Below are 120,913 nucleotides of genomic sequence, written 5' to 3' on the forward strand. Positions count from 1 at the left end.
CCACTACCCCGCTACGGGTGCGCATGTTTCACAAAGTTACATACTAATGAGGGGGAGTATGTTGCAGACTTGAAGGGAGGCCACTCTACCGGACAGCCCGTTAATAGAAATCAAGTGCATCTAAATTCTCGGGAAGATATAAGCCATTAGTTGAGAAATAGTTCGTGTTTTATCTGTGGCTATGAAATCTAAACGTTGTAAAATCGGCCAGAATAAGAAACAGGATTAGTTGTTGTTTTTTCTTTCATCTAATCGCCTTTTAGTGATTTCTTTGTTGAGTCACAAGAAAATTCAGTATCCAATAGCAACATCTGTAAAACACATTTTACTAGATATTATCAAAGCAAGCAATTTCTAGAACACATATGGACCACAAAAAGTTCTTCAACGTGAATTGTTACCAAAGTCTTTCTTTAATGTATGTCCACTTACCATCACTTAATAACGGATGACAGGCATAATGGGTTGACTCTCCTCTGTATTCTCCAACTACATGTTGTCCAAATTTGTGATAATAACCACACTACATTAACAAACCCTGCATAAAAGCTTTTTACTTGCATAGAAATTAGTGAAACTTTGAATGTCATTTAAGGGAACATATGGACACTTCACCGTCAAAGCTCTTCTTCGGAAGGTGGCTGCGTTTTGCTCCATTGTCTGCCAGGGTGATCCCACAATGTCTTAGTAATGTTATATAATAATAATGTTGACGTCCAGGCTTTGCGGAGGCCAATTCATGACTGGATTAATAGTCCAGGTAATAATCAACATAACTGCTTCTGAATTTCAGGTGTGTGGGCAACGAGGGCCGACACCCAGGAAACACTCCACCTCTGGAACACAGGCAGGAACCCACACCCACGAACAGAGGAGAGAGAGAAAAAGGAAAGATGGTTGGAGTGAGAGAGGTGGATTCTAGGTATAGGGTGGGATAATGGAAGAGATCCATAAAGGAATTAGCTGAAAGAGAAAGATGAAAGCATGCAAAACTATTACTAAAAGAAAGTCTGGCTCCTTGGAAGCAAAATACAAAGAACCGAGCGGCAGCTCAAGACTTTTGCACAATGCTGTATGTTTCTAGAATAGTTTAAACCACAGGTGTCAAACATGAGGGGATCCAGAATTGAGCTGGCAAAGACTCCAAATTCAGCCCACTGGATGGCTTTGAAAACAGTAAATGAAGGGCATAAATTTAGACCTTGCAACTGTAATTTCATAAGTTTTACTTTTCCTACTGATAAGGGTGTCCTTGACATTCATATCACACTAAAATAATAAAGTAATATGTAAATAATTAAATGAAATACTGTGGAAATTTCTGGGATTTTTTCTAGAACTTTTTCTGTAATTTTACACATTTATTACTTCATTATTTTGTTTATTACTGTTCAGCTCTTGTAGAAAGACTGAGGCATTCTCTTGAAATTGTACTTTTTTATATTAAGATATCTCAGGGTTTAAATGCAAGTTACATTTCTTTAGAGTGACTGAAAGGGGAGTTTTACAGGACCGCCCGGCTTAAGATCAAAATAGGATGCACGTGTCTCATAACATAAAATAAGTTTGACATCACTTGTTTAAACTTTTCCTACTCAGGGCCCCACCATGGTGTTGACATGCATTTTTTTTAACATATCCCAGACTGTGGTGCCTTAGAGGTCCATTATTGTCCCAGTGCCTAAAAGCTCAGCTCTGATTGAGCATGTATTGAGCCCCTTACTGTGCACACTACTCACACGTGATTGCTCAGCAAAGTATCCGGGCAATCATATTGTGACTTTTACAGATGATGCAGCTGTTGCAATTAATGATGAGTCAATGTAGAGGAGAGACGTGGAAGAACTTGTTGGCTGGTGTGATGCAAACAATTTGTGGGAAATTTGGGGAAGATAAAAGAGATTGTGGTGGTAGGAGGAGACCTCACATCCTTCAATCCCTCCTCATTAGAGGAAAAGCTGTGGTGACCGTAGTCAAATACCTGACTCTGCATACCACCCAGCAACCTCAAACGGGCCACAAAACAGACAGTATTATTAAGACAACTGTTTTGTATGATGAGGAGGTTGATACATGCTTGGCCTTGGTGCAGCTGTGCTGACTTCCTTTCAGCATTGTGTGGTGGAGAGTATCCTGACATCTTCAAAAATTATTTGGTATAGCAACTTCTCTGAGGTGACAAGAAGTCGGCGCAACAACAGCAGCTTCAATTGCTTAAGGGATATTTATATCAACAGATACAGAACCATGCAATGGACATCATGAGAGACCCCTTCCACCAGCCCATAAACTGAGGTTCATACACTCAGTGTCGTAAGTTCTCCTCTGCACTTTATCAGTTTATGTATGTGTTTTTATTACTATGTGTTTTTTAGTTTATTATAAAGTGTTATTTTAGTTTTAGGTCAGTTTTTTATCGTTTATAAATTCTATTAATTATTTCATGTATCTATCTATCTATCTATCTATCTATCTATCTATCTATCTATCTATCTATCTATCATTTAATGTGTGTCACGGGGACCAAACTTAGATCCATCTGTAATTACATTACATTACACAGTGTAAATGGCATTTATTTACAAGTCCTTCTTTGATGGTCTCATGTGCCCCGATGATATGTGATAAAAATGTGATAACGTACAAGGTTTAGACACACTTATCTTTGTAGCAATATTACAACATGAAAGAAATGAAATGAAATCAAATGGATTTTTTCTTAGAAGAGATATTTATTTTTGATAATTTAAGACAAAAATCCCCAAAACATGATAACATGGGCTGATTTTAGCTATAACAACAGCAACAACTTATATTTAAATTAAAATCAGTACTAGCTTTTACTAAACCTGCATGCCCGGCCATTGTTCTGCTCTGCTTTTAGGAAAGATACACTTCAAAATTAAAGCCATTTCAATTAGGTCTTTTTAAAAAACAGTTTTGCTATTTTTTTTTTACGCCTGACGCGTAAGTTTGTCGTCATGACTTTTATTGTGAAAGCCAGACCCGGAAGTCTTAGCGCCGTGGACATTTTAGCTAGCTTGGTGCTATTGCGAAAAGCACACGATCACTTCTGAAGGACGGAAAGAAACACAGCCGCTGGCCGGAGCACTTTTCCTTCTTTTGTAGCGTTTCGGCGCGATAAGATTACATTAACAGGTAAGCTACGAGCTGTGAATCCACGGCTGGATGATACCCGCTGTGTTTTATGGCCTGTTGTCGTTTCAGGCCGTATTGCTTGCGTACAAGCCGAGCTGCTCGCTTTTCACAGGGATACATCACGTATGGCGCTCTTTACTTCGAAACGGTTCGCAAAGACCCGCGCCTGTCATGATAATTTCCCACATTTAAAGGGAAATATTCGCAGTTTTTCGACTTCCAGTGAAATCATAATGTCGAAGAGTCACCTTTTCCTACAACCGACCTTTATTTCTCTGCATGAAAAGGCCTTGGGAGGAACATTTCGCGGCGCTGAGATGTTCGTAGTAAAAATGTTTTCAGTTATAACTAGTTTGGTGGAGAAAGAGTCACACACCCCCTTCAATTCAAAAGTTTGTGGGAGAAATTTCAGTCGCTTCTTATGTTTCGCCCCTTCTCGTCAAAAATCCCCTCACAACTATCGTCTTGTAGTGCAAGATTGTGATGTGAGAGCGATTCAGAGAGCAGCAGATGTTCAAATATAGTCTTTTTGGTGTTATTTGCTCGGCCAGTATTGTGTGTTTGCACGTTGAGCTCTGTTGCTGGAGCCGCCGCAGTGAAATCCTGGCCCTGCTGTCATGGCTGTAATGGCTCTATCAAGGCGTCGCAGCGCACTGCTATTGTGATTCTTTTTCTTTCTTTCTCTAATATCTATATAAAATGACGCAGTTTCGTTTGTGGATTGATTATATCTTTTAAGTTTTCCTTTGTTTTTTGGGGGTTTTTTTTCCTTTAAAGAATGTGCAGAGCACTATGACAGCGGACTATGTGAGAATAACAGCACACGTTTGGGGGTTTGATCCACCTATGCACTCTGAAGAATACACTAACGGATTTGTTTGAATTTTAATACAATTTAGATTAATACATAAATAAGGTGTGCATTAAAATTTAGCTGGCATTGAATCAAAAACAATATGAAACTTGAAATGATTCAAACTCCAGGTAATGCCTGTGTACTAACTAGTCATCACAAATAAAACTGCTATGGAGGACATTATAATTAAAAGTACTCCAGGTTGCATCAGATGTGCTCCACCAGCTTCTGCTGATTTCCCTTCCTTTTTAATCTTATCTAGCCTTTGGATGACTGGTAAAGGTTCCCTGCATCCTCACAATATGGCATTCAGCCATGACACTTTACAACAGGATTTTATATTTGACTGCTTTCTTCACACACAAAAACTGTAGGTGCTTGTTACTTTTTTCCCCTCTCCATTCAGCATCTAGAAAAAAAACCCACATGTTCGGTTAGAATAAACTTTATGAGATTCTGAAGTTGGAAAAACTGAAGTGAAATTGGAAATCCCCCCCATGTGTGATCCATTCCTGCCTTTGCCAAGCAGCACTTAAAGCAGGCACGAGCTGCTCTGTTGTGACTTTCCCCCTCTGTTTTGAAGTTACTTGTCTGCGAGTAGTTGAAGGTTTTTATTTCCAGCTGTTTCTGGAAAAGAGTTTCTCGTGGCTCCTTTCCAAAGCAACTTACGTGTTATTTCACTTTGGTGAGGGCGTGGGGTTGGGGGTGTGTGAGTCCAAGAACGTGGTTTATGCTTAAATATCCAAAATGTAAGTGATGTTTGTATTCATCACTCACTCTTTGCCTATGTTGGCGGTGAATATCTACTGTCTTGTAGTTTCTAGTTTATGAGCGGTGATTAAACTCCATGTAGACCAATGCATCATAGTGAACATTTCCTTTGATTCCATCCCTGCTAAAAGAGTCTTCAAGCTTTTGCAAGTGAAATTTATCTTGTTTTTCTTACTTTTTTTCCTTTTCTAAATTAGATTCACAAACAAAAAAAGCCTTTGGCCATGTCAGGACAGAGGAAAGGAGCCGCAGCCGCAGCACGGCTACCCAAATGTGCCTTCTGCAGAACCAACCGGGACAAGGAGTGTGGGCAGCTGCTGGTGTCTGACAGCCAGAAGGTGGCAGCCCACCATAAGTGCATGGTGAGGAAGCCGCGTTGTTCTCAGCTTTTCAGCCCGCATCCGTCATCCAAGCTGCCTACTTTGCAGCCCTCTGCCACATGAGCAGAATAGTGAACAGCTCACGTCTGTTTTTGTTTTTATTTCTTCATGCAGTTGTGAAATGAAATGATTCTTCTCCCATAAATGATCTAATGACTTTGTGGAAAACTGTACATCAGCAGTAGTTAAGAGAAATAATGCCAGAGATGTTCTATATATCAAATTCATTCTTATATTAATGCTACGTAAATAAATTTCTCATTATTTTCTTTTTCTGTCCTCTTCAGCTTTTCTCTTCAGCCCTCGTCACATCACATTCAGACAGTGAAAACATCGGAGGATTTTCCATTGAGGATGTGAAAAAAGAGATCAAGAGGGGAAATAAACTGGTGAGTACCTACTGTTGTGCTCAGGTCAGCAGACAGGCTGCATCCATGGGTTAGCACCGCTGCCAAATTAGTGTTAAAGGCCCAAATTTTCAGTTCAGAGACTGTTTAGCATCTGAAAGCAGTCGTGGAATCATTCAAGGGAATGACCCTGAGCGCATTTCTCTTTGAGGAAATGAATCAGCTCATATTTCTGACTATAAAACATTAAATCCCTTCCTTTAAAAGGCAGGTCTTATTTGACCAGTAACTACACATTTGGTGTATGATCATAAACAACAAAGCATCCTTACATTTTGGGGAAAAAATAACTAAAAATATTCATCAGTTTTGAAAAATAACGCTTTCTGATCAGTTCAGTGTTCATCTACAGACGGTATGTTATCAGTTGCTCTAAGCTTCCTGTGCTGGTTTTCTTTTAAATTGTATCACATTGTTTTCCTTTTGGTTTAACCTTCCCTGCTGATTTTAATTTGTTCTTCTCTTGAATCAATCAGCAGTGTCCCACTGGGACATGTTTTTAATATTTTCATATGACACACCAGACGCATAATACTTGGAGCGATCATTTCTCAGATCCATGTATGAATGCGTTACTAATTGATGACTGTTTTGAATCAACGTACAAAATTGTTGTTGTAGATGTGTTCTTCTTGTCACCGACCGGGTGCGACCATCGGCTGCGATGTGAAGACGTGCCGGAGGACGTATCACTATTACTGTGCTGTTAAGGACAAAGCCCAGATCAAAGAGAATCCCTCACAAGGGATTTACCTGTAAGACTCTTACATTTGGATTCTGCTGAGCGTTACTGTATAATAAACAGTCATACACCCAGACATTTATTAACTATAGCTGCACAGCTGGTCATTAATCTCAACCATTTGTCACTCATATTCAGTCCTGGGTTCTTTTAACTGAACTGTTTTATTTCTGATTGTAGCGTTTACTGCCGCAAACACAGGGATGCTTCCCAGGATGGCATTCAAGGTAAAGTTGACTTTAACATTAGTTACACTGCTACTACTTAACCACAAGCCTGTGACATTTATCATTGAACCTGTGCAACAACAGCCATTGTTAGGAGTATTCTGATTTAAAACTGTAATCTGTTTTATTGTCAAAACACTTCCACTTGCATGTGTCTTTTTGTTGTTGTGAAGTTGAAATTTGTGAAACCCGATTCATTTCTTTGTCATTAGATGAAGAGGGAGCTGTGGCCGAGGATTCAGACTCGTCGCCTCCACAAAGCAGGGGCAGGGGAAGGTTTGAGAAGGGGAGAGCCAAGGCGGGATCTCGCGGCCAGTCAGAAGACACACGCTCTACCTCGTCACAGGCTGCAGATGAGGAGAGCTCCTCTCACGTACGGCATCGCTCAGAGTCCATAAAACAATACGAGATTCCCTTGAATGGTGTCTGTGCTGGGTGTGAATTTTAGCTGATGTGCCCTCTTTGTTTATTTAGCGGGACAGGTCACCTCTCCGGACCAGCCCTGGAGACAGCGGCCAGCGCTGCGGCTTTTGCCATGCTGGTGAGGAAGAGAATGAAACAAGAGGCATGCTTCATACGGATAACTCCAAAAAAGTGGCCGCACACTACAAGTGCATGGTGAGAATTTGGGTTTGGAGAGTAATCTGTGGATGTGCTTTTAAAGTACCGCCGGCCTGCATGTAATCTCTGATCTGTTTCAGCTTTTTTCATCGGGGACGGTACAGCTGACCACCACGTCACGGGCCGAATTTGGAAACTTTGATGTGAAAACTGTCATCCAGGAAATCAAAAGAGGCAAAAGAATGGTGGGGACACGAAACAAATAGCAGTTTTAAGTTTTGCATCTAAAATTCATTCTGACAGAGTTGTGGATTGTGTTGGGTTTTTCCCCCCAGAAATGCACACTGTGTACTCAGTTGGGTGCTACCATTGGGTGTGAAATCAAAGCATGTGTGAAGACCTACCACTACCACTGCGGCCTGCAGGACAAAGCCAAGTATATTGAAAACATGGCGCGTGGCATTTACAAGTGAGCAAAACTTCTCTAGTTTATCTTCTGTTTTTGTGTCCTAAACTGCTTAATTATATATTTATTGCACAGTTGTGGTCTCATTATAGTGACAGTAATTGTTAACACACAATCACTTGTTTTTATATGTGATCATCAAGAGCATTGCAATTATTTTGTAACTCAGTTACTGACGTGAATACTGGATCACAAAGATAATTAATGGTTGTCGCAGTGATGTGTAGGGATTTGAATTAGAACACCTTCTGGTATATATTATGTTGATTATCGTAATCCCAGCCCCAATTTTGTGATCAGGACTATGGAAGTGAGGTAGAAAAATTGTGCTCTTAAGACTTTTTATTAATTTTTTAGTGTTGTCACAAAGCATTGAGTGTATCGTGAAAGGAGAATTCCTTCCTTGCTTATTTCTCCTTAAAGTGTTTTTGTTGTTCAGTGCAAGTGTGTGTTTCAGGAAGATGCATCTTTTGATCCAGCAGGATGCACACAGTCACCTCTTTCATGATGTTCAGTACATACCCGATGGTCTGCCAGACGGAGTGCCTTGATAGTTGTGTTAGGGTCAATTTGAGGAGCAACAAGCCACGACAGTCAGCTGCTGGCAAGCTGCCCCGGTTCTGTAATGCAGTTAGCAAAGCGGCTGTTGCCAGGCGGCTAATTTCTGAGTTTGTTATCAGTCAACCTGGAAAACAAAATGTTAATATGATTCATTACAATTTTTTTGGAAAGCTGTGGTGAGCTCATGCAGGTTGTTCTGATAAACACCATTCACATGCTGTTTTGAATGACTTCTCATTTTTCTCCGCTCCAGCAGAGGTGAAGAGTGCAGTGTTAGCATGACGGAGGTTGCAAACCATTAAACACTAAAGACTTAAGGCTAAAATACAGCAACATGGTCCTTTTTTAAGGTTTGATAAATGGTGTGCATGGTTTACAGCTGTGATCACTACATTATATGGACCAAAGCACTGCTCTATCTACACATTACACCTATAGGAGCTGCTATGAAGCTCCCAGTGTTTGTGTCCACAGTGTTTGTGATGATGTTAATGCGAGAGGAAGTTTGGAGCTCTGCAGTAATGAAATCAGCATAGTGTTGGCGGCTAGTTCAGCACTCACTCTGTGGTTTTCCACTTTCCTGACTTATTCATCACTTAAAAAAACAAACACATTTCCATAACTTACAAACACTGTTTGTGTTTTTTGTTTTTTAAGGCTATATTGTAAGAACCACAGTGGCAATGAGGAGAGAGATGAGGAGGATGAGGAACGAGAGAATCGCAGTAGAGAGAGGGCAGCAATCGACCACGCAGGAACACTATCAACACAAGTGAATGGCAACTAAGTACGTAACTGCTCCTCTGGTTGTGCACAAAGAATTAAGTGTAAAAATGTCCGATTGCCATCATTAACCAAACTTTCCTTATGATTTTTGCTTTTTAGGGTGGGCTCAGTTTTAACAGGTTTGGCCGAGTCGGTGTGACGTAGAAAGAAAACCCGAAGAGCGCAAGACCTCGGAGAGAGATTCTTTTTCTTTTCTTTTTTCCCCCTTTCTTTATACTAAACCTTAGCCTACTCACAAAGTTGTGGTCTACAAGCTCCCAAAGTGTTTCACGTGGACAGGATGCCCCCAGTGTGCACCAGATGTCTTCTTCATGAAACCCTTTTTTTAAGAGTTGAACAGGATGACCGGTGGTACTCGGCAGTGCACTGGACTGCAAAAGCATCATAACAAGCCAAGGCTTCCCCAAGTTTCAGCTATTGAACCAATTTTGAAAACTACATGTTAATGTCGGGGAAAGGAGATGATGAACTGATCTTCTGATTGTCACTCACTGCCCATGTTGCCACAAATGACATGACCCACACTTGTTGAACGTCAAAGCGTTGTTTCCTCTTCCCTAGCTTCTAAAGGACTCACTTTTAAGAGGGGTCTGTTTGTTACTAGTGTCAATGACGTCGTGCAGTTTGATTACCTTGTTTCTGTAATCGCGTCTTAAGAATACTCTTTTCATGTTAGCCTTTCTTTCTTGATATGTAATATTTTGCTACTGTATTATCATCATGAGTACTTTTGAATATCTGGATTTCAAACAGTCACAATTACAAGTTTTGCCAGCATGCACTTGGATTTTCCCACTGTTAAAGGTGGCATTTTTTTTATTTAGCTGCTAAAGGGCCAAGTAGAGCCCTTTAGAGGAGTTGGCTTGACTTTGTTTGATGTACTGTTACTTGTATCTCTACAAATGTATCCATGAATGATTGGAATAGAAAATATTTTTATTTTACACTTTTACTGAGTGAATCGAGTCTTTGTTTTAAAAGTGAGTCTTAAGGGTAGTAGAGACTAGAAGCCCTACACGTGGCCAGTTAGAGCAGCGGTCCCCAACCCCCGGGCCTCGGACTGGTACCGGTCCATGAGTCGTTTGGTACCGGGCCGCGAGAGTTGAGGCTCAGGTGTGAAATGTAAGGTTTTCGGGGTTTTTATCCATTTTCAGCGTTATTTTGTTATCGTTTTTATCGTTAACTCTGTTTTCCTGGGTCTTTTCACGTGTGTTATGAATAAATCTTCTTTTTTTTGGTACCAGTACTAGTTTTATTTTGTTGTATTTATCCGCGACACCTTAAAGGCCGGTCCGTGAAAATATTGTCGGGCATAAACCGGTCCGTGGCGCAAAAAAGGTTGGGGACCGCTGAGTTAGAGTATTAAAAGTGAGATTTTTTTATTCTAAAATATTTTTGAGTATTTGTGAATATAGTTTACAAAGAAAAAAAGAAGACGGAAAACACAAACTGTTTACAATGAATACAAAACAGAACTTCTCATGTTGGGACGTTGTTTTCCTCTCTTATTATTTACCAAACAAGCAACGAGAAAAAAGGAAAAAAACAAAAACAGGAAGAAAAAAGACAAAAAGAGAGGGAAAAAAAAAACAACCCAGAAAGGAGGCAAGAGAAATACAAAAGTGAGTTTTAAAAGTTTAAATGTGACACGCTAGCTGTGAGAACATGCAGGTACAGTCAAACAAATGTTGCATCACTATAACAACATACAGGCCTGTATGTTGTTACAGTGATGCAACATTTGTTGCTTTAGCTATTTGCCAAAAACACTGTATTGATGTGCACTCTTTTTCAAAAGGCCAAAAGTTATTGTACTGTTGATTCAAAGCTGTTCCACAGACAGGGGTAGACTGTCCCCTGATTACATAGGTTAGGCTGCTGAAAGGGCTGTTGTATTTGGAGTTGTTTCTGGGATCAACATGAGCTGAAAAAGTTGTCAGTGCAAGTGAAATATAGCCATCATTATGCTACAATAGCCTATTACTCACAGGCCAACAGGTACACCTGTTCGACTGCTCAGCATAAATATCTAAATCACCAATCACAGGCAGTAACTTTGCCAGTGTATTTAGACATGCCAACGTGGTTAAGACAATCTGCTGATGTTCAAACTATCAGAAGAAAAGTGATTAAAGTGACTTGAAACATGGTGTGGTTCTCAGTGCCAGACAGGCTGATCTGAGTATTTTCAAAATCTGCTCATTTATTGGGACTTTCTCACACAAGCATCTCTCAGGTTTACAGAGAATAGGACATAAAAGGGGAAGAAAAAAAAGTCAGTTCTCTTGGCAAAAATGCTGTGTTGATGCAAGAGGTCAGACTACTTTGAGCTGATTGCAGATGTGCTACAGCAGCAGAAGCCCACACCAGCTAAGAACACAAATCTGACCTTACATTTCACATGGACTCACCAAAATTGGACTGAAGTTTGGAAAAATGTTGCCTGATCTGATGAGTTGATTTCTGCTGTGACGATCTGTTGGAAGGGTCCGAGTTTAGAGTAACCAACATGAATTCATCCTGCCTTGTAACAGCGGTTCAGGGTAGGGTTGTAACAATGTGGGCATCTTAGTACCAACTGAGCATCATTTACATGCCACAGCCCACCTTACTATTATTGCAGACCTTGTGCATCCCTTTATGAGCACTGTGTAGCCTTTTTCTGATGGCTGTTTCCAGCAGGATATTACACCGTGTCACAAAACTCAAAGCTTTAACTGTAGGCAAATGGCCTCCATAGCAGTCAGATATCAATCCAGTAGAGCACCTTTGGGGTGTGATGGAACAGAGATTCACACCATTCATGTACCACTGACAAATTTGCAGCAGCAGTGTTGTCGTCATGTCAACATGGACCAAAATCGCTCAAGAAATGTTTCCAGCAGCTTGTTGAATGTTGTTGAAGAACCCAGTAATGGGTGATCACAAGATCCTTTCCATGGAAAATAAAAACCCCTGATAGGAAGCCAAGTAAAGAACAGTGTCTACGAGGAAAGTGTATCATAAAGAGAGATTGCCATGAGTGGAAATCCACAGTGTTCACCACAAATTACAAACAAATCATCAGTCTGAGGATTAGAAAAGGCAGATTAAACTTGGCTAAAAAACAACAACTAAAGAAGCCCAAACAGCTCTGAAACAGCACAAATGAAACTCAAATCAGCCTGTAAGGGAATGGACAGAGAAATGATGGCAAACAACTGAACACAGCTTCAGTGAAGGCTGCACACATTCTTTGATGGTGGTCATAGTTTCCAGACATTGCTGACTGAGGACTGTGGTAAATGTAACACATTTTAGCCAGAGGCTATGCTTCAAATGCATCTCAGTTCCTTCATTGGAAAATCTATTACGTTTGCGTACAGAGCCAAAGTCATGTCACCCTCCATATATCATCAGACATAACTGTATGAAAAATGAACACAGTTGTTGTATTCTCTCAGTTTGTGGCTTTACTACTTTACTATAAGATCTAATTATTTCAGAAGAACAGTCATATACACTTGTTCCTAAGAAAATCATTGACAGGTCTTTAATAAACCGAGTTGTAGTATTATAGTGAAAGTCAACAAGTGACTGTAGGATTTCCTCGATCATTGTGATAAAATGACCATGGAAAGAAACGGTTTTAATATGTCTTTAATTCTGAACTACTTCCCACTTACATTTTGAACTGTCATTATATTCTTATATACAGAATTTTAGGGTGTGCAGACATTGTGACTTACAAAAACAGGTTTCACAATAATGTAAAACAACAATGGGTGTTTTGTTCGGTTGTCACCATAAATCACAACAGTACGCCAGTGGGGCTTAGTACACAACACTGTGACTTCAGTTCACTGAATTCAGCCTGTTTCATTTCATGAATGCCTGTGCTTATTGTGGGAAAGTGCCAAAGTCTATGTGACATATATCAGGTATATAGGGCTACTGTTTTTGCAGCTACTGTTCAAAAGAAATGACTGGACTTTGTCTTTGTGTAGTGAGAGGACATCAAACAGCACTACCAGAGTGTCACTGCCTGCAAGCAGACTAGAGACTTCAAACTGTCTTGGCATTACTATACTGCATGGATTATAATATTATACAAACTCTGGAGCAAGAAATAGACATTCTTGTACTTGTCATACTGATAATAAGGCTAATGCAGGTGCTTATTTTCCCCAGTCTATATTTACACAATGTAAAAAAGAACTAACATTCAAACATTTAAATCCAACCTGGGTATAAAATTAGTAACCATATCCATAGGCTATAGTGTTTTACATTTCTATTTCTTTAAATGCAGAATTGTGAAGACCCCAAAGTTCTCTCTAAATCCCAGAACAACTTTTCTTTTTTTAGGAAAAATAATTTTTATAACAAATTTAAATAAACGTAATCCATACAGGAATCAGAGAGTTAAAACATTTTTTTTCAAACCTTCTTGGGTAAAGATGTCTTTCAGGGGGTGCATTTGGGGGGTTGCAGCATAAAACTGCATTTTTTCTTAGTATAGAACTGCTGCGTGCAGTGAGGAATTCAGGAGTGGCAGAGAAGTATGTAGGGTTGGTGCAGGGCATGTATGAGGACAGTAAGTTGTGAGATGTGCAGTAGGGACAGATGGGTGCAAGGTGGGGAGGTGAGATTAAATCAATTATCAGCTCTGACCCCTACTTGTTTGTACTGAAGACAGATGAGGTCAGGCAGGAGTCTGCACGGACTATGATTTTCACAGAGAATACAAATCCATAGTGAGATTAGAAGGTGGGTGGAGGAGAGCCTGAAGAGGTGGAGGTTTGTACTGGAGAGGAAATGAATGAACGTAAGTCAAAGCAATGCACGTGTTTATACCTGCCTCCCACTCATGCAGAGAAGAGGTGAAGAACAGAGTGCATGCAGGGTAGGAGTGGGTGGAGTCAAGTGTTAGAGGTGATTTGTGAGACCTGCTTCTTAATTCAGATGAAACTGAGGTTATTGTACTCGGCCCTGAAAATCTTAGAACCAGATTCTTACTCTGGATGGCATTACTTTGGCCTCCAGTAACACTGTGAGGAACCTTGGAGTCATTTTTGACCAGGACATGTCCTTCAACGCACATATTAAACAAACATGTAAGACTGCTTTCTTCCATTTGTGCAACATCTCTAAAGTTAGAAATATCCTGTCTCAGAGTGACGCTGAAAAACTAGTTCACGCATTTATTACTTCCAGGCTGGACGAACTGTAATTCATTATTATCAGGATGTCCTAAAAACTCCCTGAAAAGCCTTCAGTTAATCCAAAATTCTGCAGCAAGAGTCCTGACAGGGACTAGAAAGAGAGAGCAGATTTCTCCTGTTTTGGCTTCCCTTCATTGGCTTCCTGTTAAATCCAGAATTGAATTCAAAATCCTGCTCCTCACATACAAGGTCTTAAATAATCAAGCCCCATCTTATCTTAATGACCTTGTAGTACCATATCACCCTATTAGAGCACTTCGCTCTCACACTGCAGGCCTACTTGTTGTTCCTAGAGTATTTAAAAGTAGAATGGGAGGGAGAGCCTTCAGTTTTCAGGCCCCTCTTCTGTGGAACCAGCTTCCAGTTTGGATTCGGGAGACAGACACTATCTCTACTTTTAAGATTAGGCTTAAAACTTTCCTTTTTGCTAAAGGATATAGTTAGGGCTGGACCAGGTGTTCCTGAATCCTCCCTTAGTTATGCTGCAATAGACGTAGGCTGCCGGGGATTCCCATGATGCATTGAGTTTTTCCTTTCCAGTCACCTTTCTCACTCACTATGTGTTAATAGACCTCTCTGCATTGAATCATATCTGTTATTAACCTCTGTCTCTCTTCCACAGCATGTCTTTATCCTGTTTTCCTTCTCTCACCCCAACCGGTTGCAGCAGATGGCCCCGCCCCTCCCTGAGCCTGGTTCTGCTGGAGGTTTCTTCCTGTTAAAAGGGAGTTTTTCCTTCCCACTGTCGCCAAAGTGCTTGCTCATAGAGGGTCATATGATTGTTGGGTTTTTCTCTGTACCTATGAAGCGCCTTGGGGCGACTTTTGTTGTGATTTGGCGCTATATAAATAAAATTGAATTGAATTGAAAATTGAATTATGGTTTGGAGAAGGTGGCACCGACTTAAAGACAGGAGAGTGAGCTGGAGGTGTTAAGACTTTCATTGAGAGTGACCAGAATGCACAGGATTAGAATTTAGTACATCAGAGGCACAGCTTAGGTTGGAGGCAAAGTTAGAGAGGAAAAACTGAGGCAGTTTGGACATGTGCAGAGGAGAGATAGTGGATACACTGTACAAAGGATGTTGAAGATGGAGCTGACAGGCAGGAGGAAAAGAGGAAGACCACAGAGAAGATTATGGAGTGGAAGAGACCTTGCAGAGGGCTGGTATGAGGATGCTAGAGATGGAGTGAGATGAGTGAGAGTGAGTGAGATGATCTCCTGTGGCGACCCCTAAAGGGAGCAGCCGAAAGAAGAAGATGATGAAGAAATTAACGGTTAACACCCTGTCCTGAATGATGATCAGCTTCGCCTAAAAAGGTAGCCTCTTTCATTAGTGCAACTTTAAGCGAGGACATTGGTTGAAGTGTTGGGGGGGGGGGGGGGGGGGGGTGCGCAACATCGTGTATCTATGACCAATAGAATCTTCTTAAACTCGGGTTCGCTGCATTTCCACGGAGCTTTGTTCTTTGATTGGCAGCTCTCCAACAGCGATGGGAGGAGTTGACTCCTCCCCGCATTTTTCCATTTGCCCGCCGCCCTTTTGCGTACGATCACGTGCGTACGATCAGGCGCGAGCCCGGAAGAAGACAGACGCCTCTGGTAGCAGCGGAGCTATCTGCTCCATGTGTACGCTGTCGCGAGGGTGAAGAGTCCGCGAGATCAAGCTGAGGATACGCTGTAGCGTTTTCTGTCTGAAGTCCGCACCTTGGAGTACACACGTTGTTAACGGCAGGGACTGACACAGACATGGCGACTTCCAGCTCCTGTGTGGTGGTAAGTTCTTCCCAAGTGAAATAAGAGACAGAAGGTGGTTGGAGGTTACCTCTGCATGCAGCCAAACACGCTGTGTGCGGGCGGGCTGTTAGCCGCAGTTATTAGATGATAGCTACCTGTGTGGACTGAGTACTCTTCACCACTCACACATCGGTAACTTTTTGTTGTATTTTACTTTATTTATTTTGCATGGATATTGTATTCAATACAGCTTGGCCTGTGGCGCTCTATAGATACGCGCTCCACATATGCCTTACGTACGTGACGCAAGCGGTGGACCCACTAACGTGCGGGTGTATGCGTCTGTCAGCAGAACCATTATACAAAATAACAAAGTGCTCGAAACGAACGAGGGGGTAAAGAAGGGGGCGTGTTAGAGCACGCGCCCTTTAAGTGTGGCTCCTAAGTAACGGTGCACGGCACTGTGTTTATGTTGGTGTAGAATAGAATAGAATTCAACTTTATTGTCATTGCACATGTCACAGGTACAGGGCAACAAAATGCATAGGGCCAGTACACATACCGATACTTTTTACTCGTAAAGGCAGCTGATGGAGGGGAGAGCAGTGGAGATGTCATCATTAATTTGACAATTCTAAATACATTTTAATGACAACCAAATCACTGTGAGATTTACCTTCCATCATAAGTAATCAACATCATAAGTAGTTCTGTTGTTTAAATGTATTATAGGCTATAAATAAATATTTTATACCCATTTCCAAATAAACAATGAATTTAGCACAAGTCAAAGTATTGATCCTTTTGTGCTAGTATTGAGCCCATACCAATACTAGTATTGCTACTGATATTTGGCTCGATTTGCCCACTTCAGTCTGAAATATAAAGTAGCTAACTGTAGAAGAGCTGCTTGGTGGTGTACAGTGATTGCATTGTGGAAAATTAAACTGGCCCAGCAATGAAATAAATTAGATTTCGCCACCAGTATGTGTGACATTACATCAAATACGTTGGTGTGGATGTCTGCGCTGCAGAGCTGATGTCACAGATGGAAAAAGTTCTCTTCTGCTTCTGGAAAAAGTAGTCCCAAGCTGTACTGAATTTTAAGCATTTTTACGAATAAAGAAAAGACACACAGATGGACTGAAATAGCCGTTAACAAAAGATAAGTAACATTTACTTTATCTTACATCATTCTGAGTCAAAATACAAGGTCCTACCTTACTGGATCTGTTGGTGTGTGTTTTGTGTTGTGCACTGTACTACAGGCTACCCTGGCCCCTGCACTAGGATCAGTAAAGAGATAACCGGTGTGCTGTTTTTCAGGCTGTTGCCAGCATTTTAAGCCCAGTGTACTTGTGATCCTTTCTGGGAAACAGATTTCCCAAAACATTTGCAGACACGGATAATAAAGCAGAGTGTCCATTTGGCTAAAATGTATCTTTTTACTGTGCTGTTGTCTTAATCACATTGAAAGAAAAATTGGCAAGTTGTCAAACATAGACCAATATGCAAGCACAAAGGTCATCATTCCTTTGACCACAGTGTGGATCACTGGATTTGTTTTTCTGCGTTTCGATAAATGTTGATGCTTTATAACAGCAGTTATATGAGACATAGCTTAGGTTTAAAATATTAGGTAAATGTATGTGAAAGAAGTTTGTTTCTTTTCACTGTTATCTGCTCCTTGTCCTCTATAGATAAAGGATGTTGCACCAGCAGAGTGACATTTTGCTAGTTATATTACCTTTTGTTCCTGACCAGGGCTAGTCTGTAAGCACATTTCCAAATCATTGTGTGTTTACAGGGGTACGTATTTATTAAGGTGTTTCTATGACTGTTTTAGAATATCTGATAATAGTATTTGTTGCACATAATTGTGCTTTCTGCTGTCATTTTCTGAATTAGTTTTGGGCTTTAAATGTATATAGGTTTTAAAATAGCTGCCATTTCTAATCAAGAGGGAAATTATGGTTGACTAGGAGACTCCTACTGAAGGCTAGAGTACTTTTAGAGTACTGGTTTCAAGCCTGCTGCTGACTTATTTCCTGCATTTCATCCCCCCTCCTCTCTCCATACTTTCCTGTCTTTTCTCTGCACCGCCCAGTCCAATAAAGGGTAAAATGCCCACAAATAAAGCAAATACAACTATGTTTTCTTGATTTGTTTTTCCTTGTTCCATTGTTTTTGTTTGGTATGATACATTTCTGAGTTCTTGAATATAAATACGGAGCAGGAAATGAACCGAATACGTCTTTAAAACAAACAGCAAGTCTGTGAGTAACAGCGGAACATACTCTTTCTAATCATGTGACTGTGATGACATCTGCTTTGTATCAGCCTTTATCAAGAGTTCACAAACTGACCCACATGTCAGCAGGACTAAAGGGAAAGGCTTTGTTTCAGTGTAACTGCATGTGGCACGAGAATGGGAACCGTGTTATCCACAGTTTTGGTGCGTTCATTCCTGTATTTGATTCAAATTCTGCACCGTCCCTTTCTCAGTTTTTATCATCTCTCCCACGACTCCTCGAACTCTGTGCTGCAGCTATCACATGATGCCAGTCATGTTGTTTGGTTTCCTGTGGTCTGCTGTTTGACCTGCAGCATAAAATGTAATTTTACAAATTACCAAGTACCTCCTTAGAGAGAGGCATACACTTCTGGAAGGAGATCAGATGGCAGTATCTTGCTGGACAAAATGTTTGTGAGGAGACCTTCAGCAGCAACAAAGGAATGATTCATTGACGCTTTAATGATGTCCAAATTGGAAAACGTACTCTTTCTGAGAATCCAGGGGTTTTTTCATGAGACGGCTCAGTGTGGCCCTAGGTGGTAAAATGAGACAGATAAACTAGTGTGGCAGCAAAATTTGTGGGAAAGTAGACTTCCATTAACCTGATCTCTTTCACCTTGGTTGCCCTGTGTCAGGTGACCCCCCCCCCCCCCCCCCCCAATGCTCCTTGTTGGGTCCCCCCCTGAGATTTTTCTTTCAATTCTTTTGTGCTAATGTTTCTTTCTTATTATTATTTTCAGATCAGTGATGAGGAGCAGGGTTATGACTTGGACCTTTTCTGCATACCAAAGCACTATGCTGCTGACCTGGAGAGGGTCTATATCCCACATGGACTCATCTTGGACAGGTGGGTGGTCCCATTCATAGAGCTATGACTTGCCAGAGATTTCCTGCAAGTGGTGGATGAAAGTGCTCTGTTAAACCTGGATTCACTGATTAATGCAGACAAACTTACAGCAATCAGAAATCTTTTAGAAACTTTTGCTTGCTGACACAAACTGAAAAGAAATGACAACTTCTGCTGACTGTTGCAGAACACTGAGGTCACTATCCTCTATTTCTTGCTCCCCAAACCGTGTGATATCAGGACTGAGAGGCTGGCCAGAGAGATCATGAAGGAAATGGGTGGACACCACATCGTGGCTCTCTGTGTGCTGAAAGGGGGCTACAAGTTTTTCGCAGACCTGCTCGACTACATCAAGGCTCTGAACAGGAACAGCGACCGCTCCATCCCAATGACGGTCGACTTCATACGCCTCAAGAGCTACTATGTAATTGATCCGTCTTATAGTTTTTCTTTAAATCACCAAAGCCTCTTGGAACTTTTTTTTCTTAGAGTATACACTTAAAAAAGTGGAAATAAACTAAAAAGTTTGGCTGATGATTAAACGTTGCTTAAATTATAAAAGTAAAATGCAAAACAGCACAGTAGGGAAAGGATTTTGCAAATAAATGATGGTCGTATGAGGCCATGCCGGTGTCTCTCAGTCAGCCCACTGGGGATGCCTGGAAATAATAAAGCCTGAAAATCAATTAAATTATTAAAATAAAATAAATAAAAAATATGAAGTCTGTCTAGAGCAATGAAGAAACTGCATGAATGCAAAACAACCCATAAATGTTGTTTCTAATCATTTTCAGCCCCAGACTTTATGGTTTGACTTTGACCTTCTTGTTGCATCAGTCCATTTGTTTATGCACAGCTCTCTTAGGCTCCTGCCACAGCATTGCAGTCAGGTTGAGGTCTGCACTTTGACTGAGCCATTGATTTTTCTTTTTCAGCCATTCTGTTGTAGTTTTCCTGCTGTGCTTGGAATCATTGTCCCATTGCATCATGCAAACTTTAGCTGTCAGACAGTTGGGCTCATATTTGACACTAGAATACTTTGGGGTACCGAAGAGTTCATGGCTGATTCAATGCAAGGTGTCCACGTCTTGTGGCTGCAAAACGAGCCTACATCATCACCCCTCCACTGATCTGGAGCCTTCCATTAAAGCCAAACCTCTCCGCTCTGGTCTTTTCTTTCCAAAGAAAATTGTTCCAGAAGTCTTGTGGTTTGTTCAGATGCAATTTTGGAAAGTTAAACCGTATTATCATGTTTTGTGAAGAGGCTTTTCAAAAACTTCTGTCTTTTTCAAACTTAAAGATTTAACATGTCAGCTGAGGGCTGTAGAGTCTGTGGAAGCAAGAAGGGTGTATCTGGTCTTTTGCACGACTGTGCCGCCCTGTCAAAGACTCTTTCTTGCCAGTCTGAAGGTTTCCTTTATTCTTTTCCTATGTTTGTCTGCACAGAATGACCAGTCGACGGGTGAAATCAAAGTAATCGGTGGAGACGACCTGTCTACTCTGACAGACAAGGTAAAGACAGCTAGCTAAAACTCAACTGACATGATTAAAAATATTAAAGGCTGGTTTTACCCCCTTGTTTTTTCTCCAATCTAAAGTTGCTAGCAGTCAGCATGAGCAGATATTTGAAAGAAATATATCCACATTTAAGCAAAGCCATTGTTTTCATGTAATCATTTCCTAAATGTCTTACATTAATTTAAAACAGGCCTGTTTATGTGGTTGTAAGTAAAACAGCTCCCACATAGTTACAGCCTTTTGCACTGTTGCAATCATTCCCTGTGTAATCAGGAGACCACAGCTCTCCTATTCAGCTCAGTTGCATTTTAAGATGACTTGTTTTTCACTTGATTAATGGCTTTTTCTTTTTTTTTCTTGCACACAGAATGTCTTGATTGTGGAGGTACGTTCTGATTTTCATCGGTATTAAAGTAGGCAGCTGTTATTTACAGTAGTGCTTATCTGTGCTCCTCTTTTGTGCTTCTAGGATATTATCGACACAGGGAAGACGATGAAGACGCTATTGCAGCTCCTCAAACAGTACAATCCTAAAATGGTCAAAGTAGCGAGGTAATTCATGGCTTCACTGAACTGCTGGAGTTTTACTGGAAAGCTGCTTTAGACTGGTATGTTTCAGGCTGAGGGGTTTTAAGCAGCTATAGCAGATTTTGATCGTCATTTTGGTTTGTGTCTTCAGTTTGCTGGTGAAGAGAACACCAAGAAGTGTTGGCTACCGACCGGATTGTGAGTTGATTATTTGTAACTTGTGAATTCCTAACAGACTTTGGTTGAAGTTCAGCTCATAGAACAGTTTGTTAAACTGCAACAATGAAGATGTAAGAAAAGCTTCACTTGTTCTTTTCTTTTTCTCCCAGATGTAGGATTTGAGGTCCCTGACAAATTTGTGGTGGGTTATGCGCTAGACTACAACGAGTACTTTAGAGATCTAAACGTAAGTATTTGAAACAGATAAACAGTATCGTGCAAAAGTCTTGAGCCCTCTAATATTTCATTTCTTTTGCTTCCAAGCCTTTTAGACTTTATTGTAATTTTTTAAAATGGTTTTAACACTAACCTATGAATAAATCAAGCATAAAAATGCACCCAACTCAAGGGATGAACCAGTGCTGACTCTTCACATTGCAGGCAACTTGGCAAAGAACTGATTTTAAATGATATCTTTAGGGGAACCTGTCGCAGAAACACCTGACACATTTTACCTTACCAAACAAAACGGGAACAAAACAAATATCAGTTTTGTTCTTATATCAGTTTCAAGTCTTTGTCTTTTCCACTTGTCTTTATAATTTTCTTCATAACTGCCTCGGCCCTGTGCTCATACTGAGGCCGCTGGCTTGTGGCTGGCTCTGAGTTCTGGATGGTTTGAGCTTTAGGCACTCTGACTTTGTCAGATTCTTTAAAATGTCCACATTCAGCTGGGTGATTTTAAGTGTATTATTGGGTTTGTTATGAATTCTATTGATGCTTTTGTTTCAATTGATCTCACAGTGAAGAGCTTAAGCAACATATTAGCATGTGGCTGTAAGAGTGTGCACAACTATTTCCCAGCACCACTGTGTGGGCGTGTGTGTTGTACATACACGAAACAGATCATCTGGTAGTCAGATCTGACCGGCCTGTCAGGGTCAAGAACTGATTCCAGTTCCCAGGCAGTTCATCCATCTATCCATCCATTGTCCTTTTCAGGGTCGCGGGGGGGTGTTGGAGCCTATCCCAGCTGTCATAGGGCGAGAGGCAGGGTACACCGTGGGCAGGTCGCCAGTCTGTTGCAGGGCTAACACAGAGAGACAGACAACCATTCGTGCTCACATTCACTCCCGCATTCACACCTGTGGGCAATTTAGACTAATCAATTAACCTATCCCCACAAACTCCATGTCTTTGGACGGTGGTAGGAAGCCGGAGTGCCCGGAGGGAATCCACACAAACACGGGGAGAACAACTCCACACAGAAAGACCCCGGCCTGATGGTGGAATTAAACTCAGGACCTTCTTGCTGTGCGGCAACCGTGCTAACCACCGTGCTGCCCAGTTCCCAGGCGATCTGTATATTGAAAAGGTCGCTCCGTGGCTCAGGGGGATGGGAACCTGTAACCGGAAGGTCACCGGTTCGATCCCCGGGCTCTCTGTCCTGGTCGTTGTGTCCTTGGGCAAGACACTCTACCCTACCGCCTACTGGTGATGGCCAGAGGGGCCGATGGCGCGATATGGCAGCGTCGCTTCTGTCAGTCTGCCCCAGGGCAGCTGTGGCTACAACTGTAGCTTGCCTCCACCAGTGTGTGAATGTGAGAGTGAATGAATAGTGGAATTGTAAAGCGCTTTGGGTGCCTTGAAAAGCGCTATATAAATCCAATCCATGGCTCAGGGGGATGGGAAACTAATGGACATTATTATGAACATAGAAAAGTAGTGTCAGATTTTGATCCAGTATACAATACCAAGAATGGCTTAACTTTTCAGCATAAGAACTCAGGCTGTGTGGAAGAACAAACGTGGTCATAACAAATATTGACTTTCAAGTTTGTTGCATTTGTACAAACTCTGTTTTTGCTCTCTGTATTGTAGTTCCATTTCTGTTTTTGTTTCTGTCAATCGCTACAGCAGTTTCCTAATTTCCTAGCAAAATATAAGAAGTGGCTCAAGACTTTTTTCTAGTACTGTAACTCATATTTTAAAACTATTTCTCTTTATACATCTCTGACAGAATTAAGTGTATTTTTTCTTTTCTTTTCTGTTCCAGCATATCTGTGTCATTAGTGAAACAGGGAAGGAGAAGTACAAAGCATGAAGAGCACCTCGTAACAGTTTTCAACATTTGGTTATTTCATTTCCATTTAACATTGATGTTATATTTCATTGCTTTGTATTGTGTCATGAGAATATAATCGGCTTACTCAGGGTCCCTGAGGATACACCCAACGTGATAATCCCGTGTTTGTGTTTGAATCACCACGCATGGACACGCAAAGGTTTAAATTTTTTGAATTCAGTTGCTTGAAAAAGAATCACGTCTGGGTTTAATAGAATGGATCCCAGCTTCACCTCGAATTAGAATATTGCTTTTATGGTCCCCACTTTTATTCCTTTTTTATTTTTTAATTGCAAGCATTTTAAGGAAATGCTGCTAGCTTCAAGTGCAGTCGCGTAATTGTGCTGCCATAAGATTTACAACCTCCTCTTTCATATTTTGTATTTTGTGTAAAATTATTATTGTTATTATTATTATTATTATTATTAATAATAATATTATTATTATGTGTTTGTGTAATTCTACCTGAAACTATTAAAATGTGCTTGGGTTTTTTTTATTTTTTTTATGGGACACCTTAAGAGGAAGTTAAATTTTATTGAAGTGTGTGTATATTTTGGAAGAATACTTCACTTTTCTACGGTACTGTGTTTTGTAACGCTGAAGAAACATTAGGTAGAAAAGTAAATTGCTGCTGTCCCTGATTAAATTATGTAGACATTGGTAAACCTGAGAAGAAATGTATGAAAATGAATGAAATCAAAGCTTTAGAGACATGCACTTCCTTCGTGTAACATAAAAGGTGATCCTTTTAACGCTGCAGATATTCAATCACAAATTGTTAATGGTTAAGAATCTTTCATTTGAATATTTGAAATTCCTAATCTGTATCTACATATGTTTTATTCACACATAATTTAATTAAAGGCCCCTTTTTAAAAAAAAAATATCCTTTTTGTTTGCAGTTTCGCTAAATTGAATGTTCTGTAATCGTCAGTGTTGCAGCACCAGCCATTAAATTTTTCCACACCAAACCTGAAAGAAAGTTTTTCATTTTACTAATACAGCAAGTTATCGATATATTGAAATTCGAAGTGCCAAAAAATATAAATAGTGACAGAGACAGAATGATGTTGCCAAGATTTGGTCTTCCATCTTTGCTCATTAAGATCATGAACATTTGAGCTCCTGTTGTCTGATCTTCATTTGGAAATTGAAGCTAACATTGGGGGATAATTATTTGGTCCCCTGATGATTTGTAAGATTTTTAAGTTTGCTCTCTTCTGTAATTTTATAGCAGTTGCATTTTAATGGAGAGAGACAGAATATTAACCAAATATCCAGAAAAAAAACCCCAACACATTACCTAAAAGTCATACACTGGTTTCCATGTCACTGAGTGAAATAAGCATTTGATCCCTAAGCAAAAGATGACTCAGTATTTGGTGGAGAAACCCTTGTTGCCAAGTGCAGCAGTAAGACGTTTGCACACAGGAGGGAGTTTGGTCCACTCCTCTTTACAGAAACTCTAAATCCTTTATATTTCTTGGCAGCTGCCGGGCAACTTGAAGCTTCAGCTCCCTCTGCAGATTTTCATTAGACTGAGGTCTGGAGACTGGATAGGCCACTTCATGACCATAATGTGCTTCTTCTTTAACTACGTCTTTGTTGCCTCTGGCTTGTTTTTGGTCAGTGTTGCGCTGGAAGACCCATCCACGACCCATCTTCAGGTGTTGTGGCTGAGGGAAGGAGGACTTGGTCCAGGACTTAGCGGTACATGTCTCTGTCCACTGGCCCCTCTTGTACTCTTACTAGAAAAACAACCCCAAAGCATCATGTTCCCACCTCCGTGCTTGACTGTGAGGATGGTGTTCTTTGGGTCAAACTCAGCATTTCTCTTCCTCCAAAACACGGTGGGCCAAGTTGATGCCAAAGAGCTTGATTATGGTTTCATCTAAATGCAGCACTTTGTTCCAAACCTCTGAATCATTTAAATGTTCACTAGAAAGCTTAAAACCGACGTCTACATGTGTCTTCTTGAGCAAGGGAACTGTGTGGGCACTGCAAGATTTCAGCACATTACTGCGTAGTGTGTTACCAACGGTTCTCTTGGTGTCTGTGGTCCCAACTGCCTTCAGATCATTAAGAAGCTCTTCCTGTGTAGTTTTGGGCCGATTCACCACCCTTCACATGATCATCTTGACCTTGGGAGCCCCAGATGAAGAGCGATATAGGGTCATGTGATACTTATTCAATTCTCAAATAATCTCACCAACAGTTATCACCTTCTCACTAAGACTTTATGGTGTTGTAGCCCATTCCAGCCTTGTACAGGTCTACAATCTTTTCCCTGACATCCTTTGACAGTCTTGCCCATGATAGTGGAGAGACTTCAAACAATCAATCTTTAGGAGGCAGAATTCTTGCTTTGTTGGAGAACATCAAATACTTATTTGTGACACTGAGTGACATGCAACTCAATTCATAACTTGTTTGTTCATATTCTGTCTCTCGCCGTTAAAATGAAAGGTCCCATCATAGCTGTCATGGGGCAAGAGATGGGGTATGCTCTGAAAATGTATCCAGTGCATCAAAGGATGAAGAGAAAGACATTTTACCTAGAGCAAACATGCATGTCTTTACATCAACGTAATTTTGTGCTGAACACTGTGGGAGGTCAAGATCTCTGCCTAAGTAAATAAATAAATCTGGGTAAATTCCCAGATCATTAAACATGCAACTATTTTGCTGGTAATACCTGAAATGAGTAAAGAAAATCAACAGCAACATTTATGCAAGATAATTCATAATTTCATTGAGGGGGTTATATTGGTTGGGTCTGATTATTGGGGGGGGGGGGTCATAACTCCCCTGGACATTACACCTTGGTGTCTTTAGACTGTGGGGGGAAGCCTACACAGGAAGGCTCCAGCTAACCAGCAACCTTCTTGCTCTGAGGCAAGAGTGCCAACCACTAATTAATAATTACTGTGGTTTTTAATTTGTGCTGTTGATGAAAAGCCACTCATGTTTGCAGATGCACCGCTCACATTTGTTTTCATACTGACTGGATGTTATTTTAACTCTAGGCACTAGATTATATTCCAGTTTCATGTGTCAAGTCTAATGGAAACTGTATATTTCCTCTTACCTCAAACTGAGACTAATCTTAACCGTAACCAGCTGTGTTTCATGATGCTTATCAAGACCCAGCCTTAAATTAACCACTTTTCTCTGCCTAGTTTGCCTCCTCAGTGCAAGCTTCACTTCATTTATGACCACAAAACTGGCACCATAATAAACATGGTTATCTGCAGGTAGTAACCCGTGAAAACAGTAAGGACAGTCCATCCTGTACAGGGCCTCTTGTCGTTGTCTCAAGACCTGTTGAGGTGTTTGTTTTGCAGTAAATTTTTACTGCCGTAAAACCTTACTGAAATCTTTTAGCCATAATTATATTATAGATCTGAAAAAAAGTGTCCTTACAGAAAACATTAAGACTATACTTCATAAATTGTATGCCATTCTTTTTTCAATTAATCTTCATTGCTCGTAAGGAAGGATATAAACATCCGGAATAAGACAAACATAGCTGTCTCTGACAAACTATCGCGTCGTTAGCCGTCTTTGTGTGCCAGAGTAAATTTTGATTTCTTTGTAGAACTGGTGAATACCGGGGCTTGCCGTGAAATCGTTTGCATGTATGGAAATTGGAGGGGAACAAACGCACGAATGGAGCACAATACTTTCCGCCTGAGCACGCCGGCTAATGGAGCGCTTTTATTGGACAGGCCTGCTAACGCTAAAAAAGGGGGCGTGAACTTCGCTGCTAGCTTTTCGCTCTTGTGTGATCATCTGGGGGATCTGGTTCATTCTTGGCGGTGCCCAGCAGAAGCGTTTATTTTTTTTGATAGTCTGTGGACAATATTTCAAGCTGACACGGATTAATTCGTCTTGCGTGCAGTTGTAGCTGCAGGGCTGATGGACAAAACGTGAAGTGAGACGGTGACCCGGCCTTTCTCTTTCTGAAAATGGCATTGTGGTTAACTTAGCTAGTTAGCTTATCGGGCTAGGTAGCTGGACTCTTGTTGTCGCTGAGCCAACTGGCTTCCATTAGCTAGCTGTGCGGTGTTAGCTACAGGGTAGGCTGATGAGCATCACTACATGTAGCTCGGCTATTTTAATGTCGTTTGTAGTAAACTGAAAGACGAGCGTTCAGTTGGTGGACAGAGCGACCATTTGGCTAGTTTAACTACGGCTAGCTCATTTAAGGCGCTAACATGCAGCGGTAGTTTGGATCCACTCGTCACAAACTGCTGCCTTACACCAACTATTAGTAGGCATTGTACGGTGTGTATAGCCATGGCTCTCTAACAATCCATCAGGAAAGTTGGTGACCGGTTACAGACAGAGTTGATGAGGGGCAGCTTCGGTGAACACACTGCTGCTTTGTGGACTGGACGCCGTTATGGTACATATACAGCGTTAGTTTGCTTCAGCACCGGAGTCACCCTGGGCACGGGGCCTTGCAGATTGCCGAGAGTTACCTACACTGTGTTGGCTTGTCTTAGGTGAGCTCAACTGCCTGTTTACTCATATTGCTTCAAGAACATGTAAAGTTTGCACAGGTTGAAGATCAGTAATGTAACTTTACTGAGTCGGTTCGCCATTTTAAGTTGCTGAATCGGTGAGGGGTGGTGGTGAAGCGTTGTTTAGCGAAATGAACAGCTCAGGAGTCATGCCACAAGAAAAGATGGAACTGGATCTGGAAATCCCAGCTTCCATAGTTCCAAGCGATGGACACCTGAGAAGATCCAACAGTGCACCCATGATAAATGGATTAAGGTAGGGAAATCTGACTTTAATTTACTGCAAAGTTAACTCTTTCCTTATTCACACATTGAAATAAGTTCATTTGCATTGACATAATGGTTAAAGGTGTTCATAATTCGTCTTTGCAGTGATAACTCCCAGGTGTTCCAGAAGGAGGTCCTACGGTGCCGGAGAAATAGCACTACAGTTGTGAACAAGCCCAACATGGTACAGTGATTCATAAACACATACTGACTTGATTGAGATGCCTGAGTTACTGTAATGAGTGTTTACTCATTATCAGCCATGTCCTCCTTTTACAGGTTCCTTCATCGCCCATTCGGGTCCCGAGTACCAGACTTCATCAAATTAAACAAGTAAGGAATTGAGTTGGTTGCAGTAAAAGTAATTCCTGTGGAAGTTGAGCTCTTCAGACCAATGTCTACGTCGGCTGTAGTAAGAGACATGCAAGAGCAACCTCTTTAGGCATTCACAGGGTCCTTGATCTTAACAAGCTGATCAACTATTAGCATCACACTCCTGCAGGGCAAGTCTTGATTTTCATAAGAAAACACATGGGTGTTGGTGGTGGGGAGTGGTTCAGTTGTAGCATCTGAGATAAGACTCAGCCTGAAATGGGCTTGTTAATCTTGTACTGTGAACTGAAGCGCTTCTTCTTGGCCCCCATCAAAAAAAGATGTCTTTCTCTCTCTCTCTGCCATATTTAATAATATTTTAATAAGAGTACATATCATTTTTATCCAGGGGGAAAATGTAATGGGTCCACTTTAAAGAACATAACTCAGAAAAGTTCAAATGATGTGATGGTAGCTAATGTGATTCTTTTTTTTTTTTTTTTTTTTTTTTTTTTTTTTAACCTTTGGGTCTCTTTTGTTCTCTTGTAGGAAGAGGGCATAGATGTGATGAACAGAGAAACTGCACATGAACGGTAAGCTATCCATTTATACACACACTGTTTGAATGAGGAGATCTGCTGTGTTGTTGGTGACAGGCTGATGACTCCATGTTCTGATTGTTGTTGTGCACTCAGGGAAGTTCAAGCTGCTATGCAGATGAGCCATTCTTGGGAGGAAAGCCTTAGTCTGGTAAAAACTCTGTCCCATATATGTTGCTGATTATGTTCTGCTGACGGGCAGTTTTGCATGTTTTGGCCCCTGGCCTTTCTTGGTCTCTCTTTGTTACTATAGAGAGGACAAGTAGAAACATGCTAGAGTAACGCTGAAATAACTGGGAGTTAACAGGGCCACCAGTCTCTAAAGGTCAGGCTGAGTTGGTAGTATAATACTCCCACACTTGCAGTGTTGTTACTATTGGACCAAAGAATGCTGTAAACACATGGTGAACTGTGAAATCTTTAATGTTTTTTAGAGTGACAATGATTTGGAAAAGCCTGTATCTTCATCTCCAAAGCGAATCGACTTTGTGCCTGTGTCTCCAGCCCCGTCCCCAACAAGAGGAATAGGAAAAAAGGTACGTCTGACATTAACTGTGGTTAGAGTCACACAGTTATCGGATTATAGTTTCATTAACTAGATCTAGTTACTTACTATAACCCAGTTGACTAATAATTTAATTATGTGCAGCCTGCAGGGAACAGTTGGCTGCAGTGAAGCAGGAGCTTCTTAGGCCTTTAGCCTTTTTCCACTAGTACCTGTTTGGCTCAGCACAGCTCAACTCTGTTTGTAGGTTTTCCATTATGAGGTAGTGCCTGGTAAAAAGAGCCGATGTGATCCGGAAATGTGACGCCAGCAGACTGCATTCACAGATTGGCTAGTCAGTGGCATCACTTGATGAGTCATGAGAGGGTCTCCTTTGTGAAAATCAAAACGTCCCTCTTTTAAACCCAGCAACGAGCGTGATGGCCAGAAAAAACACCGTGATCCCAGAGTCTGGCAAAAAGCTGTAGACGGCAGATGTACCATCGCCTCAACATGCTGTGGTGTTCATGACTCATACACATGACTTCACGGGACTTTCGGCTGCACTGCTTTAACAACCTCATGCACATCAGGTGTTACCGGCTTGTAGTGAAAACCAACCCAAGTCGAGCCAAATTAGGTACTAGTGAAAAAAGGCTTTTAGTTTGCTGCAGCTCCAAGATGCAACATTTTCTCTTAAGAGATTCATTCGGCTTATTTCCAGCTCCACAAAACAATTTATATTTTTATATTAGCACTACACTTTAATGTCTCCGTGGTCTGAAACAAACAATTCTTGCTCCTCTTCCTTTATTTGTCCCCCTCCTGAGGTGACCATGTAAAACAATCTAAAACTGAGTATTTGGAGCAGTCTGAAGTTGGTGTTTGTCTCATAAGGATTATTAACATCTGAGAGAGAATTCTACAACAGCAAAGTTGACGATAGAAGTTTAAGGCAAAGTCTTAAAACTATCAGTGTCTTACTGACCAAACAAGTACTCCAATGATAGTTGCAAAGTGGTATGTCTTACTTCATAATGGGCCCACTTTAATTATTGTTTCATGTTAGATTTTGTATATAGAAGCCAATATTTATTTATTTTTATTTTTTTGTCTAAATTCTTTTGGTACAATAAAGTCAGATGTTTTTGAGAGGTTTATTTACCCCTTCTTTTGACATTTAACATATAAGGAACTCTAAAATATTAGAACAAAAAGATGATGATTAAGCAGTGATTTTGCAGCACTTGAATGTTATCAGTTGCAGATTTATCTAATACGTTGTCTATGTTTTCTGCTCTCCCCCTCTTACAAGCAGCAGTGTTTCTCTCCTTCACTACAAATTCTGGTGAGCAGCAATGGTCTCACTCCCAGCCCAATACCCAGCCCAACACGGCGATTTGGGTGAGTACCATTCTTTTGAGCTGTCACAGCTTAAAGTTAAAGAGTTAAAATCTGTCAATTACAGACTTTGCACAATTATGTTTGCAACTTCAGCTCATGCCCACAGTTTGTTGCTGTATTGATTTTAATTGTTCCTGTTTTCTGTCTTGTTCAGTCGACGGAGTCAAAGTCCGATCAACTGCATCAGAGCCAGCATACTCGGTCCAATAAAACGCAAAGGTGAGTCGTGCTTTAGACATGCTTTCAATGCTCTGTGTAAGGGAGGCTTTGCACATTAACGCATCAGCAAACGGACACACTCCTTCTGAGTGTGTTGCAATCAGACCTACCTCTGCTCTCTGTTTTGGTAGTCGATTTAAGTGTATGTACATCCTGGCATTTGTAACCTCTGACCCTCTGTGTTTATACGGAGATTATGAGATTGACCTCCCACTCAAAAGAGATGAGCTGTAATCGCATCAGTTTGCTGGTGGCGTCCTAAAACAAACTTTAGCTACCTTAAGCATATTTTACTTTGTTTTTAGGGTTTAGGCGTCAGTCCTCTGACTTGTCTGGTGTAACCTCTGCACATTGTTCTCTCTGTGGGATCAGGGGCCACTTTATTTTACAACACCTTGCTGAGGGAGGAGTTAATCATGGCCAAGGTGTTCATCTGTTTTGACTTGAGAGACTGGTGCTCACATCCAGTGATTAATGCCTGATTTAGACTTATTTAGGAAATCTACATCATAACCAGAAAGTGGTTTTAACTCAATAGGCTGTGACCTTCCACACCATTCAGTCTACGTGAGATTACTCTGAAAGGTCACAGCGAAGGGTTAAAAAGGGTTTCTGATCATGATGTAGATTTCTTTTATGGTTGGAACTAGGGTTGGATGATTTGATCTATAGTCCCTCCATTATGGCAGCACTATCCACCCTCTATAAAGCACAATGTGCCAAAAAATTCCCCCCAAAAGCAAAAAACTGGTGAATGGGCTCATTAAGTTCCAGTTTCTAAACCATCATGCAGTCAGAAGTATCCTGTTAGTGTCTTCTGTCATATAATGATGATCGATTTGAAAGTCTGGGCATGAAGACTTTCGGACTCGGACATATGTGTCGAAAGTGTTGATTATGGGAGGGATGTGAACATGCAACTTGAAACTTGAATCTGATAATGTTTAATTTAATGCATCAAAGGGGAAATGAGGTGAAAGTCGTCTTGATTTGTGAGCTCTGATGTTAATCATCACTGTTCTTAGACTACAGGACAAATGTTGTGGAAATGAGTCTTCGGTGGTCTTTATATTGATGAAGTTAATGTATTAAGCGCTGTGGTGCAGAAAATGCTTGTTAGGCTGGTAGGGCTGTGCGATATGACCAAAATCTCATAATCCGATATGAGACATTTATCGTCCTGACAACAAAATATATCACAAAATTTGTACATTTTCTGTAAATTCTGTGAATCTCGGGCAACTCGACTTGGTTAAAGTGTTTTCAGCTGGGCGTCGTGTACCTGGAGTCGAGGCACGGCCGCAATTTTCATTGAGTATTTATTACACGGCGTGCTGCGGGGAAACGCCTGTTCTAAGGTTTATTTTTTTTAGTACCTGACAGCTCTTTTGTGTGATTCAGTTTTATTTTGAAAAATCTGAACAGGATCTTCAACTTAATTATGAAAGGTTTATGTGGGGGAAATAAACAAGCGGACGGCGGAGCCACGCAATGATTTTACCGTTGTTGTTGCTGCTAATGACAACGCTTAAAAACAGCCACTTGTCCATCTGTAGTGTGGTTATATTAAATATAAGAGAGAACTTCAAGAAATTCTAGTGACCATCAAAACAATGAAAAAAATATTGCTGTCAACAGTTTATTTTGCGATACCACGAAACAAACAATAGTGTAATATGAAACGATAGATGTTTCATCTGATGTATCTCGTTATAGAGAACAGCCCAATAGGGCTGGACATGCCAGCCAATGTTATACATGAGATTCAAAATATTTTCCAAACAGACTTGATGATGTTGTGCTTGTGCCATATCTGTGGTTAAACAGTATCTATAATGGTTCATGGAAATAAAGATTCTTGGAAGAAAAACATTTGACTTGTGATCTGGACACTAAATGTTAATGCCACACAACTCGGTTTGGTTACATGTCTGACGAGCAGTCTCAACTCAAAGTCTCAGTCTGAGTCATCTGAAATCAACCTGCTCGTCAGTCAACAGACTGACTGCATGTTATTTCTAAATGGATTAAATCAGTGTGAGAATATTAAATCATTCTAACCTGATTGTTTTAAACTGAAATAACATTATATGAGAGGGTAACGAGTGTCACAACCGGTTCAGGCTGGTTGTTGCTGCTGCCATTGACCGATGCTGTAGCCAGTAAATGTGTGCCTGTGTATACACACAGACGGGTAAAGTAGAGTAAACTTATTGCAATATGCAAATTCTGAGAGGTTCACATTTGAAGCCTTAATTATTAAACGTGACATTTGTTTTGATTTTGTATGTGTGCGTGTGTACTTTGTGGTCCTCTGTTGACAAAACTCTGCCACGCTGCAGATCAGTATGGACGTGACTAGGTAAAAGTTCACCAAGTGTAAACTTTGCCTGTTCATCTGCCTGGTTCTTTTGTGAATAGTCGCACAGCTCATGTGTCAATTTCTAAATGTTGGACGCCTTTTACTCTGCAGGTGAGATGGAAACGGAGAGTCAACCCAAGAGGCTCTTCCAGGGCACCACCACCATGCTGTCCTCGGATGTCTCCAACCTGTCAGATCTCAGCTCCTGGTAAGTAACTCTCAGGCCCATCAACAAATAAGAAGCTGTTTAGATAATGATGAGCTTTTGAGTGCTGAGGCGGGTAGGCAGACACACTGGCTGTAAAAGCCAAGCTTGACTACTAGTCACCATCTCGTAAATGGAAAAACAAGGAAACCCCTACATGACGAGGATTTGAGTAATTAATAGGGGATTTTATTGAGCCTTGTTGATCCTGATCGGAATCAAATGGCAGTCGCCTCACTGGCAGTTTTATTTAAGAACTATTTACTTCCCATAGAAATCGAAGTATATTGATTCTGGGACGATTCTGTCTCATAGTTGAGTCGGTGTGAGTGCTGACATTTGAGATTTTGAGCAGTGCATTCATTCAGGGTGAATTAGTTATGCAAGCTTTTCTGAAGACTACCTTTTTCTTCCCTCTCAGTCACTCTCCTGATTTACTGGATGGAAGCCTCAGCAGCGTGGGCTCCTCCACCGACTCGCCAGGCAAAATGGAGGGAGTGTCTCCTTCCTCGTCCAGCAACTCACCCTTTGCTTCTCTCCAGGATTTGTCTCCCAAATGAGCATGGGATATCTAAGACTTTGGGGGGGGAAAAAAGAGTGGAAAAGGCTTCTCTCCAGGGAACCGGTTTCCTTTTCAGACCCTTCACATCGCCAACTACATTTCCTTCAAGTGGAGTTTTCCCCACACTTTCTTCTGACTGGCTGTTTTTATGGCTACCTTTTATGGAGGGTCTTGATTTTAAGGAGACTACAGCCATGGATGTATTTGTGTAAGAGGTAATCCTAGTAAAACTAGGACTGAGGGAAGTCGCTGTGCGCACCAGCTGCTAATTGATCTTGGATGGTGCCAGCCTTCGTAGGGATACTAATAAGTGGCTGTTGTATAAATCTGTCCTGCCAGTTCCCCTCACCAGAGAGAGAGACATTGAGCACTGGACATATAAAGACTACTTGGATGTGTGTATTTCCTTGTTTTTGTGCTGGAAAATGTCTGGCCCACTGGCCTTGGTGTGCGCACAGTCTGCAGATTTTGTAAGAAAAGATTTAACTTATTGTTTTCCTGCTGCCTGAGCAGATATTCTAAATATTTTTATGGTATAGGCTGTGAACTGTGGTGTTTGCATTTTTTTTCTTCCCTCCCCTTCAGCTCCAAAAAAAATGATTTGCTGCTACTTTAATTGGTAATTCTGAGCAATTAACGCACCCAGTGGTAAATCATGATCATTCCTGGTAGTCTCAACACTAAAAGTTCCTGTGTTCTTATCAGGATGATTTTTGTAGATAAACGTATGAAAATATGACTTCTTTTTTTCCCCTTGTTCCTTCTGGCAAAGTGTTCTTATTTATGGACAACACATTTGTTATAAAATTGGATTGTGGTAGCGTTCTATCGGCAGTAAACCATCTGTGCTGTCATTTACACCAAATCAAGTGACTGCTGGAACACGAGGCAAAAAAACAGCACCATCACATTGTGAGTAAAGAGACTGCTCTTTCTGCTGTGGTTACACTTCTTTCTTTCTTCTTTTTTTTTTTTTTCAACACATATTGCACAGGATGCTTGGTCCTGTAGTGTTTCAGCCTGTGTGAGTCTTAAGCAGGAAACAACTAAATTTAAAGAAGAAAAAAGTCTGACTACAATATGTAGAGGTTAAAGCCTGCACTGTGATATTTGCACCTAAATTTGGTTTCATTTGTCCTGACCCCAGTGTTCATATCCATCCGTATAACTCGATACTTCCGAACCCCTCTGTGGCTCTGTAACCTTAAATATTTATGTACAAAAAGGAAGTGATTGTAAATCATTTTATGGAAGTGTGCCCTTTTAATTTAAACAAGTGTGGTTGCAGTTCACTTACTGAATGGGTTTTTTTTGTTTTGTTGTTTTTTTTGTTTTGTTTTTTTTTTTTTTTTAATAAAAATAGGAAAATGTTGGGGGTTTCTGCTCGCCCGGCTGTTTTGTTTTTGTTCCCTTCACTATGCGTTTTTTTTTTTTTCTTCTGCTCATTTTATGAAGTGTTCAGGGCATGAACTTAGCAAATGATATCTTGCCTATGCTCGTCTTTTGTGACTGCTATTGTAGCGGACATCAGGAGTAAATAAATTATTTCATTATGCTTTTGTATCAGTGTTTTCTTCTTTATTAGCGCTTGTATATGGAAGACCAAAACTACCAAAATAAAAAATTCCCGAAATCTTAGTCCAATGGCAACGGAAATTGGAGTTTGTGGGGTTTTTCTCAGTTTATGACTGCCAAAAATCCAGAAAAAATAAGGAATGAATTAAAGAAATATCCAATCAAATGCACTGGATATATTTAAAAATCCATATAAAAATAATGCATGGGGAAAATGGGAAACGATAAATATTGGAAAACAAACATTAGGAAATGGCAAAGTTTAATCTGAATGGCAAGTTTCACATTTCATCAATTATGGTAACCAGTATTTTTATAGGACATTTTGTGCATTTATTTTACTACTTTTTTTTTTCTTTTTTTTTTTATTGAGTCAATTATTGATTTTTCTCAGTTGTAGTACTTCATAAACCAAAACATACAAATTAAATGTGGATGCATCAAGGAGCAGGACAGTGTTACCAGTTCTTTTAGAAGTAAACAATATTGCTAAAAGTATTCACTCGTCTACCTTCACATATGAACTTGAGTGACATCTGATTCTTAATCCATAGGATTTAATGATATAGTGATAACAGCTTCAACTCTTTAGGAGTGAGTTTATGGAAATGTTTTACCATTCTCCCAGAAGCACATTTAAAAATAAACTATTTATATAGCACTTCTCAAAACAGAGTTCAAAGTGCTTCACGTTTTTGAGGACACTGATGTTGGACGAGGAGGCTGTGTGCCTCAGCATCCACTGACACCACTCTGTGATTTTACTGTTGCTGTTGTTCCCAGTTGCTTCCACTTATACTACTAACAGTTGACTGTGGAACAGTCATGGAAATGTCCATGGAAGTGATTGGAACCCTGAATTTGCTCACAATTCAGTGATTTGGATGGGTGAGTGAATACTTTTGGGAATGTAATGCAAGTCTCACTGCTGCTATACTTGGGATCATTTTCCTGGTGCATGACCCACTTTCAGCCAAGCTTTACCTGTCAGACAGATCTCTAGAATACTTTGGTATACAAAGGAGTTCATAGTTGTAACGATAGTTAGTTGGTAGTAAGGGGCCCAAAGTGTGCCAAAAACATTGCCCAACTGTTTTTAGCCAACCGATAATTATGTAGCCTAATAGTTGCAGGGACATTTATCAAAATTCAGCTCAAAATGCCTCAACAGTGACATCTGCAGGCTAGAGGGGGCAGAGCCTGCATGAGTGTGGGCAGAGAAAAGGACAGCAGGAGCCTGACCTCTGCAGGATGGGATCTCTCATTTTATTTTAATGCACTTCAGTTTTTTTCATGCTGATGCTTGTTGTACCACATGGTAACAATGTGCACAACTTAAAGTCAGTATCTGCAGTTGTGATAATAGTATCATTATTAATATATTGTTATTATTATATGTAAATGTTTGTTTATTAGAATAAGATCGAACTCTCTGAACATTATTAACTAAGAAAAGATGGCAACAGGTAATTTCCTAGTAATTAATCTATTTATTATTTGAGGCATTATGATTGTGCTGTGGTGTTTACAGGATACACGCTGGGATTCCCCTCCAGGCTTTTTAAAGGGAAGCATAAATGCTGAGATAAAATCTCAGTTTTGTTTCTCTTCGAAGGTTTTGGGAGTTCAAACTGCAAAATTTTGATGAATAAGAAGCTGAAACAAAACATCCAAGGTCCATCCATATCCTGTAGTAATTTGCAGATTTTCTTTCAAATTATGTTTATTACGTTATGTTATGTTTCAAGCCCAGATATACTTGAAGTTTCAGTGAGTCAGTTTTGAGAAGGAGTTTGTACCAGTTAAACTATGTTTCAGTATCTCAGTTTTGTTTGAATAGCTTGAAGTAAAAATTCTAAAACACAGGGCTCCTCACTGCTTGCTCTGCAGGAAGTGGTGAGAGAGAGAGTTCTCAGAGTCCTTCTGATCACTGCATCTCAGATTTTGAATAAACTTTCCACTGATGTTAGAAAGGCCACTTTGAATTGAATCCCTGCCACTCACACAGCAACATAAAACCAGGCCATTGTGTCCCGCTCCATTAGAGATCACATGGTCCTGGCCATCCTGACAGGAATCAGAGAGATGTACACTTCACAGCAAACTTTGCACAGGTGCTGCTCATTAAAACTGTCGATGTAACAGTTTGCATGCTTCCTAATTACACTTGAGACTTTTGCTTTGGTGGATCAAGTTGGAGTCACTGAACTTTGTTTTCAAGACAGTCCCTCAATAATCAGTCAATCATATTTCATTTGTGTTCTTTTCGTTTTTGTCGGGACACTTTAGATAGTGGTGCCCAAGCTAAAATATTCACAGATGCTTTGGGTGGCTTAAAATATTCTTCCTTAGATGTGATTAAAAACACAAGTTGAAATAAGTATTTGTGCTGTTAACATGTGTCCACGTGGGGATGATGACTGTGGAGAAATGACTGTACTAGAAAACACGTAGGTTACTGGATGCAACAACTTTATAATAGTCCTTTACACCGTTTGTTTGGGGAGGCCAGACTTTACTCTGCGGTGGATTTGATCACCTCTTCTCACTCCTGGTTGTATTTAGCTGTGTTTTGTTAATATTTATGTAATTTCATAGTACTTTACTTTTATTAATATCTTAATACTTCATAGAACGATGTGTGCATAATGTCTTGCATGCCATCAGACAACCCTGTGCATGCGTATCCTCCATCTTTGCTGCTGGAAAATGCTTCCACAGATTTCAGTTCAGCATTCTCTTGAGTGTCACGTCCCTCTCTGTATAATTACTTCAGTGTTATTACTCTGCCTTATTTACAGCTTTAGAGGCAACTGGTTCCCAAGCAGCTGCAAATCATGTTGCTGTGAGATGACACCCCTCCTCCGAGGGAGACCACTGGATTATTTTCAGGCACCATCATTGCAAAACTAACAGGAGCTTTATTGTCCCGTTCTGTGCCGTGTGCTCTCCTGACACAACACGTAATGTGTAAAAAAATAAAACAGAATCTATCTTTGAACATGACACACTACAGCTGTATTGAGACTTTATTAAACATTTGATAAAGCACGGCAAGCGAACCATTCTTCTTTCAAGAGAAGATCCCTCCTTTGGTGACAGATAGAAGTATCTTACTGCTAACAAACTTAAAGCCCACTCATACAAAGTATCCACACATGCAAGGAACAGCATTTAGTCTTCAGTCTACTCTAAAACGCTTTAAAAAAAACATCAATTTAATAATGGTAACAGGTAACAAAACTTTAATGGCTTTACATACAAGTACCGCGTTTGCATGTTGATTCCTTCACACTGAAATGACCACTTTCTTTCACATAATGGCAACAGAGTTACAGACAATATGTGAGGCCAAACAACAGCAAACGGCCTCACACTTCTTCACAGGCCCTTTATCTCAGGGACAGCTCCCCTCACTCTGACCTTACACACGACAGGTCTTCCCATTTACGTCACTTTAGTTCCATGTATGTAATAACACAAATGTGTAGATTTGAAAACAAGTATGCTAAAATGTATTTTTCAGAGGATGAGGTAATCGAATAAGTACCCCTGTTCCCCTGCTGTCAGCTCTACTTTTTTTTACTCATAGTAGTGCCTCTGGTGGGAGAACATTCTCTTCATGTTTCTGTTTCTTTTCTTCCCTCCTTTCGGCTCACGGCACTTCATGTGCGTAGGATGACCATTGTAAGAAGCCCTAAAATATGACAAGAAATAACACCGGGTATTATAAACTTCATGACATGCTTTGTCAAAACAAACAGCCTGGTTCTCACTTCAGAATTGAACATGCAACTTCCTTCTGTTTATACTCACCGAGAACATAAGCAGCTACAAGTTTCTTGTTAACACTTAAGTGGAGGTAGACAGGCACAGTAGATTCTTGCTCCCCCAGTGTCGGGAGCATCAGGGCGGCCATACACACCAGCCCAAGCAGTACTGTCAACAGACTGGGTCCTCCAGCAACAGGATGGCTCTCTGCAAGTGTCACATACACACAAATAAACATACTTAGATTGAGTGCAATCACATGTGTAACTCAGAAAAAGCCTGGTAATTTACCAAACTAACTTAAACTGCTTCCATTTAAGTCTGAAGGGGGATCCAATAGCAATATACAGCAGATTATGTGGCACTAAATTAATGTAGGTATAATTAAGAATATTATTTAAAACAAAGCAACACAGGGTTGGAAGAACAATAATAAAATTAGAATAAGCGATATCACTTGAAATGCTCACCAACTGAATTTTGTGATAATTTGGCTCCATCTAGAGGCAGTTTCACACAGCAGCGATTTCCCCTCTTTTTCCCTACCTGTCTGGAATGCAGTCTGTTCAAAAAACTCGCCATCGGCAATTCGGCGTTCCTCATCTTGGGGCCGGGGGCTAGGCGGGTCCTGTGAGGCAGAGGGACGGAGAGTGGCCGTCACCTCTTTGCGGCCCAGAGCTTTCCGCTGACTCTGCTCTGACACCTGCAGCCGGAACTTGTCGTAGACCCCATAATGGCACGCGCGCACATCTCGGTGTCGGATTACTCTGCGTGGATGCAGAAAGTTAGCTGTACAGACAGCAATAAATTAATCAATCTGTTAGTTTAGGTTCACCAAAGCGTGAACTAACTCACATATCAACGCAACACTGAGGCTTGACGGCTCCAGTTGCATCCACCACGGTGTACTTGTTTGGCGCTGTGCACAGCACTGACAACAAAGAAAACAATACACGACGTAGCCATGTGATTGGAGATGAACATAACAATTATACGTAAACACAGAGATGTTGTTTCGATCTGCTCACTGACCTTTAAACTTGAGGGCGAACTCATAGGGATTGTAGAGCGTGAGCACCTGTTTGTGAGACAACTGATCATCGGCATAGAAGACGAGCTCATTGGGGAACACGAACACGGGAAGGCTTCCTCCCACCAGCTCTGGCGGTCGATGCTGCTGCTGCTGCATTGGCTCCCGCTGAGCTCTACCCTCTGCCCAGGCCCCGCCAACTCTTCTCTAGCAACTCTCAAGCTTTGTGAGCTCCTTTCAGGTGAACAGCACTTCCCACTCTCAGCTCCTTAGGGCCATGACATGATACTGTGAAGAGACACAAGTGATGAAACGCAAAATACGCCAAGAGGCAACAGCCTGCCACTCTTTTACATTTTATGAAACTCTAATAGGTTAGTAATAGTGTAGTGGTAATACATTTCTTTCATTTATTCATATATCTCCTATAGCTTCTAGTTACCTTACACTTTACTGTGCCTGTTTGTTTACTTTAGTGACTCGAAGGCAAGTTTCTGCCCACCTCTTAGATGCTTTGTCTGTTTAGCTTCTCCCCCACCTCTGTGGGTTCACACCCTCTGTTTCCTCACCCCCCACTGCATAACAAAGAATGAAGCCATCCCCCGCCAACTACAGTTACCCCACCCCCATTGCCTTCATTTGATATTGATAGTCATGATATTCTAGTATATTTAAACATTTATAACTTAATTGATTCTAGATGTACTCTGTTCAATTTAAAGCAAAAAATATAATTATATCACTTACGTGATTAAAAAAATGAGAATGTTAAACTCATCTAAATGTTTTTAGTTTAGTCTGTTTTTTAAATTTAACAGTGTAATAAGATATTTACATTGATAAACACTAAAACGTTTTGTAAACCACCTAAACCCATGTCTTTAAAACTTGAGCACAGCAAGGTTTTGTTATATACTGATAATCCTACACGTGCTATATTTTAACGTGACGTGTATTTTCTAAAGGCAAATACTTGAAACAAAACTCAGACCTTAATGATAAGCGAGAAAGCTAAGGCAATTTCATTGGTACAACTTTTTATTAAAGGCAAACAAAGTTAAAGTGAACTCCATGTGCCTGGTCACATGGCCCTTTGTGTTTACATGGTAACGGAAGAGCTCGAGGAGCGAGACCTGTGGTGTCGTAACACTTTTTATTTTCTACGTATTGTTTGCTCCACGTCAGAAAAACACAATAAAATCACTACATTTGAAGCACGATACTGCGAAGTCACTTTCAGTATATGAGATATGATATGTTATTAAGTTATCTAGATTTCTTTAGCATTTCGTTAGTGTATATAAACTCAAAGCTGCCTTTAAAGCACAGGTAACAACGTAAACAGACACCAGAAATTGGTTTTTCGTTGAATATTTGACATAAATCTATAACAACTGTGATTTTAAATTAATACGGTGCCCAATATTAAGTAATACCGATGGTATAACATGTTCTTTATCTGCTCGTGTAATAACACATATTTTCACTGTAATGCTAACGGTGTTCAATACTGATGGCTAGCGTTAGCCGGCTAAGAAAACCCAGCTGATAGCAAATTGCCTCTTAAACGTTGTCTACACGCAGTGTCATTTCAGAAAGCAAAGCGCAGATTTATTTAATTTCAATAACAAGTCAGAGTGAAACTTTACCTTGTTGTCAGCACACGGGTTCGTGAAACGTTGGAGCTGTAAACGAGATCTGTGCTTCTGCTCCCACCCTGTTGTTGTTGCTCCTCAAGCCTTTTTTTTTCTTTGTGAATAATTGTACTGCAGACTTCGCGGTGCATGCTGGGATGGCAGAAGGCGAGTACGTGAGAACGTAAATGTTCTCCCAGCACGCGGGCTAACGTGTTTATTACAATTTCATAACGTTTGGATCGGAGCAGAGATAACTTTACCCCCCAGGCATAATTTAATTATATTTGCAGAATGCTTTGACAACATAACTGCTGTGAAAAAATGTGCTCAGATGTAAAGTATACTCACACTTTCCTAGTGCAATAAATTGTTTTCTTTAGCATATAACGTATAAATAGGCCAACTGAAAACAAGAAATAGCCTGTTTTAAACTTCCACCAGGCATGAGGTATTTTTCTAAACTGCTGGTATAAAGTTTTAAAACTTACTGTAATTTTATTTTTTCCGTTATTTCTTAATATCATGGTAGCATCGAAGCACAGTCGGAGTTACTACCATTACGGCCAAACGATACAAAAAACACGGTTCGGTAGCGAGAATTATTTTCCCACTGTGGTATTTGCAAAGTCAAGCATACATGAGTAAGTTCCTTCCCCAGTTTTTGTTGTTTTAGTTAACAAGGTCATGTAACTACATGCGTTGTTATCACGTTAGTCAGAAGGACGGAGCCTTTGAGACGTCTTGAACGCAGCAAAAGAATCACATCTGTGGGCGCGCGTGAGGTTGTGATGGGGCGGGAGGGATACGGTGCAAGAAATTTAAGGTCTAAGAATATAATTCTCACACTGCAACAAACAGTTATGTGGCTTCAAACTAGCCTCAAGGGACCACAGATACGAAGGCATTATACCACGCTTTTGAATAACCACCGCCAACACCAGGAGACTGACAAACTGTACTCACTAGCCATTTCGACTTCGTTATATCTGTGCTTGAGGGGGCGTGGTCATTCCCATCGGACTCAGCCAATGGCGTCGCACTGAAAGGAGCTGGGCGTTCCATTCGGTTAGGAGCAGAAGTTGAACAGCGCGAGCCGAGACAGAGCTCTAGAAAGGCAGATAGGGAGAGGGCAGAGGCAACGGCCCTCTACTGGAGGGGGGGCTTATTATAACAAATATATACACACATGTGTGAACTGTTGGGCTGCACGATAGGTCATATGTGGATAATAGTTATTTTAGAAAAGCATATAACTGCGGCTTTACATTTAAAATGCCTATTTTACTTTTCCTGTTAGACACGTCCGCCTCTATGAATCAGCGCACTTATTTGGGTACGACGTATCTGGACGTTGCTAAAGGCGCGGTTGAGGTCTTTATGAAGGTAAATAATGATTTTACCCCGACCTTTTCAGCACGTATGCACCTTTGGTTAGCTTAGGGTTCCTTGGGGAAGATAGGTCAAAATTAATATATGTTGTTTTGGTTTTCTTTTTTGACAGCTGCGTGCCCGAGACCCGGCTAGTAGAGGCGACAGGTACATGCTAGTTACATTCGATGATCCACCATACGGAGTGAAGGTAATTAGCAACTGATGCCATTTTTACATTTTACAAGCCGTTCGTATTTTTCTGTCAGTGAGATTTTATTGTCCTTCTGGTTTGTAGTCAGTGTTGGGCGGCTTCCCGGTGGCAAAAAACGGCAAATTAGTGCTCCAAATACTGACAAACGCGGAGCTGCACTGCCTCCGAACATCCAGCAGACATTTTGCTTTTGTGTTGAGAAAAGTCTCGGGCGTTGAGATGGAGGCGTGGAGATTTATTATCAGCTATGACGTCGCTCTTTTTTTAATATAACGACGTGTAGACTGGTCAAAGAGCCCGCCGATCACTTTTTACCCCGCCCCTTGCATCAGTCACGCATCGCCATTGGCCAATCTGGGCTGAAAGTTGATAAGCCCTCTTCATCATGAGATTTCTTTTTTTTTTTGTATTTTTATGAGTTCGCTCATGTTCTCATTATTCATATTATAATTATTTGTCATCCCGATACGAGTGATCGTCATGTCCTTGCATAGGAGCAGTAGTCTTCATACATGCACAGACACACAGGAACAAATAAATACAACGTGGGAATCACTGCGATCATTTCACGGGGTTAATATCAACAAAGGTTTCCTGACTATAATCTTATGACCTGACACATATCTCCATCTGATCTTTTCATTCTCAATAAAATACAATCCACATGAACCCCTAAGGTCCCTGGTGTGCTTCAGTGGCTGCTCTCTACACTATATTAGGTCTCTCCAGGCTTCCATAACTCTGTCTACAAACCACACTCTACTACTCAACACAACGTGCAGGGAGCTTACTCCGTCCTGTGCCATCAATGCCTGGAGAAAACAGAATAGTTTGCATGCCTCACTACCAAGAAGCAAAATCCTCAAAGCTGAAGAGTTAATAAATGTACAAAAGCACATGTTAGAAAGCATCGCTCAGCTCACAGTGCAATGACAAATTACTTCCACATTTCAGTTCTTTATAATCCTCTCAAAAGCTGAGTTACTGTTTACTCTGAACTGTTCAAACAGCAGCGGTGTTTTTAAAGACACTGAAACCAGAAGTGAGAAACTGAAATCATATCTCATGATAATTAAATGCAAACTATGTGACACAATATTTTATGCTCCATCTTCATATGCCCAGTCATTTGGATAATATACTTAAAATCATTATTTATTATTCAAACTAATTCAAGGTTTCAAAAAAGCTTATTTTAAATTTAAAACATTCAACTCACTACTGTTAATCTAGTTATACTTTTGACTAGTGTGTAATTACTTTTTCGCCAGTATGCTAGTTTTTATACTTCGGTAACTTTATCGTCTTGTGAAATAGGTTGTAAAATGTAGTGAAGATGGGCAGCTCGGAATTTTGTTTCCCTGTTACAAAATGTCTGTTACAATTAGCAGCTGTTTGGTTTAACCCAGTAAACTTCTTTTCTATTGACATATTTAGAGGTTTAAAAAAAAAAAAAAATCATACACAGGCAATATGTGTTAAGTAACACAGCAACAGTTTGGATGGGATAACGGAAGCAAGTACAAAGTGCAAGTTTACACAGTATCAGTTTATTTGTACTTATAAAATCATGCATTTTTAAAAATGGCATTTATTTGAGTAAAGCATACAGCTACACTTTCTCATTCATGCATATTAATGTGTCATGTATAAGCGATGCAATGTATGCCATTTGCTGTTACTGATGCTACACCCTGCAGCCATATTATATGCATGAAATATATAGAAGTAATTTTTTTTTTGAATATGGTAAAGGATTTTTTGCATTTGCTGTTGCATCACTTAAGTTATGCACTACATAATTTTTCTGACAAACATGCTACAAACTTTACCCAAGTCATTTAGACAACCGTTAGCACATGATTCTCCTCATGGAGACCTGATATGTTTAATATACTGCTGAGAATATAGCCCAGAAGAAGCGTATAGTATAGCTTTTATTTTGGAAAGATGAGTGATTTCTTGATCAGATATTTTTATTATTTTGTTGTTTCAGCAACATTAAATTTAAAAACTGTACTTCTGAGTTAAAATATATATTTATAATTTTAATAAATGACAAATTAAAAAGGCATCAACATTTTTTTGTATCAAAAAAATATTGAACCGTGACACCAAACCGTTGGTGACACCAAGCTCATTAGTGCAGAACCGTGACACCAAAGTATCAAACCGAACCGTGAATTTTGTGTATCGTTCCACCCCTAATATATATATATATATATATATATATATATATATATGTGTGTGTGTGTGTGTGTGTTCGGATGACTGCTACAAAGATGAAGATGGGCTCTTTCTCCTCGTTGACCTTCATATTAAAATAAGGCAAAAGGACCATTTTTAGCTCACATCTCTCTGTCCACCTCTGCAGCTCATATTGAGGCAAAAGCTCAGGCTTCAGACTCCAGGATGATGTGAATTTTATACTTTTGATAAAATTAAAAAGAAACAACATTTTTTAAAAACAATATAAAAGTTGTATGTCAATTTAAAGCTCTCACAATCAGTAATCAAAATTAACTGAACAATTAATAACCAAGTGTGATGGTAAAGGTGGCACTAACAGCGGCTCTGTATGATGTCAGTGAGCTCATATCTCCAATCCAGTCTTTAAGTGATGACGTATGAACCCTGCTTCTTTCCAAACTAGGCTGTTGTGTTTTTAACATGTTTTAAACCTTGTATTTGTGAGTGGCGCCCAATCAGAAGAAAGTTGGCTCTAAGGTGGAGGTGGTCTTAAACTGCTTATTTTAGAGCGTGAATGAAATGAAAGCCCTTGCCAAGGACCACTATAAGTATTTTGAACTCTCTGTTAAAGCTGCATTGATGAATAATCCAAAATTAACTGATCGATTAAAAACCAGTTCAGAAGCTCAGAAGCACCCAGGTGCTGAAGTGCTTTTTCCTCATTCTAAAGTCTACCCCCAGCTTCATCCTGCTCTTCCTCTCTGTCTTTGTTGCTGTCCCCTCTTTTATTGCTTTCTTTGTGTGCCGAGGATTATGATAAAGGACAAGGTTATAGTGAACGGAGCTAGTCTGATTGCACAGTTACAGAAGCAATAAATTGTTGATGCAGAGGGAGAGAGAGATGAGGTTGGGTGGGAAGAAAGAGAAATATTCTGTAGTCTGAATTATTGAGTGCACACTAAGCCTTACACTTCTGTCAGGAATGATCGGTGTCTGGGTTACTTTGCAGCTAACCCTCTTGAGTGTTTTTAGTGAGGTTTTCTTGTATAACTGCCCAACATTCACCTAATGTCATTCACATAACAGTGTGCTGTGTAGAAATTCCATCTAATTCGTGGCTTTGGAGTCATATCTCATGTTAATCCAAAAATCTACCCACTGGCTTGATTTGAAGCATTCGTGTTCATCCCAGCAATTCAAGCTTCTTTTTTTTATTCTCTCTCTGTCTCTTCCCCTCCCTGTTCTAGCAAAGGAAGTGGTAAGCTTGCAGGTCATCCTTAGATTAAGCATGAATCTGCAGCAGTAAAGCACTTGACCCCGCTGGAGAAAAGTCCAAGAGCAGTTACACACTCACATCCTCTCTTGGCAGTATCCCTCTGTCACGGAGGACAGGCAGCGCTGGGAAGTGTATTTTTGGATGCTTGTCATGTATGAAATTAGACCTTTTCTGAAAGGCAACTTGCAGCTCAAACGTGGGTGTGAGTTTCAACAATATTATCTTCTATTTCCAGAACTTCACATTACCTGATCAAGTTTTATAGTTACAATTATGCCACGGTGCAAAGAGTCAGTGAAACCAAAGGGTCAGTTTGAGCTTTTCAGTGAACACAATTTGCTGTGTTTTTTTTTTCTTATAATGACTTGATCTAACTATGTGTGGGTGTGAGTCTTTTTTGGTTAGTGGCTGTTCATGCAGAACAGTGACTTCAGACCTCCTTCGCTACTGCTTGTGCCTTTAACAAGTCTCTGCACTGCTTGTGTTTCAGGCTGGCTGGAAGGAGAACCATGCCACCTTCATGTGCGAGCTGAAGAATCTGCAGGCGTCCGGGCTCACAACATTAGGACACGCTCTTCGCACCGCCTTCGACCTGCTTAACCTCAACCGCCTCATCTCGGGAATCGACAACTACGGGCAGGTGTGAAAGGTTTCAGAGTTATTGAAACGGGAACTTGTTTCATTGTTTGTTATGGATGTTAACACAACACTGCATAGTTACTTTTTAAGCCCTTTTTCGAGCATCCATGTTCCCCACAGATTCATTCATAGGGAGAGCCACATTATGCATGAGCAAAGTCGCACTTCACGTTGTATACATCAGGTCTAGTAAAGCAAAATCCCAACATTTGGCACTCTTTCCCTTTGTCACCACAATGTTATGTTTACATGATCTGCAAAAGTGGCCCAGATTATTGTGTGTAGTGTGAGGTTTATTTTCCTTGTTCCTCTTTGTGTATAGTTTTCAGTTACTTGCAATCTGTTTGTGATAATATGGCAACAAAATGTGACAAGTCAGGTATAATCCCAAATCTGTTAGTGCTACATACTCAGAAATTTACAATAACTACGCATTCATGTCCTCAATCTTAAATAGAAATTCAGAAACAGTGGTGTAAGTTTTGCAGGATGGTGATTTATCTGCAGAGTAATACAGGTGTAGAGCAACTTTGCTTTTATATCGGAATATACCTTATAGCTGGCAACCATTTGAGGCAAGTCTCCTATTGTAAAGAGACTTGTCACAGTAGGGTTGCGTAGACAGATTCACACTGATTGCAATGCGTTGGCACTTTGTCTGCATTTATAAATTAGACAGCAGTTATTTGTGAAGCTTCCACAGTGTGGCTGAGAGCGATTGCAGTCGGTCTCAATCAGATCCTGATGGTTTTGAGACAGGTACCCCACCAGGTGACTTATGCAATTTACCTGTGATAAAAAAGAAGTTGCTACAACTACTTGCAGTTTTTTTCCAAAAGCAAAAATGTTGAGTGCAATCATCAGGCAACCAACTGTTTTTTTCCTATTCACAAGGAGGTTGCTGTCCTACTTTTGCTTTCATGTGAATGAGCCGTTAATCATGAGTCTGAAATTACCTCACTCAACAGTACTGAGTGTCTCACCACAGGAATCTTGTGTAGTGGGGCTGACTGATGCAGTTAAAGTTGCCCATTAGTGCATGACGTCTTGGAGTTTGGGATGAAATCTGACTGAGTGAAGCCATTTACTGTATATCACATTTCCACCATCCTGTGCTCCGACTCTAATTCTGCACAGACATTCATCAAAAAAATTGTCTCTCTTTCTTCTCATCCTCTCTGTCACCTGCTCACATACTGGCTCCCACTGAATTTCAGCCTATAAATGAAACCAGAAACACAGGACTGTGACCAGATCACACTGGAATCTGTTACTGTTTGCTAGGGGAGAAAAAATCAGGACAACATAGTCAGTAGTCTATGTCATAGTCATAGTCAATATTTTGCGTGGCAATATTGTAACAATACTAGACACCAAATATTGATATTTTATTAAGTAAAATGTGATATTTTTGATATATAATAGATATCATACCATGGAATATCAATATTTGTCTAATAGGAGGCAACTTTTCTGCAAACAGTTGCAGGCTGACTGATTGCAGTCGCTCTCAGAGACACTGTCATAGGTTTGCAAATAATTGCTGTCTAGTTTATAAATGCAGTGAGATAATACGTTGTCATTAGTTGGATTGAATCTTGGTAAATGAGCACAATTCGAGGGGACTCGACTCAACTGGCTGTATTCTGGTTATCTTCAAATAGAACAGGAACGTTTCTGAGTGCAAATTATATAAATGAATTTCTGTCTGTTTAGAAAGGAACATATGTGGGATTTATGACACTTTATTACAGGTAATGGTTGTATTATCAGAAACATATTGGATGTATTCGACACCTTGACTCTGTCTTATGGCAACATTTATGGCAGGTTTTAGTGACAGTGTCGGTGTGCTCGACAGTCTCATTTTACACCATTCCTCATATTATCATGTAGGAAATGTTTTAAACCTATTGCACTCTGGAACCTGAATTGATTAAGCACTGGAGACATGCACAGTCTTCATCTTGTGCATTCCTACTGTTTAATGCATCTGCATGCAGTTCACAGCTTTTGTGGAGTTGAAGGTGGAAAATGGATTCACACATTCTGCCCTTGTTTGATTGGTTTAAACTGTTAGTCAGTGATATAAATGCATTGTCTTAAAAAGAAATTATGGGACACAATATTGCTTTTAACACACTGATGTAGTTTTGAATTGATTTTACCCTGTATCTTTTTTGATGTTTTAATTTAGGTTTGCTTGTTTAAGCTGCTCATGTACTAATCAGGTGACCAAGGGCAGGTCTACCAGAATAATGTGAAAGGAGATGTGGATTTTACTCATTTTAACTTTTAAAGAAAAGTACAAAAATAAATAGCGGAGACTGGTATGTGTTTATAACCGAGACATTTTATGGCTAAACCCAAATTAAGACTTAAGTTGGAGTAAATGTAACTGAAGTAATAAGAGGAAGACATCATGTACCTGGAGACAACACGGAGAATAGAGACTTTTGCCTAATCCACTCGACCTCGCTTCAGTTAACCCAGTCATCTTCTCGTCAAGTACATCTTTTTTCTAAACCCCTGCTCTAAGGCACAGATGGATTACTACGCTCGGGCAGTGACCCGAGTTCTGTGCATCAGGAGCGTTTAAATCTACTTAAGCATTCTCTGTGTGTTTGAATTAGATGAGGCTGACCTCTGCAGCGCAGTACTAAAGGCCTCTGTCCTTATTAACAAGGAACACACGGACGCTTTGCACCTTACAGATTCACCCACACACAAAGAAAAAGATTACATGTAGTTTCTGTGGGATGGTAATTCCATAATGATTCCTGCATCTTAGTAGATGTCTGTTTAAACGGTATACCAGCATTTTGCAATTAGTCGAAGCGTGCAACGTGTAACGGTTGTGCTATTAGGTTCACATGTGTTACCAATTTTATGATCCTTTTCATTCACAGAGCCCTGAACAGTGAGTTGGAATGCAAAGAAAAAAAAAGAAGTCAGAGTAGTGAAAATAAATAGCCTCAGTGTTTTTTTCCATTTAGTATTGAACTTGGAATTAATTGCTGAATGTTATCGTTTCCCTCTCAGGGCCGCAACCCATTCTTCCTTGAGCCATCTGTGATCATCACCATCACTGATGGGAACAAGCTCACGCACAGCTCGGGAGTGCCAGATGAGGTGAGAGCACAAACAAATGCAGTGGCACTACCATGTAGTATTTATACAGTGATTCCAGCTGGGTCTGTTGTACACACATGTCATACGTTGAGTTGCTGAAGCCATCTGAGGGTTAAGATCTGTAAAACGAGCGACCTTTTGCATTTCCACTTATTAACTTGCCCTCCTACTTCATTCTTGTCTGCTGTGTAGCTGCACCTGCCTCTGAATTCTCCCTTGGCTGGCAGCGAGCTGACCAAAGAGCCTTTTCGCTGGGACCAGCGTCTGTTTGCATTGGTACTGAGGCTGCCAGGAGCAGCTACACCAGATAATGAGCAACTTGGTAGTGTCCCCACGGATGAGTCTGCAATCACCCAGATGTGTGAAGTTACTGGAGGTTTGTCATGTTTTCCTATTTTCATTCATTCACCGTGTGTCTGCAGTCTTTGGGGTAGAGTCCACAATAAATTCTCTTATGCCTGATCGACGTGTGTCTCGCTTTTTCCGCTCAGGGCGATCATATTGCGTGCGAACACAGAGGATGTTGAACCAGTGTCTGGAGTCTCTGGTCCAAAAGGTTCAAAGCGGTGTTGTCATTAATTTTGAAAAAAACGGGCCAGATCCGCCTCCAATTGGGGAAGGTGAGTGATCAGAATGCAGCGACCATTAAAAGTTCAAATCCCAGGATGAAGTTTTTCACCTGTTTAAACTTTAAACACAGTAAATGAAATTAAAGGAGAACTGAGTGCATTTTCTAGTTTGGCCAAGTACTTAATGATTAGTTATTTGGATAAATAAACCTTTGATTTGATATGTTTAAGTTGCATTTTATTTAAAATTATCGCTTCATGTTTAAGAGGGCAAAGAATACGTTTTTGAGTGAAAGAGAAACTAGAGATTCCTTGTTGAATGTAGTTTGGATGAATGTGATCAACTAAAATCAAATTCTGTTCTTTCCCATTTGCATATTTTGTTATTTTTCCCCCCGTTCATGCAAACGTATTCTTATTTGCCTATTAGCTCATATCAGTCAAGGTGGCGTGATCCTGCCAAGTAGAACAGTTAGTATCAGCCCGCTTATTGTTTTCTTTTTTTTTTTTCTCCAGATAATTCTGTGGACTCAAGTCGGCCCGTGTCATCCTTCGGCCCACAGCCATGGCACAGCTGCCACAAACTCATTTACGTGCGACCAAACCCAAAGACTGGGGTGCCAGTCGGGCATTGGCCCATACCAGAGTCCTTCTGGCCGGACCAGAACTCTCCAACCCTAGTGAGCAGAGAATCTTCAAAATACCTCAGCAGCCTTCTTAGTCTGTCTTTCAGATTACATCTTATAGTGTTTGATTATATGTCAATATTTGTATTGTGTAGCTTTATGGACACACAAACTCTCTTACTTCCTTTCTCTTTTATTGGCACCAGTTTTTTTCTGTAACACCTTTTAGTAACCGTCCAGTATAATTGCGATTACCTGTAAAACGTAATGCTTTGTTATATACTGCTGTCATAAGGACGTCAGAGGATTGTGTATCAAAGACAAACACACCTAACAGTTTGCTCATTTCCATCTGTTGCTCACAGCCACCTCGCACTGCTCACCCCGTGGTGCGTTTCTCTTGCGTGGACTGTGAACCCATGGTGATCGACAAGCTTCCCTTCGACAAGTATGAACTGGAGCCCTCTCCGCTCACCCAGTACATCCTGGAAAGGAAGTCCCCACACATGTGCTGGCAGGTAGAGTAAATGCTTCCACTAACGCTCATCGCCTTGTTTACAAAGTCACAGGTGTTGCCTCGGGGACTTTCTAGAAACCCAGACATAATGAGGTTACTTGCTAAATTCATCATAGCATTTCACCTTTTTTGGGCTGTCGTGAAGTAGGTGTTGGTCACGCCATTAAAGCTCTGTGAATACAGCTTGGCTTCATTTTTAGCAGCTCTGCTTTACCTTCATGTTTTCTCTTACTGTCCTCAGGTGTTTGTCAGCAGCAGCGGGAAGCAGAATGACCTGGGGCATCCTTTTGGCTACCTTAAAGCCAGCACCACTCTCACCTGTGTTAATCTGTTTGTTATGCCGTACAACTACCCAGTCCTTCTCCCACTCCTCGGTGAGACATATTGTAGTAAATTTGTCTTTAGGGTGGCCTAAAAAAACAAAACTACAACTTCTGGGTCAGTAGGCCTGAGCTGACATTATATTTAAAAGCTCTCCTTTTCTGGGACACCTCATCATCTCCAATCATGACAAGTATCAGTCTAACAACACAGAACATCATTAAAAGGTTTATCTTTAACAATTCTGTACAAGACATGAATATTGTCTGGGTATTTATGTGTGTTTCAAAGCTTGTTGACTTACCATCATCATCCTCAGTACTGATGCATGTGGATCAGTGGGTCTGCTGCAGCTGCACACTGATGCAGATGCTATAATCTCTCAGACTAACCCACTGCTCATTTTCTCCTTCTCCCTGCAGACGATTTTTTCAAAGTGCACAAACTAAAACCAAACCTTAAGTGGCGACAGGCCTTTGAGATGTACCTGAAGACGATGCCTCCATACTACCTCTTGGTAAATAAATGCAACATCTTTAATGCTGCCTTTAGTTTAAATGGATTTATGGTGTTTTTCTTGTAACTAACATCTTAAATTCTGACAGCCCTTGAAAAAGGCACTGAGGATGATGGGTGCACCTAACCTTATCGCAGACACCATGGACTGCGGACTGAGTTACAGCGTCATTTCTTACCTGAAGAAGCTCAGCCAGCAGGTAAGTCACTTTCAGGCAGTAAAACAGGTTTTGTGGTGCTTATTGATCGTGATGAAATGTAGAGATCAGACTAAACGACACAAGTGCTGAGGAGACTGAACTGAAACTATAAACTTGTCAAAGACAACGAGCACTGATGCTGTGTGAGGCCTCTGGTTCCATCAAAGGCTTCTCATCTTATTTCTTCTGTTAGTTTGAAGAGTATGTTAAGCATCAAGCAGCGGCGTCTAAGTGGAAGTATTATTCAAGTCATAGTTTGGAAACTCATGCACACTGACTGGATATTTTCAGGAGCGACAGTCTCACCATCTGCTGCAGATACAGGTGCTGACTATACAGCTATGAGTCCTGTGCAGCCATCATTTAACTATCAAGTGTGGAGCTATTAGAGTTTCTACATGAGTATATAAAGTCTTTATAAATACTTGTCTTATTTTTTAATATGATTATCTGTAGCTGGAATGATCTGTATGAAAGACTGCCAAGAAACAGAGTGGAGAGATGTCTTCCAAATTATATTTCACTCATTTCACTTTGCTTGTTATCCTCATACTGAGATGTTGTTTTGTTGGGTCAAAGGCAAAAATGGAGTCGGATCGTCTGATTGTGTCGGTGGGGAAAAAGGCTCCACAGGAAACCGGCATAAAGGTGAAGAACCACTCCAGCTCGCTTTCTCTAGCCCACCGGCGAGACTTTAAGCAGCTGCTGCAGGGAATCACGGGGGAGGGGCCCCTTCGCCTGCCGGACATTAATTTCAAAGAGTTTGCCGGTTTCCAGATCGTCCTGCTCAACAAGGTAAGTTTAGGACAGTCGGACACTTTGTGCAGTGTGTGGCATACTTTCTGTCAGCGGAGAGGGAAAACACAGCGTGTACAGTATTTGGTAGGATTCTTTCTGACTAGATGTGTTTGCAGGATGTAAAGCCTCAAGCTTATCGGAATGCCTACGACATCCCAAGACGGAACCTCCTGGATCAGCTCACACGAATGCGCTCCAATTTGCTGCGGACGTCACTAAAACTGATCCGAGGGCAAGATGAAGGTAAGTCAATACGCAGTGTGTTGCTAGTGGGTGGCAACAACTTAATGAGCTTGCATCGTGCGTTTCTTCAGCTGGAATCCGGTGTAGTTATTACAACATTTCATGAAATCATCGTTTTGTGGTTGTTAGATTCCCTGCACAGTATTCCAGTGGCTCAGATGGGAAACTATCAGGAGTACCTAAAAATGATGCCGTCTCCTTTGAGAGAGATTGACCCCGATCAGCCTAAACGGCTGCACACATTTGGGAATCCTTTCAAGCAGGATAAGAAGGTAATGCAGTTTAGCTGCACACAGATGTCTTCACTCCGTATCGCGCCCTTACATTGTGTAACGGTTTCCTCTCTCTGTCTGTTATTCCCAGGGGATGATGATCGATGAGGCGGATGAGTTTGTAGCAGGCCCTCAAAATAAGAAGAGAGGAAATTCCAGTGACTCCAATTCGGGTGCTACTGTGAAGAGAAGGCGGAGCATGTCACCGTTGCTGCGGCGGCCGCAGACACCATCAGGGAACACCAACCATGTGGTGATTGGGAAGAACCTAGCAGGGATTCAGGGGCAGCAGAACCTCCTCAAACCGGTTCCACAGAACAAAGGTAAGATGCGAAGGTAATAACAAAGTATGCTCGAAGGTGGTGAATATGAGGCTCACGCTGTTCATTGTTGCATCATCAGGAGTGGATAGCAGCAACATGGTGGTCACAGAGAGTAATGGCGACAGCGCTCTCGGGCTCGACTCTGGGGAAATCTGGCCTGCAGAGATGGAAACTGAGGCAGGGAATACATCCTCACCGAGTTTAGAGGAGAACGTTGGGACAGGAGCAGCAGTTCGCGGGGAGGACCTCGGTACGATGGAGGAGAGGCTGGTGGAAGATCATCTAAACGAGCAGCCGCTGGAGGAGAAGCACAACTGTGAACGCCTGAGTCCACAGAGCCAGCTGGATAGCGCTGACGCTGAGCCGGCAGTGCCTGAGATAATTTTCATAGCTCCACTAGACGGCAACCTGGCAGAGCTGCGGACGCGGGTCATCAAGGAGGTCCGCAAACCCGGACAAAGTGAGTGCATTTTTGTTTTTCAACAATATCATAATTAAAGATCTTTACACAAAGAGTGCTTTGCAAAAAAAACCAACACAAAATTCAGAATTTTTCAGCTCTCGCATTGACGTGTAACGTAAGCGTTACGATTTTATAAAAAGTTTTCATCAAACCACGATGAGCTGGTCCTGATGTTTCACAACAAGAAAAGGAAGAAACAGATTCTCAGTTCATCCAATTCTCCAGGGTTCGATCCAGGAAATGAAACTGCATCACGGCCGCATTCGTACATATTTCAGTGCGTCAGTGGGCAGTTTGATCTCTTGTTAGCAGAGCTAGGAGCTGTGAAATCATTTCAGAGAGCTAACTGACCTGAAGCAGCATCTAGCTGTGTGTCTGAATAATATTAATTTAGTAGTTGTATATGTGTGTTACGAGGTCACTTGTTACCAAATGCAGTGGCCTGATTAGTCACATCTGTTTATTTGCAAAAAATCTGAAAATTCAAGCTTGATTGGAAAAAATGCCAAAAATTATCCAGCAAAATTATGTGGTCTGTGTGAACCGACATTAAGAATTGGTGAGTCTCTAAAACATATTTTTCCAGGCCTTCATATTAATAATAGCCAAAAGAAAGACTGTCAATATGAAAAGAAACAGAAGCAAAACACAGAACTAAGATTGATGCGTGACAGTCTGTATAGTTTATTAGAAAAAAGTGCAAGTTTTAAAAAGAAATATTTAAATTCAAATAAAAATGATCAATTTCAAGTGCATGAAACACGGACTTATTCAGACGACGTTGGAGAAAGTTCAAAAGAGTTCCTCAAACCTTTTCAGATTTTTTGTTTGCTTAAAATATTTGTGTTAGTGTTTCTAGTGGACGGTTGGACATTCTGGACAATATTGTGATTTAAATGATCACAGTGGATTTTATTAGTTTTTTTGGTCTTTTTCAGCTTTATTGACAGATACAGTGAAGAAATGGCAGGAAGGGACAGCAAAGAGAGAGAGGCAGGGGAAGACACGTGACAAAGGGCCGCGGGTCAGACTCGAACCCGCACTGAGCTAAACCGGCGCCCGATCACAGTGGATTTATTGAACTTGAAAACATTGTCCTTTCAACAGTGAATTTCTTTGCATTATACTTCACTGAAAAGTAAATAAATGTGAACTGAACCAAACATACCGAGGTTATCAGGAAGTTGGTCCACTGAAAGGCGAGCGCATCGTAGCCAAACACAGCAGCATTCGTCCCATAATGTTTAAATCTTGCCACAGTGAGACAGTCTTCTTTAGCTGTTTACATTTAATATTTATTAATCACTCTAAGGTAATCTACGGTTCATATTCATCATCTGATTATGAGTTCCAGCACAAGCTGATTTCTAGTCATCTGCTGAGATTTCAGGGTCCTGATTTTCATCCCCATGCATATATTTTTTTATGTGAACTCCCAGATGAAGATGCTCTAAAAAGGTAATTAGACTGAGTGATGCACTTTCTAAAACAGTCTTTGGTCATTGTTGGTGGAGGAATTATGCTGCTGTGCCTTTAAAATGTTCTTTTAAGATAAAATGTTTCCCTTTAGTTCAAAGTTCGGATGAAACAGATGTTAAACCTCTTCAAGCACATGAAAACTCTTTTCTCCTTGGGCGTCTGTTAGAGTTATTGTCAGGGGTAAAGTTAAAGGTCAAAGCTTGACTGTCCTTAACGCTTGATCATATCACACTTTCACATGTTTTAAAATTGGATTAGTTTTCTGATTTCTAGCTTTTTTTCATTACATCAGAGAAGAGGTAGCTGTAGCCCATTTACAGTCTATGTGCACCCAATGAGGAACATTGCAGTATTATTTTTTTTAAATAAAACATAATGGATCTGTCAGCTGTGTGGCCAGTAATACAACACTAACAATACGTTTACACATTTTTAAAAACTTTTTTTCATATAAATCCCAAATTGTTTTTGATTTCTGAGCTAAATCAGTCAGAGGTGGCAGAGAAATGTAAAATACTGATTCATTTTATTTCTAATTTGGGGACGTACTGGGAACATTTGAACCGCTTCCTTACCTTGTGCCTTTTCTCAGACTATGATGCAATACTCAGACTACTGCAGCAGGTGAAAGGCCCGCCAAACGTACAGAGGTACTTCATCCAGCACGCCATCAAAGAAGCAATGAGGTAAGAAACTGAGCGGCTTTGAATCTTTTGAAATCCCCGGACAAGCCTGTTAAACAGCGCGTCGCTGCACTGACATACAGTGAGTTCAGTGTTTCTGAGGCACTGTGGCTTCAATGGCATTCATTTCATAGCCCTTTGAATCTAATTCACCTGCAGCGCTCTGATAAAGTTTGAGGTTCCCACTGCAGTAAGCTGGAAAAGGAAATCAAATCGATAGTGTGAGCTCCCACCAGCATTACAACTGCACTTGTTCCAAACACCTTGCCGCAGTTCATCTGTGGATTCATCTGTTCTGTCTCTTGTTACACTGATTTCATGTGAGGTTGATGTCGCATGACTCCTTGTTCTTCCTGTTATTGAAAAGTCGTCGCTGTGATCCAAAGTAACATCTAAACATGTCCCGAACAGGTTCAAGAAGCGAGTACTGATCCAGCAGCTGGAGAACGCCCTCACGGAGCTGGAGGAGAAGCAAACAACACCACAGCTTCCCAATGACCATTGCAGGTAGTGACAAAGCTACTTTTGCTTAAATTTTCTTGCCGGCTGAACATCGCCACCCGAAGAGAGGCATCCCTCTACACCAAGCCTCGGAAATTCCGATTTGGAAACCAGCTTGGGAGAGGAACAAATGCACTGATAGTCCCTGTGCTGTACGTCACATCCTGTTATAGGCAGAGGGCTTATTCAGAGGAGGGGCCTTGGGGAGCAGCTCCACTGGGGATGAGTACAGAGACTTTAAAAATAATCCTCTGACAGATGCCTTAAACACCCATATGGCTTTTGTCTGTATGGGGACGTTGCTCAGAAACCACACATACACTCCATTAGACAGATAACACAGTGAGCCAACAGAGCAATGGATAGACTGGCTTATTGGGATAGTTATGCTAAAAAATAAAAAACAAAACAAAACAGGCCCTTCTTCAGCTGGTCTGAAAAGTGTTTTATGGGTAATAAAATGTGCATTCATGAAAATTCATGGATGGAAGGAGAAATACTGTCCAGAAGCAAGACAAACCCTCATATTGTTTTGTGTTAAATCTGCAACAGGATGCTCTTTGTTGTCCATGTTACTGTTGATCAGTATGCCCCCATTATTACTGGTTGCACTGGCATCAGAGGTGGGCAATATGGGAATAAGACTATGAGTGCCATAGTAGCAGAAGTAACAGACAACAGAGATTTGAGACGTCCAAACCTTCAGCATCAGAATCTGTGAGATGTCGGCTTTCAGCCCCGACAGCGTGTCCATGCCATCGGCTGAACAATCCGCGCTTCGTGCAGGATCCGTTTACCTGCTCTCATTTGCTGTTTTAGCTGTTTGGTGGTTGCTGAAATAATTTTGTGAGCTTTAACTGGAGATTCTGACATTGCTGGCAAAATACATTTGTATTTAAAAATCAATTCAGGATTTAATGAATCGATAACGCGTTATTCAAGCTAAAATCGATTTGAATCAGAAAAGCGAGTTTTTTAAACCCACCCCTAGTAGCGATATAGAGTTGCTTTTCTGGGAATGCATTAGAAATGTGTGTTTATGGCTAAATCAGTCAGCAGGCTGCAAACAAGGCTGCACATTATGGAAAATACTGTGTTCAGTATTGGTGTGTAATAGATTTGAGTCAGTATAGCAAACTCATAGTGTGACTATGACCATATTGCCCAACCCCAAACAGCATTAAATAAGACTTCACATATGCCTCACTCATGGCAGCTCCCCACATGTTCTGAACCCACAACCAGCTCCAACCTTTTGAAGCGTGACTTTGAAGGACAGCACCAAGTAGCCGAATCAGTGTTTTTTTGTGATAGTTGCACAGAAGCAGCAGTGTTTACCGGTTAAGTGACCGAGGAGCTTTCTTCCTCTCACCTGCCATCACAGCAATACAACATGGGTCACTCCTGCAACTCCACAGGCGCACACTCACGCCCGAGTCATCCTCACACCTCAAACGCTGCAGCGGTTCCCCAGCGTAACGCAGTTTTGCATCCAGCAGTCGCCTTTTTGTTGAAGTTGAACCTTTTGCATTTCTCCTCTGCTGCTTTTCAGATGAACCCGGTGTCAGCGCTCCTCCTGAGTTCTCCTTGTTTTTACAACAGATGTACACTACTTTTTAATGTTCATAGGGAATAGAGATTATTTTTGTGAAATTGCTTATTTCAGAGTCTAAGAAATATTTTGAAAGACAAATGTTCAAAGCCATTTTTGTAAACTGTTAAAATACATATAAAAAGTGGAAAGTTTTATGAACCTACTTCTTTTTTTATCAAAGCAAAAAAAAAAAAAAAAAAAAAGATAAAAATTAAACCACGGGTAGAACGATGTTTTGTGCGTCAGACTGTGTAGTTCTAGCTTGAAGTTGGTGTTTTTTTTAAAGACCTAAACAGTTGATGAGCACACAGCTCGCTTACTTTCATCTTTTTTATTCAAGCCGTTTTGGTTTAACCTCCATAAAGTCTCTAGAGTCTGTGTTTCTTTTGTAAAGCCTCAATTTTAAACTGAGCAAACGCTGCAGACACAACACTTTCAGTGTGTGTCTGACAGAGTGATGGAGTTGTGGAGCAGAACTCTGCGACACACACGGCAGCTGGACCTATTTTCTTGGTGACCCTTTGTCATTGATTACAACAAATTGTAATTTTACAAAAGCCTGCAAACGCTGGAATTGCATTTACACTCAGCAGCCACTTTATTAGGCACACCTGTTCAGCTGCTTGCTATTGGAGATGTCTTGCGAGCCAATGACACATCAGCAACTCCGCGAATTTAAGCATGTAGACTTGGTTGAAATGACCTCCAGCTTTATGATGCCGCTCATAAACTTGATCCCTGTGTACTTAGTGCAGCTCTGCACATCACCCTTGTTCTTGAAAATTGCACCAGTACATCTCCCAAATCTCAATTTTTAAATTACTTGATTCTTATGTTTTTATATTAAATACACATTAAATACACGCATTTAACATGTACTTTTTCTCCATTTCTGTTCTACATGGTTTGTTAGTTTGCTCCAGTTTAACCCAGACTGGAACTTTAGCCTTGACTGCCACCTAGTGTCCATCATAAGCAGCTGCAGGTTTTTTGGATCAGGAGGGTTTTTTTGTGATGCAGCAGTCCTGCACCAAGGTCACAGGTACAGCACAGCTCTGCAGACTGTCACTATAGTGATTTAACTTTTAACCCTCTGGGTTTGATCAAAATCACTACCCTTTCAGCTTGTTCGTGGCCAAAAGTGTCCACCAACAGATTAGGTCTGTAATTTTTATTATTTTTATGTTTTTTTGCCATTTTTTCTGCATAAAGCTTTTAAGTAACTTCAGTTCTTTTCATAAATATAAAATAATTATTACTTTTTACATTTTTAACCCTTTAAACACCAGTTTGTTTGTCCACTGCACTAGCTGGAAGACAACCTCAAATCTCGCAATTTTATATAATTGCATTGCTACTGAAATTTCTTGTATTATTAATAGTAGAGTCTGGGGTATGTAATTGATTCACATCAACATTGATTATAATGCATTGTTATTTTTGTGCAGGGAGAGTAAAAACATAAAAACTTCCTCTCAGCTTGTTCGTGGCCAAAAATGGCCACCCCTTGTTTACGTTTACAAAATGCTATAAAATTCATATATATTAAGAAAAATTCTCACTTTTTTTGACATGATCTTTTAGATTAGCACCAGTGCTGTTCATGAAAATCAAAATTTCATTCAAATTCAGAATTTTAACCCTTTAAATACCAGTTAGATCACATAATCCTAGGAACTCATAAATGGAAAAAATCACAAAACCCAAATTTTTTTCCAAATAAAACATGCCATCTGATTTACTTTCTAACCATGATGGAGGTTAGATGTATAGCAATAATTAACAGTATCAATGACTTTTATACATCTTTGTTTTTTTGTGCAGTGACAGAAAAACATAAAAACTTCCTCTCAGCTTGTTCGTGGCCAAAAATGGCCACCCCCTGTTTACATTTACAAAATGCTATAAAATTCATATATATTAAGAAAAATTTCCACTTTTTTTGACATGATTTTTTAGATTAGCATCAGTGCTGTTCATCAAGACCAAAATTTCATTCAAATTCATAATTTTAACCCTTTAAATACCAGTTAAATCAAATAATCCTAGGAACTCATAAATGGAAAAAAATCACAAAACCCCAATTTTTTCCAAATAAAACATGCCATCTGATTTACTTTCTAACCATGGTGGAGGTTAGATGTATAACAATAATTAAAAGTATCAATGAGTTTTATGCATCTTTGTTTTTTTGTGCAGTGACAGAAAAACATAAAAACTTCCTCTCAGCTTGTTCGTGGCCAAAAATGGCCACCCCCTGTTTACATTTACAAAATGCTATAAAATTCATATATATTAAGAAAAATTTCCACTTTTTTTGACATGATTTTTTAGATTAGTATCAGCGCTGTTCATCAAGACCAAAATTTAATTCAAATCCAGACTTTTAACCCTTTAAATACCAGTTAAATAACATAATTTTAATGATTTACAAAGGGATAAAAGCATAAAATCCCCATTTTTTTTCTAAATAATACATGCAAACTGATTTATTTTCTAACCATGATGGAGGTTAGATGCATAGCAATAATTAAAAGTATCAATGAGTTTTATGTATCTTTGGTTTTTTGTGCAGTGACAGAAAAACAAAAAAAAATCCCTCTCAGCTTGTTCGTGGCCAAAAATGGCCACCCCTGTTTACGTTTTCAAAATACTATAAAATTCATATATATTAAAACATTTTTCTACTTTCATTGACTTGATTTTTTAAATTAGCACCAGTCCTAGTCATGAAAACCAAAATATAATTCAAATTTAGATATTATACGCTTTGAATACCAGTCAGATTATGTATTATTGCTATGCTTTTGGGGGGAAATAGTGATAAAGTTCACATTTTTTAGCATATGAATGGTGAAACCTAATATTTTTTATCATCATTGCAGGTCAGTAACAGTAACTGTAACAATGATTTATTTTTACTTTATTTATTTATTTATTTACTTATTTTTTCTTTGGGGGGGGGGGGGGGGGGAGGGGAGAGATGAATGGCCAAAAAGAAAATCACAAATGGTGTGTTAGTGGCCAGAAAGGCAATTTAATGACCAAATAACACCTGAAATCACCAATGAAATGATCAAAATTTATATTCCAGTATGTGTGTGCCTCAGTGTGCATCCTCATTAGCAGCAAGATGTACTAACCACAGTAGAGTGGTTTTTGTAGGCACACTTTCTACACCTGGTGCAAGGGGCTGCTGTTCCAATCCCGGAGGTGCGCCTTTTGCACATTCTTCTCACTTCGTTGGTGGGGTGTGGGTCACACTCTGGGTCAGACTACTGTATCTTGAGATCAATGGCAGAAGTGGCTGAGAATCAGGGACAAGGGTGTCTTGCAGTTGTTGAGGTCACCAGCATGTGTCCCAGCTCTCCCAGCATCACTCTTCATTTGTAGGTTGTAGAAGACTCCCCCACTTCAGTGAAGTTGTTTCCGGCGGGACAAAGACATTGTTTCCCAAGACATCCAGGAAATTGGAGAGAAGAGCCATCAGTTAGTTTTCCTTCTACAACTCGAGGTGCCAACATCCTCTCTAAGTTATCCAAGCAACATTTGTGCCTATTGTAGTCCAGGATTGCTTCTTGCTTTCACGCATCCTTTATTCCCCATCATGACTGCTGGTTCCTTGTGTGTTGCTGTCAAAAGAAGCACATTCCTCCGTTGCTTTGGCATGTGGGATATCGCCGTGGTAGTTTTGGTGAAGCCAAAGACAGACAACAAAAACTTCCTCTGTTGTAACTGGAGGAGCTGGGGAGGAAGCTCTGGGTTGTTTCCCCTGTGCCAGTTTTCATCTGAGGGGTTCCTCTGCCAAGGTGCCCGAAGGAAAGACGTTGTCCTAGGAGCTCCTCCGTCAGTTGGAGTCTGAACCCCTTTCCCTTTTTAATTTCCTGAGAACTTCCAACGTTGTCATCCAACACCCCAATCCTCCCCCAAAGAAGAGGATTCAGGCACTGGCTAGTACTCATCATCAGTGGTGATGCCTCTTTGGAGATTGCCCCCTCATCTTCTGGAGAGGAAGTTTCTTCATCTTGGGCAGATGTCTTTTCTTCAAGGGCAGAGGACTGCTGCTGTCCTTTGTCTCTGACTAGATCATACAGACAGTGCTTGAAGCAGTGATGACCTTCTTGCCATATTGCCAGAATAAATGGTCTGGAAGCTGTTAGGCTTACTTACAGCAGTAGCAACGTCTGCACCTGCATAAACTCCAGGACACGTTTACAAACAGTGTTTGTTGTTGTTTGCGCTGCAGCTGCAGGTTTGAACTCTGCAAAATGTCCTGTGATTGGGTTTTTTTTTGTTTTTGTTTCTAGAGTTAATATTTTGGGTATGGTCTCTTTTTATGAAAAATACAAGAGTAAAAGTGCTTTTCACATGTGCTTCAAAGCTAAGTTTGACTGGGAACCTCAAAGCTCAATATCCTGCATCCACAGGAATTCACTGCAGCCTATGTAATGTTTGATGCGTCATTATTTATTCCAGTCTATCTTGCAAATACATGTTTGTGCTGCAATGTCATGCACAAACACAAACTATCAGATCCTTAAGACCAAACCTATGTCAAAATTGTTTCATTATATTGGTCCATTGGAGTGTGATAAGCCATCAAAGGCCGCTACTAGAAACTCTGAATATTACATGAAATTGCTTGCTTGGCCAAAAGATGTAATTTGGTAAAAAACATTAAAAACTACAATTTTCATGTGTTGAGTTTAGAATGAAAGCAATTTTACCTAAATCGCATGATATAGTACTGCCAGTAACAAGGAATCAAAAAAGGTGGTTATAATGGGTTTCAACTGGCCACAAATGGCCACGATAGAGTCAAGAGGAACAATTTGGTGTATAGTGAATATCATTGACATTATTAAGGAGCTGATGTTGAAAATTAAAAAATCTGAAAAAATACACACCTTTGGAAAGTTTCATTCCATTTGCATTAACAGAACAAAAATGGTTGAAAAAAGAAAAGTGGCCACAAATGGCCAGGATAGAGCCCAGAGGGTTAAAGCCATGCGTACCAACCATTTACCATTTCTTACCAACTTCTTCCTGCATAAAAAGATTACCTGGAAAATAAATAGTCCACTTAGTTTTGTCTGACAAAAGCAATATTCCAGCCCAAGTACAACAAAAAAGGAGATCTGGACACTTTGTAAAATCAGTATGCCTTTTATTAAATTAAAAACAATCTGTTGAATATTGACGAAATGTAAAAGAGAAATAAAATCCACTCTAATGTACCAGTACTGGCTAGTCTGCCTTATAGTGTTCACAGTCTCATTATAATAGCGCTCTAATATCGCCCATCCCAGTGTTCACCTCATTTCCTGTGACTTAAAAACCATTTTACTCACATACAGAGTGTACAGATCATTTATGCTTCCTGGAAATAATAAAGCAAATATTAGAGTCCACAGATTAATCTCATTTTAGTTGACAAAGTTTTCAGTTGCTGACGTGTGTTTGAAACGAAACAGCAACCAAAGCAGGCTTTGTTATTCCCTTCATACAAAAGATATACAAAGGTGAGTAATATCCCAGTTCAGTTCAGAAGGGATCAAAGGGGTACATGTCTCAGTATTTTAAGACTCCAAAGCGTTTACATACTGTATATACAAACAAGTCTGCTTGGAAATAATAAAAACAAAAACTGAGGGGTTGGCACAGACAGTGTTGAATATGGTGGCAACCACGTTATGGACAGAGATGCATGTTCAGACAGCATTATTAGTTTATTTACAAAAAAATAAAGAAAAGTTAAATAGGAGAAAGATGAATTCTGACACGTTCTCCCTCCTTCTGTCTAACAAAAACAAATCTTATCTGACAATGACCGTGTTACAGACAGGAAAAGGCCAGTCTCAGTGCAAATGCTCCAGCTTGCGTAACCGTATGGGGTTGGGCAGAGCTTGTTGGTTGCGTACAGAAGAGGGCTCCTCCTCTGGTGTGCGGAATAGCACCCGACCCCTGTGATTGAAAAGGTAGAAGGATGGGTGGTTCCTCAGAGTGTCAAAAGTCCTGGGGAAAGAAAAAAAATAGAAAAACGTCTTAAACACTGGCACCAAGAGGCAGGAAGTTATGGAGATTGATTACATTTTTTAAATTATATAATCCACTCCTGTAGAAGAGAAGGGACAGAAAAGTGTGTTTACATCCCAATGGTCCCTGATACAGAGTTAGAATAAACAAACAAACCAATGTTAACAACCACTGGAATCATCAGTGTTGCCGTGTGGACAACTCAGTGTCCAGTCATCAGATGAGACATTTTTCAGGTAAAATTGAAAGTTTCAGGGGAGAATTGCATCAACTGTGTAACATTCATTCTGTGATTTCTCATGTGGGATGCTTTGCTTGCCGATTTGCATCTACAGGGTTCACTTATTAAATCTAGAAGTGGCTACACTCCCGCTGTAAAAACTTTGCCTATATTTTGGGTTTAGCACTTAAACTAACCAGTTAGCATATCACAACATGAACAAGTCACTTATGCTTGGCTTGCTTACCGCCTTACTTCTTTAAAACATCTCTTTAATTCTTATGTACGACTGCTTAGTTTATACAATGTTGCTGCTGCAGTTGCCTCCAAATCACTTTATTGATTCTTTTATCTGATCTGATAAAACCTCACTGATGGATTAAAGGTGATCAAGAAGGGATGGGAAACATGAGGCCCAGGTACCAGATTCAGCCTGGCAAGGATTCAGACCGGGCCCACTCCATGCCTTTGAAAAATGTAAACAAGGGTATAGAGCCTGGGCTTAACAGTATTTTCATGAATTTGACAGCTTTTCCTATTGATAAACACCTCACCTACCTACAGCCATACATACAATGCCAAAGTAATGAATATATAAATAAATAAATGACAGAAAAGTTCCTGTGTTTCACTATGTACTACAGAAATGTGTGTTTTGTTTGTAATCTTACACAGTTCTTACAGTTTAAGCACAAAGACTCATATTAATCAATGCTAAAAATTATTGAATTAATAATTTTAGTCATTTGCAACAGTATGATACTAGACAGGCACACGACTCCTCCCTTCACTAACAGCTGAAGTAGTCAATGTTCATAACACTGAACAACAGAGTGAAGCTCCAGCCAAAACACCATCTTGTCACCTGCAGCTGTAGTTATAATAATGTCACACTGTGACCCAAAGTTCTTCTGTCAACCCAGCAACCTTTCATTTACTTTCACGTATAGGCCCCATTCTTTGGTTTTGCTTTGAATACGTTTTCAGTCATAGGAGGCTCTCAACACACTAGCTGTGTGATGTAAAGCTGCATCTGTGGGATTCGAGGTGAACAGCTTCACAGTAATATTACTATAAATGTCGCTGAGGTGGTGAGCCATGAGCTTCCCCTGTGACAGAGGACAAAAAAACAACTGCACTGCCGAGGGAGTGGAGGTGTGCCAAGGTGAAGTCAGCTTACTTGTTTTTCAGCTCTGAGGAAGCATCCATATCTTTGAACTCTCCAGCGATGTGGACAATACCGTAACAGGTCATGATAAATGACAACAAAGTCTGCAGTACAATCTGGAAACACAAGGAAGGAAAACGCTTGGTAAAACAAAAAGAAAAAAAAAGGAAAGTCTTTGAAATCAGGAAGAAGGCTGAAAGTAAGGATAAAAGTTACTCACATCAATTGGTAGCGTCTCGTGCTCCTTCTCTGTAAGTCGCATGTATGATCGATCTGATGGGAGAAACATGTTTGAGCTAATGCAGTTAAAATGAACACCTCACACAAACAGTGCTAATTAGCCAACTCTAAAAAGGGCTCCAAAAGAAATCCTCTTTAAATGCCATTACTCTAAATGGCTGTCTACCACTAGCACTGACTCTTTCGGGCTGCACTGCAAGGAAAAGATTTCAATCGCAACCACTGCGCCCCATTCAAAGCGGAGCAGAGCCCACCTAGCATGATGTTAGCTAGCCAAAAGGCCCGAGCTGCCGTTTTGTCGAGCTACCCGGTGATAGCGGAGACAGTCTGCATTAAATACAGCTACAGAGACGTGTCTTTCGCTCTGTGCAATGAAACTCACGTTGTGCCGCTGAGAAAGCCGCATGAGCTAAGGAGAAGAGTCCGATGCCGACAACACCTTTCCAAAACGACGAAGCCATCTTGAACCGAGGCGAAGATGAACTGCGCATACGGTGTCGTAAAACGGTGTCGTAAACAGCCGCACACATGGCGGTGTAAAAAAAACCACCCTATTAATAAGTGGGAAATTACATATTAAGGGAAATACATATTAATAAGTTATATATAAATATACACGAATATACACAGACTGAATGGCTTAACTTGACTACTTTATTGGTCGCGAATACACGGCCCTTCCCCATTTGTGCTCTTACTTTGAAGGGATCAGCTAATATCCGCTCTAGCCTCTGCCCTTTCCGGTTAGCTCGCATAGAGCTTTCATATGCCATATCATCCATAACTTATTAAATCTCTTTGAAACATTTACTCACTCGACAGTACTATTTAAAACAAACACAAACATGGCAGAAGCCATTCAAAAGAAGCTGAAGGTGGAAGTGGAGAAATACGCGCAGATGCAGAAAGGTGGGTGCTAGCTAGCCCTGCGTGGTTTCTCCTAGTGTGACATGATGCTTTGAGCTAACTGACCATATTAGGAAAGGTAGATATACATTAAAGTGTGTCGTTATAACTGCCGTATTCATTTGAATTATAGTAGCAACAATACTTTCGCTGTAATTAAAATGTAACCAGTTCCTCCCCTGATTAGCTAACTGTGTATTGTTCAGAGGTTAGCAAGAGCATGTCAGCCAGACAGAAGCTCGAGACGCAGCTGACAGAGAACAACATTGTTAAAGAGGTAACTATGATCGCTTATTTGCTATTTCATTCACTGATAGCACCATTGGCAGACCATTTGTTTCTATGTTGCGGTATGTGTTGTGTTCTGTAGTAAACACGAGATCTCATTTTCTCTTTCCAGGAGCTTGATCTGCTGGACAGCTCAAACACCGTTTATAAGCTCATTGGTCCTGTATTAGTGAAGCAGGACCTAGATGAGGCCAAAGCCACAGTAGCCAAAAGGCTGGAGTACATCAACGGAGAAATGTAAGCCATTTCACCCACACCAATGTGTGAAGACACCTTCACAGTGCTATGGGAATACATGAGGTTTTGGTCACTGGGGATCAATTATGATTCAAAACACCCTCTGTGAGTTGACTAAGTGTAGGTGTTGTGATGATGGGGGAGAGGTGGAGCGGGCGCACACCGTCTATATCGGGGGTGGGCAATGATTTTTGAGAACATGAGAAGCTGGGACTGTTTTGCTTATAAAGAAGTTAAAATTAATATTGAATTCATATTTAGCACATCTGAGTTCAGCTTATTGGTGCAATCCTCCACAACAGTCCCGGGTTCTTGGGAAAATTAATTCCTCTGGTCTATAACTGAGACTCATCAGTTTTGCAGAATTTGTGACATTCAAAGAGTTCAATTTAAACAGACAAACAAACAAACAAAAAAACTACCGTCAAGTCCAAGAGCTCAGATTCACTGGTGATTGCACACAAGTAAAAAGACAAGCAGCGCCATCACCCACTGCAGCAGTAATTCAAGGTGTTATTGTAAAGGCTGCTTTGCAGTCAGTCTTGGACACATGCATGACTTCCTGAAATCAGCTGTCATGCCGTTTAGTCATATTAAGCTCAAGGAATAACTGATAAGTCCAAGTTCTTTTCTTTTCCGATAAGATAAGATAACCTTTATCAGTCCCACACGTGGGAAATTAGTTTTGTTCAGGATGTGGTGGGAGTCAGCAAATCTGTTTAGGATGACTATTGCCTCGCTGTAGAGTAAATACAGTGGACTCAGAGGTTCCTTTTGTGCCAATTTCCAGTCTGCACCTTAAGACAGTGAAACCAGAGTCTTTTCACTGGACTCACTGGAGAGGCAGCTGATTATTGCTCCAATAATCACACACTTTCTATTGTTCCAAAGTGTGTGTCTATAGCGACCACCCTTTTTATAGCCACATGTCTAATACTTTGGTAAACACTACAGTTCATATGTGAATGTACTTTGGGACAACTGGAACCTCATAAAATCAGAAACAATGCCTGCCCATTAAAAATGAACTGTGCAGGCAGCTTACAGATGGCTCCATTGTAGATATGAGAACAGACTTTAGCTGTGTCACTGTGCTCCTTCATAGGTAGAGAGAAGTCATGAGCTTGATCTGTGTCAGTCTTTTCTCCTCACTGAGATTACATAATAGCAGAAGAGAGTCCTTTAGGCAAACGTACTAAACTAACTTCTTGATTCAACTTTATTGCCATTTTGTACTTTTTAAACGGGTTAAATTTTTTGTACAATTCTAGATAAAAATAGAATAGAATTCAACTTTGTCATTGTCACTGTCATTGTCACAAGTACAAGGCAACGAAATGCAAAAATGTGGGTGTGTGGGCTTGTAATACTTATTTTAAGGTAGCGTTCTTTTTGTGTTTGAATGGTTTGAGATATTAAATGTTAAAGTATTATAATCCTGAATAATTACAGATGTTCAGTGTACAAGAATGGGATTTAAATATTCCTCATTTGTGTGTGTGTTTAAAACTCGGTGGTTTCCTTTTTTTTGTCCTTTTGCAGTCAGAGGTATGAGACGCTACTGAAAGACATGGAAAAGACATCCGAACAGCATCGAGAAGTGTTGTCAAGTTTACAACAGGAGTTTCAGAAAGCCCAGGGCCTCGCTGTGGGCAAAGTCTGATGGAGTGATGTAGCTGCACGCACGCTTACACACAGTAGTTAATATTATGTAAACCTGCGACACTCTGCTTGTTTCTTGGCATTTCTTTGCAGTGTTATTACTGTGACTTTTCTCTTGATACGAATAAACCTTTTTTTTTTTCCATGAACCATCACCTTTGCATTAGTTTTCATTTTAGAGGCCATTTTACCTTTAGGACATGTGCTGCATCCTGACAAATTACACACCAGGCCTGTGCAGCACTCTGTGTGTTTGTTTCTGTGAACATTTGCCTTAATTACTGGGGCATGCTGGTTGCCACCAGAGCAGATGTTGGCCAGTCACTGACCTCTTCCACAGCAGAGAAAAAAGCACAGCGGTGCTGCTTTGTTCAACTAAATGAATGTGCGTTTCTCTCCATTTACCACCAGCGGAGGAGTTCACTAATAGTCAAGAAGTGAAGCCTGTCTGAGGGTTTAAAGGAAAAACATATACTCTAAATTAATATAGATATGCGACTAAACTTTTGTCCGGAACAGCCAGCGGATTTTGAGCTTTTAAAAACTGTTCATACAGAAGAAATACCAATTATGTTATAAAAGTCGCACGTAAATCGGTTTCTTTGCTGAATTTCGCCGCTAATCTGTATAATTGTAACCCTGCTTTGCAGCCGAAGCCGAGCGCATTTACGGGCTCAAACTCCTGCATCACCGGTTTGCGTTAAAATGTTTCACATCTGCTGTGAGTATCCTTAACTTGGCCAACGCTAACCTCACGAGGACGTGCGGTAATTGGCACTACGACACAAAGGCGACGACGAAGGTGTCTTCGTGCACGAGTCGGTTACCTCCAGCGCGAGTGCTCCAGCTGAGCCATTAACACCTGGAGGTGCATTATGCTTTAAACACAGCCAGAGCCGAGCCACTGACAGACCGAAACCAGCTGAACGTTCGGGTATTTAGTCGGTCTACACGAGAGAGATACTTTGCTTTGTTTTTTGTTTTTTTTTGGTTTTTTTTGTTTTTTATTGATTTCAGACAATAAAAACTGTCTGTTTACCTGCTATTAAATCATTGTGCTGTATTTTCTGGCTCTGACTTGTGTCTCCTGCGAGCGTCAAATGCTTTGTTGTGGAGGGCAAACGGCGTGTTTATTGTGTTCTCCCTAATGTGGTAAAACCATCACGGGCGGGAGCAGCTGCTGATCTGCAGGTTTAGTTAAACACTTTCCGATGCTACAGTTTGGGATATTTGTTTTGGGACAAAATTCAATTTCATGTCCTCTCTGGCATCATTCTGAGCAAATGTATCTGATTTATAGGTTGTATTCTTATCCACTTCACAGCGCCTTTAAAAAAAACCAAGTTTCCCGTTGACCTGTTTGATCTTCATTTAGACAGATGCCCCTCTAATGAAACCTAATCTGATTTCAGCTTTAATTGATTTACTTAGTCTTGTGTGGGCTTTTCTTCTTGCGGTTAAAGCTTAGAGGCGCACAAAGGAGCATCCTGTCCAGAGATCAGCGCAGCGGGACTAACACCTCCTTTGATAGATGTTTTCAAACGCACTTTGAAGGAATTCCTGTAGGATTCATGATAAGGAGACTTAAAGAGACACACGATATTTCAAGTCGCTATAAACTTGAAGCTGTGGATGAGTTTTGACGCACAAACACAGAAAAACATACATTTTTTAAAATGTCTTCTTTTATTTGTGTCCTCTGTCATTTTTTTTTTAAATGTCAGTAAACTTAAGACATTTCAGCGATGTGAAGGAAAAACGAGAGCAGTTACATTTTCAAATAAAAGGGGATGATTGCAGGACAATCACCGCTACTTTATCCAGGACGGGTAAGCGTTGGGCTGTGACCTATCACATCCAGCGTGCATTGAAATGCTGATGGGGGGCAGTTCCCAGTTTTGAGTGGATCTTTTATTCAAATGCAGATAATCACACAATCGAGGCTGTTATCGCACTGATCACACCTGGCGGTAGCCTATTCAGACAGTTTCATCAAATATGTCACTAAAACCCAGAACGTGGATGTCAAAGTTTCTCAAGGCTAAATAAATATCAGCCCCCTCACCACCAGAGACAGTGTCCGTGTTGCTGTCCTTTCAGTGGCTTTGATGACACAAACAACAGCAAAACACTTGCTGGCTGAATATCCCCAAAATCTAAATGATGGAGATGCATCAAGACACTGGCTGAATATATCCAACATGCTCCTTTTACAGAACCTTGTTGGTACATGTTCTAAGTATAGGTCTTTGGTGGAAACAGACCGCATCAAATATACCTCAACAAAACTGGCAAACCTACATTACTCAACCAGACCTTTTTACCATCTGGACCAAAGTTAATATAGTTTTATATATTTGTATTTATATAATGTATTTACTTTAAGTAGTTTACTTATTCTATGTGTGTTTAATTGTCAGAATAAGATTAAGAAGTTTGGAATAGTTTAAGTTTATTCTTAAATCACAAATCAACTCAAATACAAGGTCCAACATTATATTATATAAATCTTATAAATGGGGGCTCAAACTTTAGATAACATGGACCAAATACATATATAATTTTCAGCATACATTATCATCCTACCCTAAATCACTGCAAATATCCTAAAATAACCCAAGGATCCTCACATAGAAATAACACTAATCCAATAGTTTTAAAAGGTCTTTATCATACAGGGTTTTAGTAGCAACTGCTTTGAAGCTCATTCTAAAATTGTGGATCTCTACAGTTTACACTAAAACTTGTACAATTAACTTTGCATTTCTTTCCCCTCAGAAGCATTTTTTTTGCATTTTATTTGCGAGAGGAATAATCTAAAAGTCTTACATTATTTTACATTACACAAGCATGCAGAAAAATGTTGCATGTAGTTAAGCTGTATAACTTTGGTTTGTAAAGTCTGTAATCTGTATGTAGGGTAAGTATTGAACCATAAAACAATACAGCAATTTCAGTGAGGCTCTGAGTCAATTTAAACCCGGTAAAAGGTCTCACTTTAACAGATAAATCAACATATTTAGATAATTCTTTATAGGTTTTTAGTATGCCTTAGAAATGATTCAATGCAAAAATGTAAATCTAATTTTTTTTTTTTTTTTCTGGCTTCTGTTTGAGCAAAACACAATAAAATTTGTTGAAAGAGAAACGCATTAGATTTAAACCAGACATTCACCTTATATATATATATATATATATATATATATATATATATATATATATATATATATATATATATATGTATGTGTGTGTGTGTGTGTTAGATTTCACACCTGGTTTTGCTTTTTAGTTTTCTTTTCTTTGACGTGGGAGGATTTTGTGGATTGGATGGTGCCGCACCCTGAAGGAGTCTAGACTCTGGACAGTGTGTGAATGGCCGCCATTGTTTGCTCCTCTGCCCCCGAAAAAAACTGCTCTGATGATTCGCCTGCCTATCAGCGTCACAAAGGATGTCACAACTGTCGATCGTTGTGGTTAACTATCCTGTGCCCGTTTCAAGTGCAGCAGCTTTAAAAGGTTCACACGATACAACAGGTCACTCTGGAAGGTTTGAGCAAACTGTGTCTTTATTGAAGACTCAGCAAACTCATTTATGAATTATTTCTCACACACAGTGGCTCAAATATATACACACGTTAGAGCCAAAAAAAGAGGGAAAAACAAAAACAAAACCCTCAGCAACAGTAAAGCAGGGAAAGCAATTTTACGCACGTCCTGTCAGCACAAATATATGTTTTACGTACTGATACGTAAATGTGAAAAAAAAAAAAAAAACTTGGAAAAACATTAAAAATATCAGCGCATATAGGCGAGGCTCAACGTTTTAAAAAGAGAAATCACTGATTACACTCGTACATGTGCGAGGTAATAGAAATTGACTTGAGTTATACAGGCTGCGCAGTAGCCTAAAAAATACACATTTATACATTTTGTTCGCATAGTTACAGTAGGTACAGTAGTTACATGGACTCATAAGCCTCGATCTTGATGCTGGAATCACTGAGGCCAGGGCCTCCACAGGGGATCAGGGATGTGCCCCACACCTGCGGGGGACAGATTGCTGGTGTCAGCGTGGAAGCCAGCCGTCTCCGTCAGGTAGTGGTGAGAGAGCTGGGGGTGATGGAAGGGCAGAGGATGACGAGGCAGAGCAGCACGAGGATGGTGGATGTGGCCGGGAGTGGTGGGGTGCATGGGGATCTCTGGAAGCGTAAAGGAAGCCCGAACAGCCGCTCCGCTGGGCTCCCCTGCCTCCTGGCTCTTGCTGGCTATGAACTGGTTGACCCTGAGCAGGCAGGTCCTCATGCCGTCATGGTAGCTGGACTGGCAGGCACAGGCCGGTCTCTGCTCCACGGACAGGGCCCTCTTTGAGGCCTGATGATCCTTCTGTACATCCTTCTCTGCCTTCAGGAAATCGACCAAACTCTCTAGAATCTCTGCCTTCTCCACTTTCGGATTCTTTAGTTTCTGCATTAAAGGGAATGCACGTTACTCAAATCACTCACAAACAGCATATAAAAATAAACAACAACAACAACAACAACAAAAAAAAAAAACATTATGAACAATCGAAATTAAAACCACGACGCAGAGACGTGCCTCATTGTGGGTGCTCTCCAGCATCAGAACTCGCAGAGTCTCCAGACTGTGGTTGATGCGCTCCCGCCTGCGCTTCTCCATCTGAGGTTTAGAAATCTTTGGGGGCGAAAAAGTAAAACACTTTAGACTGCAAACAGGAAGATCGCGCTTTTTGCACAAAGTGTTGCTGTCTGCGGAGATATAACTCACCCTCTGTCCTCGAGCTCCAGGTGAAGATATAACCTTCATGCTTGCCTCGTGCCTCTCCTCGTTGCTGCAGATCCAAACCGAACGAATGACACAAGTTTGCGCCCTTGTTGCAATTTGTTGATCCCAGTGCACGCGGTCACGCCCCCTCTTGACACCCGAGAGAACTGAATTAATCTGAGTCACGTGGTTCGATACAGCCGTTGCTTCCATTGAATTTTAAATGATTTTGTTTAGGCACTCTTATCAAAAATGTTCATTGATTTAATGGAACTTTTTGAACGAGTGAAACAGCTACACACGAGGCCTGCCTTTTTTACGCATTTAACTCGGAGAGTTTCTTTTAGATCGGCTCCCCAAAAGGATGAACTCTGTCTCGTCCTGCTTGATGCTTGAAAATAAACATCAGCGGTATTTGCCCAAACACTGCCTCATTCATATTTTTATTTTGAATTATTTTTGTGCGTTTCTTCATCAATTCATCAGCCTCATGTTGCCTTTTTGCTTGTGTACCCCGACACAGAATACCTTAAAAACCTAACACTCAAAGAGACTCGTTTAAAACAAACAAAAAAGCAAACGCGATGCCATTAACAGTTGTGTAATTGTTCTTTTGGAAAGTAAAATGGTGATCCAATGAATACGTTGAACAGGCACTCGATTTATAGGATTATTGTTTTTAACGCACGATTTGCATAAATACACTCAGTCGTCTCTCTTGGCCTCCTCTCCACATGCTGATGACGATTTAAACAAAAATGTAAAGTTGGATTCATTACCCCAGATTCAGACTTTGATTTTTCGGAGCTGATTTTTCGTGTGTAGTGTGGTAGACCTCAGCCTCCCCCCTTAATTCCTTTCTTTAAGAATGGCTGAAGGAATAGTGGCATTTCTCAGGTCTTGTGTCAGGATTTTGTTCCCTTGTTTCTTAAGGACGTGCTTTTCATTACTGATACTTTCATTAGCTGGTGATATGTTTTTAGGCCTGCATGTTCTTCTTTTGTCCTCCACCTGTGGATTGTCCTCAGTTGTTCTTTTTTCAAGGACAAAGTGCACACGCCATGTTTCGAATAAAATCTCTTTGGGAATCCCCTTATTTGTGCAAAAAAATAGTCATTTTTATGCATGTCAAATTGTGTCTTAAATTTGGCATTTTTGCCCCATAGATAGAGGCCGCTGGTAACAATAAATAAATACAGAAATATTAAAACAAAATAAATAAAATAGATTATTTGCTCGAGTTCTTCCATTACGGTAGGTGCCTTTTATGCTTGAATGATTCACATTCTGAATGCTTGAATGTTTGCATGTTAAGTGTCTTAACAAGCAAACAAAAACAAAAAAATCCCCAAGATATTGCTTAGACAGTGGTCAGGTACTGAAAATATATCTGTCGGTGCTGTGCTTTTGGAAACCGAATTTCCCAGAGGAACCCACCCGATGGATTAATAAAGTTTTATCTTATCTTATCTTATATGAAAAAACATTCGATGTCCAGAAAAACACAAACGCCAAAAGCCTGAACACTACAGAAAGTCACTAGAGGCGAAGCATAAAGCCACGAGGAATGGCTCAAGACTTTTTAGAAGTTGATTTTTACACTCAGGTGTAATGATCATTATCAACATCACCAAGAAAAAAAATCTACTTTTTCTAGTTTTCTACTGAATAACAAACATGGATGCCCTCACGGCATCTCGCTTCCACACACTGTTATGTTTTTGCTGTTCTTTAAACTTGTTTGTTTCATGTGTTTGGCCTTAAACATTTTATACATTAACAGATGTATTTTTTCCCAACATGTCATGCTGGTGAGACCCAGTTTTTTCCTTCTTTAAAAAAAATCTTTCCCGGGCGTATTTTTTAACTATCGAAATACAAATAGTGAAATCATCGAGCTGAACGACTGTTTCAGTGCGGCCTGCGTGTTCTCACATGACGCAGAGTGAGTGAAGTTGGCGTTAACTGCGCTTTTAGTTTGGTGTAGCTCTCTGTGCACTGCATTTATGGTCACCCTGATCCTCATAATAGGCTAAAGAGTGTGGAGATAACACTGGGATGATCGGATCACGGGGATCCAGAGGAGATTAAGTGGCTTTTCAAAAGCAATGATACTTCCGTTTCAAATCAAAGAAAGGGCGATTAGTGGGGGCCCGGGGATCAGCCCTGGTTTCTATGGCAGTCGGGAAAGAAACTCGATCTGTAAGATACACCATTTGCAGCATGAGGATATAGAATATAGATATAGAAAGGAATTAGGCGTTCAAGTTGTGAATGCAAATACAAGTAAACTCACAGTTTGGGTCTCCGAGTGCGCTCGAGCATTAATGTGTGCAGGATTTAAGCCACGTGGACCCGCCCCATAAATAATGAGCCCGTGAAACCTGGGATGGAAGCTGACTGGTCTGAAATGCTGCCCTTCTAGCAGAGAAATGGAGCATTCAGTTCTAATATGGTGACTCCTCGTGTGTGTCAGTGACAAAGGAGGCTGGGGTGTCGGACCTGACAGGTTTGGGAACGTGGAGCGAGGTCGACAAGTGGTTTGATTTTGAAAGAGTTTATGTGAAGTCCAAACACCCAACCAACTGTCCCGAAGGAGAAACCGGCACACACTTAACGCTTGGGTGTCATAATCATCATCTTCACACGTCATCACGTCAGCACACCAACTTGCCCTTCTCCCATTTGGCCCATATCTACAACTGTGCGCTTAAATCTAGTTTTTAACGATTATCTTGTGTGCGTATAGCTGCAAACTCAGACAACACACGAGGCTATCTTTAACTTGCGCCCTGCTCCTTCATCTTAACTTGGTCTTTAAAGAAGAGGAAGGACAAAAATCACTTCATGCAACGTGCTGATGTCTCACACGTCACAAAAGTCCTTGTAGCTGCTCGTTTTCTCACTTTGTCCCTGTTCCCATGAGAATGGGATGTTTCCCATGATCTCACTTCACCAAGTGCACCTTCTTGGAAGTGTTGTGAGCAACCAAACCTCTTTCCTTATTAAAAAACAAACTATCTCTATCTATCTATCTATCTATCTATCTATCTATCTATCTATCTATCTATCTATCTATCTATCTATCTATCTATCTATCTATCTATCTATCTATCTATCTATCTATCTATCTATCTATCTATCTATCTATCTATCTATCTATCTATCTATCTATCTATCTATCTATCTATCTATCTATAGGCCACACGTTTAGCCACAGATTTAACATATTGTCTTTAATTGTCACCATGTTGGTAACAGTTTCAAGTTTCAGTTTTCCCACAGTCACTCCAGTCTCTGGTCAGTGTCATCACACACACGTGCCAGCCAATCAGAGGTCGCAGGAGGTGCACTTATAAGTCCCCCTGTAGGAGGCAGGGGGCTTTAAACCTCTGGAGGACATTTGGATAGAGCACTGCAACATGACCAGGAAACTCCAAAACCAAACCCAGAATGATGGGAAGAGCAGGAAAAGGGTAGGAAACTGTATCATTATTCTGTGTTATATTGCATGATTCTTTTTGGGATTAGGAAAACTTTTTATCACTGTAAGCTAATGTTCTTATTCTAAATTGGGTAGACGAGGACAAAAGTAGCTTCTTAGCTTCAGCAAAGCAGTGAAGTCAGCATTCGTTGTGTTGAACTTTCATCACATCACTAAAGCAAAGCTTTGTCGTGACCTCTCTCCTAGACTCTGAAGCCAGTTGTGGAAAAGAAGAGAAGAGATCGAATAAATCAAAGTCTAGCTGAACTGAGGCATCTGCTGATGAATGCCACATCTGATCCAGTGAGTAATGTCTGAACAACCTTGTTTTAACTGTGTATGAGTTGGCAAGTAAGCCATAAATGCAGTGGGAAAAAACGGTTTCTCCTCTTCTTTGTTTTTTGATTTGACCTGTCCATCATCAACAGCGGCTGCAGAATCCAAAAATAGAGAAAGCAGAGATTCTGGACTTGGCTGTTGACTATCTCCAAAAGTGGACTGATAAAAAGGGCCCGAGCAATGGTTAGTTAAGCAAAATCAAACTAAAACCAGCATATTCATGTTCCACTTGTTTATCCCTCACATCTCTGACTTTTTGCATCCTGCAGACTCATTGGATACTCATGCTCCTTTGGCAGACAGTGGCCACTCGGAGTCCAATGCTCCTCCTCTCTTTGGCAGAGAGAGTGCAAGTTTTCAGCGTGTGTGTGTGGCCCAGCTGACCAGCTACATGCACAGGATAACACCGGCACAGAGAACAAGCCTGATTGAGGGGCTTAAACATCACGCAGAGGGTCTGCAGCTGAAACCAGACTTCAACCAGCACGCAGCATCTGTGGATACCATTTGCTCATCCGACTCCAAAGAAGATCCTCCCGTTTTGCTTTTCCCGTCTTATTCCCCATTTCAGCCTCTCGCTTGTTCCACGCCATGCCATGACAACCTGAGCCCTCCTCCTTCACCCTGGCTCAGCCCTTCTTTCTCCATGTATGCCACCTCTTCTTTTGCGTCATTTGCCTCTCACTTCTCCTCCCCCCCCAGCCTTTCACCTCCATCTTCCAACACCTCCTTCTTTAGCTTGTCACCCACAGTTCCTCACTCCAGCCTCTCCCCTCTCACCACAATGAGACCCCCCTCAAACCTTCTACACAGGGAAGTGTTGGCACCAAACTCTTCCCCACCCATTTGGAGGCCTTGGTTTTGATGTGGATCAGAGACTGACATGCTGACAGCAGCACAGCCACCTAGTGGGGATAAATTGCAACTGAGGGTGGAAAATTCTCAAAGCCTTGAATGTACAGTGTACAGATTTTTAAAGTTGCCTATAATGTATTACTTTTTTTGTAAATAAATTAAGTTCAAATTTGTAAAGTGTGTATTTGCTTCCTCCCGTGCCCATGTGATATGTCAATAATCTAAATTAATAGCTCCTAAACAATCCTGAACAATGGCAGAGCCATACATTTTATTTGTATTTTCAGCTCTTAATCTGTAAGGGAAAAAACAAAACCAGAACCCAACAACCTTGCAACAGATGCTAAATGTATTTTTATTTAAAATGCTAATAAGGTAAACTTGTAAATTGGGCCATTGAGTAAAGTGGGCCATTGAGTAAAGTGGGCCATTCATGGTTTGAGTGTCTCAGCTCTTTGAAACTTAACAGCCAACAGTCTCAACGACAGCTTTACAATTAGCATTTAATTTTATTGTTCAGAGTTGTTGAGGGGTGCAGGGCAATTTCTCAGGCAGCCTTAAAATACTTCACAGTGAGTGGTGACATATCAAATCAAATCTTGTTTATAATCTCACTAAAAGAGCTTGAAAACATTATTTTCATGTACATTTTCACAAGTCACAGCAGTAAAGCAACAGCTGATGGAGGCTGTGGCAACATCTGGAGGTGTGTTTGCCCAAGAAACATGGGGCAGTTCATCAACCACAGTGCAACAGTGTAGCTCTGGATTGCATCAGTGATAATTAATATTTAATGTGTGTTTTGCAAATATTAGGCTTCAAATTTCCATTTGGTTCCCTGCTGTTTTAGGACAGTATCAGAATCAGCTCCGCTGGCTAAAAATGAGCCTACACACAGTAGGCTAATGTCATGTTACTTATGTGGCATTAAAGAGCATTAGAGGCATAGTTTATCCCACTGGTTCTCAAACCTTGTCTTAGATGCCAAAAAATGTTCATGCTTCCCCCTGTAATGCCCCACCAAGGGCATCAGAGCCAAAGTTTGAAAACCATGGGTCTAGGGTACATATACACAGCCTCCACATCGCACCATAAGACTGCACTTAAGACTGTGTGAGATAAATTGAAGAATTTATTGGGTTTTGACTACACTTTTGAATTCACACAGCAACTTAGTAATTGATCTTAACTGCCCTGCCCTGTGTGCCTTAGAAACAATATTAAAGCATGCCCTTTAGGACCAAGCTTGAACAGAATGTGTTTGTGTTCATGAAATGAATCTTTTAATTAAATTTTTTCACCGGCTTATGATCTCAACTCTGCCTTTGCACATGGCAGTTTGAAAGGGCAATGAGTAAGAGCCTTTAAATGAAGCAACTTGAACATTGACATGATGACCGATCACTTTTTAAAATCTGTCTGATGCAATGTTTGAAGTTAGGATACATACAATTTTAAAAATGTGCAATAAATTAACTCAAAGGTGTAAAACCATGTCAAAGTTCCTCTTTGATGATATTCTGTAATATGTTTTTAACACAGCCCTCTTGTGTTGCCCATAAATTAAGCTGTAGGGTATAAGTGGACACATGCAGTTTCCAGGATATAAGAATGAAAGTGTAAAAAAGCTGAGCCGGTTTGATGATATTCCTTACACGATCAAAAGAGGGCAGCATTGACATAGCATACACCTGTGTGGCAGAGAAGGTGATCTGGCTTCCTTCGTGACCTCTCTTCCAGCGGGTGCTATAAAAGGCGGCTGTCATTCGGGCTAAATAGAGGATGTCATTGAGCTATTCCATCAGCGATAAGCTCGAGATGCACGATCATCACTCTTCTCTCTTTCCATCTCTCAGTGCTCAGGCCACTCCTTATCTTCTGATTAAATCTCCATTACAAGCTCTGAATATTTTCAGCAGAGAGGCACCAAAGGATTTGGCCTGAGAAAACAGAATTTGTCACATGAGAGAACATGTCTTTGGATAATCGTTATCCCCCCCCCCCCCCCCCCCCCACTTCTGAAGAAACTCTGGAGTTATGAGGTAGCCATTGTTCTTTGTCGAAGAAATGAGAGGGCACGCACATCACTGTATAGCTCAATTCCCCACACTGCCTGTTTTGATAATTCTGGAAAGAAAGCAGAGACAGTTGCTCATGCTGGAGATATGATATTTTTTTTCTTTTTTCTTTTTTTGCGGCATGGCAGATAATTAATAGGAAAAGAAATCACCTCTTGGATTGACCTGACAAAGGATGAAAAATCCCTGGCATTTTCTCAGGACAAGCTGATTACAGCTGATCCTGTTACCCTCTTTAATCACTGTTTTTTTTCTGCCAGGTTGCATTCTTGGTTTGTAGAAAGCTCGAGATGTTGTGCTGTGAAGATGTCACAGGTTTGTCTCGGCCTGCAGAGAATCTGCAAATTCCTTTGTGTTGGTGCGTTTCAAAAGTCCAAATGCTGAGACGGGACTGGTGTCAAACACTTCCATCACACATGTGCACACTTGTATGTGTTGAAAGTGCAGTATGTACACTACACAGTATGCACACTGTACTTAGCCCAGCAGCTCCACAACGCAGGTGCTCTTTATGACTGTCTGCCAGAAGGAGAGACATCCAGAAAACATCTACAGGCGTTCTTTTCAGGACTGAGGGTGACAAACATCACAGATTTACTCCGACTCAGCAGCTCTTATATATTTATCAGCTTTGGTAGAGCACATTTGGACATTTCATGTTTTGTTGATCAATAATCAGTACCCAACATGCATCGCGGGTTTTAGATGCAGGTCATCAACTTAGTTTTTGTTAAAAAATAACCATAAAGTTTAGGTTATTTTTTGTTTTTGGTTAGGGTTCAACACACAAACTGATCAAATCAAACACCCATCAAAGTCTTATAATACTTTTTTTTATTTTTCTACATGAGACGCAATTTAAAGTGTAGAACTGACAAATCGAATTCTATTCAGTATGTTGAAGCTATCATCAGTGTTGGGGAGTAACGGAATACATGTACCGCCGTTACGTATTTATAATACAAAATATGAGTAACTGTATTCCGTTACAGTTACCGTTTAAAAAGGTGGTATTTAGAATACAGTTACTTTGTTGAAATAAATGGATTACACTGCGGTACTTCCCTGTTTCATATTGTCGCGGGTCAGGACTGTTTGGGTTTTGTTTGACAGCTACGTTCTGTTGTTCCAGGCGGCAGCGTTACGGTTGCCATGGTTACAGGGTGCCGCTCTCGCTCTGCGTGTTTCCTGGGTGAGAGAGGCCTTGTTGTTGTTGTTGTTGTGCTAAGATAATAGGCAGAATGCTACAGGTATAGCTCTAAAGCATGTAGCATCATAGGCAGTGTAGTCCGTTCTGCAGGGAAAATGGACTGCCATACACGTTATGTGTCTGTGAGAGCGAGGTGGGAGAAAAAGGAGAGTTGAAAAGTACGAGTTGTCATCGAGCAGAAACGGGAGCTGGAAGCATGTAAATATAATAATAACCACTGCAGCCAAGAAGAGTGCCTGACGAGCCCAGTTGTAAGTAAGCTATTAAGACTCGACTGTACACCGTGTTCGTGTTTTCCTCCAAAAACAATAAGTTCTGTTGGAGCAGCCTTTCAACGCCTCTCTCTGTCTCTCGCTAGCAAAGTTGACCCAGACAACAAAGTAAAGCTAGTTTTCAGCTATGAGCCCGACACGAACCGTATTAGCCAGAAGTCCCTTTACTACGGTTCGGAGCCGCGGACCTTCAGTAACAGTAATAAATCACAGCAATAGTACATTCATGTAGTTGTAAACAGCATGATAATATATTAAGTAATCCAAAGTATTCAGAATACGTTACTCTCATTGAGTAACGTAACGGAATACGTTACAGAATACATTTTGGGGCATGTATTCTGTAATCTGTAGTGGAATACATTTTAAAAGTAACCTTCCCAACACTGGCTATCATACTACTGTAGTAACTCTGATGTTTAGGTAAAATTGGAACCACCCTTTCAAAAAGGTCATTTGTGGTCATTTAGTCTGTGACCACACAGGGGCGCCCACATCGAAGAGAACAAGAAATGCAAAAAGAGGTATTCTATTGATTGTTTTCTGATTGGGGCAACTGAGAGATCAAGTTGGCTTATGGCATCACAACACTTACAACATTTGTGGTATTGGAAAATCCACACTGATCCTGAAAGTAACCAGCAATAGGATATAAAAGAAATTAGTTAGCAAGGTTGTGCACACTCACAGTTTAATGACTTGTCAGTCACAAAGTGGGGAATGCTTTACTGTCCATTTTACTCTAAATGGCACCATAATTTTTGAAGTCGCCCCCTACTTGTCATTACAAAGAATGCAGTTTAAAACACTTATCTTTTGTGGGAGGGTATGTTTGTGACTGTAATTTCCATCATTTGCTTCACTCATAGCAGCGGCAGATTCTTGGGAATGTGAAAGGATTAGAGAAAGGCTAAATTTCTTTTGCAGTGTAAAAAATCAGGACAAGTACACATTTCAAACTGTGAGATGATGAAAATCATTTACTGTTTTACGCATGAAGACAGCAGACTGTATTAGAATTTAGTGGTCACCTCAGAAAGTCAGTGATCTGGTCGCTCAAGTCACAGGTTATTGTAATGTGTGATGTATGGAAACATTCAAATCCACTAAGGTGTCAGTGGATTTCAGACTGATTCAGTGCTCCTCCCTATATTTTGGCAAGATGATGAAATTGCCTGAAAAAGTATGCAGAGGAAAAATCCAGACAGCACATTATGCACATTTTGTCCTTCATATTTTGGAATCTGTAGAATGTGAGAAAAACAGATGAGGAACTGCTCTCTGGAGTAACTGTTTGTGATTTTCTGAACCTCTGGTGTCTGGTGTGCTGTCTATTTGTGTAGGAGTGACTGTGCATTCTTTTGGAGTTGAGTCGATTTGTTTGACTAAGCTTTGCTTTGGAAGACAGTCCATGGACCCACTGCTTTTATCAGTCAGATTGAAGGACTGCTCTAGATTCCGTAAGCATCCGCGCAGAGAGGAGGACTCCTCACTAAGATCGCATGTCAATACTCAAGAATGTAGATCTGTCACTACTCACAACTAAATATCATTTTTTCCTACCTTTCATTTCTTTCTCTTTCCCTCTTTTTGCAAAGGTCTTTGATGTAAATAGTGAAAGGATCCCAGACTGTAGCAAATTACCTGAGGACTGAAACATTTTTGACATAAGTCCTGAGAGACGAGGGCAAGCCACTTTTCCTGGCGGCCCCTTTAGCGTTTTTAATCTGGGGCTGAGGGAGACAGCGGCGCTGACAGAATGATGGGACAGCTGGACATGCTTCCAGGCCAGCAGCAAGGGGCAAAAGAAAAGCCATGAGAAGGGCCACTGCAGACATCTCAGCACCGAGCCAACAACTCAGGACTGCAAACCAAAGCAGGACGCAGTGTGACACGTGTCCTTGGGAGACATCTACCTCCTCCACCTTTCTATTTCAATATAACAGTATGCATCTGCAAACACGAAGGAGGGAATTATAAAAGAACTGCTTTTGTTTTTTGTTTCATTTATGGCAAAAAAATGTCTCACACTTATGATATGTAGTGATGATGACTTATAACTGCAGTATTTCACAATAGCTTTGACTTACAGAAGGGGTGTCAAACTCCAGGCCTCCAGGGCCGGTGTCCTGCAGGTTTTAGATCTCACCCTCGGTCAACACACCTGAATCAAATGATTAGTTCGTTCCCAGGCTTCTGGAGAATTTCAAGACATGTTGAGGAGGTAATTTAGCCATTTAAATCAGCTGTGTTGGATCAAGGACACATCTAAAACCTGCAGGACACCAGCCTGGAGTTTGACACCTATGACTTACAGTTTCAATTATAACATAAAAAAGATTGGAACTGGTTCATTAACACTATTAATGTAATAAATAATTAATGAAGAAGCTAGTTTGATGATGCAGATAACACATTCAGTAATCGATGTCGATTAAATCACAATATTACTGCACATATGCTGCAGATCTCTAGACCAGGAAACTCCAGGCCTCGAGTGCCAGTGTCCTGCAGGATTTACATGTGTCCTTGATCCAACACAGCTGATTTAAATGGCTAAGTTACATCCCCAACATGTCTTGAAGTTCTCCAGAGGCCTGGTAATAAACAAATCATTTGATTCAGGTGTGTTGACCCAGGGTGAGATCTAAAACCTGCAGGACACCGGCCCTCGAGGCCTGGAGTTGCCTACTGCTGCTCTAGACTAATTAATTTTAATTAAATTAAATTCAGTTTTATTTATATAGCACAAATTCACAACAATATCACCCCAAAGTGTTTTATACTGTAAGGTAAAGACCCAATGCCAACAATCAGATGAGGCCCCTAAGAGCATGCACTTGATGAAAGTGGGAAGGAAGAACTCCCTTTAAACAGGAAGAAACTTACGGCAAAGTTCAGAAGGGAGCACAACATCCGAAAGCTGGGGGTGAGAGAAAAGACTAAAGAAAGAGGACAGCACAGGGATATAGGAAGAAAAACATGGGAGAGAGAACACATAATGTAATGGTAGGCAATAGTGGCATATCAATACCTGAGGGAGTTAAAGGAGGTGAGAGGAGAAGCCTATAGCAGCATATCTAAGGGATGAATTAGGGTCACCTTATCTAACAATAACTATAAGCTAATGTTGAAAATAGTAATGCACTGTTTCCAGAATCCAAACTGGGATGAGAGGGCTCTGAAAGTTGATGAAACTCTAGGAACTACAAGGATAATAAGGTACTATGAGGTCTTACAGCATTCTGGATCAACAGAGGAAACTTCTAGAACAGTCCAATAATATTGGCTTACAATAGTCCAGTTGTGACATGATAAAGGCACGGACTCTGAGGCAAGCTGTTTCTAATTTTACACATATTGCATGGGCGACAGAAAGCAATTTGTTTAATATGCACACTGAAGGACATATCTTGGTCAAAAATGACTCAAAGATTTCTTACAATGTTACTGCCGACCAAGGTAATAATGTCCATAGTAAGTATTTGGGTACACATCATGGTTCTAAAATTTTTAGAGCTGAGCACAAAAACCTCAATTTCATCTGAAACCAGGAGAAGAAAATGATGGGACATTCAGGCTTTTATGTCTTTAAGGTATACCTGTAGTTTAGTTATTTGATTTGTGTCATCTGGCTTCATAGATATAGCTGAATATCATCTGCATAGCAGTGAAAATACACTATGTCTTTTATTAACATTGCTTAAGAGAAGCATGTATATGTAAAAACTAATGGTCAGAACACATAAGCGCGTGAAAACCACAACTAACCTTTGTGTGTGAAGAAGTCTCCCCTTACAATAAAAAATCATCATTTGCATAGTGATTAAATCTCACTGAATCAGCTGTTACATGAAAAAAAGAGACAGAGTTCCACATTTCGACAACATTTTGTTTGTAAAGGTAAGAAAATAGAGTTAATATTATTAAGAATTGTGCTTACAGTCATTATTTTGTTTGCATTCATTATAATTTGAATTTTTCTGCATTTGTGTAATTTTCTGTGTTTCTTTTTTTTTGGCTCAACTGGAAATGCCACCGTCAGGATTTAGTGTTATTTCCTTCCAAGATCACTCCCATCACTCTCATCTAACCACACCCTTACATTCCAGATGAGACACACACACACACACACATACACACACACACACACACACACACACACACACACACACGTTAAAATGCCCAAATTTACAAGAAATACAAAAACAGTTCTGACTGCTCTACTTTATTTTCCTCTTCCAAACAACTGCATGATGGGTATTTATTCATTTTTACTGCATACCCTTCTTGCAAAATTTTACGCCCGTAATAAGGTACACAGCTAGCATTTCTAGGTGGGTGGGTGCATTTCTGTTTTCTTCAGTACTTGATTGCAAAGGACAGACTTTGGAGTCAGCTACCCAGTTTCCTGTGAAAGTCAATTTAATTTTTAAATTGTCTTTTTAAATCAAAGTTAATATCACTTTGAGATATGAATGCTTCTTTTTTATCAGCTCTAGCTAGTGCTGGCATCAGCTAGTAATTCCTTAGAGGGTTATATTAAGTTCAACACAGCCAGGCTGTCTTTGGCTTAGCTTGGCTTGACAAACCCTAAAACCCCAGTTGGCGATAACAGGTATCACAATGTGGTTATCAACTTTCTCTGCTTTCTACTTTAGGGTCTGTGCATGCTCACATAAAAAAAGGAGGTTTCACAGGTCACATGGGTTTTCTTCACAGAAAATGACCCCTATGAGTGTCACCTACTCCAGTCAGTGACAATATTAGATAGTGCTGTCTGGTGAGTTAGTGTAATAAAATACAATTTATTTAATTATTTTATTGTTGAGTGTGCTCTCAGTGCTGCTGTTTATTTACAAGGTGATGGCTGCAAGTTCTGAAACTTAAACCTGGATACATTTAAACATTAAAGGTTACCATCTCATAGACTAATAAGGTTTGTTGGCAGATGAAAGTGAAATTAATTGCACTGATTGAACAGGTATTCTTGATGTGTGTGTTTTGCGAGCCAGTTGTTGGAATTCCAGCTGTGTGAAACAGACTAAATAGCCAATGAGAATCAAATATAAAACATGTACACATTTTCTAAACAATATGCACATTCCTGTGACAATGCAATGCAGTTTGCACTTAACTCTGTGGTTTTATTCGGGTATGGAATAAATCTGCATTACATATATGTTTCATATAAAACATGTAAACCCAACAGAAAATCTATAATCTGCTTGAAACATGATGTACACAAAGGAGTCAATGAAAATGTGGCAATTTGAGAGGATTTTAACCCTTTCATGCATGAATTATGACAACCTCAATCAGGATTTTTTCCCCTAATATTTCATTCATCTTTAGGCATGAAAGATGAATAAAAACACTTAAGAAATAAATCTTGATTAAGGTTGTCATAATTCATGCATGAAAGGGTTAAATAACAGAAACACGTCACACATCTATAATAACATTAAAGGACCAGTGGGTGGCAGGGTATGGAGTGACACGTCAGTGTGCAATGTGGTGCTTTATGTGCAAGTATGCCACCAACACTGACACAAATACAAGAAAACAGCCTTTGAATAGCTGTCCAGTGTCGTGACCACTATGCATGAAAGGGTTAAACTGACATAACCAGGTTATGTGTTCTACATCAGTTACCATGGTGATTTAGCAGGGTAAAAAGAGAGCCCCTTTCGTAACACAGGAAACTCTGACCTTAAGCTTGAGATATCTGGCTAATCTATTAATCTTGCTTCTCAGTATACCCCTCTGGTCTACCCAACTGTCTACATATGATCTCACAAAAGAAAACAAAACAACTCCTGAACAGACAAGATGGCAACAGCCCAAAAGCCAAATTTGAAGGCCAATTTTTGATATAATGAGTATGTTTAAAAAAAAAAGTATAACTTGAATAACTACTGGTAATACTGGGATGCAGATTTTGTTACACTTGGACAAACTGTTTCTTTCCAGTCTTCTAACAGAAGCAAACCCACAAACATCTGCAGCCTGTAGAGACACACACAGTTGTTAACTTGAAACTTGGCAAGAAAGTGAGAATCGTATTTCCCAAAATGTGCAACTGTTACTTTAAGATTGGAAACTATGCCGGATTAAAATAAATCCTTTCACTTGAAAGAAAAAGTAACACATTTAGCTCAGTCTGAACATCCCACCATCTTGACGGGAGCTCCATTGTCACGACAAACATGCTTTAAGCGGACAGGAAGTAACCTGAGCCAAACGAGAGGATATTGAATCAGATGTTGCTAGCTTGTTTTTCAGAGCAGGGCAATTATATTTGACATAAGGCGCTTTCCACTCATGCATCAGTGCTCTCCACTTTCAGAGACTGGTATCACATTGGTCCAGTGGTTTGCCTTTCTTCCTCTCAATTTTACAAAGTCATTTTGCTGTAGATGACGAACAATGGCTGTCTTTTCAGAGATCCTATAACCTTTTCTTCCCGGGGGACCCCTTTGCAATCGAGTATGCCAAAGAATATTGTCATTCGTGTTGCTTGCGCGGTCCAAATTGTAATCTTCCCAGTGCTGCTTAGCGATATCTTGAGATTCAAAGCGCAGTTAATTGTCAGCATGTTCTGACCTGAAATGCATCTCTGTTGGCGTCATCACAGTGCTACATTCACCACATTTGTCTTAAACTTTTAACCCAGAGGAGCCATTTCTTCAAACTTGGGGTTTTGACTCAAGCCTCTCCCACCTGTTTTCCAGCATTTTCCTGTGTTTTGTGTTTGAGCTCTGGAGCGCACCATTTTCTGTCTGGGAACATGCATCCTCCTCAGCTTGCGTGACCCTGTCGGCCCCCTCCACCCCCACCCATGGGTGGGCTGTGACCCTGCTTGCCTGCAGCCACTACAGGTTACAAACTCTCACCCTGCAATGCTTGTAATCCTAGGGATGTACTTCAGTGTGCTTAGTGCTCTTTGCCCCTTTCTAGAATTCAGTAAGAGCCCAAAAGGTCACAGGTCAGCGTACCAAACCGGAGCTACAGATAAAAATAGCCACTGATACATAGGTCATCTAAAAATACTAGCTCCTGTCTGTTCTTATTTACGGAATACTTCGTTTTGCAGGGAAACATTTGGGAACTTTTGACATTTTCCACCGGCCAACGTCTGCAGAAACAGGAGTGAGAGGCTGTTTTGTTCGGACAAAAAGCGGGCTTGATGATGCAGATGTCTTTTTCTTGTATGTAACCTCATACTGCTGAGAAAATGTCAGTGCAGGCGAAAGAGTGTGTGGACATCAGATTCTCCGGGACCTTAAGGGGCCCCATGCACTGACAAATAGAGCACTCTGTCCTTATCTCGACAAAGTAAGAATTCCACCTCTGCTGCTGGAGACGGCAGCGTCTGAAGCCAGAGTTTATGAACAATAAAAAGCATATTAGGAAAGTTCTAAAATTAGCCACGGTTGAAATAAAATTAGTCTTTATTGCAACTGTGTTTGACTTTGTATTGCCTTAATTTATAGTGGCTGCGCTATGTTTGACAGCAAACAGTGGATAGTTTAATAGGAGGGGTTGATAAAAGGTGACTGACACCAAAGTGCACAGTGTTCCAAATTTACCATGCCATGACAAATCTATAAATACAAGCCTGGTGTTCTTTCAGGAAACGAGGTAGCCTCTTTTCCTAAGAATGAACAAACTAATCAAGACAGCATTCTAGTCCTTTATTGACTTACTCATGCATTACAAGTGTGGAAAAAAATGCTTTTTTATTGCACTTTCACAAGATGACACCTGGCAGAACTGATGTAGGTGAGCAGAGTGTGCTCTGTCTTGGGGATCTGGGGTTTCCCACTGCAGCTCCATGCAGGAACAAGCACCAGAGCAAAGGAAAGGAGGAAATTATATATCTTGACTGCCAAATACCTACACTTTTAACTTAGCTGGTAGTCATTTGTGAGGTGGCTAGTGCAGTCATGCTAATCAGTAAGTGACCAGAGAGTAGTGATGCTTGGTGTATGAAAAACGGGAAAAAAATACAATATACAACTTCTTACTAAGGTGTTGGTCCACAATGTGCTGCCGCGTGTCATGTAATTAATATATCCTTAGTGCTTATTTTCTTATTATATTGTTTTATGTACTTTAATAATGAAGGTTTGTTTTTTTTTTTTTTTTTTTTTTTTTTTTTTTTTTTTTTTTCTTGCCTGTCCCGTTTGGCTCTTTTGCCATCAGAATTATTGTCTAAAGGCGAAGAAAGATGCCCAACGGATTTTCTTTACCAAATTGACCATCCCAGCTTTGCCGTAATGGTCCATTTGATTCACCTTTTATTCTTTATTTTATTTTCACTTGCTGAATACGGGACAGACTTGACTGGGGAAAGAAAAGGGAGAAAGAAAGAGGGAAAGAAAAACAGTTGAGAAGAGGGACGGGGGAGAAGGGCAAAAAACAAAAACCAACAGAATAAGCAGAAAAAAAAAAAAATACATATATCGATCACCTGGATCACCTGTTGAGAAAGAAAAAAGAAAACAAGCAGAAGAAAATGAGAGTAATACAATAAACAACATCACAATGATATATGGGAATATGACAGTAAATACTAAATATTAAACATTATTGTGCAGCACGTAAGATCGACAGCACAGTGTGCATTGAGGTAGGAGCCAAAAAGGGTGTAGTTTGTGTGTGTGATCACCCGTGTGTACACCTGTGAGCATGGACGCGCTTGTTTTCTTAAAAGGTTCCCTCATGTAATGATCTGCTAGAGGGTGTGGGGGGCCACTGCCCCGTCCTCCAGGGCATGAAGCAGGTATGGAGGAGATCAAAACTCCAGACATCCAGAGGCCCTCAGAACACAAGAGACCAAGGAAGACCAACAGAGGGGCAGCCGTGCCACTGTCCCAGAAAGAGCTGAGGAGAGTCCCAGATGAGGGGTCACCCAGCAGCCACGGAGCAGAAGCCAGGGGGGGTTGCAGTGACGTGCCCGTGAGCTCCGCCGGCAGCCAGCTGTGCCTGAGTGACCGAGCCCCAGGCTGAGAGGCCGGGGGCACCCCACCTCCGAAGTGGCCCAAGCGAGCCCCAGGCTCCAGGCCCCGATAAGCAGCCGCCAAGGAGTGAGCCGGTGTGTACCCGGACGCCCACCCCCGGACACAAAGAACCACCAACGCACCGATGTCTGAGGGAGTCCGCCCCCGGCAGGGGAAGTGGTGGGGGGAGATAGGCCTCCAAACCTTGGAGGGCCTGAGCTGTCCTCAGAGAGGTGGCGTCTGATACCCAACCTGACATATGGACACAGACATACAGGCACACACAGATACAAACATCCATTCCCACCCTCATGCTCTCATATGCACTTACTCCACACTCAACCAACATGGAGACAGACATAAAGAGACGCTGTACACACAATCACACTCCCCAAGCGTACTCTACGAACCGGGTCTAGGTACCCTTGCCCCTGGAGGGGGGAACTGCACCCAGACCCAGGTTGTGTTACCCTTTTCCCTGCGGTGGGGAGAAGCAGACCGCCCCGACTCCGCAGCAGCAGGGAGGCCCCACATTCCGGACCCCAGTCGGACGGCCAACTCCTCCTCCTGCTTTACAAACCTTCAATAATGAAGGTTTGTAAAGCAAGGCCACTTTTGACTCATAAACTAAGTGCTCAGCCAGACTGAAAAACAGGAAGTTAGTGTAGAGCTATATAAGTATATTAATAAATACAGGAAGCCAGACAGAAAAGAGGAACTTGTACCATATAAGGAGTGTTTGTATTGAAACTGTGTGACGTGTAAAGTACCAAAATAACACCTATATGTGAGACGTTTTTAAATTCTAATGTTAGAGTTTCTGCAACTGGCTTTTGGGGCTGTGCAGGGCTCTCTCTCTTCCGGAAGATAATTGAATAAAAAGAATTATAAATGTTTTTGACCACTATGAGTCGGGTTTTCTCTGTTCTATCATGGGGATCAAAGAATCGGGTTTTAATACAGGTTAGCTTCAGTCTCTCATAAAGCGGTCAGGAGGATTGAGATATGATGACCACAAAGATCATAACATTTGATTGATATCATACTCATTTAACAATTCAGTGACCTATCGTGCCTTAAAATCGAAGGGACCACTGTCATCAGATTTCTGTTTCATTGGGGTATAAAGGTGAACTGGCGCACAGCATGCCAGTAAAACTGTGCACACAGCAGAGTCACAGCAGAGCCCCTTGCTGTAGGTGTCAGATGTTCCTGTTGTGACAAATGTCCAGGCCGTGTGTTGGTTATATGATGCTTGTGAGTTTTTCCACCACTGTACAGTCAACTGTCCATTCTTTATAATTAGGTGTGTAAACAGTGAAATCCTGCATGGCTGATGAGCTGTTCTTTGTGACATTCTGATCATATTCTGATTTTTAGGACTTGTTCAGTTTATCCTTTCATACAATCCACGAGGACCATAATTCCAAATCATCCAACTCTAACTTACGGTGGCCCCTAGAGACAAAGCACGTACAAACTCCAAAACACTTGCAAACTCTAAAACACTTGCAAACCCCAAAGCACATGCAAATTCCAAAACACAACGGAAGTGCTCCAGGACGCTAGGGGCAGTGTTGAGCTCGATTTGCAAAATAAACGGCAAGTTTGTCTGTATGGGACGGTCTAGTCTCCGTCGCGCTTCCCAGGTTGCCTAGCAACCATGATACTAACCTCTGGAAACGTGTCATACAACTTTGACAGAAATGAAGGAAAACATATTTTGTTCATTTGTTTGTTTCTACAAGAGCTTTGTGTGATTTGATAAGCATCTGAGGCTGAGACCACAGGACAGTAAAACATGATTTTTGGGCTTCATTTCTGTACTGAACAGTCATTTAAGATTAGTTAGTAAATAACAATTAGCTAATGTTGTTCATGAGACTAAAGTCATATCACTTTGGTAATGTAAATATAATATGGCCAATACTATAGCTATTATATTAATCATTATTAGCTATTACAGCAGTGAACATGAACTCTGTGTCAAATACTGAGCCTCAGTACAGATTCAAGTTGCAGTTATTTATATGTCTTATCACCTTCACTCAAAGACAAGTATCTTTGACAGTGCATATATAGGTGTATCACATATAAGAGACAAATGTTGTTCCTTCAGTATGTTGGCATTACTAAATTTGGCTCATTGCTTACATATATTTATAAAAAAAATGTACAAGCTGTGATAACTGTTTCTGATAAAATGAAGAGTAGACTGATATATAAAATATTCCTTTATTGGGTGAGAAAATCAAACCATGTCATAACTGCTTTAAGTCATACAGAATAGATATCAGAGCCTTAAACAGGCTGACTTCTGCTAAATGGGTCAAACTGGGCAGAAAGTATACAAACACATAACATCATTATAGAATATGATGTAACACTATAGATCAACTTACCTCAGAATATATAAAGCATATAAACAATTACAGCAATATGATGCAACAAACACAGCAGTGCTATTAATCCAAAATACTCAAAGCTTCAGAGAACTGAAACAAACATTTATTTTTAGGTCCATTCAGCTGCTGATACATACTTTAGGTTTCTTAATATTAAACTTGTTTCTGCCTTTCATAGTGTTTAACTTGAAGGCCCTGAGTACTTTCTCCCACACTAAAAACACTGGAATGATAAAATTATTTGAACATTACGTAATAAGACTGATTCAGGACAGACAATTAGTTATGTTAAACTTTCCTAGCAGTCCTTCAAAAACAGGGAAAAGTCTGTCTATTCTCTCCATCTATCAGCTGCTGCTGGCTCTTCCTCCTCCTCTTCCTCACACACTGCTGTGTTTGTCCTGGTGGATCATCAGGGGTGCAAAGCCTCACAGATGATGTGCAGCAGTGGGTCCCTCAGTCTGTCCTCACTCTGGACACTTGCAGTTGTCACACATGGAAATCAAATGTGTGATAAGCTGAAGGATTCAAACACAAGTGTAACTTATAAATACATGTTCATACTTTTATTACACAATCAGAGAGAAAGAAAAAGAGAGAGTGCAGGACAGACAGACAGGTGACAGTCTCAGGTGTATACACTGCTACAAAACAGCACAAAAGAAAGAAGGATTGTGTTATTACAAAACAAGAGTTCCCAGATGGTACAGTGGACACATGTGTGACTGCTGTGATTAAAGCATCTTTCTTTCAGCTTAACGAGTGAACCGTCAGCTCGTTCAAACACACTTTAAAGTCCATTTGGCTCGACACCACCGAACAGAGGCAGCAATATAACATAGCTAACATTAACAGTGCAGTGAATCCTGCTTGTGCCGTGATATTCAGGACTGCAAACCGAGCAGCATCACTGACTTTCAGCTTGTTGTGTTTGTGGATATATGACTGACTTTAATTATCCACAAAATCATCACATTCTCTGTATGATTAAAGTCAACTATTGAACGGCGCATATTTTAAAGTAAAGGCTTTAAAACCAAGTTAGTACAAACATCGCTAATGTCACATAACTTTCCCGACATGTGGCCAACAGTAATGTTTTAATGTTCTTCATTATAAAAACATTTGCACATAAATAAGTGACATAATATTCAGTACTTACTTCTGAAAGTTTACTCTTCGGCGGCTCCGCTTCCGCCGTTTTTTTCGGCAAAATTATCCACACCATAGCCGCACTATGAAATCTGGGATATGTTGGGCCATGAAGGCTACACCGACCCATCCTTAAAATTCAGGGAAATTAAGGAGGCATTTGAGGGCCACATTTCGAGCAGCCTTTGAATTGGGATAGCCTTCGTTGTGTCGCTGTGATGTAATCGGCCTTAAAATGCGGCCTTTAAGGCTGCAGACCCTGAAATGGGATACAGCCCAAATCCGGTCATTGGTACTTCCTGGCTTGTGTAGTTACTAGGTAACAAAAGCTCAACACTGCCCCTAGCGTCCTGGAGCACTTCCGTTGTGTTTTGGAATTTGCATGTGCTTTGGGGTTTGCAAGTGTTTTTGAGTTTGCATGTGTTTTGGAGTTTGTAAGTGTTCTGGAGTTTGCAAGTGTTTTGGAGTTTGCATGTGTTTTGGGGTTTGCAAGTGTTTTGGAGTTTGTACGTGCTTTGTCTCTAGGGGCCACCGTATTAACTCACTGACTCTTTGTGACTGAAGCAGCTTGAATCCAGTGTTGCCAACTTAGCGACTTTGTCGCTATATTTAGTTTAGTTTTCAGACCCCCTTAGCGACTTTTTTCCTAAAAAGCGACTAGCGACAAATCTGGCGACTTTTTCTGGTTGTCAAGTCAAACCGAGTAGGAGGTGGAGAGCCCTGAGGCAAAAAAGTAAAAGTGACAGACTGGAGGGCGGAACTAATCTTGTGTCTGGGTTTCTGTCGGGAAGGAAAAAAGAAGGCGAACGGGGGAGCAACAGGAAGTTGCCACTTACGGGAAAAGCCCAGCATAATTCTTTCAATAAGTTATTACCAACATAGATATTGTGTGGAACTGAAGTATCTACAAAGCCAGGGAGGCAGCCGGTAAGGAAATGGTTGCTGACTATGTTAAAAGACTTTGAAGCGAGTTGCTAAAGAATCGCGGCTGCCGCTAGCTTACGTAGCATTAGCACTGTGCCGTGAGTTGGTCGCCTGTTTACGAGCGGCACCATTGTTTATTGTTGGTCTGCATATGGAAGACTGTTAATGCTTGCATATGGTTAAGAGAAGCTGGTTATAAACACTATTGTACTGCTTAAGTTCTAATGCAGATTGATCATTTAATTTAGCACTTTAATAGAAAGCAGTATTTCTCAAGGTGTATGTACAATTGTTAGTGAATTACATAATTTGATCATTTAAAAATACTCAAGTAAATATTGTACTACAAAGCTTACGCACTGCATTGATGTGTTTAAAAAAGAAAATGTGTTTGGGATGTGTGATAACAAACATAATTTGTAATTTGGGTTTTGGTTTGTATTTAAAGGTTTTTCAACTATGGCTGACTATGGCCGAAAAAGAAGATTAAAGAAAAAGGAAAACAAAAGATCTGCCTGGTCATTGAGTGAAATCCAGTTAAACACCTGTGGTAGATGCATCAATCCCTTTCAAGCGGGGAAGCTGCACAAACTTAGAGAGCTTGACAGTGAAAAACCGGGAAATCAAAATCTGGGAGTAATGACCTGGAGTCCTGGGAAAACGGAATAATTAGTGCAAAGAGAAAATTCGGAGAATCCCTCAAGTTGCATGTGCCATTCCCGTTAGTAAATAAACCCCAGTTCAAGCCTGAGCACACAAAAATGGCAGACCAAGCTGCTGGGAAGTCAGTTGAACAACTCAAAGGAGTGAGGACAACAGCCAAGAGATCATTCTCTCGTCTGATTAATAGCATTACGAGGACGTATGAGGATATGACTGAAGAAGAACTCAAAGATAGTTTCAATAGACTGTCAATGGAATCAGAGAAAGTCATGGAGGCCAATGATGATCTAGAGGCCGGTTTCATTACAGAGCTAGAGGCAAAGTTTGACACAAGTGAAGCATTCGTGCTGACAGAACAGCAGAAAGTCGACTTAGCAAAGACTGCAAGTGAATGTGAGTTAAAACTGAAGGAAATCAAAACCCTAGTCAGAGAGGCTCTCTGGGCCAACTTTGGAAGTGCAGAATTGTCCACAGCACTACAGGCAGCAGAGGCTGAGTGTGAACATGTTGCTGCCATTACGCCTGACAGTAATTATGAAGTGTATGATTTCGTTCTTGGCCACCTGAAAGAACTGGTGGGAGTGGCAAAGGAGAGGTATTGCAAGTGGAAGCATTGGATCCCATCGGGTGTTCGGAGAGATCTTCAAAGCAATATACAGAAGCTGGAACTCTGCGTCCCCAGGCTGGTTTCCAGAAAAGCTGACTTTCTGGAGATGAGAATAAAGGAGGATGCTGATCACCTGTTATCATTGCCAACTACCTCCAGCTGCCCCATGCCAATCATCAAGCTGAAACCAACAGCACTTCCTAAGTTTCTTGGAAATAAACGAGACTTCCACAGATGGAGGAAGGAATGGGAGGCTCTTCAGGGGCAGGCGGAGCCATCTGGTTCGAAAGAGATCAAAAAGTTTCAGCTACTTGATAGTGTGGATGAGAAAATAACGAGAGAACTTCGACTCACCACTTACAACACTGCAGATGACATCTTTCGTGTTTTGGAGAATCGGTTTGGCAATCAAACATCAATTGCTATTGAAATAGTGGAGGAGTTACAGAGAATGCCAGCTGTTAAGAGCCACCAGCCAAGAAAAATAGTGGAATTAATTCAAGCTGTGGAGAAGGCGCTTCAAGACCTGGTTGACCTTGGTGACACGGGAGCTATAAAAAACCTATTGGTGACAAAGTCAATCGAAAGTAAACTTCCAGAAGCACTCAAAAAGGAGTGGCTTATTTATGTTGCTGACAGTAGAAACATGGTCACCCCAGAAAAACGATTTGATAGTCTTCTGGAATTCCTCAAAGAGCAAGAAACCATATATGAACAGCTTGATCATCTGAGAGAGGAAGAGCCAAGTAAGCGAGAAAGAGTGGAGCTGAAACATTCCAGAACCAAACTCACCAAATTAGGTAGTGATGAAGGGTGTGTGGTCTGCGGTGATGGAAAGCATAAAAAGAAACTCTACTTCTGCAGGAAATTTAAAACATTAAAGCTTGCAGAAAAGAAGGCTGCAATTAAGAAACTAGGCGCATGCTGGAGTTGTCTCAAGGTTCATGACAATGGGTCATACTGCAAACCCACTTATCTGTGCAAAAACCCAGGCTGCAAAGAAGCACACGCTGCGGAGCACCATTACTACCTATGCCCTAATGCTGAGGTGAGGAAGGGAAGTGCAGCAGGGAGGCAAAACAGATCTGATCCAGAGGGAGGAAAGGTCAGCAGGAAATGTACGGAGGATCAGGAGGAGTTCCCCAGAAAACTGTCACCTGAACTGACAAGAGAATGCAGGGATGCATTTTCAAACACTGCATCTAGGACATGCAGCACCACCAAGGAGCAGCCAAGTTTCCTATTCGAAGGTGGGTTTCAAGAGCTGCCAGTAATCATGATGCTCCTTGAGGTCACAGCTAATGCTGGGCAAAAGATTGGGACATTAATTGACCTGGCTTCTGACACCAACTATATAACCCACAGGGCTGCAAGCAGTCTTAACCTAAGAAGTGAAGAAATCACTCTGGTTGTTCATGGAGTAGGGGAAATGAAAACGCACGTGAGAACAAGGCGGTATCTTTTAAAGATCCGAGTCAGAACGCCTAGAGGCACCCTTAGGTCACACCAACTGGTCTGCTATGGACTCGACAGCATAGCAGAAGTCCACAAACATGTCACACCGAGTCAGCTACAAAGGTTCTTTCCGGATATACCACTCAACGATCTTGTAAGACCAAAAGACATTCATCTGCTTATAAGTCATAAAGAAGGTCGGCTAGCACCTCAGAGGAGTAGAGTCATCGGTGACCTTGTGTTATGGGATGGGCCACTTGGAAAGACGGTTGGGGGAACTCACCCTGAGCTCTTCGAGGAGCTCACTGTCTCTGCCCACATGTCCAAGACACACTTTGCCAGGTCAATGAGAGCAGCAGCTGTCAAGTATGAGGAGCTCATTGGCGAGGCCTCAGACCAGTCTTCAACAAGGAAGCATGTTCCTGCTAAGCTTCAGAGGTCAAGCACCTTAACCGCCAGTCGAGAATTCTTAGAGTGGTGGAAGTGGGATAGCATTGGTGCTGCATGTGAGCCAAAGTGTGGGGGTTGCCGTTGCGGAAATTGCCAGCCAGGTGGGAAAGAAATGACACTGGCTGAGGAAAGAGAGCTTGAAATAATAAGAGAAGGACTCACCTATGTCACGGGTGATGGCCACAGCGACGAGCCACACTGGCATGCCAAATACCCTTGGGCTGAAGATCCAGCATCCTTACCAGATAACAAAAAAGGAGTTGAGAGCACATTCCTCCGGACAGAGAAGAAATTGGCCAAGGAGCCTGAATGGAAAGCCGCTTATGCCGCTCAGGTGCATGACATGGTGGAGCGTGGAGCCGCAGTCAAGTTCTCCAAGGGCATGATCAGTAACTGGGATGGGCCAGTGTGGTACGTGAGTCACCTCATTGCTCCGAATCCCCACTCTGTTACAACTCCAGTGAGGCTTGTGTGGAATAGCAGCCAGAGGTTTAGAGGTGTGAGCTTGAACGATCTGCTAATAAAGGGTCCAGATGTCCTCAACCAGATTCGAGCGGTTCTTCTCAGATTCAGGGGCGGAGTGTACGGAGCCCTTGGTGACATAAAAAAGATGTACAATTCAGTTTGGTTGGAAGACAAAGAGATGCACCTGCATAGATTCCTCTGGCGGGACTCTGAGGATGACGAGCTAGAGGAATATGCCATCACAAGGGTGAATATTGGAGATAAACCGGCAGGATGCATTGCACAGCTGGCAATGCGTGAAACTGCCAGCCTTTCTACCTTTTCCCACCTCAAGGAGGAACGTCGTGTACTCCAGCAAGACAGCTATGTCGATGACATCCTTACCTCTCACAATGACATGAACCAACTAGAAGTCATTACAGAGAACATTGGGCGAATTCTAAAGGCTGGAGGATTTGAGCTGAAACCTTGGGTCTTATCTGGTCAAAGTGGGAGGAGGAAGCGCGATGACAAGGGTGAGAAGACAAGAATGAAAACCATAGTTCTACCAAACCAAATGCGTGACGAAGAAAACAAAGCTCTTGGTCTGGGTTATATAGTGGAAGAAGACAAGCTTCATGTCATGGTAGCAATCAACTTCTCTAAGAGGAAGAAAAAGATGCGAGTTGGCCAAGACCTTGTCCAGGAGCAGATTAAGACCCACACGCCAAACCCACTGACACGAAGAGAGCTTCTCAGTCAAGTGTCAGGGTTGTATGATCCAGTCGGTTTGGTCACTCCTGCAAAGCAAAAAGGAGCAATCTTAGTTCGCAGAGCATTCCAAGAGACAAAAGTAGAAAGCTGCTTGGTCAAGGACACTTGGGACATGGCGCTCTCAGATGCCCTGAGGGAGGACGCCATTAGGCTTTTTGAGGAGTATTCCCAGCTCAGCAAAGTCACATTTGCAAGGGCGCTAACTCCCCCATGCTTCACCGAAGAACCCTGGGCAATTACTTTCTCCAATGGAAGTGAGCAAGCCTATGGGGCAGTGTTGTACTTAAGGTGGAATTCAGATCAGGGCACAATCATCAGGTTGGTGGAGTCCAAAGCTAAGTTAACTCCATTGGACCACAAAGGGGATGTTGTCAAAGCAGAGCTGTGTGGGGCAGTGTTTGGCTCACGCCTAAAGAAATACCTTGAGGCGCAAAGCCGGATTCAGGTTGAGAGGTGGTATCACTTTGTCGACAGCCAAACCGTCATTGGGGCAATACAGCGGGAGAGCTATGGGTATCAGACCTTTTTTGCAAATAGGATTGGAGAAATACAGAGCAGCACAAGGATTCAAGATTGGTGGTGGATCCCTGGCCCTCAGAACATTGCGGATGTAGTCACAAGAGGAGCTAGTCCCAGAGATCTAGATGAAGACTCAGAATGGCAAAATGGTCCAAAGTTCTTGAGTTTGCCTGTGAGCGAGTGGCCAGTTAGGTCAGCTAAAGAGTTAGCTGCCACTGCCAAAGAAAACGTCAATAAGCTGCAAAGAAAGGCATTTGTCGCTGCCTTGACAAGGGCCGAGATAAGAGGGCAAGAAGAAAAGCAAAGTCGGGCTGAGGCCCAGGGAGAGCAGCGAAGACCACCTGCGGGGTCAGTCATCAAGAACCTTTTAGATGTCAAGCGGTTCAGTGACCTAACTCGATTGGTTAGATCAGTTGCTTGGACTTGGAGAGCAGCTAGAAAGTTTCTTGGGGGACATCCAGCTGCTAATGACCCAAAGTGGGAGGCAGTCCCGTTGGCAGGAGTAATTTCGGTGAAGGAACGTGAAGATGCCCTAAGAGACATCTTCCTTGCAGCACAAGACAGCGCTGTCTTCCCAAGCACTACTACAGATAGACTGGTAGTTTACAAAGACCCAAGCTCTGGGCTCTTTGTTTGTGGTGGCCGAGTGCAAGCTTTTAAGAAAGACCAGGTTAGTGTTCCCATCTTGGCTTATGATGCTTGGACGTCTACACTGTTAGCCCGGGAGGCCCACAATGAGAGTCATGAGGGAGTTGCTGGGACCCTGCTCAGAATGAGGAAGAAAGCGTGGGTCATAAGAGGGAGAAGGATTGCTCAAAAAGTTGTTGATGGTTGTGTGGTTTGCCGGAAAGCAAAAGCACAGAGTTGCCGGCAAATAATGGGCGACTTACCTCCGGAAAGAACTCAACCTGCTTTACCTTTTGAGTTCACAACAGTGGATCTCTTTGGACCCTACCAAGTGAAGGATGACGTCAAGAAAAGAGTCATGATAAAGGTTTGGGGGGTTGTATTCTGTTGTATGGCCAGCAGGGCGATTCACACGGAGTTAGTAAACTCCTTGTCGACTGAAGGCTTCTTGATGGCTTACTAGAGATTTACAGCAATTAGAGGACATCCAAGAAAGATCTGGTCAGACCCAGGTACTAATTTCATAGGAGCAAAGTCTGTCTTGAAGGAACTTTACGGATTCTTGGAAAGTCAGAACAAGTTTGTCTTGGAGGAGACTGCGGCAAAGAATGAAACAGAGTGGATGTGGAAAGTTAATCCAGCTGATTCCCCACATAGAAATGGAGCTGCTGAGGCTGCTGTGCGCATTGTGAAGAGAGCACTCCAGAGTCTTGGAAGGGAGTCTGGGCTAAGTTACAGTGAGTTCCAGACAGCTCTCCATGTGGCAGCTAACCTTGCAAATAGGGATGGGTACCGGTATCCGGTGCCATCATGGCACCGGTTCTGACATAAACGGTAGTAACCAGACCGAAAAGCAGCGCGCATTTCGGTGCTTTATTTCGGTGCTTTATTTCGGTGCTTTTTTTTCCTGAGCTGTGATACACTTTCTTCTTCCTTACATTTCTATTGGCGGTTGGCAAACAACTGAAAGGTGCATTACCGCCACCAACTGGTATGGAATGATACACTTTAGATTCTAGCCAATCATTTTACGTTTCGAGGATAGTAGGCGGGTCCAGGTACGTACGTTCTTTTAGAGCAGAGCTACAGATTAAAAATGCCCAAGGCAAAGCGGTCAAAAGTCTGGCTGTACTTCACAGCAAAAGATGCAAACTCAGCAGCCTGCAACAAGTGCTTTAAGCTGATACTGTCAAAGGAGGTCACACTTTAAATCCGATGAACCTAGCCCTGCCAGTGTAGCAGAAATGATGATGGCAGCAGCAGCCGTTCTTCTCTGCGTGAGTAGCTTAATGTTGTTCGTGTGTAATTTACGTTGAGTAAGCTAACCGCGTTATTAAATTAATGCATGTAACGTGAACTAGCAAACACCATCATAGCTACATGCGGCTGTCTTCTTGTTTGATGGCAGATACTCCCTTCACCCTGGCCAAAAAGGCTAAAATGACCGAAGAAAAAGTGGAAAACAGCTAAACATGAGAGGTTTTTGGACAAAGTTTGTGTTTTTTCCATTGTTTAAGCACTGCTTCCAGCCCAGAGTGATACCATATATGCCCTATACCTGCAGAAAAGACTAACATTGTTATCTTTTTACAAAAAAAACAGCTGAACATGAGAGGTTTTTGGACCAATTTTGTGTTTTCCATTCTTTAAGCACCGGTTTGGGCACCGTTTAAGCACCGGCACCGTTTCAAAAGTACCGGTTTGGCACCGGTATCGGATAAAACCTAAACGATACCCATCCCTACTTGCAAATGAGCGCCCGATTGATGCCAGAGTTCAGAGTCGGGAAGGTTGCATTCATTACGTCACACCCAACAGTCTTTTGCTTGGTCGAGCATCTCAAAATGGGGACTTCAAGATGTTTGACTTTTCCGTTTACCCCTATAAGAGACTCCAAGCGATTCAGGCAGAAGTGAGCAAGTTTTGGAGGTCCTGGAGCCAACTTGCTGGCCCCAATTTGTTTGTAAGGAGCAAGTGGCACACTGCACACAGAAATGTCGCTGTTGGAGATGTCGTCTGGTTAAGTGATCAGAATGCGCTGAGAGGACACTTCAAGATGGGCATAGTTGTCAGCACTAATCCAGACAAAAAGGGTATTGTGAGGGACGTCAATGTCCGGGTGTGCTCCAGTTGCAGCGGTTCTGTGGCTAAGTCCTTGAGAGTGGAGGACTTAAGCTCTGGTTTAAAGGGAGCGACTCCGGTGGCTCAAGCTACCATCCTTCATAGAGACGTCAGACGTCTAGTTGTTCTGTTACCTGTGGAGGAGCAAAATGGGACCAAGCCGGCAGCATCATGCTTCAATGGGATGAGTTAAACTGCGGTTTGCTTGTGAACTTGGCGATCTCCTGTGTCCAAGGGAAGATCGAGTGGGAGGTGTCAAGTCAAACCGAGTAGGAGGTGGAGAGCCCTGAGGCAAAAAAGTAAAAGTGACAGACTGGAGGGCGGAACTAATCTTGTGTCTGGGTTTCTGTCGGGAAGGAAAACAGAAGGCGAACGGGGGAGCAACAGGAAGTTGCCACTTACGGGAAAAGCCCAGCATAATTCTTTCAATAAGTTATTACCAACATAGATATTGTGTGGAACTGAAGTATCTACAAAGCCAGGGAGGCAGCCGGTAAGGAAATGGTTGCTGACTATGTTAAAAGACTTTGAAGCGAGTTGCTAAAGAATCGCGGCTGCCGCTAGCTTACGTAGCATTAGCACTGTGCCGTGAGTTGGTCGCCTGTTTACGAGCGGCACCATTATTTATTGTTGGTCTGCATATGGAAGACTGTTAATGCTTGCATATGGTTAACAGAAGCTGGTTATAAACACTATTGTACTGCTTAAGTTCTAATGCAGATTGATCATTTAATTTAGCACTTTAATAGAAAGCAGTATTTCTCAAGGTGTATGTACAATTGTTAGTGAATTACATAATTTGATCATTTAAAAATACTCAAGTAAATATTGTACTACAAAGCTTACGCACTGCATTGATGTGTTTAAAAAAGAAAATGTGTTTGGGATGTGTGATAACAAACATAATTTGTAATTTGGGTTTTGGTTTGTATTTAAAGGTTTTTCAACTATGGCTGACTATGGCCGAAAAAGAAGATTAAAGAAAAAGGAAAACAAAAGATCTGCCTGGTCATTGAGTGAAATCCAGTTAAACACCTGTGGTAGATGCATCAATCCCTTTCAAGCGGGGAAGCTGCACAAACTTAGAGAGCTTGACACTGGTGTTATTGAAGACTTATTTATGACGTCTTTTTGACGTGAAGCGCGTATCGCTTTTACTCTCAACAAGCAGCGGGTGCTGCCGTGGGCACCTCGCCCGTGCCAAAGCACTCACAGGCGGAGGATAGTCCTCCCCCCGCTGCTATCAGGGCAGGAGATGTTCACACCTGTGCGTCCAAACTGCAAATGAATCGCGCATGAGCGAAGCCGCTGCTCCCGCATTGACTGTAACGCAGTCAGTTCTTCTTTTACTGTTGTGCTGTTTTGTGGATCAGGTTTAAAACTACTTATAAACACACACACACCCACACAAAGTAACTCCACCAGAGTGCCTATTTCGGGTCACTTTTTCCGGTCCAAGCCCGGATAAATGAGCAGGGTTGGAATTGTGACATTACAAAAAACAATAATTGCTAAAATAAATTTAATTCGTAGTTCTAAATAAACTCTAAATGCATTTAGGACGTTTTTTACTCACTTTATGTCTCTTCCACGATGTTATTTCTCTCTCCAACAACGTAGGTTACAATTATATTAGCATGACCAATTATGCAAATTTGGCGATGACATCATTTAGCGACTTCTAGCAACTTTTAGGACAACCAATAGCGATTTTCCTTACTGAGGAGTTGGCAACACTGCTTGAATCTGTGCACTGAAGTTAAACTGCCCCAAGATCGGCTAGCGGGCTGGTTATAGCCCAACTAGCCTGGCTATTTATGATGTGTAATCAAACATTTACTGGAACCTGATGTAAATATGGCCAATCTCAAACTCACATCAGCTTTTCCAGCATGTCCAGTTGGTCTTCAGGATAGTAATCAGCTGTGTCTTCGGCTGCGAGTGAGAGGTTTTAGTTGGAGAATCCACAGTTTCCAAAGTTCAGGGTTGTGGATCAGGTGAGGAGTGAGTACAGATTTCTAGAGGAGACCCTAAAATGGTCCAGAGGTGTATGAGAAGATGTGCCCAGAAACTTTTTAAATCATTGTTTGTCGATTTATAGTGCAAAAGCTGCTCCTAGCTTGACTAGTAGCCAAGCTAGCAGCAGCGCATTACATTTACAGTGTTATCTGGCACCATCATCAGGTCTGTTTATGACCACAATCATTCGCTTGACTGGGACTTTCTGTTTAGTGCCATTTGCAAACTTTAGCATGCCGCTATTCTAAACTAATGCAGTAGACACATTTATCCAAACTTTCTTTCTGAGCATGTTAACAGGAGTTAGCTAGTTAGTTAGCTTAAATCTTCAGTTTTTCTGATTCATTTTTGACATCTTAGGATTTGCAGGGCTTTCTTGTGTCAATGCTGTTAACTCTCCTGACTACTTCAAGCTCCACTGTCACTCCCGTTACAGTCTCCCTGACTCTGTGTGTGTTATACATATCTGGTGACCAGTGTTGGGTAAGTTACTTTAAAATAGTAACTTAGTTACATTACTAGTTACTTCTATCAAAAGTAACTCAGTTACTTCAAGTTACTCGTTACTTTCAAAGTAACTAGTTACTAGGGAAAGTAACTTTGGTTTTACTCAGAATTCTCTTGTTAATGTGTTGCTTCCATAACTTTGCCAGTCTTTTAGCTTGCTTACTTGCCACAAGTGCACTGTGCCACCTACCAATAGAAAGGAAAAGATATTACATATTTCCACGAGAGAAATCCCACGCCTGGACCGTCATTGACTGCTGCCATGATTCTAGCCTACGTCACAGCGTCATGTGCGCCTTTTACATCCAACACAAAAAACTGCAGTCGTGGTGCTTTTGATTGTACTCAGAACTCAGAAATTCTGCCTTCTAAATAGGAAGATGTAGGTAACACCAGGCTGCAGATGAGCTGCATACAGGGCTGGACGGGGACAAAAAATCGGCCCGGGCATTTTGACTAGAGACCGGCCCACCATTATAGGAAAAATCATAAAGCCTTTGAATGAAAACAAACGCTGTTGTGACAGTGATGTACACTGTTTTGATGGTATATATGCATCAATCGTTTGTTGTAAGATTCAGATAATTATTTTTTAAAAGCTAGACATTTTAAATGAGAATAAGAAAGAAAAGTATTTCTTTGTGCCCACCTCTCCCTGTTAATGCCCTACCTGGTCCCCCTGGCAAAACTTTGCTAGATCCGCACCTGCACAGTTACCAGCTGTCAGCTACCTAAAAAGGATCCTGGGGTTATCTGTCTCTCAGAAACAGTTCATAACTTCCCTTCAACTCATTTATGTCACCTAAAAGGTAAACCTGTTTCTCCATCACCTGTTCAGCTCTGATGATTCAGTAAGGACATCTCCTGGTTTCATGTTTCCCTCTCACCAGATAAACAAACCGACATCATGACCAGCAGCTTTTTTGCAGCTGTGGCTCCAGCAAACATCAGCTGATACTAGAAATTAATATTAAATAAATTCTAACAACAGCTGATCAAGCTTAAACGTGCTGCTGTTGTTTAACGCGACATCGGCTGGTTTCCTCTTTCTGGTGCAAAGTGGGTGATAAACAAACAAGAGAGCCGATCAGCTGATCATTGATCAGTTTTCATGATTGAAGTAGAAACGGGAGAGGGAGGGGGGAGAATGAAAGAAGAAGAAGCAGCTGTGCAGCAAAGACAGAATAAATCCAGCTTTGTGTCTTTTTCATTGTAGCCGAATTACGGGACAAACTGTTACTTTTCACCTCAATAAGAAACGCGTAATATTTTCTCTGAATACCAGACGGGACGGTTGGCAACTCTGATAACTTATGAACAAAATAAAGTTCAACATCATTAACATCATAGCACCCACCCCGCTGTATAGAAACTCTGTCATGCTAGCTAGTACGCAGTACGGAAAAAGTCAGAATAACGAAAATAAACTCCACCTAAACTTGGTTTATATCTGACCCAGATAGACTGCAGGTCATAACTTCTTACCTGAAGTTCAGTTCACACTTGGACCGGCGGCCGCCTCGGGTCTCTTTTCCTTCTCTTCCACCTGCTGCCTCCACCACTTGCTAATGTTATTGAATCTGTGGAAGCTCCGCGATAGCCACCACACGAAGTAACGAGTAACGACCCTATCTAAATCCCAGTAACGACTAACGCGTTCCTGATTTTGGCATAATAACTAGTTACCGTGCTCGTTACTACAATAATAACGTAGTTACTGTAACGCGTTACTTAATAACGCGTTAGTCCCAACACTGCTGGTGACATCTGGGAACATTATCATAGCACACTCTGAAGGCCTGAGAGCGGCGACACAATGTACTGTCAGGGGATCAGTGCTTTCTAACATCAAAGCTGCTACGCTTGTTCTACGTCACAATCAGAGATTCTCTGGCACTGATAAATAAGCATTAGTTTGCCTCTCCCAGTGTTTATTTTTGGTGGTGACGTTTTCTTCTCGAGTCCCATCGCCCCCATCCTCAAACATACCCTCTGAAAGCTTGAGGAACTTTTAAGAGATGAGCACGCTATCTCCTCTTGAGAAGTGTTGCGTGAGACCATGTGTGTGTAGTTTATCAGAGCTTTTCTTTGTCTCTTTTCATCCAGCTCCCTATTTCTAAGTTCTTTATAAAAACAGCTGCCTCCTCTTGAGACTAGACTTATCTGTCATTCAGGCTCCCTCCTCTTTTTTCACTGTGGTCTAAATGCGTGGACCACCAACCTCTCATCTTCCCTGAGGAGTAAAGGCAGGGCGATGTGATGGAACAGATGAAATTCTGCTCAGAGCTACGGGACCTGGTGGTACTTTGTCTAGCCCATCTAGATCACTCTGATAAGGTGCCACGATAAGTAACATGAAAGTACCCTGTCATCAGCTTTTTCTTCTCTTCTTTTCTGCCCACAACATCACAGCGAGGCAAATAGACAATACTTTTGCATGTCACTGGCTTTCAGAAGTAAAAGATGGCATGAAAGAATTCTCAGGTCTCGTCTCATAATTATCTACTTCATTGGGTCTCCTGCTGTCCTCTCCATTAGAACCACATTCTTCAGGTTCAGCTCAGAGCTAACAGTGATGTTTTATTACTGATCTGATACTCTGTGAGACTACATCTGACTTCACAAGGCCCTGACTTTTGTGTTGGACTGAGGTCCTGAGCTGCAGTGCCAGGACAGCAGATTACGCTCACTATTTTCCACCCTTAGCAAAAGCATTTCATCTAAATTATGCTAACTTTATCTGCTGAAAGCAGTAATAGTTTTCTGTCACAGTAATTTTTTTTAGCATCAATAGTATCATTTTCACATTAGTATCTCTCAGCACCTTTCTTTTTTGGAGATATAAATACATTTGCTTGGACCAGTTTGTTTCAAAAACATATTTTTTTACCTAAACTGGTTAGATGTGGGCTACCTCCCTAATACGGTGTCGCCATTTCCCCCCCTTTGGAATCTTTTGCAAATGCCAAATGCTATTTTTTGCATTTGATTTCATTTTTTTTAAAAAGGATGTGTTGCTGAAATGTTTCCAATTTACAGAATGACAAGCCCAGTGCCAAACCTGAACAAATTAATTATGTCAGCCACTCTGCAGACATTCAAGCATACTTCAATCAGCTCTGTTCTGATCTCGCGCAGCATCCTTGTGGGTCAGACCAAAGGAATGAGGTGGTCTCTGTGAAAATAAACATTAACTGTGAGATGTATTACACCCGATTGCAAAACATCCACCAATGACAACATAAACCCTTACCTGTCTTCCTTCAGGGCCCAGGATTGTAACTGCGACTGTGATTGGTCACTCTGGGTGAGGCATGTTGGGGAAATAGCATGCCTTTCTCTTCACAAGAAAACTGTCTTTGTTTGACTCTGACAGGGGGAATGTGTGGCTAAGCATCTATGTGGCACTTTGAGCGCTTGAAATGAGTCCCCAGTATTTTCCTGATGTGCGCAAGGAAGCGCTTTGATCCTGGGTGTCAACTCACTGGAAGATAGTGCTTTTCCTGGTTTGTTTCTTTTAGAGACAAACTGAGTTATTTTTCAACTAATCTAAACCAAGACTGAGAAAGAAAAGTGTCAAATTCTACCTTTGAATACTCAAATATGACAAAAATTCATTTTCTTTAATAATGAAACCAGGTATTGTCTTTCTTTTGCCCAACAATTTCTTTTTGCATTTCAATAATACAGAGTGGTTGACCTGCCTAGCTGGCAGCAGGCTTTTGATCACCTCACTGATAACTCTGAATCCAATAAAAACACACCTGGGTTATTGAAAGACCAGAGCCAACCAGACAGACTAATGTGAGCTGGACCAGCCTATTAGTGCAAGCACAGTAAGCACTATAGGGAAATGGCAAGGAAATAAATGGCTCCCCTCTCTAACACTGGAACATTTGAACAACTCCCCAAACTGTTCTGCTGAGTCCCAAAGCTTTGAAGTCTAATGTCTGCCTACTGAAGCAGACACTGTTCATATCTCCTTGGTTGAGGCATGGGAAATGAACCCGAGAAGCACAAGTGAAGGTCTTAAAAAGCTTAAATATGATATTTCCTGTGTGTTCGGTCGCTCTGTTCTTGGCCAGATCTGTATGGTGATTAGTCACTGGGACGTGGAGAGGTATGCATGCCTTATGAGCAGGAGGACAAGGAAGAAGAACCTCATCAAAACCACTCCCTGTCCAGCTATTGCTAATCTTTGTATTCTACTTATAGCGGTCACTGATCTGTGAAGGCTTTTCTAACTAGTCCTGGGTGTTATTAGAGACTAAACCACGTATGTCCACATTATTAGATCTCTTAAAAATCTGCATGAATTTTCCTGTAATGTCACTTTGAGTTTGACATCTGGGGTTTAGGGTTTGGAAAGGTCTACAATAAAACTGCCTGATTTTGCGTTTAGTGTTCATATCCACATGTTAGCATGATACAATGCTCAAACTGAGCTCAGCGTTAGCTCAAGTGGACCATGGAGTCAAGATCAGCCAACATTCTCAGCAGATCAGCAAAGTCCCGCATTAAAGCACCCTTCAGCCTGAATATAGTTACCACTGCCCCTGCAAGCTACTTTGCAACCCACCCAATTTTTCATATTATTTGCACCATTTCGGACTTATATATCATCTCAGTTGTCCATGATGTCTGCTCTGTTCTGTGATTCACATTCTGCACTCTCTCCACCTTTTCAAGTGTAGTTTAAGGTCACACCATTGGTTGTTGCATGCTTTGACTATGATGTCACCACGTTTCCTCAACCATTTACGTCTAGTTTTTGCTCGCCACGGTCACAAATTGCTTTATGTTTCTTTGATTATTAAATCATTACTGATGCAGTAATGTTCTTCTCGTTGGTGGCACCTATTATTCCAGAGAAAACCAAGCCGTGCTTGTCATCACTTAAATGGAAATGGTAAATGGCCTGCATTTGTATAGAGCTTTACACTACATTCAGTCATTCACCCACTGGTGATGGCAAGCTACATTGTAGCCACACTGACAGAGGCCGGACACTGGCGCCACCGGGCCCTCTGACCACCACCAGTAGGCAAACATGGGGTTAGTATCTTGCCCAAGGATATTAGGCATGCAGCCATGAGTGAGCCTGGGATCGAACCACCGACCTTCTGATTAGTTCTCTGCTCTGTAGCTCTGCCACCTGAGCTACAGCCACCCCAGTTAAGCACCAGTATAAATAGTTATGGGGTTGCAGCGATGCCCCAGTAGGCATGTGCAACAACCAATATGATGACCATAAACTAAGCTTGACAAAAATCAAGAGGTGCAAATCCAACCCAAATGACAGTAGAGCATTTCGACACCAGTAGTTGTCACTATTGGCATGTGCTACAATTCATGAGGACAGTGGAGACCATAAACTGGGCACTGGTTTTCAATATCTACATCACAGAACAGAGCCAGACTACAAAAAGTGGTCCTGATAGAACTATGAATATGAAGTATGAAGAGTTATATACTGAACTATGTTTGCCTCTTAAACTGTATCTTTGCTTTTAACTGAAAGTATTAATGTGTCTCAGAGTTGCTAGCATGGCTCAGCTAATAGAATAGCAACCTCCTTATAATTAGTAAAAATATCAGTGGTTGCAGCAACCAGCGATTGCACAGGTCACCTGTGACAACTTATCGCTAACTGCACTTACTCTCAGACAGTTTTTCACATACCTGCTCAGACAGATTGCCCGTACACTGCAATCAGTTTGAGTCAGTCTGCACTGATTTCTGAAGTTCTGTTTCAAATCTATGAGGTTCTGGCTGAATGTACGTAAGTAGTTAATGTGAATTTCTGTGTATGTACAAAGCAAGAAATTTGAGATTTTTGCCAATTTATCGTAAAGATATTGCATTTACTGGCCAACCTGAACACGTTTAATTGACACTGATAGCAGGCTGGCTCCATCTTTTTGCCACTTTATCGCTGTCTTGATGCGCCAACGTCAGTTTGAAGACAGCAATTAACTGTAACTGTTACAAATTTGCAAGGTGACTGCATAGTGAGTCAATTAGTCTCCAATTACTGTGTACGCTTCATACATGACAAAAAGAGATGCCCACAACCCAATTTTCAGCCACAGAGAGGAGGATATGTTTTCAGTGGCAACGGTGCCAATGCTAGCTGGCTTGCAGACAGCATCAGATTTTTATGAGGCCTTTAACGTGCACGAGTTGTGATGTTGTTTGTTGTGCACATGTGTGATATTTTCATCTTCAGCGAAGAAGAATTTGGTATTCTTCTAAGGGACAGTTGGTGATGTTGCATTCGTTATATTTGTTGAACTTGCCAATTCACACCTCGGGTATTACACCATGTATGCAACATGCTCACCGAACTAGAATTGTTCTAAAAAAAAGTCAAAATCTCAATCTTTGAATGGTGCGTCCTCTTCTTTCAGTCTCTTTTAACTCTTGTGGTTTATCACCTGTCGCAGTTCCTTCGTGGTTTTTCATGTTGCCTCTGATACTGGAACAAATCCAGGCTTTGGGAAAATAAAGGCTCGCTCCAGGCTTTGCTGATTAAACACTGAATCTGTGATAAGCAGGAGATATCAGCAGTTGTGAGCAGCATGCTGGGATGGATTTTGATTGATATGGATCCATTAGAAAGTCTTCTAAAGATACTGTCACAGGAGTTTTCATCACACATGGTGGCTGGGAAATAATCATGTTATAATTCCATTTGAGAGTTTTTAAAGTCATTTTCATTGTCATTCATCCAGTTTTCTCATCTGTTTATACTAGAAGAAGATCCAAATTCTGTTACTTTGTAAAAGGTTTCCTAATCTGAAGAAAGGTCTATAAGACTAGATCCACATATTGTTGCATGGTCTGCACACTGTGAAGCTCCGTGAGATAGACTTAGTCTGGTTTTAAATACAGACCTGATATGAGTTAATGCTATCTTATCCAATAAACCCATAAGAAGTCTCTCTCCCCCCCCATTTTACAAAAACAAAATGGCCTTCAGTTTTACAGTTGGTGGTGTCTGGGATGTGCAGAAGTTTGTGTCCAAGTTAACCGAGGTTTAGCACCGTCCACTAGTCTTGTGTGTTGTGGTTTAAAGGTGGAGTCAGTGAGTTGGCTGTGTTAAACCGCCCGTCTCGTTGCCTCTGTAGTAGAGTGATGTGTCTTTCCTGGCCAGGGGATTTCCTTCTTCCAGAAGCACTCAAAGTTATTACTGTGGAGGAGGATCTGAGCTCTGCTGCAACGCCTGTTTGAAGTTCGCCACAACGTTTTGCACTGCTAACACTCCCAGAGATCACAGCAAAGAGCAGACGCAGCAGCAGGGAGCACACACACACAGACGCACACACCACTGTCTGGTTTCATTTTAATGTGATCCGAGGTTACAGCCGTGATAACAGTTGTGCAAATCCACTTTCACCCAGCTTTTATATCATACACACTTAACACTATGCATAAGTGATGTAATTAGGGATCGTAGCATTTATAATGCAGCAGAACAGGTCTATTGATTCACATTGATTTCTCTGAAGTGGTTTCTGTGTTGGCTCACACTCCTTTCTATTCTCCAAAACAACAAGCGACTCAAGCGGCACCCTCAGAGCCTAGTGACTCGCCGGGGCTTGTTCATGTTTAGCCCTGTGATTTATACAATGCAACTATGTAAGGGCTACAGATTATTGTACTGTATGGCAAAGCCCTGTTTACTCTATCTGTAGAACAGTCTTGTCATAGGAGATAAGCTGTTCACAATCACTAAACACACTCTCCTAGAAGGGAAAGGAAAATGAATTTTAATTGTTTAACTTAAGGATTACTTGACAAGAACTGATCTAAGTGCAAAAGAAGTTTCACACTTTAGAGTGAAGCTATGCAAATCCCTACAAACTCTTCTCTCCCGGTTTCTTCTGCAGCTCATTTGTCTTTGTACTTCTGGCAGCGTGATCTCCAGATAACGTCATGTTTAGAATATGAGTTTCTAAGTTCAAAGAGTGCTACACAAATATTAGGCTGTCGTGGTTTTAAATGCTTAATATGGAGAGCAATTATTGACCTTTCTTTGTTAGATGGTAGTTGTTTTTCAAACGTCTTTTATAAGAGTAGTCAAATAGCTTTCGGGTTACAGGGAAATTTTTGCATGCTCGGTCAGATGTTCCAGTCAAATCAACATCTAAATTTCATGTAATACTCTCATAAACCTAGAGATGTGGTTTGTATTTAGTGTTACCATTTGCTTAGTGTTATGCAAACTAAGATGGCAAACGTGCTGTAAGACTAGCATGTCAACATGGTAAAAATCGTAGCATGTACATGTTAGCATCACTTCGCTAACCGCTGCTGGTATGACCATAGCTTTGTTGACACTGAGATTTTAGAGTGCAGCTTGAGTCTTTGCATTGTGTGATTGTTAGAAAGTACTTTAGCTAAGCAGCTAATTCTGTTTGAATCTATCAATACTGCAAGATGACAGCTCCCATATCCAGGCTAAATTTATGTATATCGTGAGGAATAGGAGCATTTTTGTCCACTTTTTTACAGTCACTGGTCGCCATCTTGATTTCAAAAATCTCAATGGGATGAGAAAGGGCGGGTCTAACTGTGAAAAACCACTTGCTCCACAGCAACAAGTTGTTAGCCAAAGAGCATAATAGATAATCCTCAATGCTGTATGACCAAGATTTACAAAACAGACTTTACTTTTATATTCACTGTGACCCGAGATGGATGACAGAGCCCATAAACACATCTGGAAAGAGTTAACAGGGGTCAAAACAGAAAGCTGTTTTCTCACAGATTTCTATGGCTACGTTCACACTGCAGGCGAAAGCGCATCAAATCCGATTTTTTTGACCCTATGCGACCCATATCCGATCATGGTATGACAGTGTGAACGGCACAAATCCGATATTTTCAAATCCGATCTGGGTCACTTTCGTATGTGGTACTGAATCCGATACATATCCGATGTTTTAGAAAGCGACTGCTGTTTGAACGGTCAAGTCGCATTAAATCCGTCTTTTACGTCACTGACACAAGACAGGCGCCAATTATCAGCGCCGGAGAAGACATCGCGAACGCTTCCTGGCCATCAGGTGAAACTGCTGGGAAGACAACGTTGGAGAAACGTTAACATTTTATTTATACTGCATATTCTGCATATTCTGACAGAAATCTGCAACTATCCTTTGAAGCACCGCTCCTCTCTAAAACAGCAATAAGGATCATTATTAGGTTATCTACATTATTATGTAAATAACAAAATAACTTAAAGCAAAAATTGGGAAACGTGAAGTCCGAAGTCTTTATATTAAAGGCCATCAGTCAAACAATATTGTTTGCTCTGGGTCTAAACAGAGCGCGTTGTGTGTGAAGTCTTCTTTTGCGCATGCGGGCCGCTTTGAGCGTTCACACTAGAGCGCATTTGCTGTCGCATTTTATTTGTAGTGTGAACGAGCAGACAAAAAAATCAGATTTGATCAAAAAATCGGAATTGAGCATCAAGACCTGCAGTGTGAACATAGCCTATAGGATCACGTCTTTTTTCAACCACAGCTATCGCCATCTGGTGGCCTTTAGAGGGAATGCATTAAGAATTTTCTAAGGCAATTTTGCAGTGGCTTCATTTTTCTGACCCGGAAACTACTCCCATGTTTTATACTGACCATGAGTAAAAAGCAATAAAAACAAAAACCTCTCTGAAATAATGATGCTTTGAAAACGCGAGATGAAAATATTTGAAACTGAGCCCAGTGCCTAAATGTATTGGATAAATGTGTTGCAAGAAAAAAGGCAACAGGGTTCAGGGAAACAGAAAGACGTGAAAAAGAGAAGGTTAAATGCAATAATGTCTCACAGGCTGATATTTAAAGCTAGAATATTTGCTTTCTTCACTTTCCTTTCACAAGGTGAAAAACATGCAAGATATCTTTCTGATTTCCTGGAAACAACAGCAGATGTTAAAGATCACAGATATAGTTATGACTTGATATCAAATAATACAAATATTTTTAAAATGTGTGATCCTCTCTCATCTTTTACCTGTTGCCCATGCTCTTCATTTAAAGCATAATCACTTTTTTTTAAAGGCACATATCAACCTGATTCTGTTTTTACTTTAGACCGCTGCAGCTCAGAGCCTCTGTGTGGACGAAACAGTCAAGCAGTGGAAAAGTTTTAAGTGTTGCTGTTGTTCTGTCAGCTCAAGCAGTTGCTGTTCTCAATGAGAGGCAAACAAAAAACATCTTCTCTGAGCCCGTAAGAATGTTCTGTTGTCACACGCAGGAATAATTAGCGGTATTCTCTGGATTTGGATGTTGGCCAAAGCACGGCATTTCATCTGCCACTGTGAGCTGAACATATATTGGGTTCAAATGAGCTGAAATGGCCAATAGACGTGCAGGGTTTCACGGTGAATTCTTCTCGCGTATCGTTTTTCTCTTCCCCCGTCTTTATGTGGCTCGCTTTAAGCCCTCTTTTCTCTCCTTCTCCCCTTGTTTTGTTATTTTACCTGGAGGTGCAGGTGTGAAAGGGTGAGGCCGTGGAAAAACATTCGATTCCGTAAGCTTGTCATGAAGGAACCCATTGACTGACCTCTGCATCTTGGCACACAATGACAAATGGGTTTGCAATTTTCCGCCTGACTGAGGGGCAACAAAGCACATTTCCACTTTCACCGGTAGGCAGCGAGAGTACAGTCTCCCTCTATCTCACTTGCTCTTTAACCAGGCGGTAAGCGTTACACATAGCTGGACTCTTTACTTTGGCGCCTTCTACCCGTACGGTCAAAACAGACAGTCCCACTCGGTGTGATGTATCAAGGCAAACATAGTTAAGTGAAAGCCTGACTTCATGCAGTGAGGTAATCTGTTGATGAAGACAAGAAAGGCTTGTTTTTCTTGCATCACATTTTAAGACTACTGCTCTTTTTTCTGCTCACAGTCACTGTCACAAAAGCTCAGATCGTCTCAAACTGGTTTCTTCACCATGACAGTGATTTCACTGTACTCACCAGATCTCAGTCGAGTGGTGCAGCTTTGCGATGTGGTGGAACGCCACATTCACGTCATGAACGTGCAGCTACTGTGTGATGCTGTTGTCTCATCTAAACCAAACTAGCATGTGTGTCTTCGGTGGACTTTTGCACTGGTTAAAGCAGCTGCACAAATGTCAAATAACTTTTAATAAAGTCATTATTTGCTGTTGTAGCTGCCTGCAATCTTCCCAAATTACCAGATTAGAAGAAAGACAATGCTCCAAGTGAATGTGAAGTCTGTTATATCTAATATGTTCCAGCATTTCCAAGCTACACAAGCTCTTATATTTTATTTCTCTGTGTGTTATTTTGTTTATGCGTGTCTGTAAATGCTAGCTGGTGTTCCTTTTTTCTTTCAATTGCTTCCAAAGTGTCCAAGAATGTTAAAAGTGGAAGCTATGGAAATGAACCAATTGACCTTTTTTCTGACCCTAGAGATCTCCACGCCCTGCGGGAGCACAAACTGTCAGACTGCAGCAGAGTTGGGAAATCAAAGAGATCTGTGCTGTTATTTAGTGCGGCAGCACCTTCAGACCTGCTGCCACTCCCCCAGCATGGATTCCACACACTTTTTTTTTGCCATACTGCTTTCAGTTTAAAGAGATAATTTGGTGTTAATGAGAATGGCAACTGTTTAGGAACCACAGCGGCTGGTTTTATTGCTTATCTTGGCATGATTGCACAAAAACAAATCCACTAATGATCCAGACATATTTGCATATTTGCAGGGTTATTATGTGTGTGGGTGTTTTGCATCTGCCCTGGTGGTACAGTCCAGCCAAGGAGCCCGAAGTGGCAATTATGTCCTGTAGGGATAACCTGCCATGGTGCTGAGAGCCTAATTGATGCCTCATGCTTTTTGGGAGGCAATTATACGTCGAAATGTCAAGACCTAATTTGTGACTCTGTAATGTGGACACGCAGGCCAGAGGAAACGGTGACACGGCTGCTCCGGAGGGACTCACACACTGGTTTGGTCAGCAGATGTGAGGGGCCTCTTTTGAGCGAGCTGGTCTAAAGTGAGGGGACTTAATAAAAAGATGCAATTTTTATTCTGTAAAACAATTAAAGTTCATGAGTATAAAACAGGCACAAACATTTAATCAGAAATGTGCACTCAAGTGTGAAATGCGAGCTTACCCATTATCCCATTGATAAATTAGCACACAGTACTGTCATATAATAATCGATCAATCAACGCTGCATTAGCACATATTTTATATTAACAACTGATGAAATTCCTGTTTGTAATATCAAAGCTTCAGCTCTGCGTACTGTTTTAATGCCTTTTAGCTCTTTGTTTTGGCCACAGCCGGACTGTTTTGCTTCACTCTCAATGCTTTTCTTAACTTTGCTCCAAGTGCCGAGCAGACGGTTATTTCCAGTGACAAAAGGCTCAGCTGCACTCTGCCAAACAGGAGACAGAGCTGTTGACTGGATGTTGGCACAGTGGGGTATTTAGCATCTGTGTTACAGTTGAAGGTGGAGCTGTAATTATCAACAAATCCGGACATAAAGATAATTATTGACTCCATAAAAAATAATAATTAAATTTGCAAACTGATTAGAAAGTGTGAAAAAGTTTTATATTATCTTTTACATTCTCTTAAACCCTGTTATCTGCGTGTGATTGGTGATTACAGTGCATCATGTGTGGTATATACTTTTATCGACACCCTGCTGATCTCTGTGTGCTGTTTTTGCTCTGTTAGATGATAAAAATGGCAGCTGTGCATTTGTTATGCCAGCTCAGATTCTTCAGCCTCCACCAGGTTCTGTGTGTTCACTTCCCTTTAGTTGAACAAAGCACCGTCAGTCACCGGCACCGTTCCATGCCTTGTTAACCGAGACTCTAAACTCTGCAGAAATGTGCCCCGGCTTCTTCTCCTTTCTGTACCGCACAACACCTAAACATGGCTGTTTTCTACTAATGTCTCCATGGAGATGCAAACAGAGGAGCATATTTTCCACTGGAGCTGACAGCTCGCGATGTGGAGTGTCAGTAAATCAGGTATGCCGGTCTAATTGCCGCGTGCGAAGTGCAAAACCACAAAATCCTCTTAGCTATGACACTAAAAATAATTGAACTCTAACAAAGTACAATGCAGGACGTGTAAAAGACGCTATTTTTCTTTTTCAGGGCACAAAACATGAATGACGACTGGAAGCTTGGATCAAGGGATGATATTTGGGAAGGCTGGATGTAGATTTTTCTGGAATGCCTCTCTCTCCCTCTTTCTCTG

General features: G+C 41.1%; 9 protein-coding genes and 1 non-coding gene across 12 annotated transcripts; 7 read left to right on the forward strand and 3 right to left on the reverse strand.

The window, feature by feature from the left end:
* Window positions 1–2,209: 2,209 nt before the first annotated feature.
* Window positions 2,210–9,868, forward strand: phf6 (PHD finger protein 6). 2 transcript variants are annotated; one of them, XM_085175950.1, is made up of 11 exons: window positions 2,210–2,313; window positions 4,984–5,148; window positions 5,454–5,555; window positions 6,195–6,328; window positions 6,496–6,542; window positions 6,755–6,915; window positions 7,017–7,160; window positions 7,244–7,348; window positions 7,439–7,572; window positions 8,788–8,917; window positions 9,016–9,868. In XM_085175950.1, exons 2-10 carry the CDS (start codon window positions 5,011–5,013, stop codon window positions 8,915–8,917), a joined length of 1,095 nt encoding a protein of 364 aa, XP_085032076.1. In that variant the 5' UTR covers window positions 2,210–2,313; window positions 4,984–5,010; the 3' UTR covers window positions 9,016–9,868. The 2 variants fall into 2 exon arrangements, with proteins under 2 accessions (XP_085032076.1, XP_085032075.1); XM_085175949.1 differs by lacking the exon at window positions 2,210–2,313 and adding an exon at window positions 3,006–3,159.
* A 5,807-nt stretch (window positions 9,869–15,675) lies between these two features.
* Window positions 15,676–23,395, forward strand: hprt1 (hypoxanthine phosphoribosyltransferase 1). The gene is made up of 9 exons (XM_085176006.1): window positions 15,676–15,896; window positions 18,894–19,000; window positions 19,241–19,424; window positions 20,447–20,512; window positions 20,886–20,903; window positions 20,988–21,070; window positions 21,198–21,244; window positions 21,376–21,452; window positions 23,262–23,395. Exons 1-9 carry the CDS (start codon window positions 15,870–15,872, stop codon window positions 23,307–23,309), a joined length of 657 nt encoding a protein of 218 aa, XP_085032132.1. The 5' UTR covers window positions 15,676–15,869; the 3' UTR covers window positions 23,310–23,395.
* Window positions 23,396–26,889: 3,494 nt separating this feature from the next.
* Window positions 26,890–34,296, forward strand: pabir2 (PABIR family member 2). Its single transcript, XM_085175992.1, has 11 exons — window positions 26,890–27,841; window positions 27,947–28,115; window positions 28,232–28,310; window positions 28,406–28,459; window positions 28,988–29,031; window positions 29,134–29,188; window positions 29,472–29,573; window positions 30,840–30,925; window positions 31,080–31,144; window positions 33,618–33,714; window positions 34,133–34,296. The coding sequence occupies exons 2-11, from the start codon at window positions 27,991–27,993 to the stop codon at window positions 34,269–34,271; spliced, it is 846 nt and encodes a 281-aa protein (XP_085032118.1). The 5' UTR covers window positions 26,890–27,841; window positions 27,947–27,990; the 3' UTR covers window positions 34,272–34,296.
* LOC146524246 (small nucleolar RNA U109) lies at window positions 29,242–29,398 on the forward strand. Its single transcript, XR_014869952.1, has one exon. It is a non-coding gene; the product is annotated as a small nucleolar RNA U109 (small nucleolar RNA).
* Window positions 34,297–39,076: 4,780 nt separating the features above from the next.
* On the reverse strand, window positions 39,077–42,764 carry mospd1 (motile sperm domain containing 1). Its single transcript, XM_085176019.1, has 6 exons — window positions 42,299–42,764; window positions 40,652–40,937; window positions 40,475–40,550; window positions 40,166–40,386; window positions 39,665–39,826; window positions 39,077–39,545 (listed from the first exon to the last, which is right to left on the reverse strand). Exons 2-6 carry the CDS (start codon window positions 40,806–40,808, stop codon window positions 39,514–39,516), a joined length of 648 nt encoding a protein of 215 aa, XP_085032145.1. The 5' UTR covers window positions 40,809–40,937; window positions 42,299–42,764; the 3' UTR covers window positions 39,077–39,513.
* Window positions 42,765–43,363: 599 nt separating this feature from the next.
* Window positions 43,364–60,279, forward strand: ints6l (integrator complex subunit 6 like). Of its 2 annotated transcripts, XM_085175947.1 has the most exons (18): window positions 43,364–43,669; window positions 43,788–43,865; window positions 47,825–47,974; window positions 51,016–51,105; window positions 51,298–51,481; window positions 51,597–51,725; window positions 52,191–52,354; window positions 52,666–52,818; window positions 53,059–53,191; window positions 53,561–53,655; window positions 53,744–53,854; window positions 54,434–54,649; window positions 54,769–54,895; window positions 55,025–55,167; window positions 55,259–55,490; window positions 55,570–55,950; window positions 58,025–58,118; window positions 58,527–60,279. In XM_085175947.1, exons 1-18 carry the CDS (start codon window positions 43,559–43,561, stop codon window positions 58,624–58,626), a joined length of 2,691 nt encoding a protein of 896 aa, XP_085032073.1. In that variant the 5' UTR covers window positions 43,364–43,558; the 3' UTR covers window positions 58,627–60,279. The 2 variants fall into 2 exon arrangements, with proteins under 2 accessions (XP_085032073.1, XP_085032074.1); XM_085175948.1 differs by lacking the exons at window positions 58,025–58,118; window positions 58,527–60,279 and adding an exon at window positions 56,892–57,964.
* A 5,332-nt stretch (window positions 60,280–65,611) lies between these two features.
* mmgt1 (membrane magnesium transporter 1) lies at window positions 65,612–68,403 on the reverse strand. Its single transcript, XM_085176032.1, has 4 exons — window positions 68,257–68,403; window positions 67,855–67,907; window positions 67,647–67,750; window positions 65,612–66,225 (listed from the first exon to the last, which is right to left on the reverse strand). The coding sequence occupies exons 1-4, from the start codon at window positions 68,363–68,365 to the stop codon at window positions 66,069–66,071; spliced, it is 423 nt and encodes a 140-aa protein (XP_085032158.1). The 5' UTR covers window positions 68,366–68,403; the 3' UTR covers window positions 65,612–66,068.
* A 173-nt stretch (window positions 68,404–68,576) lies between these two features.
* pfdn6 (prefoldin subunit 6) lies at window positions 68,577–71,926 on the forward strand. The gene is made up of 4 exons (XM_085176042.1): window positions 68,577–68,783; window positions 68,987–69,057; window positions 69,181–69,305; window positions 70,848–71,926. The coding sequence occupies exons 1-4, from the start codon at window positions 68,720–68,722 to the stop codon at window positions 70,966–70,968; spliced, it is 381 nt and encodes a 126-aa protein (XP_085032168.1). The 5' UTR covers window positions 68,577–68,719; the 3' UTR covers window positions 70,969–71,926.
* A 2,305-nt stretch (window positions 71,927–74,231) lies between these two features.
* On the reverse strand, window positions 74,232–75,791 carry her5 (hairy-related 5). The gene is made up of 2 exons (XM_085135418.1): window positions 75,564–75,791; window positions 74,232–75,431 (listed from the first exon to the last, which is right to left on the reverse strand). Exons 1-2 carry the CDS (start codon window positions 75,789–75,791, stop codon window positions 74,964–74,966), a joined length of 696 nt encoding a protein of 231 aa, XP_084991544.1. The 3' UTR covers window positions 74,232–74,963.
* A 3,259-nt stretch (window positions 75,792–79,050) lies between these two features.
* On the forward strand, window positions 79,051–80,561 carry her11 (hairy-related 11). Its single transcript, XM_085173053.1, has 4 exons — window positions 79,051–79,225; window positions 79,441–79,536; window positions 79,662–79,755; window positions 79,842–80,561. Exons 1-4 carry the CDS (start codon window positions 79,172–79,174, stop codon window positions 80,435–80,437), a joined length of 840 nt encoding a protein of 279 aa, XP_085029179.1. The 5' UTR covers window positions 79,051–79,171; the 3' UTR covers window positions 80,438–80,561.
* Window positions 80,562–120,913: the final 40,352 nt, after the last annotated feature.

Source organism: Neolamprologus multifasciatus, chromosome 2 (genome assembly GCF_963576455.1).
Source record: "Neolamprologus multifasciatus chromosome 2, fNeoMul1.2, whole genome shotgun sequence".
NCBI lineage: Eukaryota > Metazoa > Chordata > Actinopteri > Cichliformes > Cichlidae > Neolamprologus > Neolamprologus multifasciatus.

What these genes read in the sequence shown, in the direction of transcription:
- phf6 (XM_085175950.1), top strand. Translation starts at nt 5,011, where the DNA reads ATGTCAGGACAGAGGAAAGGAGCCGCAGCCGCAGCACGGCTACCCAAA. An exon ending in TCAAGAGGGGAAATAAACTG is followed by an intron (nt 5,556 to 6,194) that starts GTGAGTACCTAC and finishes TTGTTGTTGTAG; the next exon opens with ATGTGTTCTTCTTGTCACCG. An exon ending in CCCTCACAAGGGATTTACCT is followed by an intron (nt 6,329 to 6,495) that starts GTAAGACTCTTA and finishes TTCTGATTGTAG; the next exon opens with CGTTTACTGCCGCAAACACA.
- hprt1 (XM_085176006.1), top strand. Translation starts at nt 15,870, where the DNA reads ATGGCGACTTCCAGCTCCTGTGTGGTG. An exon ending in TGTTGGCTACCGACCGGATT is followed by an intron (nt 21,245 to 21,375) that starts GTGAGTTGATTA and finishes TTTTTCTCCCAG; the next exon opens with ATGTAGGATTTGAGGTCCCT. An exon ending in AGTACTTTAGAGATCTAAAC is followed by an intron (nt 21,453 to 23,261) that starts GTAAGTATTTGA and finishes TTTCTGTTCCAG; the next exon opens with CATATCTGTGTCATTAGTGA.
- pabir2 (XM_085175992.1), top strand. Translation starts at nt 27,991, where the DNA reads ATGAACAGCTCAGGAGTCATGCCACAAGAAAAGATGGAACTGGATCTG. An exon ending in GACTTCATCAAATTAAACAA is followed by an intron (nt 28,460 to 28,987) that starts GTAAGGAATTGA and finishes GTTCTCTTGTAG; the next exon opens with GAAGAGGGCATAGATGTGAT. An exon ending in CAAGAGGAATAGGAAAAAAG is followed by an intron (nt 29,574 to 30,839) that starts GTACGTCTGACA and finishes TCTTACAAGCAG; the next exon opens with CAGTGTTTCTCTCCTTCACT.
- mospd1 (XM_085176019.1), bottom strand. Translation starts at nt 40,808, where the DNA reads ATGCAGCAGCAGCAGCATCGACCGCCAGAGCTGGTGGGAGGAAGCCTT. An exon ending in GTTCGCCCTCAAGTTTAAAG is followed by an intron (nt 40,551 to 40,651) that starts GTCAGTGAGCAG and finishes CTTTGTTGTCAG; the next exon opens with TGCTGTGCACAGCGCCAAAC. An exon ending in ACAGACTGCATTCCAGACAG is followed by an intron (nt 39,827 to 40,165) that starts GTAGGGAAAAAG and finishes TGACACTTGCAG; the next exon opens with AGAGCCATCCTGTTGCTGGA.
- ints6l (XM_085175947.1), top strand. Translation starts at nt 43,559, where the DNA reads ATGCCTATTTTACTTTTCCTGTTAGACACGTCCGCCTCTATGAATCAG. An exon ending in CGGTTGAGGTCTTTATGAAG is followed by an intron (nt 43,670 to 43,787) that starts GTAAATAATGAT and finishes CTTTTTTGACAG; the next exon opens with CTGCGTGCCCGAGACCCGGC. An exon ending in AGATCGTCCTGCTCAACAAG is followed by an intron (nt 54,650 to 54,768) that starts GTAAGTTTAGGA and finishes ATGTGTTTGCAG; the next exon opens with GATGTAAAGCCTCAAGCTTA.
- mmgt1 (XM_085176032.1), bottom strand. Translation starts at nt 68,365, where the DNA reads ATGCGCAGTTCATCTTCGCCTCGGTTCAAGATGGCTTCGTCGTTTTGG. An exon ending in GGCTTTCTCAGCGGCACAAC is followed by an intron (nt 67,908 to 68,256) that starts GTGAGTTTCATT and finishes TTCTCCCATCAG; the next exon opens with ATCGATCATACATGCGACTT. An exon ending in ACGAGACGCTACCAATTGAT is followed by an intron (nt 67,751 to 67,854) that starts GTGAGTAACTTT and finishes TTGTGTTTCCAG; the next exon opens with ATTGTACTGCAGACTTTGTT.
- pfdn6 (XM_085176042.1), top strand. Translation starts at nt 68,720, where the DNA reads ATGGCAGAAGCCATTCAAAAGAAGCTGAAGGTGGAAGTGGAGAAATAC. An exon ending in AGAACAACATTGTTAAAGAG is followed by an intron (nt 69,058 to 69,180) that starts GTAACTATGATC and finishes TTCTCTTTCCAG; the next exon opens with GAGCTTGATCTGCTGGACAG. An exon ending in GAGTACATCAACGGAGAAAT is followed by an intron (nt 69,306 to 70,847) that starts GTAAGCCATTTC and finishes GTCCTTTTGCAG; the next exon opens with TCAGAGGTATGAGACGCTAC.
- her5 (XM_085135418.1), bottom strand. Translation starts at nt 75,791, where the DNA reads ATGAAGGTTATATCTTCACCTGGAGCTCGAGGACAGAGGGTGAGTTAT. An exon ending in TGGAGAGCACCCACAATGAG is followed by an intron (nt 75,432 to 75,563) that starts GCACGTCTCTGC and finishes CCTTTAATGCAG; the next exon opens with AAACTAAAGAATCCGAAAGT.
- her11 (XM_085173053.1), top strand. Translation starts at nt 79,172, where the DNA reads ATGACCAGGAAACTCCAAAACCAAACCCAGAATGATGGGAAGAGCAGG. An exon ending in ATGGGAAGAGCAGGAAAAGG is followed by an intron (nt 79,226 to 79,440) that starts GTAGGAAACTGT and finishes CCTCTCTCCTAG; the next exon opens with ACTCTGAAGCCAGTTGTGGA. An exon ending in TGAATGCCACATCTGATCCA is followed by an intron (nt 79,537 to 79,661) that starts GTGAGTAATGTC and finishes CATCATCAACAG; the next exon opens with CGGCTGCAGAATCCAAAAAT.